This window comes from Pristis pectinata, chromosome 5, assembly GCF_009764475.1.
Source record: "Pristis pectinata isolate sPriPec2 chromosome 5, sPriPec2.1.pri, whole genome shotgun sequence".
In the NCBI taxonomy this organism is placed as follows: domain Eukaryota; kingdom Metazoa; phylum Chordata; class Chondrichthyes; order Rhinopristiformes; family Pristidae; genus Pristis; species Pristis pectinata.
This window is the reverse complement of record NC_067409.1, coordinates 58,106,453-58,250,631: the sequence shown is the minus strand read 5'-3', so window position 1 is coordinate 58,250,631 and position 144,179 is coordinate 58,106,453. Positions and strand designations below refer to the sequence as shown.

General features: G+C 39.8%; 2 protein-coding genes across 2 annotated transcripts; one reads left to right on the top strand and one right to left on the bottom strand.

Annotated features, from left to right (window-relative positions):
- Positions 1-932: 932 nt before the first annotated feature.
- LOC127570878 (protachykinin-like) lies at positions 933-13,553 on the bottom strand. The gene is made up of 5 exons (XM_052016778.1): positions 13,429-13,553; positions 11,808-11,910; positions 5,687-5,710; positions 1,155-1,208; positions 933-1,032 (listed from the first exon to the last, which is right to left on the bottom strand). Exons 1-5 carry the CDS (start codon positions 13,546-13,548, stop codon positions 983-985), a joined length of 351 nt encoding a protein of 116 aa, XP_051872738.1. The 5' UTR covers positions 13,549-13,553; the 3' UTR covers positions 933-982.
- An 11,108-nt stretch (positions 13,554-24,661) lies between these two features.
- Positions 24,662-140,060, top strand: si:dkey-256h2.1 (uncharacterized protein LOC337520 homolog). The gene is made up of 12 exons (XM_052016769.1): positions 24,662-26,336; positions 47,968-48,125; positions 50,027-50,205; positions 61,098-61,258; positions 78,817-78,957; positions 79,599-79,720; positions 88,921-89,089; positions 95,671-95,822; positions 117,175-117,296; positions 128,992-129,118; positions 132,036-132,169; positions 139,278-140,060. Exons 1-12 carry the CDS (start codon positions 25,792-25,794, stop codon positions 139,395-139,397), a joined length of 2,130 nt encoding a protein of 709 aa, XP_051872729.1. The 5' UTR covers positions 24,662-25,791; the 3' UTR covers positions 139,398-140,060.
- Positions 140,061-144,179: the final 4,119 nt, after the last annotated feature.

Sequence of the window (144,179 nt, the reverse complement as noted above, 5' to 3'; positions counted from 1 at the left end):
CTGTCTGCATCTTCATTACTGCCATGAAAGCTCTCCTCAAAACTGACCTATGATCAGTCCTCTTTGTATCCTCTCTCATAGCTCTACATCTATTTTATAATGTTCCTAAAGCATGTCTTAAGGTTTCAATATGGTGTAGGTACCTGTAATTGTCTGTATGAAATGCAAAGAAAACAACGAATATCATGGTTACTGTTGTCTCATTAAGAGTCTTCTTCTTGTTGATCATTAAGCCGAGGCCCATTTTGATTTAGAAAGAAAATGAAAGTAAACAGAACAAATAGTGGAAGAAGAGATTAATGGCCTAAGGCAGATTTTAAACAATGAATACCATCTCTTAGGTCATTCATCTGGTTCCTTTGGGACATCCTGAGGTTGTCACTGGCACTGCATCAAGACAAGTCTCAGCTACTGGAATGAAGAGAAATGCCTTTTTGTTTTTATTTACTTAGACAATTCTGGCAAACATACTCAAATATATATGCTATAATTATACCAATGTCTTGTTGCATTAAATACATTTATTATTTATGAAATAAAGTCACATTAAAATACAAATTTTAATGATAAGTATTGAAGCAGAAAACAGTTTTGTTTTTATATCAATCACTTCATTGTTACAAATGAAATGATTACTAAGTTATCATCATATTGACAAACATCATTTTATGAATAATGACTGTTTTATCACAGAGAGTACAAAATTATAGTACATCAATTAAGGGGCTATTCATTTCCCCAGTTACCATTGATACAGCTGAACGTTATCAAAATCTTTTTATTACACTTTTATCCAGACAGCATCTCAATGTTCACATTAAATATTTCTAAATATGCCAATAAAATAACTTCATTAGGGGGAAGACGTAACAACTATTTGCTTTAATAATCAACTCACACCAGTGAAGGATACAATATTATTGACACCTGCTAGCAAACTAAAATAACTGCCAACCAATTAACTTCATTCTTTCATGTTTTATTAATGTCTTTGAGCAAAGTCTTGTACAGCCTTCCACTCAGAAGGGGAATCTGTAGAAGGAAAAGTAGACACTTAGTTAAAGTCATCTGATCATTTGATTAAAATATTAAACGTGTCCACAATAAGAAGTTATTTAATACCTTAACTAGATTATTTTTCACTCACTACTTACCAGCAGCTGATGAGCGTTTTCCCATGAGTCCAACAAAACTCTCTAACTTATGTCCTATGAAATAAATTATGAATAAGTTTACCAATTTATCTTATTGATTCTACAATGTGTTTATCAGTAAACTTGCAATTTTCTCTCCTTAGTGACGATGCATTTTATTTTCATTGACTAACCAAATAATCATTGAATGAGAAATACATGCGATAATTTACTTGAGTGAATAACAATTATCACAATACATGAAATAGAACTGGAAGTTCTGACTTTAGTTTGAATGCAGCTTCTGTGTTATGTTGTTTCTGGCAATACCTTTTCCAACATATTTGCTCTCTATGACATTTCAAATTATTTTCAATATCCATTCTAACTTATTCACATATCACATTTTTCATTTTTTTAAAGAATCATCAGTGACAGAACAGTGGGATGTATTCAGAGAAGATCTAGCATGGGTTACTGAATATATTCCCCAAAAAGAAAAAGCTAATGCCCAAGTCTAGACTCCCATGGACATTGAGGAACATAAAGGGTAGGATAAGACAAAAAAGGAAAGCTTATTACAAATACTGCACAAAGTCTGGAGAAACATATATGGTGCAGAAGTGAACTTAAAATGGTAATTAGGAAGGCAAAGACCATGGATTAAAAAATATTAGCAGGTATAAACTCATGAGGATAACAATGGAAAGAGGTGGCCCTATCAAATAGTTGCTAATATGTGGAAGCAGAAGTTCTCAATGAACACTTTGTGTCTCTCTTCACAGAAATAGAATGATAAAGACATTGACAAAAAGCAGGAAAGAGAGAGAAACAAGGACGATAACAAGGATGTACCTCAAAAGTGGATAACCCACCAGGCTCAAGTAATATGTAGCCCAGGAAATAGAACAGTCACTAACTCATTTTCCAGTTCTACAAGCATAATGCTCGAGGACTGGATGATGGGTCTTACACTATTGTTGTTCAAAAGGGTAAATAAAAGTTCAAGTAAACATAGCCAGTGGCCTAACATTAGTAGAGGGTAAATTATTGGATGAAATTCTGAAGGATCACACAAATCAGCATCGAGAGAGAAACACATTAATTAAGAATAGACGTCATAGTTTTGTTAAGAGGTCATATCCAACAGTTTTTTCAGGAGGTAGCAAGGAGGTTCAATGAAGTTAATGTATTTGATGTAGTCCAGATGGATTTTAACAAGGCTTTTGGCAAAATCCCACATAGTAGATTAATCAGGAAGGTTAAAGCCTATGGGACCAAACAACAATGGTGTTTGATTCAAACTTGGCTCACTGTGATAAGACTATTGAACAGTTCCCTTACACAATGAGATGGACTATGACCTCACGATCTACTTTGTTGTGACCTTACTGCACTGCACTTTCTCTGTCGCTGTGACATTTTATTCTGTCCTGTTATCTGTACTACATCAATGGACTTTTTACCTGTACTACATCAATGGACTCTGTACTAACTCAATGTAACTGCACCGTGTAATGAATTGACCTGTACGATTGATATGCAAGACAAGTTTTTCACTGTACCTCGGTAGAAGTGAAAATAATAAACCAATACCAATAATAAGCCAATACCAATACCAATAAGAGAAAACAAAGAGAAGTAGTCTAGTTGTTGGAGATGTTGGAGCCTTTTGCCAAATGGCATCTTGAATATTGGTATTGGTATTGGTTTATTATTAATAGGAAGTAATGGCCATGAATAGGAAGATGAGAGGGCCATGCCGAGAGCCCACAGATCCCAGAAGGTAGTGGACAGGTTGATAAGGTAGATAAGAAAGCAAATAGGATACGTCCCTTCATTGGCTGAGACATAGAGAAGGGAATTGTATAAGATACTTGTCTGACTACAGCCATAGTATGATCCTGGTCACCACATTACAAAAGTAATGTTGTTGTAATGATGCAGAGGAGATTTTGCAGTATGTTGACAGGGCTGGAGATTTATACTCATGAGGAGAGACTGACTAGTCTGGAGTTCCTATTAAAGATGCCATTTGGCAAAAGGCTTGTTTCCCTGGAGCGACAGAGGCTGAGGGGTGAGCTGGTAAAGGTATATAAGATTATGAGAGGCATAGATAGAGTAGATAGTCAAAATCTGTTTCCCATGGTGGGGGTATCAAAAACAAGAGAACATAGTTTTAAGGTGAGAAGTAGGAGTATTAAAGGGAGTCTGTGGGTAATTTTGTTTTACACAGAATGTGGTTGATGTCTGGAGAACGCTGCCGGAGCAGGTGGTTGAATCAGATTTAAGAGGCAGTTAGACAGGTGCATAAATAGGCAAGGCACTGAAGGATGCAGACCTAAATATGAGCAAATGGGATTAGTAGGGGTGGGCAAAAAGGTCAGCATGGACCTTGTTGGCCGAGGGACCTGTTTCTGTACTGTACAACTCTATGACATATTACATAAAACTCGCAATTATTGTTGCACAATACCAAAAGCAATGCATAGAATTTCAGAACAAATGTATATAAGCAAACCCCAAAATTTCAATGCTACAATGACATGGTGGCTGATACAGAGTCCCGAAAAATTGTTCATGGGAAAGCTTTAAGAATGATTCCCTGGTTTATAAGTCCTTCATTATCAAACACATTGAGAAAAGTTAATCATATTACTATAGCAGAGGATTAGCTTGAGGTTTTTTAAATGATGACAAGTATAGACTGAATGATTGGCTCAAAAGTCTATAACAACAAAGAAACTGAGGGAAAAAAAACAAGGGACCAAGTGTAATAGGTTAACTAGCACAAAACTATGCTTCCTTTATGTCGAGTGTTGTCAACACCTAGAACAAATTAATGACCTGTACATTGAGTGTGAATTTGATTCAACAGGAACTAAGTAATCTCCTGCTCTGACTAATAGCTAATTGCAAGTGGAATATTGTGTACATACATCATAAACACTGACCACCTGAAACTCAGTGCCTTCAAGTGTCAAAGAGGAATATTGTGTATTCTTGGCTTTTCTACACTTACAAAAATACTTATTACTTTTATAGTAGCTGAGAAGCCTACAGGAAATCAATCACACTACTAAGAAATTGTTTTTAATACAGGACAAATTTGGTTTTGACATTTAAAACCATTAGAGTGTTGTTGTGCAGTTTATAATTGACACTACTGAATAGCTTATTGACTTAGGCAAAACAGTCCAATAATTCTCAAGAAATGGCTCCAGGAGAGTAACAAAATAGAAAGCTGTTAATTAAAATAAAATAAGATTTCTTTATTAGTCACATGTATATCGAAACACACAGTGAAATGCACCTTTGCATCGTAGAATGTTCTGGCGGCAGCCCGCAAGTGTTGCCACACTTCCGGTGCCAACATAGCATGCCCACAACTTCCTAGCCCGACTTTTGTAAAGTATTAAGCTCTGTAGAACTAAGGTAAGTTTAAACGGAAAATAATTATAAGTGACCCTGACATCTATATAGATTTTAAACAAAGAGTGAACTGACTATGGTAGATAATTCTGCTATAAGCAAAAGATCCAATGTGCAACTAGTACAGCTGGTGAAATCCAGTCCTAACAAATACTGTATCTGGTCCTAAAATCACTTAGATTAGTCTCAGTGGTTTGATCTACAGTACCGTACAAAGAAAAGCTCCCAATTTCATAAGCAGAACCAAAGCAATAAAGAATTGTTTTTTTTTCAATTGTTCTTAAATGCAATGCATTGATTTAGTGAGTTTCCTGTACTTTGTGTATGTGTGTTGGGGGGAAGGGGTGTGGTGGGAGAGTGGTGGATGGGGTGTGGGGAGGGAGTTGCAATGGGGAAGGTATAATGTCAGGATGTAAATCACTAAATGATATTAACTCAAAGAATATTTGGCCCAAATAAGGATTACAGTAATTTTAGACTTTAGTATTATTGTTAAAGAAAGAAGAGACTTAATTCACCATCTTGAGAATTTCTGAGACCAAGAGGTCATATTGGAAAAGGATTGCTTAAAGGTTACTATAGAACAGCTACTGATATAATTAATCATGCACAATTTTTTCTCCGAGCATGGTTTTTGTTTATAGGGCCACAACAATTAACGGCATCTACCTACTTGAACCAGCAATTAAAAGGCAATGTGTTCAAGGATTTTCTCAGTTTTGAGTGCACTGTTGTGGCTAACTATAATAAATTGACTGTCCTTCTAAATAAAACTAAATCTTACAACAGATGTTGGTTGTTGCTATATTAATGAATCTTTACTCAAATGAAGTCAAGAGCCATATATATATTCCATAAGAATAATGAGCTGTAACATTCTAAATCTTGGGCTATTTCAGTTCTAAGCGAAGTTCTTTGATCCTTTCAGAACAGTTTTGAAGATCAATGATATAGCATCACAAATTAAAGACCTGGCAGATCATCTTGTTTATGCAATGAATATGAGAAAACTCAGACTTTAATGTCGAATGCAGTCCATTAAGTTACAAGTAAATAAACATAACATTTTTGCAGAATCTATTTGGATTTTCTCAGATACTAGCCTATTTTTCAAAACTTACTTTTGCGAGTCAATGGCTTGTTCCCTAGAAAAGAAATATAAATACATTACTTTTCCAACAAACTTCCAAAAAATAGGAAGCATGTTCTTAGATTGAATTGTTGATCCTGTAGAACCTTTTTATCTAATGATAGATTTGTACTCATAATGCATCCCTGATTAATGGTTTCAAATAATAGGTGAATGATTTCAAGCATTTCTTATTCATTATTCCCCTTCAATACTGCTGACTGGGTCACCAATTACATCCATTATCTTAGACTTAATCTGTCTTTGCTTCCTCTTAACTGAGATTATTGCTGAGACCTTGGAGACCAAACTTTAACTAATGTAATATAATCTACTTTTTAAATTATTTCACACAGCAGCTGGAAATCATTATCCATAAGGTCAAATCAAATAATAGTAGTGAGTTCCAGTCACATTAGCTTCAATTCTCTGACGGAGAAATTAAACAAATATGGTTAATCCAGCCATTAAGAACATCTAAATATGGGAACAGTAAATAAATAAATGAAATATCAGCAATCAATCTTTTTGTAAAACAAAAGCATTAGCTTCCTTGGTGTTTCATCATATTTCAATACCCTGGTTTGCTCTCATTGGCAAATAAATTTGCCATTAATCCTGTACAGTTTTTCAGAGATTGTTTGTGAGTTTGCCACTGGAGCATTCTACAAGTCCAGTGTCTCATTCAGTGCAGCATCATCTACACCACCTGCAAGAAATCTATGGACATCCATCAACCTCAAAAGGAAGGAGCAAGGCTCTTCAAGCTATCCAGCTGAATAATTCTTACTATAAGTGCCTAGAAATTCATACACTCCTGATATGTGTGATATACTTGTGGCAATGTGCTATTCTCTTCTTCTATAATTTGGTTTCATTGACAGAGAAAGAAACACTAATTCCCTTTGCTGGAAGTTATTTTTCACGGCCAAGGAGGTTGGTCATTTATTTTCTTGCTAAAAACTCATTTACTATTGACACCACTTGCTCTAACTTTTTAGCTTCTTTTATTTGGGGTCTAGTGAGTAGGCAGTCCAAGTCTGCACCATTTCAGTGATTTCACATCCAAGTCTACTGGGAAAAACTGCCACAGTGTACCCAACAGAGGAGCAGACTGTCACTGACAGTGACTTCTGGCTTTCTAAACTTAATTCAATACATACAGATGAAAACTTACTATCACATATATACTGCATAAATGGCAACTGTTGATAATAGTGTTATTATTGCAGCAAGATCTGAGCCGGTATTATGAAGGCACAGATCTTCATATGAAGCCTAAAGATAAATAAATTCAAACACTTAGCACCATTTTTTCTTTGATTATTTGACTTTGAAGTTATATACCCAACATCTTGAGTCACTGCTGAAAACATATTGACATATTGAAAGAAAAAGATACTTATTTTTGGATTATAACTTGGCCTACTTTACAACAGGTATTCAGGAAGGTCCATGCATCTGTCCTGGTCTGCTCTGAGCTGATTGACATTAATGACTTAGATGAAAATACTGTGTGTAATTCATCCAAATTTACTGACTATACTAAACTTGGCGAGAAAGATGCAAAGAATCCAGGAAGAATATGGACAGGTAAAGCGGGTGATGAAATAAGTTGGCAGATGAAGTATAATGTGTGGTTATCCACATTGGAGCACCTTTTTGGTGGTCTTTTTCCCGGGGATGGGGAATCAAGAACTAAAAGGGATAGGTTTAAGGTGAAAGGGGAAAGATTTAATAGGAACATGAGGGGCAACTTTTTCATCCAGATATGGAATGAGTTGCCAGAGAAAGTAGTTGAGGCAGGTACAATGACAACAGTTAAAAGACATTTAGACAGGTACATGGATAGGAATGGTTTAGAAGGGCATGTGTCAAATATGGGCAAATGGGACTAGTTTAGATGGGCATTTTGGTCGGCATGGACAAAGGTCAGCCTGTTTCAGTGCTGTGTGACTCTATGATTCTCTATATGGTGGAGTACTAGGTGCTTGAAGTACAAAAGTAAGGAAGACTTGGGAGGGATGAGAAGGTTGCCCTATGAAGAGAGATTGAGGAAAGTTTGCCTGCACTGACTGAAATTTACAGAAGTAAGGGGCAATCCCAGAAAGACATACATAGAACATAGAACATAGAACATAGAACAAAGAACAGTACAGCACAAGTTACGGGGAGAAGGCAGAAGAATGGGGTTGAGAGGGAAAAATAAATCAGCCATGATCGAATGGCAGAGCAGACTCAATGGGCCGAATGTCTTATGGTCTTATGGTCACAGGAACAGGCCCTTCAGCCCACGATGTCTATGCTGACCATGAAGCCAATTTAAACTAATCTCATCTGCCTGCACATGATCCATTTTCCTCCATTCCCTGCATGTTCATGTGCCTTTCTAAATGCCTGTCAAACATCACTATCGCATTTGCTTCCATCGCCACCCCACCCCCCCCGGCAGCATGTTGCAGGCACCTATTATTCTCTGTGTATAAAACTTACCTCGCACATCTCCTTTAAACTTTCCACCCCTCACCTTATACTTAAGCCTGCTAGTATTTGACATTTCCTGGGAAAAAGACTCCTGACTATCTACCCTGTCTGTGCCTCTCATAATTTCATAAATTTCTATCAGCTCTCCCCACAGCCTCCAATGCTTCAGACAAAACAATCCAAGTTTGTCCAACCTCTCCTTATAGCTGATACTCTCAAATCCAGGCAACATCCTGGTAAACCTCTTGTGCAGCATCTCCAAAGCCTCCACATCTTTCATGTAATGCAGTGACCAGAACTGCGCACAATGAGATTCTAAGAAGAATTAGGAACTGATAGGGTAGATGCCAATATCCTGGAGACTATAGAACCAGGATGCATGAATTAAGAATAAAGGGTCTGAAATGTGGCGGAATTTCTTTATGGAGACAATTGTAAATCTTTGGAATTCTCTACCTCAGACAGCCGTGGACACTCCATTATTGAGTACATTCAACAGTAAGGTCAACAGATTTTTAAACACCAAGGGAAGCAAGGGACATGGGCATCAGGTTGAAAATTGTACTAGAGGCACAGGATCAGCCATGATCCAAATGAATGTTGGAGAAGGCTCAAGGGGCCAAATACCTACTCCTCCTTCTGGTATACCTATCCTTATGTTCCTAGAAAATATTTACATTAACAATTTGAAAGTCATTTTGAAATTTCCCCAAGAATGTACCCATTAAAATCTCTGTTGCAATAGTGCTCTGTTTAGATGGAGAAGATCATCTTCTAGTTCCACTTTTCCACTTAACAGAAAATGATTCTGTACTTGCATTGGCTCCAAAGTTCAGAATTCAAAATGCTACATTAGAGTCAAGAGACTTGAGACCTTGAGTATGTCTGTAATATAACTGTGGTTCAATACAAAGCCAAGTAAAAATAAGATAAATTGTGGAATGAATTGTCTAAGAACTTTCTGAATTTAAATCTGGATATTTCTAATGTTAATAGACAATACACAGTCATAGTCAGAGAGTCACAGAGTTATACAGTTTAGAAACAGGCCCTTCAGCCCATCGAGTCCAAGCCAACCATCAAGACTCATTTACGTTAATCCTATAGTAATCCCATTTTGTTCTCTTCAGATTCTTAACTCCCCCTGATTCTACCCCTTACCCTCAAACTAGGGGCAATTTACAGTGGCCAGTTTAACCTACCAACACATACATCTTTAGGATGTGGGAGAAAACTGGAGCACCCAGAGGAAATCCATATGGTCACAGGGAGAATGTGCAAACTCCTCACAGACAGTGCTGGAGGTCAGGATTGAACCTGGGTCACTCTAAATGATACTGACAGCTTTATTCTAATTAGGCAGGATAATAAAAAGATACCCTTTGCCACTCTGCAGAATGGTCAAACAGCTGGTCATATAACCTGGGTCTACTGCATAGCATGTAAAACATTTATTTTGACACTGCCGGCAACTGCTCAGCTTGTCAGCCAATTATTTCCCTACTTCCTTACTAAAGATCACAGGAACTCATCAAGAGCAATCAACATGCACCTACTGTAGAGCTAAAATAATTTTTTAAAAATCATTGAGTGTATAAAGACAATGGTGTATAAAGATATGGTGTATTGCTTTCAGAAGAAATTTGATAGGTGCCATATGTAATGAAAATTAAGGGAAATATATTAATGGAGATGTAACCAAAGGGTATAAAACAGAATTGGGGGGGGGGGGGTGGGAGCGGATTTTTACTTTTTATTGTTGTGGTTGAATGTGATCAGGTTTGTCCCTCAGGGCTGTGCCAGTATGTCTTTGTTTGCTGGATATTTGGATGACCTACTCAAGACAACTAATATTGAAGTTGTTTATAGTACTGAGTCAAAATACTGAAGCTATTTTCAGAAGAAAAAGATACAATGAGTTTCCAAAGTATAAAATAAAATCAGAGACAATAGATAGTGAAGGGTAGTTTACAGGAGTTAATAAATCAAAAACAAGGATACATCATTTCAGATTCATTGATAAAGAATGAAGATAGAAGAATTGATCCATGGAAACATTATTAGAACATGGTCAATGTATGTGGATATTGAGGTAGAGTATAAAAAGGTGGGATGTTTATTTGAAAAGATACATAGAAAGGACATGGCTTGGACTAGAATGTATAACTCCGTGTAAAGAGTTAGCACCTCATGGTGAGCCAACAGCCTTACTTTGTATTATCATTTCCCCGGGTACATTTATATTTTGTACTGATATGTAATGCTCCAATACTCTACTAAAAACATAAATTATAACACTTGAATAATTTAGTTTTTTTACTCACAGTCTCTAGTTAGGCAATTGAGTGAAAATGACTAAATGCTATTGTGAGTTCCATTTTTAAAAAACAAAAGTAGCTCTTTAAGCTACATTGTTTTCTGACTATATTCCTGCACATCATCCCCAGTTTACAAGGTGATCAAACAATCTTAGTGATGTTGATCCAGAGTTAGTTATTCCGGGTCTCTCCTTCAAAATAACTAACTGTGGAATTCTTTGAGGATATTTCTTCAGTGGTAAATCTCTACAATTAGCGATCCCTGTGTTAAACTGTTAAATATTACTTTCAGAAGTATTGATCACATGACAATGCATCAAAATGAGGTTTTGTTTGAATGATATGTTATGGTTTGTTATGTATAGCTCATAAAATATTCTATTCCCATTTCAGTACAAAAACACGCCACAGTTGGTCTCTTGATAGTGCGCACAACAGCAATTACATCACGAGATGTCAGCTCGCTCCTAGCGTTGTACAAAACACTGCCCTTCTGAGGATTCTGCATTTGCAACCATGGAAAACACAACGGAAAGAAAGGCGACGAGGTATTTTCCACAAAGGCATTGGGTTTTACATCATTTGTTAGACTGCAGATCGCACGTCGCGTGGAATTCTCAGTTCTAAAACCTTGAAATATGATCTGCTGTGAACTTGCATGGTTGTACTAAAACGGATTGCTTTTTGTCCTCTAACGCGTACTTTCTTTACTTCTAAAGTAAGTTTCTTGATTCAGTATTAATGACAGCGCGCAATCAAAGGTGGGAATTTAAAAAGAGAAAATATAAAAGATACATAAAAAGGACTAGGGTTTTGGATTGGAATACTTAACACCATTGAAAGAATGGTGGAGCAACAGAACTATTTCTGTACTATAATTTCTGTAACAATGGCACCTCTAACAATAGTCCAGAAAATGTCATTAAACAACCCTTTGAAATACATCTCGCACCAAGTAGAAAATGTAACACATTTATAATCACGAACATTTGACATTTCGAGTTTGTAAAATACGATCTTCAAACATAATGCAGATCAATAATTAAAATGTTAATACAGAATCTAACCAAACCTGCTCTCTACCGTAAGGCATGAACCTTTCTATTTTGTTATATTCGCCTTGTTGTATATTCCTGGTAGATTACTTTTATCCATAAAATCTGGTTTCTTTGTGTTAAATGCCATTAACATTTATTTATAGGTTGACATTAGAAACAGAATGGGCAGGTACCACTGAAATATTGCTGGTGGCTAAACTCTACAACCAACCTAGTTTAGTTAGTCATGCTACAAAACAAAAGAACGCTTTACCTAGTGATCGCCTCCCCATTAAGCCAAAGAACTGCTCAGGTGGCGGTTTCCTGATCATTCGGCGCAGGAGCTCCCGAACAGATTTCTCTTTCAGTCGCTTCTCCTGAAATCAAATCATTTTGGAGAGGGTGAGGACAAATCAGTTGTGAACTCACACTGGCTTTTTATCACCTGTTTAGTAGCGGTGCAGCAGACGGGAGCAGCGGGCCAAGATAGGGGGAAAAAAAACAAAATGAACACAAATCTGTACCTATCTTCCGCTATATGATCCTATTCTGTGACTTTCAAGGTGTTATCTCAGGAGAGCACGTTGTTAAAAGCATCGTGCTGTAATTACAAATCGCCAAAGAGGACCCCTTGGTCTTGGCTCTGCGCTGCTCTGTTCACCATCAAGTGCCGCTTCTTCGTACAATCGATGTGCCATCACTGAATTAAGTTATACTACGAACAATCGTTTCGAATACTGACCGTGTCTTTGTTATCTCACGGTACAACTACCCGTGGATCCCACGCATTAAAGCCCCAACAGATTGCATATCATCACACTTATTTGACCAGAGATGGTCTGGGAATAATTCTAATAAACAGATGCTGATGAAAAGATCCGGGAAGTTAGCCCTAGTTTCTCCGCGGGTGATGCCTGACTGAGTACCTCCAGTACTTTCTGCTTTTATTTCGGATTTCCAAGATCGGCAGGATTTTTGTATTCTGGGAAGGTCTGGTGGATTTGCTGCTGCCCACACAAAGCCTAGTTGCAGCATGTTGCTCTGATATAACTGATTTCCCATCACTGTCATTTTACATAGATTTAAAATTCCACACTGATTTATCCCAGCCACATATAAATACAGTCGCTCTTTTAGCAGAACATCTGTCATTGTCTAATCTATGGGAGTGAGGTTCCATAGAAACCTGTTGCTACATTTTTGTTCCGATTGTATTCTGAACCTTTCGCATCTACATCCTTCGCGCCGCTTGTTGCAGTCGACGCTGGGCTGGAGTAGTATTTTCTTATATTCTGACAGGATGTGGCCAAATAATAAGGTTCCCGGTACCTAGCTGGGAATGAAAGGGACCAGCTGTTTACTCGCTGGGCAACACAGTCGGCATGGACGAGTTGGGCCGAAGGGCCTGTTTCCATGCTGTACGAGTCTATGCTCTATAAGAATGAAGTGGGATCTGCGAAGCACCCCTTTCATGCACTCGGCAATTTGATTCCAAAAGGGTAGCTCTGAGTGAATTGACCGCGTACAATTGCACCCACGCCTGACTACTCCCTCCCAAGTATCCAGCGAGAAATCCACTTTCATCAAATCTCCTTAAATTTACCAACCACTTTCTGACCCAATATTGATGAAACCCCGATGATTTACCACCGCAATGGATATGTCTTATGTATCGTCTTTTAACTGCAACTGACATTCTCGTCTATGACAGAAGATTTTGGGACCACATTTAAAATTTTTACATGTAAAAGCAAAACTATTTTGAGAACTGGTCCCACAAGTGACCAGTATACATCACGAACCTCTAAAGGCGTTAAAAGCGAACTGGCTGTTCATTGGAATTGCAAATTTGTGCTTTCTTTTTTCTCGTCGCAGATAGTGACCTCCAACATTACCTGACTGTGGTCTCTGGCAAGCCAAAGTGATGTGTCTTCACTTGGAGAGATCTCTTCGCAAAAGACTTCTGCCAAAATCAGGAGGACTGCAGTCAGTGCGAGCAGCCGGTGACTTCTCATCTTGGAAGCGGGGAAGGGTAGTGGCCACTATGGCTCCGGCTGTATGGAGCTGCAGCCGCGGAGGACAAGTAGCGAAGGTTCAAGTGACGGGAGTTGAACCGTCTGTGCGCTTTCCTCGCTTGTGTCAAGAGTGTGTCCACCAGCTGGTCCCAGTCCAACTCGTGCTTTTCCGTCCGATCCCGGAAATCGCCGAGATCTCTCGCTCCTTCCCCGACCGGCTCAGAGTAGCTGCTGTTTACACACGCATAGACAGCGGCTGCTGCTCCCTCTGACAAGGAGACGGATAAGGATGGTCTTCACCAAGGAGCAGTTTGTATGTCTGCGATTCAAAGCCTTGGTCTGAATGAAAGTCCAGTTGATGCCGCGCAATTTATATCCCGAACCGAGGGGTCGATACAGTGCAGGTATTTCACTGGTTCAAAAATAGCCCTCAGGGAATTCGAAGGTGAACGAGTCTTCCTTTAGTCTGACGAATTGAATTAAAGAATCAATCTTTGAGTGCAGAAATGTCAAGATCTATATTTGCCTACCGTCTGAGTACTTAAATCACTTCTCAGATATGAGTAATACTGTGAATGCGTGCCCAAACCGACGTCAGTATTTTCGCATACTATTTCGTTTCTGTGTAACAGATGGCCCGGAGTCGATTATTTCATTAGAAATTCTTTTAATAACTGTGATTGAATTGCCGAAAGAAAGAAGCTTCTTGGATGTACAAATGTAACATTAAAACTACTTTGGAAATAAATAAAAATGTAAAATCGGAAGTACCTGATTTTCCGCGTGGCAATTTGCATAAAAGTCGCTGAATTAAAGATAGGGAATACAATTAAACTACAATCTCGACATTATTTATCCTATCAATTAAGTACTTACATGTTACTAACCTAATATCCACGAATTTGCAGGATGATTTGCATTTACTGTTAATTTTAGAAGGGAATAGTTTATGCATTTGGATTCAGCTTATTGTGTTAATATGCCGTGGGAGTCCTTTTATTCTCAGTAGCTATTTCATACTTGAACAACCTTATACTTAAAACTTCTTAATTTAACTTCATTAACAATATAATACTATTGATTCAAGCATTGCGTGTATCAATACCCTTGACAGAATATTGTGTGTCAAACACCGAAGTTAAATTTCTGAGGATGTTTAATACAAAAGATAATATCATTGCAAAAAATATTGAATATGTCAGATTAGCTTCAGCTAACGAGTCTGGATATTCTCAGTTACTGGCAATACTAGAACATTACCAACGACGAGACTTGATCCTTGGGTAAAACATTCTTTTTTGTCACATCTGTGGCAAAATCATGATCTCGTCCTTTATATATACATTTCTGATTTAACTAGAATTAATCTCTCTTTATTAACTTTGTAGTAGTGGTCAGTAATAAAGGAAGACCTTAACTAAAGGTCTCTCGCAGGTTCCTGCGTTTTAAAGGTTACTTTTGCAATGTAGTTGACTTGGCAAAACAATTTAAAAATTCAAGCAAAATATGAATAATTAAACTGTTAAACACCAAAACGCGAAATTCAAGAAAAGAAAAACGTCTTTTGGTTATTTTTCCTTCGTTTTGTAAAACCAGAGGGCGCCGGATATTATATGTGGAATTCTCTTAGCTATTGTTACAATTTCTTTTTTCATTTTCCTTAAGCAATCATCCAGCCTCTGGCGGCAACCTCCACATCCCTTTATCTTCGTGTGAGCGTTATCACCTTTCCCAATGTTGCGCTTTACTTTACCATTTATATGTGCTAGCAACTGAGTTTATTGTTAACAGTACTTGATTATGGCTGGAATTATTCCTTTGAATAATTCGCGTTTATATAGCAACTTTAATGCACCACGTCCTCAAACGCTTGGGCGAAACAACAGATTTTATGGATTTTACCGTCTTAAATGTGGAGAAGTTGAGGCAGGGAATTTCATTTATTGGTGTGTGAGTATGCTAAGGCACTGGCAAGATAGTGTGCTGGAAAAGGTCATAGAGGGTGTATCGGGACTGTGGAGGGAATTGAATACAGGAATAACAATGTCAAAATCTAGGCTTTGCCCAACTGGAAGCCAACGGACACAATACACCAAGGAACGCTTTCATGTTTGAGAATAAAGCTGATTTCGGAAGATAGTTTATTCAAGGGTAAGTTGAGGGTACGCATGTTGCGGGCATTGTCAAATCTAACGCACAGATGGTTAAACGCCGCATTTAACCTGGTTGTAAGTCCAAAAGCAAAACACCGTAGATGCTGGAATTCTGAAACACCGTAAACGCAGAAAATGTAGGAAATAATTAGCAGGTCAGGCAGCATATGCGGAGAGTAAAACCGGGTCAGTGTTTCAGGACTGATACTAGTAGTCCGCGTATTTCTTTCATCCCAGCTGTGCACAAGGAATCTCTACCCATGGGAGGGATTTGCACAAACTTGGTTACAGGCAAACACCACTCAGTCCCCGGGCACCAATGGTACTTTGGGTTATTTGCAAACATTTAAATTAACTCAGTTTAAAAGTATCCAGGTGATCCAAAACGTTGGATCACCCTCCACCTTCGCATATAAAAATGATGTGGAGCTGTAGTAGACGGAGACCATGGAACTCGAGTGCTGTTGACTGCGAATTTATTCGCATCTCAGAGCGAAGCAAGGAACATAATAGCTTCACCAACGTCTTCTTCCATCGCCACTCTTTATCGGCGATGCTTTGTTCTATAAACAGACTAGGCATTTTTTTTTGCGGTTCTTATAGTTATAGCTGTTCCCCAAAACACTGCAAATGATACTTCAGAAACCTCCACCTTTTACTGGAAGGACAAATTCCAATTAGTGACGCATTTACTCTTTCCGAAGCGCATCCTATGAATTCCATTAGAAGTAATAACTCACTCAAATCAACTGACTTTTTAAAGTGATTCGACCACATCTTTTGCTATGTTTGGATGATGATAGAGAAGTCATTAAAAGCTTTTTCCCCTATCAAATTGTCTCAAGGCATAAACTACCATTCTCCAGTGACGCAGGAAGTGCTCAGATGGAATGCAGAAATTCTACGGAGCCACCCAACAAATGTACTTCAATCAAGGTCATATGATCGATGGTTTAGGTTTAGTAACCCCCTTATCAGAATGTCCCCTTGCTTCTGCGTGTGTCTGCTCAAGACTGTACAATTAAAGCCACATATTGGTCCCTTTGAATAATTTGCATACAATTGGTGGGTTACATTGCCTTGAAGTCTGAATTTTTTATTCTTTACACATCTAAGCGAAAGACTGCAGACGTGTAAACCTAAAATAATAGCAGAGGTAGGCAACATATGTGGAGTGAAAAGCCGAATTAGTTTAATGCAAAGTACTTTTCATCAGAACCTAAAAATGTTAGATACAACATATTTTAAGCAAAGAGTCATCAAAAGCAGGACAAGTAAGAACAAAAGGGAGTATCAATGATGGAGTAGAATGCAGGAGATTAAATGCAAAAGTAATTTGGCCAGATGACTGTCATTGAAACCTTAACCTTTGAAATATTGCAACACATAGAGAGGCTGTGCACAGAGTCAGTAATCCATACCTGCCCATCTATAGGAATGCCTCCTCCCTAACAAGATAAATGGTTTCAAGCAATCCTTTCTGGTCCTATTACTCTCACCTCACCAAATTCAAAAATGACAATGAATGAAATGAAGCCTGGACCAAACCCATTGTCTGCAACAAGAAGCTTATTCAAGACATAACGACAAGGCTCCTTGGATTTCACAAGCATTGAAGGATATGAATGGTTCTTAACAGGATTTGAACATGCTATGGGTGATGTGGTCACGTAAAGTGTGGTAAATTGATTCCTCATCAACCAGAACTTAGATTCTTGCAAGCACCCAGATCAAATAATGGACCATATAATCACATTTTGCCCTCAAAACTAATTCCACCTTTGAGAAAAATTCCCTGTCTGAAAAGACCGCGTATAGACTTAATAACCCCAAACTAAATTTATGAATGTTGCTCCAGCAATATGCTCAAAGAAGAGGTGCCAGGTAAAAGAACAAAAATATAGATCTGGAGGAGCTGCAAATGAAAACAACACAATCATCACCAACACCTGCTGTCCACAAAAATCAAAGCCATACAGGGGATATTGGAATGATAGACAATGGTGTTACAGGAAGAAAAGTTCTCACAGAATAATGAAACAGAACAAGAAGGCATGATGTATTTGGTGTGATGTGTATTGAGTATTGAGGAAGGAAAAGAAAAACACTGGAGATGGAGCCAGAAGAAAAAGGGAAAGTGAAAATTGATGCAAATTTTTTTTCCAGCTGGCAATGAGAACAGGAAGCAAAAACAATAGTCAACAATTATTATAAAAAGAGGATTAAGACTGGAACAAAATGTTCCTTGCATTCCATGAAAAGACAGGTGTAACAAGAATCTGTTCATAGCAACATGTTTTAGTATGGAGAAAGTAAGCTGAGTCAAAGGAGAGGCTGTTTTTTGTATAAACAGGTTCACCTAGATGAAGGAGTATGGTGGTGGATAGGATCTTGGTGGGGTTCCATTCAAGGATGATACAGAGGGCTCCTGGCTGTCGTGGTCAGAGAGAGACTTTAGAGATGTTACACTTGTTGACTATTTAAATTTATTGCACCTTAAATCCCTTACATTTTAAGATGCTGAAAAGAAAGTATTTTCCATATTTCTGGCAATCATGATAAATCGAACATTCCATAAATACAAAATCGAATATATAAGCTTACAGATTCTAGTGATGAGTATTGACAATGCAACACTAAGAGTTATTTCATTACATGAAATGCTTTGATATGACAGGGGATAGCACAATGGTAAGAATAGTTTGGACATTTTATCTGTGTGTCTGATGCAAGCCAGAATTACTTATTGGTAAAATGTCCAAATCATTCTTATCAGCTGAATACTTACATGCTTTTATTCCAGTGGAAATACTTGTATTTGAATGTTTTCTCACATTCTATGATAATCAAAATACCTCTGCAGTATGACTGGATTAAGGTGCCTTTTTGGAGATAATCAGTTTTCCATGTAAGATTACAGGTATTTCCTCTGTATGTTTCCTATTTATTGTGACTACCAAGAGAACCGTGATAACTTAAAACATTGCTCATTCATTCACTTTTTTTCCCCCCAAGCACAAATAGTTTTATATTGGCATTGTCTTGACCTGCTGAAAATATCAGCGGCTGATTCAAAGTAGGCATTAGCATTTTAAAGCATTAATCTGTATAAACAACAAAGTTTCATTTGGAGAGAAGTTCCAGTCAAAGTTGCAAGGAAATATGCAGTCTATCAAATAACTATACAATCTGACATTGGCTGCAGGAACCAATAATATAGCAAAATTTCATCCAGGGCCATTGTGATCACATCACAATTTAACCGTCGGGGCATCATAAATTAAGAAGAGTCTTCATTTGGTGTCACATATGAACATTTTCCAGCAGCAACAGACCCAACAGACTTTAAGAGCAAGAAACATATAGCGTTCTTTTGTCTATAGCCAGATAGGCAATTCTCATCAATCATAGATTCATAGAGTAATACAGCATAGAAACAGGCCCTTCAGCCCAACTCATCCATGCCGACCATTCTGCCTATCTACACTAATCCCATTTGCCTGTGTTTAGCCTATATCCTTCCAAACCTTTCTTGTCCATGTACCTGTCCAAATATCTTTTAAACATTGTTGTTGTAATTTTCTGCACCCTCTCTAGCTTGATCAGATCCTCTAGTACCAACCTGAAACTGACTAACTCAGTTTAGATAACAAATATAATCTTGGCCCATTCAGCTCAAATATGGAACACTTCTGATTTACCGGCATTTCATATCATTCATTGTTACACAGCAGTCTTGGTCCATCATTCCCATGGCACCACAATGACATTTATTCTGTATATGCAAGGAATTCAATTTCCATTACAATTGTAATGCAGCAATGCTTATGTTTAACTTCTCTTTGAATATTACATGCCATTTTAGTCACTAAAAACTTTGAGTTTTGTGTGCCAAAAATGTAAAACCACTAAGAATGCTATGGAATAAATTGAGTTTTTAAAGAAAGAATTACACACAAGAATAAAATCTTAAACTTCTACATTTGTAAATCACTATTTCTAAGAGGCTGAATAAAGGTCAAATGTCAGAGTCGTGTTTATTGTCATGTGCACAAGTACAGGTATGCACAGGTACTATTAAAAACTTAACTTGCAGCAGCATCACAGGCACATAGCATGAGAGACACATTCACAAGAAAAACAAAAATTAAACATTATATGTTATTCTCAGGTAAACTGTTCTGGATATTAAATGTTTAGATAACACTAGATAACTTGGGCATGGAGGTATGTTTGTTTTTTAATTCATTCAAGGGACGTGGGCTTCGTAGGCTGAGCAACCATTTAATTGCCCGTTCCAAGTTGCCCTTGAGAAGGTGGTGGTGAGCTGTCTTCTTCAACCTCTGCAGCCCTTGAGGTGTGGGTTTACCCCAATGCTGTTAGGGATGAAGTTCCAAGATTTTGACCCAGAGATGGTGAAGTAACGGGAATGTATTTCCAAGTCAGGATTGTGTGTGGCTTGGAGGTCAACTTCCAGGTGGTGGTATTCCCATGCTTTTACTGCCATTGCCCTTCTAGCCAGTAGAGTTTGTGGGTTTGGAAATGTTGTCTGAGCAGTCTTGGTAAGTTGCTGCATTGCATCCCGTAGATGGTATAAACTGCTGCTACTGTGTGTCAGTGGTGGAGTGAATGGTTGTGGATGGGATGTCTATCAAGTGGGCTGCTATGTCCTGTAATGGTGTCGACCTTCTTGAGTGTTGTCGAAGCTGCACTCGTCCAGGCAAGTGGAGGGTATTCCTTCACACTCCTGATTTGAGCCTTGGAGATGGTGGACAGACTTTCATGGGTTAGGAGGCGAGTTATTTGCCACAGAATTCATTGCCTCTGACCTGCTCTTGTAGCCACATTGTGGATATGGTTAATCCAGTTCCGTTTCTGGCCAATGGTAACTCCCAGGATATTGACAGTGGGAGATTCAGGGATGCAAATGCCATTGAATGTCAGGGGGGTGATAGCTAGATTTTTGTGTTTGAAAGGATTCTTGAGCAAATAACTTTTCAACACCAGGCAACTCATGCACAGATTGGCCAACTGCACCAAAAGTCAACACTCCAGGACCATCCTTTTTCATTTGGTTTTAGCTCTGGCCACAAAGTGGCGCTGTACATAGGCTGGGAATCATTTTATGTACCCTTCTGAAATATTTTGAGACATTCTCCAGAGTTATGAATTATGCTTAAGTTCAGTTTTGCTTTCAAATTTCACCCCACTTCAATATTTATTTTGGAACATATCTGTTTCATTTAGTCTCTTATCACCCTTTTAACCTTCAGCTTCATCTTCAATAATTGGGCTGTGGAATATTCTTGAAATTTAGGCTGAAATAACAAGAATATTTTCAGGGCAGCCAATTGGGAAAATTTGTATGCAATTTACATTGTTTTTTTTGAGCTAAACTTGAAGCAAAGATTTGAGATTGTAAGCTTCCCACTGTAACACTCATTCTTAACCAGTTACCTGATTTGATGCACTTTAACATTTGAAAGCTTTTACTCTCAACTTAATATTTGTACAGTATTTATTTCACTACTTCCATTGCTATACTTAAGGTTCACCATGGTGCTCTAACCTTCTGAATGCAAGATTTTTTAGGATTCCTCTTTACTCTACAACTTCCAGACAGACCAATGCCTGCAGCAAATGATGGTACGCTCCTTTGGTTTCACTGAAGAACTGTAACTGCAGCGAGCCTTATGAATGAGGCACTGTGCATGCAGCCATTGGCCCTCTCTGTATCAGCAGTGCAGGTCCTTGAGCAAGTCAGAGGAGTTGTGTGCAACAGCAGTTCATCAAAGAAGCCATCAATTTCCTCTGGGTAATTCTGCAATGAACTCAAACTACAGTCTTTATACTACAAGGGAATAGCCATTTAAACATACATCACTCTGGTCCTGAACTTGTTCAAAAGACAAGTTAAGAAGCTGGGATAATTTACATTTTCCAATTTGCAGGTGCCCTCTTGACATGCTGAGGGTCACTACTGATCAGAAAATGCTTTAACACTAATGCAGCTCAGAGCCTGAGTACTCTGCTGTGTCATGACCCTTGCTTTTGCGGCATATATGAATAATTTAAATAAATGTAGGAAGCTGTGATTTAAAAGTCTGCAGAATGAGGAAAAAAAACATTTTACAGAAGTAGCAAGCAGTTACTACACCTGACAGGGCGATAGAGGCTGATTCAATTATGGCTTTCTGAAAGGAATTGGATCAGAACGTGAAAGAAATACAGGCTATGAGAAAGGGGCAGGGAGTGGAACTGGCTGCTTTGTTCATGCAGAGGGCCAGCACAGATTCAAAGAGTTAAGTGACCTTCCTCTGAGCTGTTCTTCAATAGCGTGAATCAACGGTCAGATGAATCGAAGTAGGTAAACAGAATTCAGCCTAGACAAATGCAAGGTAATGCAATGAGAGGGTGGGGGCAAATATGCTAAGGGATTTGAAAATGAAGAGTAAAATATACAGAAGTGTAAGAAACACAAGGACCTTAGAGAGCAAAGCTAGAAATCTCTAAATGTAGAAGGACAGATAGATAAACTGGCAAAGGCAAATAAAAGGTTTCCCTTTACCACCTGACACTTAGAATACCAGAGCCAAGAGTAAATTTGCAGATGACACAAAAAATGCTTATATTTGGATAGTGAGGAAGATAGTTTCAGGCTACAGAAAGATATTGATCAGCTCAGAAATTGGGTAAAGCAATGGCTGATGTAATTTAATCCCGTTAAGTGTGAAGTGCTGATTTTGGGAGGTTAAATAAGTGTAGGGCAGACATAATTAATAGTCCGACTCTAGGGAGAGTTGAAGAGGAACCTTGATGTACAAGTCCAAAGACCCCTGAAGGTGGCAGCACAGGTAGATAGGATGGTAAAGCAGATATACCCTTATTAGCCAGGGCATGGGATGTAAGAGCAGGAAAGTTATGGCACAGTTTGATAAAACATTGGTGAGGTGACATAATGTGCCCAGGTCTAATCATCACAGTATAGAAAGGATGTAACGACGTGATTGCTCTGGAGAAGGTGCAGAAGAGATTCATCAGGCTATTGCCTGGGATGGAGTGTCTCAGCTATGAGGAAAAATCGGACAGGCTAGGTTTGTTTTCCTTGAAGAGAAGACCAAAGGGGGGAACTTGATAGAGGTGTACAAAATTGAGGGGCATGGATTGGATAGACAGAAGTAATCTTTTCCCCTCAGCAAAAGTGTCTATAACCAGATGGCACAGATTTATGGTAAGGAGTAAGAGGTTTAGAGGGGATACAAGGAAGAATTTTTTTCATCCTGAGGGTGATTAGAATTTGGATTGCACTGCCTGAAACAGTGGTGGAGGCAGAAATTCTCAAAATATTTAAGAAAAATCCAGACAAGAACTTGAATCACCAAGACATAGAAGGCTATTAGCCAAGTGCTGGTAAATGGATTAGAAGGGTGCTCAGTGGTCAGCATGGACAGGGCAGGCTAAGGGCCTGTTTCTGTGCTGTATTACTCGAAGGACTCATGCTAAAATTGAATTAGGGCCACAGCTAAAGTATCACTTTCTGGATATTATATTACAAGGAAGAATTTGATAGCAGTAAAGAAGGTACAGAAGAAATGCGAGGACATTTTCTTTGGTCAGAGGCAACTAAGTGGAGTTAATTAATGTGAATAAAATGTTTAGGTGCCCAGAGTAGATAGGAAGAACATACTTTTCTTAGCAGAAATGTCAATAACCAGGGGGTGCAGATTTAAAGTGATTGGTAGAATGGTTAAAGGGAGACTGAGGAAATTTCTTTCACTCAGAATGTGGTTGGACCTGGAGCTAGTTCCCTTAAACAGTGTCTGAAGTAGAAATTGACATCATTATTATGGACATCATGTGGAGACTGACATCACGTGGAGACACAAGAGACTACAGATGCTGAATCTGGAGCAAAAAAACTGCTGGAGGAACTCAGTGGGTGCAGTGGCATCTGTGGGGTGGGAAAAGGAACAGCAGACACAACCTCACCGGCTCTCCACTCTGCTTTGGAGCTCCTAAGCAACCGCAAGACATACGTCAGGCTGCTGTTTTTTGATTACAGCTTGGCGTTCAACACCATTGTTCCCTCAGTACTAATAACCAAGCTTCAAAACCTGGGCCTCTGTACCTCCCTCTGCAACTGGATCCTTGACTTCCTTATAGAGGAGACCACCGTCAGTGCGGATCAGCAATGACATCTCCTCCTTGCTGATTATCAACACAAGTGCACCTCAAGGATGGGTGCTTTGCCCACTGCTCTACGCTCTACACTCATGACTGCGTAGCTAAGCACAGCTCATACGGCATCTATAAATTCTCAGATGACACCACTTTCATTGGTAGAATCTCAGACGGCGATGAGGAGGCTTACAGGAGTGAGATAGATCGGCTGGTTAGGTGGCATCAACAATAACCTCGCACTCAACGTCAGAAAGACCAAGGAACTGTTTGTGGACTTCAGGAAGGGGAAGTTGGGAGAACACACACCAGTCCTCATTGAGGGGCCAGCGGTGGAAAGCGTGAACAGCTTCAAGTTCCTGGGCGTCAACATCTCAGAGGATCCATCCTGGCCCCAACACATTGACGCAATCACAAAGAAGGCACACCAGCAGCTCTACTTCATTAGGAGCTTGAGGAGATTTGGCATGTCACCAAAGACTCTTACAAGTTTCTATAGATGTATGGTGGAGAGCATTCTGACTGGTTGCATCACAGCTTGGTATGGATCCTCCAATGCACAGGATCACAAGAGGCTGCAGAGGGTTTTAGACTCAACCAGCTTCATCACGGACACAACCCTCCCCACTATCAAGGACATTCTCAAGAGGTGGTGCTTCAAGGAGGCAACATCCATCACTAACGACCCTCACCATCTGGGACATGCCCTCTTCTTGTTATTACCATCAGGGAGGAGGTACAGGAGCCTGAAGAGACAAACTTAACAATTTGGAAACAGCTTCTTCCCCTCTGCCATCATATTTTGGAACAATCCATGAACACTACCTCATTTATTCCTTTTTTTGAACTATTTATTTATTTTTGTAATTTATACATTTTTTATGTCTTTGCACTGTACCGTTGCTGCAAAACAACAAATTTCACATCATACGTCAGTAAAAATAAATCTGATTCTGATTCTGTCAACATTTTGGGTCGAGACCCTGCATCAGGACTGACATTAACGTGTTCTTGGATTAGCATTTAATGTGCTGTAACCAAAGTGAAATAGAATTAGATCAAAAAGCTCATTTGGGAAATGATTAATGGACTGAATGGCCTCCTTTTGCACCATCCAGTTTATGATTGATTCCCCAAAGTTATTTACCAAGAGTATAATGGAGTAAGCTGCAGCAATACAAAAGTCGACACTATACCTAACAAATCCCTTTATACATAACCTCAACATTCAATCCTTAAGTCATTGGTTTACTATGGCAGCAAAGCATAGCATCTACATGATGCACTGCAGTGCACCAGCAAGACTAGCAAAATATCATGGTTCTCCATTCCAAGGGCAAATGCAATGTGCATGGGAACACTGACAAATTGCCCTTCAAGTAACCAACACGCAGTTCAAGAAAACAGTGAAATGTTGGCCTTGCCAGAAATACTCCACTCTCATAGAATAATGTTCCAAACAGCTTTGTCCAAAATAATTATTTCTCTAGTTGACGCACGCTCATATCCTGATTTTTAAGAATTCCATCACCTGTAGTCTTTTTTTACCTTTCAGAGTTATAAAACTGATTTTTTTTAATGTCAAACTTTCAGAAGTTATTATTTTAGACTCATAAAACACTCGGGTTCATATGCCTGAAATGGATGTGAACGCCAACTCTTACGTTCCCTCGACCTTGGCAGTGGTGGAAACAAAACATCTGAACATTGAGAATTGTACGGCAATTCGGGAACTTGAAAGCCACAAAAGATAAGCTGAAACAGAAACAGCTGAACTCTTTCTCAGTAACCAGAAGCAGAAGTTTGTTGATTAAGCAGTCGGAGGTCAGTTCCCTGGCCGGCGGCAGCTGGGCTCGGGAGTGTTTGGATCCCAGCGGGCGCTGTCACGGACGAGCTGCTGGTACCGGGGGCGATGCGCCAGCGACTCGGTGCCGTGGCCTGGGGGCCGGTTCTGCTCCTCGGCCTATGCTCCGGCCTATCGAGCAACGATGCCGTGCTCCCGCCGCGGCCCTGCCGGAGACCCGACGGCGCCGGCTGCGAGAACCTGTGGAAGGTGAAGGAGCGGGCGGTGCTGGGCTGGAGCTACGACTTGGCCCCGCAGCCGGTCGGCGTGGACTCGGCCTCGGAAGATAGTGACAGCCTGGCCCGGGGTCTCGGCTGGCGGCTCGATTCGCAGCTGGAGCCCGGCATGATAGCGCCGGCCTTCACGCTCGACACGCTGGACGGGCCGCTGAGCTTCCCGCCCAGCCACCAGCACAGCCCGGCCTCGCTCATCTTCCACGCCTTCACCAACAAATCGGGCTTCCTGGAGTGCCTGTGGGCCTCGGAGCCGGCGCTCGCCCCCCTGGCCGACGCGCTGCCCAACAACAGCCATGTGGTCTTCATGTCGTTCGACGACAACGCGCCGCGGGACGTCAGGTGGATGAAGCAACGGCTCATCCAGGTGCTGGAGCGGAGGTGAGGAGGGGGGTGGCAGGGTAGGGCAGCGGGGCAGGGCAGGGGAGGGGTGGTGGGGAGCGGAGGTGAGGGGTGTTATGTTTGTTCTTCATCAAGAGACAAACTTTGCATGGGTTTAACATCTGAACATTTTATTAACCAACAGGCAGGCTGGCTTGCTTTCCCTCTCTATTTACAGCCACTTCGTGTTTCCCCATGTGACCCCTTGCATTGCCTACTGTGAACTGCCTTTCTTTATTATAACTACATAATAACACATCTTCCCCCTTTAAAGAAAAACAAACACAATACCTTGTCCTTATAAACCTGCCAAGAACCGTTGTCCACTCAGCAGCTTTCAATTAGTCTCTGAGGTGGTTTAATGGTCCTTTTTGGCTGCTACTTGTTTTCACAGGTGTGTTGCTTTCATTTGCTGCATTACTATTGGTGTTTTCCTGGGAACTCTGGTCCACATGTTCATTTTCTGTGTGACATTCATCCATTCCATGCGTGCTAGTTCTTGTTTAAGTTTATCTCTAAATAACACAAGGATGGGGGCGGGGAATGGAGGTGAGGGGGGCGAGGGAGTGGAGGTGAGGGGGCAGGGCATCGGGAAACAGCTGCCAGGCCGGCGGCAGGCACCTGCGGATCCCCTGGGGCTCCTCCCCAGGGCCACAGCCCAGGCCACCCCTGGGCAGAGCAAGATCCCACAGTGGGTCGGTCGCTCTCCGAGTATACTCTGTGGGAACGGCAGCATTGCCCTGATATGCTCTCCACAGGACCACAGCGCTGCGTCCACTCCCCTCACGCAGAGGCTAATGGATTAAAGCAAAACCCTGTGCTGGCAGGGCTGGCTGCTTCTCCTGGACCTCTCTGCTCCCTACACAGCAATGAATTTACTTGTTCTCCGCCCGGGTCCATTCTGTTAGCATTTTAGCTGATAGTTAGAAGGAACACTATTTGCCTGGACTGCAACCTGTTGGACAGGACATTCAAAGGTAAAGGCGCAAAGCCTTGTTTTGGCTACCTACATTCGAAAATCTGTACTTTTCCCACAATTATCTGAAAACTGACTAGACGTGGGCAAATAGCCTTTGCTTGAGTCCACTGTGTGAAAGAATGTCAAGGATAAAGTTAAAACTTAAAAGGAAGGTATTTAGTAGTAATTATCGATTTTCATTGTCTTATGAATATATCATCTACCAGTTGTAATTTTTGATAAGAGTATAACTTGGAGATCTTGGCAGTTGGACATGTAGAGATTGATTGCCTTGTGTGCTTATAATGACGTGACAGTTTTATTTTAATAGCCTTCAGAAAATTCAGCATCGACACGAGCTAACATTTTGTTTTAGAAAAAGACATTGTTAGTTGATAACTAGTGCACATATTTTGACTATTCTGTTAGTTATCTTATTTCACAGTCATTACAATTGGACCATGAATGGTATCTTGCACAATGATTTGGTTAGATTGAATTGGTACATTTGTAACTTGGAATAATTTTTAAAATACCAAATGCAATGTAACATACTGATTAGAAATTAGATATTACTTGGTATTAAATTTAACAAGATTTCAATTTAACAAAATAATATTATTATTATACACAGTAACATTTTCACAAAAAATCAATTCCATAACTAGTTCTAGTTTAGTCTCAGTTAAAATATTGAGCTTTTTGGGCTCAATAGTGGATCTTGAATCGTGTTGGAGCTGATTTTAATACATTCTTCCAGTATTATCACAGAACCTAGATGCAACCTCATTATTAATTTAAATATTGCAAAACAGGTAGTGTCCATATTGTCAGTAGCAAAATTAGTTTTTGAGTTTATTTTCCATTATGGCTCTCATAACTGCTAGGTTGAAAAACCCAGAATTAACTTGTTACCACTGTGCCAGCTAGATACAATTGTTTCCAAATCCAATGGCCCCGGGTTCAAGCTGTTACTGTAGACAGGCAGATAATCTAGGCTGGTACAGTAGTGAGGCATAATTAAGTCATAGTCAATGGATCATACAGCGTGGAAGCTGGACCTTCAAACCATCATGTCCATGCCAGCCATCAAACATCTATTGATACTAATCCCATTTCTCAGCACTAGTCTTCAGCACTGTACTCTGCTGTATCATGGCACTTCAACTCGTGCTTGTCTCAATACTTCTTAAATGTGGTATGTGCCTCTACCACCCCATCAGTGTATTCCAGATTTCAACTATTCTCTGGGTGAAAAAAATTCCTCATGTTCCCTCTAAATCTCCTACCTCTTACCTTAAATCTATGCACCCTGGTTATAGACACCTTTGCTGAGAGGAAAAGTGTTTCACTATCTACCCTATTGATGGCCTTGATAATTTTGTGTACCTCAGTTAAATCTCCTCTCAACTTGGAAAACTCTCCAAGGAAAGCGAACCCAGCCACTCCAGTTCTCCTCATTAGCTGAAATACTCCATCCCAGGCAATATTGTTGCAAATCTCCAGTCCAATCACATCACAATTGGAGGTGCAATGCTGAAGCATTGCGTAGCTGTTGAGATAGATATAACTTGAAAAATATATTACTTATTATGTATTTCATGACACCAAAAGAGCAAAGGATCCTCAGTTTCTTTGTAAATGTTTTGTATCTCCAATACCTAAATCAAACTTATTTAGTTATTCATCTTTTCTCTATCTGTGGGCCCATGCTGAGTTGTATGTTAGCTACAGTGACTGCGTATTAAAAGTAAATAACTGTTCTCAAAGTATTTTTGAAATCCCTGAAGAGCATGATAAGGTACCATAGAATTGCAAGTTCTTTCTTTAACAGTTATTGATAATTTAAACTTTGGTACTCCAAGGCATTCAGTGATTTTGCCAATATTAGCTTTGTTTTGAGTTAGAGTGCATGCACTTTGGTGAGAACCCAGTAAAAATCTGACCAAGTATCTGGTAAGTATCAAGTAACTGCTGTGGTAGATATTTTTACAACAGCAGCCATGAAGTGTAAAGATAATGTTGAAAGATTGAAGTATTTCCCAGGAATTTTTACTCTGTTATTTCTAGTAGGAAGTTTCATCATACACTTAAAGATTGGTGGATGCAAATAACTCAATGGTTTTTATTCATTCATGGCATGTGAGATTATTGGCACAGTGAGCAGTTATTGTCCATTCAAGGGGGGACTGGGCTTGAAAATGGCATTTATCGCAAACTTGTTCAAAATGGGTGGTGAGGACAAGCGATTGCATCTACAGGCAAACCTGTTTAGTCTGTGTTGTGGAAAAGCCTTAAGAAACAATATTTAGGGGGAGAATATTAATAAGAATCGGGTGAAGTTTAATTTGAAAAAGCAGAGCCAACATTGAGTTGTTAAAAGCAAAGCGTGATTTATTAAACATTTAATTATTTAATGAGGTAATAAAGAAGGTTGGTGAAGGGAATGGAGTAGAAGTCATTAACATGGTTTTTCCAAAGGTGTTTGATAAAGGCTGGTTCAAAATTTGAGATCTATGAATTAAAGGGCCATTAATGGTATGATCAGGAAATTGGTACAAGGCAGAAAACAAAGTGTTGTGGTTGTTTTTCAAACAGGAGGATGGTGGACAGTATTGTTCCTCAGAGATTAATGCTAGAACCAGTTTTTTTTTGGCTTAGACGTGAGCAAACATGGTAAAATTTCCAAATTGCAGTTCATGCAAATCTTGATAAAACTGTGGTGTACAGGAGGAAGTTAGTGACAGATACCAAGAAGACTTAGATTGGCTGGCTGAATGGGCAGACAAGTGAGAGATGAAAATTAGTATAGATAATAAAGTGAAAACATTAAAAGGCACTTGAAAAGTTTGAATTGATAAAGAAAATCCAGCATTGAGTTGTGAAAGAAAATTGCATGTATTAAGCAAAATTATTTTATTAAGGAGTTGTGCAAACTACGGGCATGCAGGAACAAGAGGATCTGTGCTTGTATGTCTATAGATACTTGAAAGTTGAGGGAGATGTTGGAAGAATGGCAAGTGAAGCATATGGGATCCTGGAATTTGTAAACAGGCAGAGTACAAAAGCAGGGAAGTTACACTGAATTTTTATGAAACTCTGGTTAGGCCACAAGTGGAGTAATACATCCAGTTCTGGTCACCACACCATAGGAATAATGTGGAGACCCACCAGAGGGTGCAGAAAGCATTTACCAGAATGGTTTTAGGGTTAAGGGATTTCCACCTTGGGATTAAACTGGAGAACCTAGTGTTTTTTTTTGCTTTTGTGCTAAGAATGTTGGGAAGGAATGTAAGATCTTGATTAGTTTAGTAAAGATAAACAGAGGGAACTTTTCCCATTACTAAATGGTTCAAGGATTGGGGCAAAATATTCAAATGGAATGTAAGAATTTTTGTTTTACCCAGTGAGTGATTAGGATGTAGAATTTACTGCCTGTAGGGGTGATGGCAACAGAATTATCCAGTGCTTTTAAAAGAGAATTGGATAAAACAATATTTTGGATAACCAGCATCTGCTGTTTACTTGATTTTACATTGGAGAGATGATAATCTGCTGAACAACTGGGAAAGAGTGGGGGAATGGGACTGATGTGATTGCTCTATGAGGGCCCAGCCTCCTCCTCTGATCTGTGATAATTGTACTTGAGAAAGAAGTGATGAGTTGCCGCCTTTAAGTGCAACAGTCTGTGTGGTAATGGTACTCTCAAAGTCCCAAAATATAGGAAGCTTCAATATTTTGACTTAGAGATGCTTAAGGAATGGCAATTTATCTGCAAGACAGTATGGTGCATGACTTGGAAGGGAACCTGCAGGTGATATTTTTACCAGACTTCTGCTGCCTTTGCCCTTCCAGTTAGTAGAATTTGAGAGTCTGGGAGGTGCTGTCAAAAAGACCTTGGTGAGTCGATGCAGTACATCTTGTAGAAGATATAGCCTGCAGCCACAGTGCATGGATAGTGGAGTGATTGTATTTTTATGGTGATGGTTTGGGTGTCAGTCAAATGGGCTGTTTTACCTGTGTGCCACATTCAGAGAAATGTTGCCTTGAAATCTAGGAAAATAATTTTCGCCTACCACTGGAATTCAATTCCTGTATCTGTTTCAGAAAAAGATTTTAATGAGGTCTGGAGGCAGGTGAGCTTCTTGGTACCAAAACTGAGCATCAGTGATAGGGTTGTTGGCAAATTAGTACCGTTTGATTACACATTTATTTATTTATTTCTGTTAGGATGTGGATATTGCTGGATAAGGCTTTCTTTATTGCCCATTCATAATTGCTCTTAAGAAAGTCTTGGAAAGCTATCTTCTGGATCTGCTGCAGTCCTGTTAATGAAGATACTCCGACACACTGTGGGTAGGGAGTTCCAGGATTTAGATCTGGCATTGATGAATGAACAGCAATATATTTCCAGTCATAATGGTGTCCGACTGGGAAGGTAACCTGATGGTTGTGGTCTTCCCGTGTCTGTTGCCATTCTTCTGGTGGTAAAGTGCACAGATTTGGGAGATACTGTTGGAGTAACCTAGCGAAGTAACTGTAGTACACTTTATGGATGATGCACAATGCAGCTTGAGTGTATTGGTGGTGGAGGGTGTTAACATTTGGATTGGTGGGTGGGCTGCTTTATTCCCACTGATGTCAAGACTTTTGACTGTTTCGGAGCTGCACTCATTCAGGCAAGTGGCATTTCTGGCTTGTGCCTTGCTGATGGTAGAAAGGTTTTGCGTGTGGAGGTGAGTCACTCACAGCAGAATACCCAGCCTTTGAACTACTTTGAACAGCAACAGTATTAATATGGCTGGTCCAGTTGTGTTTCTGATCAGTGGTAATGAATTAGATATTGATGGTGATGAACTCAGCCATAGTAATGACATTTAATGTCAAGGGATAGTTGAACACTCTCATTTTGGAGATCATGATTGCTTGGCATTCTTGTGGCACTAAAGTTACTTCTCATTTATCAGCCCATGTTTGAATGTTGTCCAAGTCTTGCATTATAATCCTGGACTGCTTCACTTGCTGAGGGGATTTGAATGGAAACATTCCACTACTGACCTTAGGATACTGCCTTGAGGAAATCCTGCAGTGATTTCCCGGGACAGTGATAATTAACATCGAACAACCTCAATCATCTTCCTTTGTGCAAAATATGAAACTAGACAGAGGAGTCCATTGACTAAGGCTCCTTGATACCACTGGATGTCAAATGCTGCTGTGATGTCAAGGCAAGTTATTTTCAGTTCACTTGTGGAATTCAGTTCTTTGGTCCATGTTTAGGGCAAGGCTGTGATGAGGTCTAGAGTTCAGTGGTCCTGGCAAAATCCAAACAGCATTAGTGAACAGGTTATTGGAGTGTAACTCCAATGATTTTTCATCATATTGCTGATAGTTGAGAGTAGACTGGATGGTATTATGCCAGATTGTATTTGTCCGAATTTCTTTGCAAAGGACATCCCTAGGGAATACCTTCCGTCACTTGGATGATTGAGAAGAAGCTGATGGGGTAATAATTGATTGGATTGTATTTATCCTGATTTTTGCAGGGACATTCCTGGGCAACCTTCCATTTTGTCCAGTAGAAACAATGTTGTGACTTTACTGGAATATCTTGGCTGTTGGTAAGGCTAATCCTTAAGCACATCTTTAGCACTACAGTTTGAATGTGGCTGGGAAACACACAGCTTTTGGTATATTCAGTGTGTCAGATTTTTCTTCACAGCACATGAACTGTATAGATTTGGCTGAAGACTGGCTCGAGTGATGTTGGAGGCATCAAGATATGGCTGAGGTAGATAATTTGGTTTTAGTGACTGAAAATGGTTGTAAATATTTTGGCCTTGTTTTTCCACTCCAATCATCTGTCATTGTAGAGAATGGGAATCTTTCTGGACCCTCTTTCTCCCATTAATTGCTTGCCACCATTTATACTTGTATGTGCCGATACTGCAGATGTTTGATCTGATCCATTCCTTTGGGATTGAACATCATTGTTTTGCATTTACATAGTCCTGTGTGGTTCAGTGTTGCTATCTCAGCTTTTGGTGTGTTGGACCTGCTTCTGGTATGTTCTTTTGAATTCCCCATTGACATAGTGGTCTGGATATCAGAGGAATTAAGGATAGGAGTTTAGGGCAGGAAATAATGTTTGAGGTGGAAGATCAGGCATGATATTATTGAATAGTGGGGCAGGTTTGAGTGGCCAAGGTATCTTATGAACCTGCTTCTGTTTCTTATGATCTTGTCTATCAGTTCTTTCCCCTACCATTTGGCCAGTAATTTCAAAAAGATGCTACATTGCTTGAATCCATGGCATAGAGAGAAACATAGTTCCAATTTATGAAGTAGGAAACAGAATTTGAGTGATGCACATTGACTTGTATAGCAGGCAGTTACAAGTATTATATGTCCCAAGAACATTATAATACTTGTTCAATTGCAGCTTTTGCTGAATTGTGAATGAATTGTTCCTTATGTGCCATCTACTGATTTCTGTGAAGAGTTTATTTTGTCACTCTGACCCCATAAGTATAAATTTCAGAACAATACAAACTGAATGCAAAGTACTCTTGATGAATCATCCAGAACAAGTACCAGTACGTGAAATAGCAGCGGGATAGGCCACACAGCACCTCAAGCCTGCTCTGTTATTCAACAAAATTATCGTGGTCTTGACCTTTGGCTTCTATTTTCCTGTCCAATTACCATAACCCTCAATTTCACCAGTGGTTGCCCTTTGAACCTGTTCTACTATTCACAGCGTTTCTGTACCTTAATTTCCCTTGCCTGCTTTTACCCCATATCCTGTTGTAAATAGAGATTAAACAGAAAATGCTGGAAATATTTAGCAGGGCAGAAAACAGAGTTAACATTTCAGTTTGAAGACCATTTGTCAGTACTGGGAAAGAGAGAAAACAAGTAAGTTTTGAGTTGCAGAGAGGTTGGTGGAGGAATGGAAAGGACAAAGGGAATATCTCTGAAAGGGAGATGTTGGGTTGCCAGTTGATTGCAACTTCAGTTCTCCATCCCACTCCCACCCTGACCTTTCTGTGACTCGTGCATCATTGTAATGAGGCCCAACGCAGGTTCAAAGATTACCACTCAGTCTTCTGGAATTGGTATCAAAATCAATAACTTTAGGTAAATTGCTTTCTCTGTTTGTATTAATTTTTTAAATTTAAAGTTTTATTTACAGCGTGGTAACAGGCCCTTCCGGCCCAAGGATTGGCTAGTTCTGCTGTAAATCATCCAACTATAATATTAGCTCAGTTTTTTTCCATTAGTACGACCTGACCTGCCAGATATTTCCTATGACACTGCTGTACACAGTTTTTATGTCTCTCTCTCTCTCTCTCTCTCTGTCTCTCTCTCTCTCTCACACACACACACACACACACACACACACACACACACACACACACACACACACACACACACACACACACACTCCTCATTAATTAGATAACTTCAGCATCTTATCACTACAGCAATCTTGCCTCACCCTATCTGAGTTATTCCTATTATCTTATCCTTCCCTCTTCCACCACCTCTGTAAGTTAAACTAGTGTTTATTCTTAAGGATAGGGTCTAGCTTACATAGCAGTAGAGAAGGAGTTGCATATTCCAATTTAGATCTGCACCTGAATGCGTGAGAGGAGGGATCTTTGTAACAATCGCTTCTCCCAAGTAAGGAATGTTGGGTTCCAAAGCATCTAACTAGCTCTGATGTATCCTGACTGAAAACAACATTTATTTGCAATAAATCTGACGTACACAGCCCTCTAAAACCTATGGTATTCTTCTATGACTCATTTACCATAAAATGCTGTTATTTATTGCAGCCTTAAATTCACCAGCAGTGTTATAACATTAGCAGTATAGTTCCACAGCCTCAGGAGATCTTGATGAAGATAATAGTGCAATAACAAAGGTTGCCACCTTTTCTGGCTAGGCCCTAGAGCTTTATTTGTTTGCTTGGCTGAACAAATATTCATCACAGAAGGCTTGTGGCTAGAAAGTAACATTGTAACTGTATCAACACTGTGAATTTCAATGGCATTAAGGTGGTTCTAATGTAATCAAGAAATTTACTAATAAGTCAGATTTTGATAATTCATTGTTTAAGGCTTGGAAGGGAGTACATTAGTGGCAGTTTTGACTCTTTATTGAGTTAATTAACATATAGATGTTCAATCCCAGAAGAGTGGGGAGAGTGAGGTCCATTGGTTACAACTGATGTAACTCTGGTGAACTCTAGGCCATGCCAATATCCATTAGTACACTTACTGCACAAAATCTAGCTCGACACTGAAAATTTTAGTTGACTCTTCACTTTCCAGGTTCAGGTTTTCACTACACTTTGTGTGAAAGTTTGCTCCCTGATGTCACTGCCACATGGCTCAGCTGAATTTTGAGATTATGCCTTATTGTACTGAATCCCTCTCCTCTTCCCACCACACCCAACCACACACTATAGAAAATAGTTGCACTGTATCTACTCCCTTACTGTAAACACCTATGATAGATTACCTATCAACCTATAGGCACAATATATATTATCAGATCATACCCGCAATTGTTCTTGGTTTTCAGAATACAGTTCATTGCAACAAAGGAGCAGAGAGTGTGTAAAGTCATAGCTATTTGTACATTCTGTGTGTATATCAGCAATGCATAAACATCTTTTAGGCATGGGAGATGTGTGCCAATAGTGAAATGTTCATTTTAATTTTAGTTACAAAGTCAAAATCAAAGTCGAGTTTATTGTCATACACACAAGTAAGTACATGTATATCCTGCTGCAATGAAAAGCTTACTTGCAGCAGCATCACAGGCATATAGCATTAGAGGCACAACATTCACAAGAGAAACATAAATTAAATATAAATTATACAAGGAAGAACACAATTAGAATGAAAAAGCCAAAGTCCATTGTAGTGCAAAGTGATCATGGTGTTGCTATACTGAAGTAGTGTTTAGGGTTGTGCAGGTTGGTTTAAGAACCGAATGGTTGAAGGGAAGTAGATGTTCTTGAACCTGGTGGTGTGGGACTTAAGGCTTCTGTCCCTCCTGCCCAATGATAACTGCGCGAAGATGGCATGGCCTGGATGGTGGGGATCTTTGATGATAGATGTTGCTTTCTTGAGGCAGAGCCTCATGTAGATATTTTCGATGGTGGGGAGGGATGTGCCCATAATGTATTGGGCTGAGTCCACCACTCTCTGCAGCTTCTTTCTTTCATTTGAATTGCTGTACTAGACCAAGATGTAACCAGTCAGGATACTTTCAACAATACCTCTGTAGAAATTTGTAAGAGTGTTCGGTGACATGTCAAATCTCCTTAACCTTCTAAGCAAGTGGAGACACTGCCACCCTTCGTTGTGATTGCATTTATGTGCTGGGCCCAGGACAGGTCATCCGATATATTATAACTGCCATTGTCCTATGCTGTGGTTCAGAGACAGTCCCATCTGCCATTAGCACCAGGGCCACGAAGGTTGTGTTTTCATCCAATCTTTTTCCATTTTTCATGCAGCCATCCTTTTTCTCATTCATGATCACCTCCTGCCAGAGATTACCATTTAGTTCTAGATGGATAGGAAGTTTTTCAATTATACCAGTCTGCATGCCAAGTCTAAAACCAGCAACTCATCAGTCTTCAACCTTTAACATACTAATCACTGAGCCACACATAAGACATCCAGATGCCTGGGACTCACTGTCAGTGTAGAGAAAACAAAGGTGTTACATCAGCCAACCCATGGACAGCTTGTGTTACATCAGCCAACCCATGGACAGCCCATATTACTATCAGCTATCAAAATTACTGGACATGTGCCAGAAAACTTTGCATACTTGGGTGGTTTTCTTTGTCAGGGAGCAAATAATTACAAAGCTATCCAGCACAGAATAGGTATGCAAATTCTGCTAAAACTCACAGCATTTTCAAAAATCAATTGCCCCATTCAGACTAACTTTTCTTTATGTCTGTGAAACCTGGGTTTGTATCAAAAACACTGAAATACATTGAAGACAGCACTGATGGTACTGTTCAAATGAATCCTCAGGATAAAATGAAGACTACTACACAAGTGCCAGTGTCCTATCTGACCATCATATAACATGGTCACTGTGTGTACATGTTATATGAGCACCTCCCCAAAGAAGTTCTCTGCTCCCAGTTTAGCCAAGGCCAAGGAACTCAGGGAGGTCAAAAGAAACATAACAAGGACACCTCAAATAATCTCTGTAGAAATTTTGGATTGACATTGAGATTTGGAAAATTCAGGCAATGAAGAAAACACCCCAACAGCATTGTCTGTATGAGGACCTATTCACAACTAACTGTTGGTGTGGCATCAGCCGTCATGGCTTTTCCACTCCCCTCACCCACTCTGACCTCACCCCTTCTGAATACTCTGCTCTCCACGCCCTCCGCACTAACCCTGAGGTAGTTATCAAACCAGCCGACAAAGGTGGTGCCATGATAGTCTGGCGCACTGACTTCTACCTTGCAGAGGCCAGACGCCAACTCTCGGACACTTCCTCCTGCCTACCCCTGGACCATGACCCCACTGAGGGCCATCAGGACATTATCTCCCACACCATCACTGACCTCATCACCTCAGGAGCTCTGCCCACTCCCCCCCCTCCCCACCCCCACAGCTACCAACATGATAGGCCAGTAACCAAGGACTGCCCACTTCTATCTTCTCACCAAAATCCACAAGAAGGACTGTCCCGGCAGACCTATTGTCTCCACGTGCTTTTGCCCTACTGAGCTCGTATCCTCGTACCTGGAAACTATTCTGTCCCCTGAGTCCAATCTCTTCCCACCTACATCCGTGACACATCACACGCTCTTCAACTCTTCCACAACTTTAAGTTCTCTGGCATGCGCAACCTCATCTTCACCATGGACATTCAGTCCCTATATACCTCTATTCCCCATCATGACAGTCTCACCGTCCACCACTTCTTTCTTGACCACAGACAGAACCAGTCTCCTTCCACTAGCACTCTCCTCCACCTGGCTGAACTTGTCCTCACCCTAAACAACTTTTGATTCCTCTCACTTCCTATAGACCAAAGGTGTAGCCATGGGCACTCTCGTGGGCCCCCCGCTATGCCTGCCTTTTCGTTGGCTATGTTGAACAGTCTCTGTTCCAAGCCTACTCTGGTCCCACTCCTCAACTCTTTCTCTGCTATATCATTGACTGCATTGGTGCCACCTCTTGTACCCGTGCGGAACTTGGCAGTTTCATAAATTTCGTCACTAATTTTCACCCGGCTCTCCGATTCACTTGGTCTATTTCTAATACCTCTCTCTCCTTTCTCGATCTCTCCATCTCAGGAGATTTCTTATCCACCAGCATCTTCTACAAACCCACTGATGCCCACAGCTACCCTGATTACAGCTCCTCTCACCTTGTCTCTTGCAAGGACGCTATTCCTTTCTCCCAATTTCTCTGCCTCCACAGTATCTGCCCCATGATGAGCTTTCCACTCTAGGACATCAGAGATGTCCAACTTCTTTACTAACCGTGGCTTCCCTCCTACTGTGGTCGAGAGAGCTCGCACCTGCATCTCTGCCATTTCCCACACCTCCGTTCTCACCCTGACCCCTCCCAGACCCGACAGGGGTAGGGTCCCCCTTGTCTTCACATTTCATCCCATCAGCCTACGTATTCAACACATCATTCTCTGCCACTTCCGCCATCTCCAACAGGACCTCGCCACCAAGCATATCTTCCCCTCCCCACCCCTTTCAGTCTTTCGTAGGGATTGCTCTCTCCTAGTTCACTCCTCTCTCCCCACCCATCCCGTTCCTACCCTGGGGACCTTCCACTACCCCCGTCATAGGTGTAACGCCTGCCCCTATACCACCTCCATCCAGGGACCCAAACACTCCTTTCAGGTGAGACAGAGATTCACCTGCACCTCCCCTAATATCATCTACTGTATTTGGTGCTCCAAGTGTGGCCTCCTCTACATTGGCAAGACCAAACGCAGGCTAGGTGACTGTTTCGTAGAACACCTGCGCTCTGTCCATAACTGTGATCTGCATCCCCCCGTTGCCAGTCACTTCAACTCCCCCTCCCACTCCATCACTGAAATGTCAGTCCTCGGCCTCCTCCACTGCTGGGAGAAATTCAGATGCAAACTGGAAGAACAATACCTCATTTTCTGTCTTGGGATGTTACAGCCTAATGGGATGAACATGGAATTCTCCTACTTTAAGTAGACCAACCCCCCTGGCCCCCACCTTACCTCTTCTTTTCTTCCCTTTCCTAGCCTATCTCTCTTTCTTCTCCTCACCATTATTTTTCTCTTTTTTTCTCTCGCCTTTTCCTCTCCTCTCCTCTTCCCATGCCACCTGCCTCCATACCTTTGACCCATCCACCGGTTGATCTGCTCTCCCCTCCTCCCCCACACCTGCCTATCACTATCTCTTAACTGCATCTGTCTATCACCAACTTGTGCCCACTACACCTCCCATCTTTTGTCCACCTATCACTGCTCTGCTTTTCCCTCCTATATATTGGGCTTCCCCTTTTCCTATCTTCAGTCCTGAAGAAGGGTCGTGACCTGAAACGTTGACTGCCTGCTTTTCTCCATGGATGCTGCCTGGCCTGCTGAGTTCCTCCAGCGTCTTGTTGTTTTTTCATCTAGATTCCAGCATCTGCAGTCCTTTGTTTCTCTACTTTTACCCCTCTCTAGCAGTGACAAAAAAGAGAAAGGAAGAGGAATGACCATAAGCACAACCAAGTTTTCCTTTGATCAACAAGTATGATATCTGTCTACAAGCTTGCGCCTAAAAGATTGGGCTCAAGACTCTAATGCCCAAGGATTACCCTCATTCTGGATAATGACAATATGGAAGGGAAGATCTTCTTTATCTGAGGATTTTGCCAAGAGGATGTACATTGATTAGTCAATATAGGTCAATTGTAAACGCATGCTTAGTTACATCCAAAACATCAGAATGTACATTTGGTTACATTTCAAGAACTTAATTACTGAAGACAAAGGAAGAAAGAGGGATGAAGTCTTGCAAAGTGAGTTTAGGGAGTTAAGGAGAAGGTTAAAAAGAAGAACCTCTGGGACATAATCTTGGGATTTCTTCCATGCCATGTGAGGGCAGATATGGGAACATAGGACAGATGAATGTGTGGCTGAAAAGCGGGTGCTGGGGGGGTGGGGGCTTTAGGTACTTGGATCATCGGATCACTTTTGGGGGCAGGTGGGACCTGCACAAGAAGTACAGGTTACGCCTAAATGGGAACGGGACCAATATCCTTGCAGGGATGTTTGCACACACTACTCAGGGAGGTTTAAACTAATCTGGCAGGTGGGGTGGGAAGTACTGTAGCAGATAGGGAGACTGATTCAAATCTACAGAATAAATGAAGCAAGAGCAGTGGGCAGAGCAGAAAGTGACAGGTTAGGAAGCATGGGAAGGCTGGCAGACTCAAATGCATTTACTTTAATGCAAGGAGCCTCACGGGTAAATCAGATGAGTTTAGGACATTGATCACCACTTGGAATTATATTGTAATTGTGCAAACATGGTTGAAGGAAGGGTAAGACTGGTGGCTTAATATGCCAAGGTTTAGAAGTTTCAGATGTGATAGAAGGGGGCGCAAACAAGGAGGGAGGTATTGCACTACTGACTAGGAGAACATCAAAGCAGTACCTACAGAGGATATCCTGCAGTGATCGTCCAACTAGGCCATACGGATAGAACTAAGGAAGAGGGGAGGAGAAATCACTTTGCTGTGGTCATATTATAGGCCTCCCAATAGTCAGTGGGAATTAAAGGAACAGATATGTAAGCAAATCACAGAAAGGTGTAAGATTTACATTTAGAAAGGCAGGGGCTGATCAGGGATAATTAGCATGGCTTTGTGCAGTAGAAGTTCTGCCTCACTAATTTATTAAGGATGAGGTTTTGGGGTACTTGGAAGCACATGATAAAATAGGCTGAAGTCAGCATGGTTTCCTTAAGGGGAAATCTTGCCTGACAAATCTGTTGGAGTTCTTTGAGGAAGTAACAGGCAGGATAGACAAAGGAGAGTCAGGGGATGTTGTTTACTTGGATTTTCAGAAGGCCTTTGACAAGGTGCCGCACAAGAGGCTGCTAAACAAGATGGTATTACAGGAAAGATACTAGTATGGATAGAAGATTGGCTGAGTGGCAGAAGGCAAAGAGTGGGAATAAAGGGGGCCTTTTCTGGTTGGCTGCTGGTGACTAGTGGTGTACCACAGGGGTCGGTGTTGGGTCTGCTACTTTTCATGTTATATGTCATTGATCTGGATGATGGAATTGGTGGCTTTGTGGCCAAGTTTGCGGATGATACAAAGATAGGTGGAGGGGCAGGTAGTTTTGAGGAAGCAGGCAGTCTGCAGAAAGACTTGGGCAGGTTGGGAGAATGGGCAAAGAAGTGGAAGATGGAATACAGCGTAGGGAAGTGTATGGTCACACACTTTGGTAGAAGGAATAAAGGCGTAGACAGTTTTCTAAACAGAGACAAATTTAGAAATCAGAGGTGCAAAGGGACTTGGGAGTTATTGCACGTTGAGTTGGTAGTAAGGCGAATGCAATGTTAGTATTCATTTCGAGAGGACTAGAATATAAAAGCAAGGATATAATGCTGAGGTTTTTAAGGCATTGATCAGACCACATTTGGAGTATTGTGAGCAGTTTTGGGCTCCATATCTAAGGAAGGATATGCTGGCATTGGAAAGGGTCCAGAGGAGGTTTATGAGAATGATCCCAGGAATGAAAGAGTTAACATATGAGGAGCGTTTGATGGCTCTGGGCCTGTACTCGCTGAAGTTTAGAAGGATGGGGGGTATGTCTCATCGAAACCTACTGAATATTGAAAGGCCAGGATAGAGTGGATGTGAAGAGGACGTCTAGGACCAGAGGGCACAGCCTCAGAATAGAAGGATGTCCCTTTAGAACAGAGATGAGGAGGAATTTCTTTAGCCAGAGGGTGGTGAATCTGTGGAATTCATTGCCACAGACGACTGTGGAGGCCAAGTCATTGGGTATAGTTAAAACTGAGGTTGATAGGCTCTTGATTAGTAAGGGCATCAAAGGTTATGGGGAGAAGGCAGGAGAATGAGGTTGAGAAGGAAAAATAAATCAGCCACGATTGAATGGCAGAGCAGACTCGATGGGCCGAGTGGCCTAATTCTGCTCCTATGTCTTATGGTCTTATGGATTGAGTTTTCTGAGGAGGTAATGAAGAAATGATGAAGGCAGGGCAGTAGATGTTGTCTACATGGACTTACTAAAGTCATGGTAGGCTGATCCAGAAGGTTAAGGCACTTGGGATCCAAGGCAAGCTAGCTAATTAGATCCAAAATGGACTTGGTGATAGGAGGCAGAGGCTGGTCGTGGAAGGATGCTTTACTGATTGGAACTCTGTGACCAGTGGTGTACTGCAGGGATTGGTGCTATGCCCTTGTTGTTTGTGATATATCTTAATAACTTGGATCTGAATGTAGGAGGAATGATTAGTAAATTTGCGGAAGACATGAAAATTGGTGGCGTTAGACAGTGAGGAAGGTTGTCTGAGGATGGCAAATGGAATTTAACCCTGCCACGTGTGAGGTGATGTATTTTGGGAAGTCAAATAGGGGTAGGATATATACAGTAATGGTAGAGCAATAAGGAATGTTGATGAACAGAGAGACCTTGGGGGTTCAAGTGCATAATTCCATGAAGGTGACAACACAGATAGTTAGGGTGGTGAAGGCATATGGCATGTTTGTCTCTATAGGTCAGGGTGTAGAATATAAAAGCCAGGACATTATGTTGCAACTTTACAAGACATTGGTCAGGCCGCACTTGGAGTATTGTGTGCAGTTCTGGTCACCACACCATAGGAAGGATATGGTTGAGCAGGAAAGAATGCAGAAGAAATTCACCAGGATGTTGCCTGTGTAGGACTTTAGTTATAGGGACGTGTTGGATAGGCTGGGTTTATTTTCCCTGGAGTGAACGAGGCTGAGGGGTGACGTGATAGAGATAAATAAAATTATGAGAGGCATAGATAGGGTAGATAGTCACAAGTCTTTTTCCCAGGGTAGGGGAGTCTAAAACTAAAAGGCATAGGTTTAAGGTGAGAGAGGAAAACTTTAAAGGGGATCTGATGGGCAAGTTTTTCACACAGAGGGTGATGGTAGAATTAGATACAGTCATTATATTGAAAAGACATTTAGTCAACCACTTCAGTAGGAAAGGTATTAAAGCCGATGGACCTAATGCAAGCAAATGGGATTGGTGTATATAGGAAAAAAGGTTAACGTGAACACGGTGAGCCGAAGGGCCTGTTTCTGTACTGTACAACTCTATGACTCTACACTATACAGAATATATGCACCATAACACTCTTAAACATTTTGCAGGTAACTTGTTCTCTTGGCATCCCTTTGCCCTGTAACATCACTTGACCTTTGGAATTTCTATTAATTTTAGCAAATGAGCCACATCAATTATATGCTAATTGACATCTTTGCAGATACTGTTGGTTCCTTCGACACTTCATTAATACTCAATACATTTCAGACTTTTGTGTCCTGGGCTGCTTCTGGAGAAGCTTACATAATTAGTGCATTCATTGCTCTCCACCCGTCTCATGGACTTCCGTTCTGTACTTCAATGTATACGTCACCATATTCCCAAACTCTTCTATTGCTGTTCTGCTTCTTTCTTCTGCTTCCCCTTTGAAGCTTTCCCTTTAGATCACTGACCTGCAGCTTTTGTTGCTGATTCCCTCCTCTGCTGCCTTCAACAAATCCTCCAAATCAAGTGACAACCTCTGCATAAGTTCACATCCTCTCCAAAGCTTTTGCCTAATCACCTCAAAGCTGTATCTCTTGTGCTTGGATGAATACGTGTTGAGAACACACTGTCAGTGTTAAACCATCCTCTATCACACTGAAGTGATTTACTATTTGTCTTGTACCCTGATACTGATCCCATAATGCCATACATTTATCTTTCAGCTTGTCCAGCTCCGCCTGCAACTAGTTGATCCCTGTTAGGAGCTCCATAATTTGAAACAATCAGGTCAAGGACAAACAATTTGACAATGATTTCAATGTGCTTTGAGACAGATGTCTTACACATTTTCTGGTGCCTACGATAGCCTTGTTTCAAGCTTTGTGTGTGATCCTTGTCACTCTAGCTGTGTTCCTTGCCTTCCATAAACTACCAGGCCTCGGTTGTTTTTGATCAAGTTTAGCTAAATTAACCACGGCCCATGCAGATTTCCGCCTCTGCTAGTTTGTCTCCAGATTCAACAGATTCTGTGAGGATGTTTCAGAGAAATAACATTGTGACAACACAGGTGAATAATCCCAAATGTCTGGTATAGCAAGATCACTCTGTGCTTTATAGCTCCAAACTGAGTTTTCTGATGGAGATTCCTCCTTTGCTTCACACTGACTCATATTCTCAAGTATCTTTGGTTCCCTTGGTTTTCCTGATTCTGCATTCAGTATTTCAATCCCGATGAATTCAATATACTTTTCAATTTGAACTTAAGTACTATTTCCATCCTTTTAAAGTACATCAACCACAATTTTCTATTCCATAGTATATTTGCTTTCACAGTTTTGGAAGTTCATCAGGATTCTTATTTGCTTTAATTTTAGGGAGTGGTAAATTTATCATTAACTGCTTTCAGGCAGGAACATTAACTCAGCAATTTTTAGCAGTGAGAAAAGCAACAGGGACAAATAATTAATGGCAAAACAAAAGGCTAAGGATCCATTGGTAAGCTGATTGGTAGGAATGTGGTGGGAAAGATGCCTTTCAGATGGTCTGAAAGGAATAGGAGTAGCTTTTCAGTCTCCCCCAGTCTCCCTCTCCTCAGTTTTTATGTTGCAGGGCTGTTGGAATTCAATTCCCTGAAAGCAGGGACAGTAATATCCTTCCACCAATTCTTCTCTATTTTGGAATGTGCTCCAATTCTGATGGGGACTAAGATTTCCCCATCCCAATTCCCAGGCACCTTTCCTTAGTGTTTGTTAAAGCCAAGACAGCATAACCAATGATCCTGGATCCTAGGAACTGCCCCAATATTCCTAAACTTTCCTCTCTACTAGACTTCGAATTTTCTTCCCAGCACCATATCCCCTTCCCAGTGCTTTCAGAACCACTTTCCATTGCTGCTAAAGCAATATCCTTCTTAAAACTGCCTGTCATAATAGTCTTGGCCTTATAAAAGCCCATGATTCATTGTTTCAAAGTCCCATGCAGTTTGCTGGCATCTTGTAACATCATAGAATAGACAGGTTATAGAGGCATACAGCATGGAAACAGACCATCATGTCCACACATCCATATTAATCCCACCTTCCAGAACTAGGTCTACACCTAGGTGATTCACTACTGGTCTACACACTTCGTAAATGCTGTCAACGACTCTACTTCCACCACTATCAGCAGTGTCTTCCAGGTACTCACGACTCTCTGGGTGAAAAAGACCCCCCTCAGATCCCCTCTAAATCTCTACCCCTCACCCTAAATCTATGTCCTCTAGATTTATCTACCTCTGATATGGGGAAAAGTTTCCCACCCTATACCCCTCATAATTTTATATACCTCCTCTGCTCCAGGGGAAACAGACCAAGCCTCTCCAGTCTCTCCTCATAACTGAAACTCTCCATTCCAGCCAACATTCTGGTGACTCTCCTCTGCATACTCTTCAGCACTGCCACATCTTTCCTATAGTGTGGTGACCAGGATTGCACACAGTACCCCAGCTGAGATCTGACCAATGTCTTATAAAGGTGGAGCATAACCTCCCTGCTCCTGTATTCATTGTTCCAACTAATGAAGACCATTATCCCATATGCCGCCTTAACCATGCTATCTACCTGTACTGCCATCTTCAAGAATCTTTGGACATGTACACCAAGGTACCTCTATTCCTTAAGACTCCCTTGGACCCTACCATTCATGGTGTATGTCCTAGCCTTATTTCTCCCAAAGTGCATCACCTCACATTTATCAGGAAACTCCGTGAGCCATTTCTCAGCCCATTTCATCACCACGTCGATATCGTCCTGTACTTTAAGACTATTCTCTGCAGTACCAACAGCTCTATCAATCTTTGTGTTGTCTCTGAAACTTATTGAACTTGCCTCTTACATCCACATCCAAATCATGAATGATTTTTGTGAAAAGGGGGACCACATTTGTTATCCTCCAGGCATCTGATACCTTGCTTATTGCCTGTGAAGATTTAAAAGTCTCAGATAGAGCCCTAGCAGAGCAGGATAAATCTCATCTGTCCTTGGAGATTGATACACCTATAAAGCCACTAAGGCACTGAGTACCTTCTCTTTATTTATGGAGAATTGCCTAGAATTTCACTATCCCCTTCGCTGAATCTTCAAGCAATAAATTCCATTTGAGACACGAGACTGCGGATGCTGGAATCTGGAGCAATAAACAATCTGCTGGAAGAACTCAGCGGGTCGAGCAACATCTGTGAGAGGAAAGGTCTTGTCGACGTTTTTGCATCATGCAGTGGTTTGACCCTAAACATCGACAATTCCTTTCCCCCCCCCCCACAGATGCTGCTCGACCCGCTGAGTTCTTCCAGCAGATTGTTTGTTGCAATAAATTCCATTTCCTTTGTGAATACTGATGAAAAGTATTGATTTACGGTCTCACCTATACCTTATGGTTCCATTCACAGATTAGAGTATTTATGAAGAGGGAGACATCAAAACAATTGAATGGAAAGGGAGATATGAAAAGGGGTATGAGAGAAAAGAAAATATCTGTCAAGGTGTGAGCTTGAGCAGTGATAGCCAACATGCTGTAAAGGAGATTATTGTTAATTGCAAGCTGTGTCTTAGCTCAAGAATTTCAAATAATCTAGTTAGTTAAATTAAACCCTAAACACTTGAGATGTATTCAGGAACATCAGCACTAATACATGTTATTATATTGAAAATAAGTTCATTTTTTTGTAACAGTTGGTATGATATATTGCATGTATCCATAACACCAGGACTATTTTAGTGTCTGAGCTGATAGACTGTTGGGTTTAGAAGCAAAAGAACAATATAAAATCTTTCTGTTGCAGATGCTGAATTGTAGAATCTTTCAGTACCTTAATTGTCCCATGGTTCTGCACAGTTTGATAGTGTAAAAATTTGCACGGAAAAGAACTTCAACAAAGTCTATAAATAAGATTGATTAACAATTCTGTTTTACCTTTCCTCCCTCTCCCCTTACACATTTTCACAAAATGTTTCTTGGCAAGATGGTGACAATTTCATCTCGGCTACATTCACTGTAAAGATGAATGTTGTGTATCTGTTGTCCGTGTGTAGCCTTTGTACTTTATGTTCATTCCCCAGTCAAGGGATCTTTCTTTTTCTTAGTCCTTACTTTGCTAATATGATCCATATCCTGGAATCATTGTTAAAAGAATTCATTGCATAGATTTGCTACTTTTCAGCTTGATTATTATAGTAGAAATGTGCCACAAGATAGCCTTATTTTTTCTTTAGCTTAAGTGTATATTTTGCTGTTTAAAAATATAAAATGATAATTAAATGCAATAACAAAAACTTTTGAGTCTGATAAAATTACCAATATATGATGACTACATCTTAGTATTGTTATATTAACCACAGAGTGAAGAACACCAAGAGAATTAAGGACTTGTTTTCTCGACTTCATTTTGTACCAATTCCCGTATTTGCTCTGGGTAACTGGATCCCTGCTGTCTTTTATTCCTGGAGATGTCAGGGGCACAACTGTGGACTCTCTCAAGTTGTTTTCACTTCAGCAGGTATAACTAATAATTTTCAAACTGGAATATTTTAGTTCTTATGTTTAATACCCACAATTCCATGGCACTGGAATAACAGATATTTTTCATTATGTTATTATTCTATAGACTATAAGCAAAATGCATTGAAATTAAGAGCATTATAAAAAGCTCAAGTTAACTTTAGGAAACTCAACATCCCTAAATAATAATCATCCTAAGGTATTAAAATAGTTGAAGGAAAGCTAATAGGCAATAACCGCAATTTTTCCATTTGTTTTTACAATGGTAAATGTTTACATATATTCAGGAAAGGAGAAACTACCTTTCCCTTATAACTTCATCCAATGTAACATTAGTGCAGAATTTTTATGCAGTAATTTAAATCATAGAAAATCTTTTACATTTCAGATGTCTTTTGCTGCTCGTGTTTTATATGTGTTAACGTAATTTTCTTCTCAGTTCACTTGTAGTTTAAACTGTACTGGGATTTGCAGTTTCACTCCATCTCTAGGCAAAAGATTTCCATTCTCCCTTGATAACCTCCCCAGTCCTGGCACTTTATTTGTCAATATCTGTTGCTTCTGATTGGCAGTTTTGCATTTTCCTTGCTTCTACCTTTGAGATTTCTGTTCCCATCAATTTCTTGCTTTCTTCCCCAACTATTCCCTTGATAGAGCTTTCACCGGTACACTTCGTATGATTGCTTTTTGTCTGCTACCAAAATTGGTATAACCACCTAGAGACTTTTCTTTCTTAACAATACAAGGATGCCAATGACTCCTTCTCATGCATTGATGTACTCTCATCTAAGTGAAAGGAGCTCATTTTTCTTCTCTAGGCCTGAGACTGAATTACTCAGCTGCTTACTTTTGCTCCTTCCCTTGTTCCAAACTAAATTTGTATTATTCTGTAATTTTCTTTCATTACTCTTTATCTGGAAGCTTATTCCCTCCATAATATCTGCCAGTTCCTTCAATCTCTTCCCAACACAAATTCTGACCATAAGGCTACTTTTTCTTGACCCATTACACAAGTCTAGAAATTGGTCAGTGCATGCAAAGATGAATTAAACCGTTGGTAAATGTCATCTCAACGAATGTTATGTTCTTCACAGCTAGGAAGCTCACTGTTTAATAATGGGCCACACTTTTAATCAGAGATGAAGTGAGAATTTTTTCTCTGAGGGTTGTGAGTCTTTGGAACTTTCTTTCTCAAGGTGTGATGGAAGCAAATTCTTTAAATATTTTTAAGGCAATGGTAGATAGATAAGCAAGTAGGTGAAAGGGTAGACAGGAATGCGGAGCTGAGGTTACAATAAGGTCAGCCAAAATCTTGCTGTAAAGCAGAGAAGGTACCAGGAGCTGAGTGCCTACTCCTGATGCTAATTGTTTATCTGTATGTATTCCCATTAGTTACTTCTTGCTCTTGCTATTTATTATGAAGTTAAGTCAGTCGAGTTTATTGCCATGTGCACAAGTCCGGTGAGGTTCACGTACAGTGGAAAAATTGCTTGCAGCAGCATCATAGGCATAGGTACAGACAACACACAGAATATAGGTTATACATAAATTATATATAAATTATACAAGACAGTGAAGAGAGAGAGGAAAAAAAAGACTGTGCCAAAATAAGACCTTAGTGCAAAAGAAAGACACAATCAGAGGCAAGTCCATGGTAGTGCAAGAGGTGGTCCGTGGTGTTCCATTACTGAGGTAGGGTTAAGGTTGTGTAGGTTGGTTCAAGAACCTGATAGTTGTAGGAAAGTAGTGTTACCTTATCTCTTTAGCTAGATAATGGATGATCAACTATAAACCTCGGCTCCCCATTCCTGTTAATTTTTGATATAAACATAGAACTGATGAGGAAAAAAACAATCTGTATTAACCTCTGTCACTCATTTTGAAAACATTTTATTTCAGAATTGAGAATGACAATTGTTGGCAAACGACTGGATGCAAGGTATGACTGGATAATGAAAAGCTGGAAATCAGACCCATATACTCTCGGGGATGGCGGAGATGGTTGTGATACTACCCCTGCAGTAAAAGGTGCTGTGGCTTTGGTCTCTGCTGAAGGGAACTGTTCATACTTCACAAAGGTACTACTTAAAATTATTTCCTCCTGTAAGGTTCTTTACTGCAGTGGTTCTCAACCTGGGATACGGCTCGCCCTGATTACAGAGGTTCTTTGAGACTTTTAATAATTTTAAGGCCATTGAGTTTGAAGGTTAACAGAAGAAGTAAAAATAAATAACATATATGGCAGGCTATTTGCCTTGGCTGAAGGTTGTTAGCAGTGTCAGGGACTTCCCAGGACAGTCCCAACTCCTAAGAAGCAGCTTGTGACATCAGCAGGGGCTTATGGGGTGGGGCAATCCACATTTTTCTGAGTATGAGCAAGTCAAGCTTTCATTCAAAATGTTTGGGAGCCACAGTTTTATTGGGTTTAGGGCTGCAACTGTATCCCTGGGCAACAGAGTTCTTTTTCTAATTACTAAATCCCTTTTCTTAATAGAATCATGGTTAACTGGTAGGGAGTTACATTACCTATGCAACAACTCTGCTAAATTTACACATAGAGTCAAAGAGTCATAAAGTAATACAGCCCTTGGGCCCAACTTGTCCTTACCGACCAAGATGCCCAACTAAACTAGTCCCATTTGCCCGTGTTTGGCCCATATCCCTCCGAGTTTTCCTGCCCAAATGTCTTTTAAATGTTGTTAATGTTCCTGCCTCAGCCACTTCCCCTGGCAGCTTGTCTCATATACGCACGATGCACTGCGTAAAGAAGCTGCCCTCAGGTTCCTTTTAAATCATTCCCCTCTCACCTTAAACCTATGCCCTCTAACCTTTGATTCCCTTTCCCTGGGAAAAAGACTGTGTGCATTCACCCTGTCTATGCCCCTCATGATTTTATATACCTCTATAAGATCACCCCTCAGTCTCCTATGCTCCAAGGAATAAAATCCTAGCCTGCCCAACCTCTTCCTGTGATTCAGGCCCTCAAATCCTGGCAGCATTCTCATAAATCTTCTTTGCACTCTTCCCAGCTTAATGACGTCTTTCCTACAACAGGATAGCCAAAACTATCAGAATCAGATTTATTATCACTGATTTGGATGACGTGAAATCTGTTGTTTTGCAGCAGCAGTACAGTGCATAATAGAAATATTATAAATTACAAAAACAAATAAACCAATGAATAGTGCAAACGAAAGAAGTAACGAGGTAGTGTTCATACACAGTACTCCAAGTTCAGCTCCACCAATGTCTAGTACAACTGCAACATAACGTCCCAACTCTTATACCCAATGCCCTGACTGATGAAGGCCAGTGTGCCATACACCACCTTCACCACCCCGTCTACCTGTGCTGCCACCTTCAGGGAACTAGGTATTTGTACTCCGGGACCCTTCTGTTCTACAACACTCCCCAGGGCGCTACCGTTCACTGTGAAACTTCTATCCTGGTTTGAGTTCCCAAACTGCATCACCTTGCACTTACCTGAATTGAATGCTATTTGCCATTCCTCAGCCCACTTACCTAGCTGATCCAGGTCCCCTGTAAATTTTGGTAACCTTCTTCACTATCTACAATATCTCCTATTTTAGTGTCATCTACAAACTTACCATGCCTTGTGCATTCTCATTCAAATCATTTATATAAATGATGAACAACAATAGGTCCAGCACCAATCTCTGTGGCACACCACTCGACACAGGTCTCCAGTCTGAAAAACAACTTTCAACCATCACCCTTGCTTCGCCAGTTATGTATCCATTTAGCTAGCTCTCCCTGGATCCCATGTGATCCAGCCTTCCATGCAGGACCTTGTCAAAGGCCTTTCTAAAGTCTGTATAGACAGCATCCACTGCCTTGTCCCATCAATCCTCTTGGTTACTTCTTCAACAAACTCTAACATGATTTATGAAGACCTGGACACTGATTTCTTAAAACAAAAAGAGGCCAGTGACAATGATTACACCTTGCATCTATGCAGACAGGAATTTGCAGTGCAGAGCTCCAGTTTTAATTGCAGATGAAAATAAAAATTTAAAAAAACATGGTATTGTAATTATATATCTTTTAGCATACAAAATGTTCAGGCTACCCTTATCATAGTTAAAAAAGAACAACAAGTATGGATGGTTTTTCATGCAGCAATTTCTGCTGACTTGTTTGGTAGTTTTTAAATACTCTTTGTGTAGATTATTTTGCCTTTTGTATTTTGGATCATGTACATGCAAGAGCCTAAAGTCTTTGAATTTTTTTGTAATGCAACTGTTTTCTGGTTGCAAATAGTCTGGACTGTTTTGGTTTCCTAGTGTTAAATGCAGTAGAACTTGTGACACATCTTTTTTAGTTCAAAATGTGATCCAAAGTTTGAAAGAAGAATGAACAAGTGAATGGAATAATGAAAAAATATAATTATGTATTTACACTGGAATATCTTCTTCAACCTCTGTAAATAAGTATAGGAGCATTTTGATGTGTTGCCTAGGAGTGCAGGACTGGCTCCTTACATGCCAAGTGGACCCCAGAGTCCTCTTTATTACTAGCAGAAAGTACATGCTCATTATTGAGAGTGGACTCCCTGTCGTGGAGGTAAAGACCAAAGGAATCAGCATGCAAACTCCTTTCCTAAAACAGTCTTTTGGCCCACTGTTTCTGCAAATAAGGGGCTGTACAGATAAATCTCCTGTGCACTTCTGCAACCACGAGGAAGAGGGTAGGAAATTGTGTTTTGTGTCATTCTGTAAGGTTAACAGTAGATCAAGGAATATATTACTTGGTTATGGTAAGAGTACTATATAAATTCAGATGAGGTAAGATTTCTTTATTAGTTACATGTACATCGAAATACACAGTGAAATGCATCTATTGCCTGAATTATTACTCCCATCTCGGTAGACAGTGTAGAAACAGGCCAGTGGCTTTCATGCATGGGTGATTACATACACAGAACCCAGGAATTGAAATTCACATTGTGTACTTATATGTGCATGGAATTTTCTCTTCTGTTCAATATCATTATACATGAAAAAACATAGTATCCAATCAAATTTCTTGTCTATTTCTTTAACTTTCTTTATGGTATTACTACAGTTGCTGCTTATAATCTTAATGTCCCAAATCCCCCTGCCCTTTCACAACTTCAAACCTTCTCCTTTATTTATTGCCTAAATTTTCTACCTCAGATTTCCTTTGTCACTTTTCTGTCCATTCCACCAGTTGATCAATTTCATGCTTTCATCTTCATAATTATCTAATATGCACTTGTTTCCAGATAAATGCATAAGAGATAATTGAGGATGAAAGTATGAAATCCCAAATTTCCATATTTGGACACCATGCTTTCTAGCCCTCTATCCAAATCATTCATGTTCAATGAGCAAATGCTGTCCAGAACAGAACTCTGTGGAATACTGGTAATTACTTCAACCATTCTCAAACATGTACCCAATCTCCACTCAGTTTTGTCTTTGCTGATGAGTTTTTAATCCATTTTGCTGTTACGTTCCTCATAGCCTCCTAATTTCCTCTCAGTCATCTCTGTGCTTTCTGAAAATCTACAATAGGCACCGTGTTCCCATCCATCAAACCTGCCACCTTCTCGAAAAAAAACACCATCAGCCTGGTATTTGCCCTTTCCGTGTTCACTCTTTTAATTATTTTATTTCTACCTTTAATTAAAGATCCATATTCTCACCAGCACAGTTTAGTAACTGACCTCTTATTCCCCAGTTTGGTACCCTCTGTTTTGAAGATAATTATGACTTCAGACACACTACTGTCCTCGGGCAATACCTAATCTCAATAGAACCCTGATGTATATTTCCCTCAGGATCCTTAGACATATGCCATCAAATTCTAGCAGATTGTGCTTTAATGTAATTAACCTAACTAATGATTTCGTTTTATTATAATATCGCTCATCTTTTTAACCAATTCACTCAATATCTTTCATAAATATTGAAGCAAAGTAGTTGTTATATATATGCCAGTTTCTGCTTATCCTTTGCTAATTCAATAACCTCCATTCTCAAATCAAACTTCAAATTTAACGGTTTTATTTTCTCTGATGTATTTGCGAAATACTGTACAGTTCCTTTTAATATGTGTTGAATCTCATTACATACCTGTCCCTTGCTTTTTTCATTCTTTTATTGTTCTTTATTTTTTTCTTGATGTCCCTTTTACTACATACTTTCCTATTCTATTTTACTTGGCTTCTCTTCTATGTATCCATCATCAGAGGTCAGGATTGAATCATGGTCATTGGAGGTGTGAAGCAGCAGCTCTGGTACTCTTTAACTTGCTAAAATTTGGCGTGTTATAATTGGTGCTCTAGGACTGGTATTCACCTTTAGCAGAGTGTAATGTTGGCAATGGTGGAAGATAGGGGAAAGGGAAAATTGGTAGGGGTGTGAGGGTCGGCTTTGCAGTCAGCTGATACACAGTCATCTATTTTATAACTTGCTCCAACTCCCTCTTCATTAATGTTGTTACCCTTCCTCCTTTCTTAACAGTAACAAAATATCGGTCCAGAATTTGCAGGAAGAATAATGGTGAGGCCATCAGCATTCACTGTTGAACAAATGTGTACGGGTAAACAGAGAAATCAGGAAATTATTGCCCAGGTTATTTAACCTCTCCAATAGCTTCACGCCAATTGTATCTCACTGAGACACTTAGCATTGAAATAGAAGGAATGGGGTGGTTACTGTACATATTTAGTAGATACTAACCAATCTTGAAGTTAAGGATTTCTCCTTTCAAGTAACAGTATATTTTTTAATGGCATGCCAAGCCTTAATTATGACCAAATTATCTCTCTGGCACTGGTAATGACCTTTGACAAGTTTGGAGTTCCTAAAGCAGTGCACCCATATTGTCACAGGTTATGCTCCGCATGTTTTCTTCATTGGAACTTTTAGATAAAGCCTTTAACACTAATTCATTACACACAGAAAAGGTACAAGCACATCACACAGGAACAGGCAATGAGATGTTAATTGTGATATCTTACACACAGCATCTACCGATCTCAGTTGCAATGATTAAAATAATGGAATCTGCACTACTGGAGGTCCCCTCATTTTATACAGATTTTACAGATCATATCTGAGATGGATGCTGTGATCACTGGTCCTTTGATCAATCATCATTTTGCTGTCATGTGTTGCAGCACAGAACTTGATTGGAAAAGACCATTGCATGGGGGGATGGCCAGGCATACAGGAGATCATGTCCTTCCTTGGGTTTTCCCTCACCTCTTTGGCATCCCTTTATGCTGCTGCATGTGGTAGACATGGATAGACATGTGCAAGACATGGGCTAGGCACTTCAGTGAGAGGAATCTAAAGACTGTTTGTTATCTAAATGGAGAAAGATTACAGCTAAGTAAAGGAGAGAGGAGTCCAGGTGTTTTTGTGCATGGATCACAAAAAACAGGCAGGTGGAGCAAGTGGTTAGAAAGGCAAATGGCACATTGGCCTCTAATGCAAGATGGTTGAAGTTTAGGAATAAAGAAGTATTGTTGCAGTTGTATAGGGCCACACCTGGAGTACCATGCACAGCAAGAATATACTGGTATTGGAGGCAGTCCAAAAGACATTCACTAAGCTAACTCCTGGGTTGAGAGGGTTTCCCCATCATGAGCAGCTAAAATAATTTGATCCATATTCCTTGGAAGTTATTGAGACAAATAGGATCCTCAGGGAACATGATAGGGTGGATGCTGAGAAGTTTCCACTAGTGGGAAAATCCTGAAGATGTCGACATTACAAGATTAGGGGGTGGTCATTTAAATGAAGATGCATAGGAACTTCTCATAGAGGGTGGTGAATCTCTGGAATTATTTACTCTAGAGGGTTGTAGAGGATAGAAAATTGGGGGAATTTGAAAAGGAAGTAGGTCAATCTTTTGAAAGACCACAGAACTGAGGACACTGGGGAATTGGCAGAAAAGAGAAGATAAAGCTTGGGTGATCATATTGAATGGTGGAGCAGTTACGTCAATACCAATTTATATGTCATAGTGACATACAGGAGATAGAACATAGAGCATGGCAGCACAGTACAGGCCCTTTGGCCCACGATGTTGTGCCAACATTTTATCCTGCTCTAATATCTATCTAACCCTTACCTCCCACATAACCCTCCATTTTTCTATCATTCATGTGGCTATCTAAGAGTCTCTTAAATCTCCCTAATGTATCTACCCCCACAACCTCTGCTGGCAGTGCATTCTATGCACCCACCACTTTGTGTAAAAAAAAACTTACCTCTGACATCCCCCTTATACCTTCCTCCAATCACCTTAAAATTATGCCCCCTCATATTAGCCATTTTTGCTTTGGGAAAAAGTCTCTGACTGTCCACTTGATCAGTGCCTCTTATCATCTTGTACACCTCCATCAAGTCACCTCTCATCCTCCTCCACTCCAAAGAGAAAAGCCCTAGCTCACTCAACCTATCAAGCTCGTCAGCCCAATATGTCTATGCTGGCCATCAGGGACTTATCAATTCTAATCCCATTTCCCAGCATTCAGCCTGTAGCCTCCTATTCATGACGATTCAAATGTTCGTCTAGATACTTTTTAAATGTTGTAATGCACTTTGTCTATCTGTACTGTTATTTTCAGGAATCCTTGGACATATACACCAAGACCCCATTGTTCCTCCATACTCCCTGGGTGTTTTCCCCACCCAACACTTTGGTATCCTAGCTCCTGCCTTGTCTAATACTGGTGAGCTGAGTTTTAGAACTTAATTCCAAGCCTCTTTGCCTTTCTACCTACCCATTTGATAAAATCTTAGGTCACTTGTCCTAATATCTCCTTTTGTGGCTCTGGACAAATTGTGGTTGAAATACCTTGGAATATTTTATTACTGTAAAGGCTACAGTAAAACTCCAATAACCTGCTATCAAATTGTCAGAAATCTCAATGGTTCAGCATCTGGCTCACCTGGTTGTGTTTGCCACACTTTTTTTAATACATTGGAGCCCAATTTCCCATGTTCCTTTTAAGTTCATGAGGTTTTGTTCCCCATTCTCCCTTTAAGCTCACTTAGTTCACTGGTAAATTTATTGTACCACTGTGTAACATCCAAAAAGAAATGAATTAAAAGTGCATTGGTGTATTAATAGGAGTAATAACCAATCATCCAGAAAATCTGCCAGTCTGGCACCACCAAAATCCTGTGGATGCCAGATTATTGCAATTTTACTGAATATAAGTGCAAGGTGTTGTTTTTACAGCCCTTGTACCTCTCAACTGAAGTTGACAGACTATTGAACATTATATAGCTTGGTGTATGATGTATAGCGCAAGAATTTCTTGCGAATGGATTTGATTGTTGTCAGGTTGATTCTCTTTGCTTGTTGCAGTTATGTCAAAAATATAGCCTTCTTAAAAGGATTAGTAGTTTCAATTCAGGTTTGATGAATGGCCTTAAATTTTGAACAGGTATTCGAATATCATCCTGGAGTAGAATCAATATAATCCACTTCTATTGAATTGATAGGCTTCTGGAACAAAAACTCTCCACCCTCTCTTAAATCTATTCCTTTTTATAGCAGAGATGGATCTACGGCCTGAATAAAGGTTTTTATTTTACAGATTTTAAAAGCATACTTGACATTAGTGATGAAGAAGGTTAAAAAAGGAAATGATTAGTACTATCATGGAGCAAGCACTGCTACCTTAATGAGACATCTTTAATGCCTATTATAACACATATCACATGACTGTAGTGAGTGATAATGAACAACAGAGTATAATTATCACACTTGGCTATGTAAGTTTTAATAATACTTGTGCATTTTTATGGTGGTGATGTTTCAAAAATGTAATTTCTTATCCAATAAATGAAATATTGAGCACATTTTACAAGGTTGGAAGATCTGTGTGTTTGGTACCTTTTGACGTGTAATCACTATTGTATTGTTGGAAACATAGCCACTTTGTAGGCAAGAAGCTCACACAAACAACTAATAGATAATAACTGGGAAATATGATTTAGTCATATTAGTCAAGGAGTAAATACTAATCAGGATTCCAATAACTTCCTGTTTTTGAGTTATAAATGTTGTTTATTCTTGTTTGTTGTATAAAACATATGGTAGTGAATTATTTCATCCATCATGAAATTTGGTGGAATGTAAAATGGGCAGTTAATTTGATCCAGTTAAGTGTCTGATATCGTTGTTATCTTGGTTGACAGGGACTTGGTGGGCCTGTTACTGTGTTCCATGTCTCTAAGACTCTATTTGGTACATTCCACTACCAGATGATTAATGTGTATGTAACATGTGCAGGGACAACCATTTCCATCTACATTTAAAAGGATTCTTAAATAAATTCTGCCCTGGCTTTTGTATCAGATGCCCTGTTAACTACTTCCCGCTTTTGCCATTGAAGTTTCCACCTCCTCTCCTGCAGCCGCATCAAGATGTCCCAGACTAGACTAGATATCTTTATTAGTCACATGTATATCAAAACACACAGTGAAGTACATCTTTCGCGTAGAGTGTTCTGGGGGCAGCCCACAAGTGTCGCCATGCTTCCGGCGCCAACATAACATGCCCCAACATAGCATGGCCACAACTTCCTAACCTGTACATCTTTGGAATGCGAGAGGAAACCGGAGCACCCCGAGGAAACCCACGCAGATACGGGGAGAACGTACAAACTCCTTATAGACAGCGGCTGGATTTGAACCTGGGTCGCTGGCACTGTAAAGCGTTACACTAACTGCTACACGATCGTGCCTGTCATCTCAAATGCCAAAAATAGAATTAGCGGTGTCAATTCAAACATTCAATGCTACTGAGGCTCAAAGATAAAGGATATATGGTGTAATCCTAAATTGAAATTTGAAACTTTGTCATCTGTAGTGTAAGTACCCTTTAAATAGCATGATCATTGTTAATGAATGGCCATCGACCTTGCCCAGAAAATTAAGAATTAAAAGTTCTGAGTCTCATTCCTTCTGGTTGTGAACTGTTACTGGAGATACAAAAACAGGTTAAATTTCATTTCTATTTCCTACTTTTCCATTATCTCTTTCATTCCATTCCCTTTTGATTTAAACTTTATTTCCCCCAAAACAAAAACAATTCACATTGAAAGCCTGAAACAAATCAGGAAACACTGTAAATCCTCAGCTTGTCAGGTACCATCCATGGAGAAGCAGAGTTAACAACCCCAGTGTTAACTCAGGACTCTGTTGGGAATGAGGAGGGAAGAATTTATACACCTGTTTCTGCCATATAGAAGCCATGGTTTCAGGCACTGCAGGAAGTGCAGCAGAAGAATTGTGCCATGCTCTGGATGCCCCAACTACATGAGGAGAGGTGATCTGCACATTCTGCACCATGTATCACTCTTCACTCTGGTGAAGATGTTGGGTGTTGTAAATGATTCTGACATGGGAACACTGATACAGGTCAAGTGAACCTTGCATTAATGAAGGCATCTTTGGCAACCCTGATGGCAATATGAGCTGGCGATGGTGAATTATTCTCTTCATCTTTCTCCTCTTGTTCACAATTAATCTTCTTCACATATAATCTTTTACCTTGTTCTTCCAGCAGAGACCAGTAACAAAGCTGCTGTGGAGACCTTGACCGGTGCATACTGAAGTGCGCTGTCAGATCTTTGTAAACATCTTGAGCACGCTATCAGCATGCTGATAGCTTGTTCAATCAATGATCTTGTGATATTGTGATATTCATTGTGATACTATTGACTTATGGCTTGGGTTCAAATGGGTATCATCCATCAAATCTGGGTGTCTATCCTTTGTCTCCTCGATGCATTCCTAAGTCTGCTTTCAGCTTCTAGTCCTCTTGAACTGCTTTTGTACGTAGCATCACAAGTTCAAAGGGGAATTTATAGGAAAGGAGGAAAAAATAAAACAGGAAGTCTGTGATAGGGTGAAAGCAGAAATGATAAAATAATAAAAACAAGTTGATTATACAAGGAAAAGAGGGAATTTAAAAGAGATGGCTGGCGCAGACAGCTTGGGCTGGAGGGTCTGTTTCTGTGCTTACTCAAAGTAAAGAAACAAATGATGGGTAAAAAAAAGGTGTAAGTGACAGCATTAATGCTTGAAATGTTTGAATTCCATGCTGTATCCAGAAGGCTGTAAAGTGTCTGGTTGAAAGATGATTTACTGTTCCTTGAGCTCAATCGAACTTCATTGGAACAGAAATAAAAACAGAAAAAATCCAGAATGACTCATCAGGTCAGACAGGAATTTTAGAAAGGAAAATGGGAAAGAAACTGAATGTTTCAGGTGATCACCTTTCATCAGAACTGGAAAAGCCTTGGACAGACCAGAATTTGCAGTGAAGAGCGAGCTACCTGGTCTTGCTACTGACCACTGAACAAAGTTCATACATAACATAGTGTAACGCTGAGCTTACTGATTCTCCATCCCACAACCATCTCGCTGGTCTTGTCCTCAATGCTGTTCCAGTGAACTCAACTTAACCTAAATGAGCACAGCCTTCATTGAGACAGTATATAGTCTTCTGGACCCTACAGTGAGTTCAAGTTCAGAACAGTACCACAGCATTCACTTTTCAATAGTAGATTCTGATAACGGATCTGTTGTTAATTAATCCTATCTTCCATTTTTCCACAAACTTATTTTGCCCTTTCAGTACAGCAGCCAACCCTGCTCTCCCCTTCAAACCCACTCTCCCATTCCTGGCACCTCTCCAATTCCCAGCTTTTCCCCTGCCATTCTGGTTGCTTAAATCTTTGGTTTCACTTTTGATATCAGGTCACCAACCTGAATGGTTAATTATTTTTTTGTCTCCACATGTGCTGATTGACTGGCTGAGTATTTCTAACATTTTCTGTTTATACTTTAGATTTCTGGCATCTGCACTATTTTGATTGCTTCACTCACCTTTAACAGATGTTACTGTGCACTAGGTAATTTTTTCATAGAAGTATTTTCTTGTTTCTTTGCAGATCAAAAATATGGCAAATTCTGCAGCATTAGGGGTCCTAGTTTATGTAAGTCCTGGCAAAGCACTTCAGGATATGAACTGTGAAGGAAATGAATGCGTCACTACCATAAACATACCAGCTTCGATGATACATTTTCAGAAAGATGTGATTGATTTAGTAAGGTAAATGATTATTCTTCTTGCTCTCTTAACATTAGAGTTATATTGCTTTTATACAATGGTTGCAGGAATACTACGAGAGCGACGTGATACTTTTCATAGAATCTTTATGACCCATGAGCCATAAGGCCCATCATTCTGTGCCAGCCAAAAAAGAACAAGTCAGTATAATCCCACTTTCTTGCAGCAAGTCCCTTGACTTGAAGGCCATGGCACTTCAAGTACACATCCAAATACTTCCTGAAATGTAATGAGGGATTCTGATTGGCTACTTTTTGCAGAAGGTTTTTTTCCTGGAGCATAACAATACTCCATTTTTTAATTGCTATTAATGCAATATAAGAATTGCTTTCAGTAACACTGGCCCCACGTTTTTATTTCCCGGGGTCCCAAGACATAAAAATGTGGCTTCACAGTCTAAATGTGAAACAGAGTTGCATGGATATCAGTCTCTTTGAAATGGGATGCAATATAAATGCAACTTCAAAAGCACCGGAGTCTGTGTTTCAATTCATATTCCTTACATTAACAAAGAATGATAAAAATTTACAACACAGAAGGAAGCAATTTAGCTCACCATTACCATGTGATCAACAATGAAACTGCTTGGTTTACTCTCACTTCCTAGTTCTTGGTCTACAGACTTGTGGGATGCATTTTTCAAGTGTTTATCCAGATACCTTTAAACTGTGATGAGAGTTTTTGCCTCCACCACCCTTTCTGATGGTAAATTCAAGACCTCTCTACTTTTTGGGTGAAAGTCTTCAATTCTCCCCTTTTCTTTCCACCAGTTAACTTAAAGCTAAGTCCCCTAGTTTTGGTCCTCTCTACAATGAGATATAGGCCATTCCTGTTCCTCCTGCCTTGGTCTCTTAAAATTTATGCACCTCAATCAAATCTTGGCTTTGTCTCTTTTCTTCCAAAGAAGAAATCACAGCCCAGCCAGTCCACCCCTCATAATTCTGTTAGATTGCATAATTACATTTGTGGATGCTACCAAATTAGGGGTGGATAATGGATACTGAGCAGACTGCAGCAAATACTGGAGGATATTAATGAACTTGCAAAATAGGGAAATAATTGACAAATAAAATTCAATGCAGCTAAGTACAGAATTGCACATTTTGGTAGGTAGTTTACTTGGAAGGTGTGAGTCCAGTTGTGATAGAGGAGCAGAGGAATTTTTGAGCCAGAATCATAGAGTAATAGAGTCATAGAGCACAGACACAGGCCCTTTGGCCCAGCTCATCCATGCCAACCAAGCTAGTCCCATTTGCCTGTGTTTGATCCATATCCCTCTAAACCTTTTCTATCCATACACCTGTCTAAATGTCTTTTAAATATTGTAATTGTATCTGCCTCTGCAGCTTCCTTTGGCGGCTTGTTCCATATACCCACCACCTTCTGTGTGAAAAATTTTCCCCTCTGGTCCCTTTTAAATCTTTCCCCTCTCATCTTAAATCTATGTCCTCTAGTGTTAGACTCCTCCATGATGGGGAAAAAGACTGTGACCATCCACCTTACCTATACTTCTTATGATTTTATATACATCTATATGGTCACCCCTCAGCCTCCTACACGCCAAGGGGGAAAAAAAGTCCCATCCTATCCAGACTGTCCTTATAACTCAAGCCCTCCAGTCCCAGTAGCATCCTCGTGAATCTTTTCTGTACCCTTTCCAGCTTAATGACATCCTAAAGACCACAATCACTAAGCATTGTGCCATTAGTTAGCAAGATATATTAGAAAAGTAAAGCACTCAGATTTATTTCTAGATGGAGAGTTCTGAACAGTAGGGAAGTTATGCTAAATCTATATAGAACTTTGGTTAGACCACAAAGATTATTGCTGGTCAAAAGGATATGGGATATTGGAGAGGGCGCAGCAGAGATTTACAGGGATAGGTCAAAAATGCAAGAGCATACATTTCAGGAAAGGATGTTGAGGTCTCTTTCCTCTTAAGGTGGGGGTTTTGAAATTATGAAATATTTTTATAAGTGTGGATTCAGGGAGAATGTTTCCACTTGTGGAGAAGAGAATTACTGGAGGTCATCATTTAAAGGGATTCGCTACTCATCCAAAGAGTTGCAGGAATGTGGAACTCCTCACCATTTGGAGTGGATGAAGGAAATAATAGAGAATAGTGTTTCTCAATCTTTTCAGTACCTGCAACCAGCTGGCTACCTTCCTAGGCTGATGTGGACCTTGTTTAAGGTGCTGGCCATTTGTCTTTTTTTCACTGCTATATTTGTGCCTGTAATGAATCAATGACACACACTGAGGTTCAATTAAATTGAATAATGTGAAATTCAGCTTATTTAGTATAGATAACAATTTTTTTGTTGGAATTTAACATTTTAGAAAAAATGCTTAACATGAAGTGGGAACCATGATGTATATTTTACACACATTCCATCCCCAAAGTAAACTGCAAATACCAACATGTAATTTTTACAAAAACATACTAAAGACGTAATAAGAAGATAAAGATCTCTCACTGTTATTCTACATTTGCCCAATGCAGGTAATTTAGTTAAAGAAAGGTTTATTAAGCATATCTTAATGAGATTTCTATGCCCCTACTGTGTTAATGCAAGCTGACATTTCTCCACATTTAATAGCAAAGATGTGAAAATCAAGGGTATTTGCTTTCATGAAATCCATAATTTTAATTAATATAATGGAGACATTATTAAGTTCTGGAGACAATTTCTTGTCTGCCCAATCCTCTCTATGAAAGAAGCAAAGTTTTGCTGGAGTACCCAGTGCAACTTCCTTTACCTTGGCCACTGTAACTGAATGTCTGCCTGTCATTGCAGCCATTCTGTCAGTGCAAATTCCACTGGAGTTGTTATAAACGATAATTTACAATTGGAAATATGATGGGTCAGGAGATGTAATATTTTTTATCATACTGTTGCTTGTTGTTATTGTAGTCTGCAGTAGCTTCTTTTGAGACACCACTTCATTTCACTTCCATTGGGAAAAGTCCGTTGACTTTTCTTTTGAGTTTGGGTGCTTGGTCTCAAGGTGACAAACTAATTTGAATGGGTTCTTAGTATTGTTGCTCAGACTCACACCAAACACAACACTTAGGTTTGGGGCATTCCTCTTTGCTCCTGCAATAAACTCTTATTTCATATCTACTGCATTGTATTTTCAGTTGCATGCCAAGTGCTTCCTTGTCTTTTCCAACTTTTCTTTCACTACTTTGCTCATCACATGGCTCAGTTCTGTTACATTTCCCCAAACCTTTACTAGTTCCAAAAAGATGATCCAACTGTATCTGCTTTGGCATACTACATGGGCAAATTAAAATCTATATTTATCTTGCTGGCTTATACTCAAGTTAACTACAGTGGAAAATTACACACAAGCCTGAGCTCCAATGCATTGGAATATAAACATATTATGAGCTGTTTGGGATTTTGTGAAGTTCGGCTCCACTCAGAAATCTAAGAATTCTATATCATTTTTTTGCATCTCTGAAAAAAATTATGTATATATATTTTTTTATTAAATCTTACATGGACTAACAAAGATGGTCCTGCAGACTGGCCCTGGTCAATGGGTTGGTTGTGGAGAAGCGATAGTATAGATTCACTTCAGGGGAGAATAGACATGGCATATGAAGGAGAAGTGAACAGAGGGCTATGCTGATGATTTAGATGAAGAAAAACTGTAGAAGGCTCAAGGGACTACCTATGAGAAAAGGCCTTGTTCAGTGCCACGTATCCTGCAACTATGCAGGATTAGGTCATGTAGTCCTCTTAAACTTGCTCCTCCATTCATTGCGATCATACTGATCTGATCTTTGACTTCAACCACACTTTCCTGCCAATTTCCATAATCTTTGCTTTCTAAGTAGTCCAAAAAAACTATTTATCTCAATCTTTAATATGCTTAATAGCTCAGTGACTTAATGACTACTTGACCTTTAAAGACATCCTCTGTGATCCTGCTGTTTTATCCCCTTTCATCCTCCCTCTCTTTCTGCGACCTTCATTGGTGTTGGACAAAGCAGCATCCTCCATTGCTTTTCTTCATTGAGATGGCCCTGATTTGTTTCCACAATTATCTATCCAGTTGTAATCCAGCAAACTTTTTTTTTACCTGCCTCTGTACTAATACCACTGAACATATCCTTGGCCCCTTCCTCTTCCTGATCGATATTTTATAAGTAATTATTATCTCCTTTAATGGAGGTCAATTGTTATATATGCTGACAACACCTACTACTCCTTTCCCTGTTCTCTTAGTATTCACCTTCCCTTGCTACAAAGTTGTTTAACCAATATGTACTTTTAGATACTTTACAATTTTCTCCAGTTAAATACTGAGCTGAAGGCTCAACTTATTATCGGTGACTTCTCTTTCAATCTCCACAATCTAGTGAGTGATTCTACTGCTCCAACTCCTTCCCCACAACATGACCTCCCTGAACATTGAGGGTGAAGTAGATTGTCTGCCTCCTAACATTCCACCAGACTCCATTTGAGCTTCCAGTCTTGTGTACGATTCCTCAAATATGCAATTAAATTCCAACATTACCCATCTCTCATGATTCAGCGAATGTTTTGCTGAAATTCATTTGTTACCTCTGGTTGTGACTATTTTAATGCTTTCCTGGGCAGCCTCATGTGCAAAAGTTTATTTTTTATGCCGTTAGCATATAGTGCCTCAAATTCAAAATTATTGCCTTTTAATTTAATTCCTTTATGCCTGGCCTTCCTATTTCTGCAACCAGCTGTAATCTGCTCTCATCCTTCCTTTTTACTTCCTGTTTTCTCCTCCTCCCTAAAATCCAACCTCATCAAATGTTTGGTTACATCTTCAAATGTGTTTCTCTTCTGGTTCTGGATAAAATCAGCACTAATTTTTGTCTGATTGTGAAGTGCCTTAGGATATTTCCACTATTAAAGACCCTGTACAAATACAAATTGTTATTGTAATATTTCTAGCATTCATGTTTCAGCATCTTTTGTTGAAGATCTCTGGGAATGAGTATGTTTATCTGGCTGCTGAATGTCTTCTCCTTTGAGACTTTCCTTGGGTAAGAAGAGCCTATTTCCTTCTATCCCTCTCTTTCAACTGTCTGATGAAATGATTCTGTATTGCTGTCTCAGTATTATTAATGCCTTTTTGTTACTTTTGATTTGTATCTTGGTTGTTGCTATTCTATTATTCCATTCTCTTTTAGGTGAATATGTCATTTTTGAAGGTACCATTGCACCCAGACCATGCAAACTATCGTGCATTTAACCTCTCTCCTATTGGTGGAAACCTTCATATCTACCCGCTCTGTCAAAAAAACTTAGATATACCAGAAAATATTGGCTGCATTCTTTGAGTCTTATGATAATCCTGACTTATGTGGCATTTAAGGCATCGAAATTATTTTTGTTTATGCTATTTCCACCTTTTTGGGTCTCAAACCGTACCCTTTAATACTGCTTTTAACCTTTCCTTAATTAGAACTGATCTTGCTTTAGTACTTAGTCTGTACATAGTAATCCTTCTGACATAGTTCCTGAGTGAACAATCCTTTATGCTTCCAATCTCACAGAAATTAGCTAACTGCCTCCATGACAAGGTGGTTTTCTAGGTATAGTTACTATTAGGACATTGTATTCAGCACTTTGTACAATATTATATGCAAGATTTCTCAAAATATTTTCATGGACCATTGTAAAGTGGTCCATTTATACATTGGAATAAGATTTAAGCAGGCAATTGGCACTTTTGGGAGCCTGCATTAATCTAGCAGCATCACGTAAAATAGTCTTGTCGCAGACTCCAGTATCATGATTACTTCATGGTGTAGAACATTTTCTTACAGAGGTGCAGAAGAGCAATTGGCTCAAAAAGATGCAACTAGAATCCCAAGGATGCAAAAAAAAATCCAGTGTCAAGTGCTGGAGACTCCTGTGCATTCTCGCATATGAGAACTTCCTTGATTACCATGTTTGATCCATACCTTAGCTGTCCTGTTTACATCAATTCACAGCTCACCACTAATATTTTCCGTCTTATGCAGTGCAAGGCCTGATATTGCGGGTGAGGATGGAACCTCTTTCAGGATGGTAGGAGGTTATTGAAATCTCGAAGTTTAAAGGAAACAGTTTCAGTTGTTCCCATTGCTCAGATCTTTTAGGCAAAGTTTACTTGATATTTGTTGAGGATCCTTTAAGAATATTCTCCTCCATAATGAAACAGTTAATTCTAAAATTAAGTTTGAAGACTGACAATTGCACAATTTTTTAAAAAGTGTAAAATTGAGGAGATGCAGATGTCTTAAAACGTCAATTTCAGGAAGTAAACAGAGAAGTTAACAGTGATGGAAGTTATTGAGTCAGATTTATAGATGTTCTAAATAGCACAAATGCTAACATGAATGGACATACAACAACATCTGTGTAGGAGATCTTTCAAGCTTGTGCAGTTTATATCTTCGTGACATTGTTAAGTGGCCTCAAAATAGTTTTTACTGGCACCTTTTGCAGAATGATTACCTACAATGTTGAAAGATGAGCAAAATTATTGCGAAATGTATGAACCTTATAAAGCATCAAAGATAGCAGAGAGTACTTTTTTATTTGTGATAGAACTTCAGTTAAAATGGTGGACAGCAGGCTGATGTTGATTTTCAAAACTGGACAGCAGGCTAATTATGTTCACTGTCAAGAAAACCAAGTCAGTGACTTCAGACACAGTTTGACAAGTGCATTACTAACTTATGTAAAAAGAAAAGGCTCTTCAAAGATGATCACAAATGTTCTTGTCTTCGTACTTCTATCTAAAGTAGGCAAGAGTTGTAGTTGCAGTTTATGTTGCAGTTGTATAAGTCATTGGTGAGGCCGCATTTGGAGTACTGTGTACAGTTTTAGTCATTCTTGTTATAGGAAAGATGTGGTTAAACTGGAAAGAGTGCAGAATGATTTGAGGATGTTGCCAGGACTAGAGGGCCTGAGTTATTGGGAGAGGTTGGCCAGGCTAGGTCTTTATTCCTCGGAACGTAGGACAATGAGGAGTGACCTTTTAGAAATGTTTAAAATTATGAGAGGCATAGATAACAGTCTTTTCCCCAGGGTAGGGGAGTCCAAAACCAGGGGGCATCAATTTAGGCTACGAGGGGAAAGATTTAAAAAGGGGCAACTTTTTCATGCAGAGGGTGGTGAGTATATAGAATGAGCTTCAGAGGAAGTGGTTGAAACAGGTACAATAGTATCATTTATGAAGGACTTGGATGGGTACATGGAGGGGCGGGGCTTAGAGGGATATGGGCTGAACACAGGAAATTGGGACTAGCTGGGTAGGCACCGTGGTCGTCATGGACTCGTTGGGCTGAAAGGTCTGTATTCATCCTGTATTGCACTATGACTCTGAGAGAAAATAAGTGATGAAGGTGTGTGCAGAAGTTGGATATAGTGAGACCGCTCAGAAATGATTGGTCTTATTTGTCATAGTCATCTGCATCAATGTTCCTTTGAAGTGTACATAATGATAAAATATTGTGGTGTTGTTTGGCAAAATAATGCATCTCAGCTCACAGTAACATAGTGCCTGTCATATTCTGACCTACAGCGTTAGAGAGATTTATTTGAGAGGAAGAGAGGTATTCTATTGAAAATAGACAGGTTATTAAAAAAACGTTTAAACCATTTTACTATTTTCATCTGTCTTCAAAGATAAACATGGAACTTGTGCATATTTTGAATGCAGCCAAGTTTTTCTATACAATGTGAGAGTAATGAAGCCTTCATGACCTGATGGAAAATAACTTGTTGCCCAATTCAATAAAGGAACTTTCTGGCATGTACAGCTTAATTACATTGGTAGGGATGAATCGTTTGTTAGAAGATTATTCACTAGCTGGTGTTAAAGGGAAATAATGTACCATGAATTGAGTACTGGAAGAGTATAATAGAACTACATTTAGATTAGTTTATCCACAGAATGACTTTGGGAATGAGAGTATTGTCCTTAAAATAAACAATTACTTGGAATTTGTGATTGCAATGATGATGAACCTGCAGCATTCATTGTCTTTACTGTTATACTGACATTAACACCCACGCGGGCAATTAAGTGTGGAAATATTGCAATTGCTCCTACTCGGGGTCTGTTGCAGAGTTTGGGGACTTTCCATCAAATAACGTTAAGGTTTATTTAAATCCTTATTATGGTGCTGTTGTTCTGAAATATTTAATGTGTATGTGAATGATCAATAAAAGAGACCAATAATTCAGAAGTCAACAGTAAAGTATTAATTTAATATGATGTGCCAAGGTGCTTAATGTCCACTCTAAATGTTCAAGTTTAACTTTCTCTGAAAAGTCATCAATACCACAGGGAAAATATTTCCTGTGTGATAGATTACCACGCTTTGCCGTGAATCTTGCATTGTACTTCATATTAACTTTTGTTTTGCAAAAGCTGTGAAGCTATTTTATGAATTTATGCTAATGCCACTCCTTCAACCATCCATCAGTGACTGAAGCAAATAGACTGAGTATACAAAGTCAAAACTTGATGGCAATATTAAGACTAATGTTATGAATATTAGCACATTATTTGTTGACAGAAAATGTTACTTGTGAGCTTTCAAGAGTACATTGATTATTATTTGCAAGTCTGTTGGAATCCAGAAGTTGTATGGATATTCAGCATTCAATGTATTACTTCATTGTCCAGTACACAGGCATGGGGATATTCAAAAACTATTTATATATTAGTGCTCTTCTTTTCAAGTAATTCACTTGTAACATTGTAAACATGGTGGGAATATTTTCAAGCAAAGAAGAACCTAACATTTTTATATATCTAGTGAGCATATTTATTATGCAATATCTTCTTTGGAAAATTTTGCAAGTTTGTTTGTTGTTCATAATTAATAAAATAAAAGTTGCGACTGAAAATATGCTATAACTCAAAATATGTGTGGGCAAGGCAGTGCATTAAACAAATAATACCAATTAATGCATTAATCTAAAGGGTTTCCATTTACATAGTGAACATCTTTATTAGCAGATTATGCAGGTTCTAATGGATCTCATATGAATACATAAACTTCTGGAAGTACATCGTGTTTGTGTATTTGTAAGTGGAAATATAGTAACATTTTGATGCTTAAAACTGGTAGCAGATTTTACTTAATGCCTTTTGAAACTTTCTGCTTTTAACATTCATATTCACAAATAACAGTAAGGGAAAGTAAATAGAGAAGTTTATCCAGCAGTAAGGAGGAAATAAGTTAGAGGGAAGAGCAAGTGTTCCTGTTTGGAGTGCAACAAATTGCCCAAAGGTGAACCCTAAGCTTTTCTGTGACCATATGCACAGCATCATAAGCTGATTTATTTGTAGCTGGCATACATTAAGAAATCTAACTTAATAAAAATAATTATATAAGCACCTGTCCACAGCAACATTTTTCTCAGTTTCTTGTTAAAAATTCTTCATTTATTTTCAGGCCTTTGAAACAGGCTCTTCCTCTGAGTTATTGACGTAGGCTACTTAAACACAAAGCTAAGGCATAACCATTACTTTTTGAAAATAAAAAAAAACTGCAGATGCTGGAAATCTGAAACAAAGACAGAAAATGTTGGAAACACTCAGCAGATCAGGCAGCATCTATGGAAAGAGAAACAGAGTTAATGTTTTAAATCAAAAACCCCTTCATCTGAACTAGGAAAGAGAAAACAAGTAAGTGTAGTTGCAGAGAAGGTTGGGAAAGAATGAATGGGACAAAGTGAATATCTGTGCCTGGGCGAGGTTAGGGTTGCTTTGGGCTAATGGGGCAGTCAGAGGGTAATAATACAAATAATTGTACTTTTTGAATTGAAAAATTATAAAGTTCCTTGATTTGAATAAACATTTACTAAATCTGACCATGTGAATAAAACTATTACAGAATCTCCTCTCAGTTGAATACATGTATAATCATACTATTTAAATTTAAATATTAAGTCTCTCCTTTCTTCAAAAGGTGAATGTTCTCATTCAAAACATAATTGCGAAGCACTGTATTGTACTTAGTAGACTATCTTGTAAATTGACTGGACTATACCAGATAGCTGCTGTTTCTCTTGTGATGGATGGAGATTCAATGATATATTATTTAATTGAGATATGTCTATTTGATACATTTATTGAGTAATTTATTGGATTGCAATAAAGAAAATATTACTTTCCATGAACCAATCAAAAATGATGATTTGTCCCCAAGCAGGACCCCAACAAAAACTTTTAACGTCCCTTGCTGTGAGCAATCTTATAACTGAATTCTGAGCTGACAGAGAATGAACAATTTGCTGGGACATAGTCATATTGAAACCTATTTTTTCTCAGTAGACTCTGGTGTGTTTGAATAGGTCCACAGTTAATGAAAGTTTGAAAAAACTGTAAATGCTGGAAATCTGAAATAAAACACAAAATGCTGGAAACACTCAGCAAGTCAGGCAGGATCTTTGGAAAGAGAAACAGTTAACATTTCAGGTCCATGACTCTTCAGATGAATCTGAAACATCACAGGTATCACCATATCACATATGTTGTCTCTCTTATCACTTAAAGAGTGGGGTTATATTTGCTACTTTCCAATCTGTGGGAGCCAGTCTAGAATTTATGGAAGTTTGGAAGATGAAAAACCATACTCATAGTCATCTCCTTCAAATTATTAGAAGATCATCATGCCCTGTGAATTTGGTGCCCCTCATTCCCATTAATTTATCCAATACAATTTTTTAAATTAGTGCTCATTTCTTTCAATTTTTTCATTCACATTAGACCTATAGTTCTCTACTGTTCTACCAATCACCTTATCTATGTGAAAAGGACTTAGTTCATCAATACATTCCATTTTGTTTTTTTGGCTTTGATTCTGCTATAATTTGGTGAAGTAGAGTAATGTGTACTTTTTGATTGCTTCAATGTGTAACCTGGTATTTGGAATGCTGAATAATTTCCCAAAAGGATCACAATTTTGTTTCCAATATTTTCCTTTCTTTTGAGCTATCCAGAGAGTATTTTGAAGAATCCTTATGATTTTTTTTCTCTTGCCTTTTGGCTTGTATCTTTTGACAACATCTAAAATGTTTCTGAAAGTTATTGGAGTTCTGCAGACATGGTTCTGGAACATGGTTAATTGCATAGCTCTTTTGCATGCATGGCATCGTAGCTGAAACACATGTAGATTTAAGGAATTCAGCACTTAGAAATTCTGAGTGATCAACTGTAGAAATGAAGTTGTGCATTGTATATTGTGAAGTTCCAGCATTGGTAGTGGCTTAGATGTTTGTTGCCTGAAGAATCAATGCAAACCTAAACAGCTTTCTTGTGAATGGCAGGACTGCAAACATTTTCATGTAATCATAAATGTTTTCCTGATCCCATGATGATCACTGTGTTCAAGGTTTACTGTATGTTCTGAATAACATTTCAATTATGATAATTCTGTTGTTTTTGAGAACATCAGCACCAATGACTGATATTTTGTCTCTTCATAGTACTTTGTGTATTCCTTTTATTTCACACCATCCACATATCATTGCTTTGTAACATATAGTGTAGTCTCTGTTTCTTGTCCGAAGCCACAATTGTTAAGATGAATTATTTAGTTTGTATTAGTGAAATGAAGCTTCATGTACAAATATTGTGCTATCCACTGAAATGTCATGCTGAATGTTAGAATGCATTTGGTAAAGGAAATCTTGAATTTACTGAAGCAAGAGAATTATGATTGCTGGGAAAGAAAATCAAAGTGATGGCCAATAAATGGATCTTCACTGCCCTATCCCACCAAATGAACCACTTAGCTCACACACTGCTGAATGTCCCATAGCCTCCACAGTCCTGAACCAGCATCCTCTCTCATCCTCACATTCTGTTGATCACCAGGTTCTAAATCATTGCTTAGGCCTTTCACCTATACATCACATCTTGTGCACAACATCAGCTTTATAATCCCAACAGGCACATTGTCCTAACATAGGCACAATACATCATGTTTCTCTTGCTCTTGGCATCCGCAGTGGGATACAAGAGGAGGTAGCAGCAGCTAACTAATGGAGGGACAGATCCACAGATGGGAAGGTGATCCACACATCACTGAAGGTGTCATTACTGAATTCATGGGTAGTAGTGGCCATGGGGTTAAAAATGACTCTGTCCCTGAACGGCCAGAACCTTTTTGGCTATGGATGAAGATCTAGGAAGTGGAATTAATCTAAAGTCTATTTCTGGTTGGCATGGATTCAATGAGCTAAATGGCCTTTTGTACCATATTTATAATATTATAATAATTATTACGCAATAATGCTACATTCTTTGATCCATTATGGCTAATCTTCTTCCTCCTATCCCACTTCCCCTTCATCTTATAATTTCTGATTGACAGATTGCAGATGGCGTAAATATGAACTGCTTACTTCTCCACCACACCCACCCCTACTCCACAAACTGCCCTTGGAGCATTCTCCTATCAGATAGTCAAGCATTGTAACACAACCAGACAGTGATAGAAGAGGGGGAAGACTAAGACACAATGGCAGAGATTTTGCTGAGTTCTGCCATTAGTTCCACAAGAAAGTGAAGGTGCTTAGCCTCCTCATTGCTGGTAATTTCAGGGCTCGCCATGAATGTGGAAGATCCAAACTTACTGGCTGTGATCCACTGGTGATTTTCCAGCTGCATTCTGTTCTTGGAGGCCAAAGATGGAGCAGGAGATTGCTGGAATTCCCCAGCATTTGTGGTAGGGAGACTGGTCTTGTGGCATAGGATCCACATTTGAATGGGTATTAAATGACTGCAAGGAAGAAAGGGAAGAATAAGTTAAGCAGACAGTGATAAGTGGGATGTGCAGGGATCGGTGCTTGGCCCCCAACTATTCGCAATCTATATCAATGATTTGGATTAAATGTAACATTTCCAAGTTTGTTGATGAGATGAAACTAACTAGGAATGTGAATAGCAATGAGGCTGCAAAGTGGCTTAATGAGGATGTGAGTGAGTGGGCAACAATATGGCAGATGGAGTACAATGTGGGAAAATATGAGGTTATCCTCTTTTGTAGGAAAACCAGAAATACTGGGTATTTTTTAAATGGTGAAAGATAGAGAAGTGTTAACGTTCAAAGGGATCTAGATGTCCTAGTACACATCGCTGTAAATTTTTAAAAAGATTTCTTTATTAGTCACATGTACATTGAAACACAGTGAAATGCATCTTTGGCATCGAGTGTTCTGGGGGCAGCTCGCAAGTGTCGCCACACACCCGGCGCCAACATAGCATGCCTACAACTTCCTAACCCGTACATCTTTGGAATGTGGGAGGAAGCGGGAGCACCCAGAGGAAACCCATGCAGACAAGGGGAGAACGTACAAACTCCTTACAGACAGTGGCCGGAATTGAACCCGGGTCGCTGGCGCTGTAATAGTGTTACGCTAACTGCTACACTACCGTGCCTGCATAAAACATTCATTCAGATGTAGCAAGTAGTTAGAAAGGCATATGGTAAATGGCCTTTATTGCTGGAGAGTTTAAGTACCAAAATAAAGATGTCTAACTACAATTATATAGCGTCTTAGTGTGCCCACACTTGCGTGCAATTTTGCTCTCCTTCCCGAAAGAAGTATATACTTGCAATGGAGACATTAGAAGCTGCAGGTGTTGAAATCTGGAGCAAAAAAACAAACTGCTGGATGAACTCTGGGTCAGGCAGCATCTGTGGAGGTAGAGGGACATTGACGTGTCTTTGCAACAGGATATACTGCAATAGTCATAATGTAGTGAAGATTTACCACACTAGTTCATGGAATAGTGGATCTATAATACAAGGAGAGATTGAGTAGCTCAGGCTTTGATTCTTTTGAGTTTATAAGAATGAGAGGTGACCTTGTTGAAGTGTAAAAGATTGGTTGAGGACTTAATAGGACAGTTACAGGGAAGATGTTTCCCTGGTTGAGGGACCTAGAACTAGGGATCACTCTTGCCATTTAGGGCAGAACTTTGAAATTTCTTCATTCAGAATCTTTGATATCTTCTGCCCCAGAGGGCTGAGGAGGCTCAGTCATTTATTGCACTCAAAACAGATCAAGAGATTTATGGATGTTAGACAAATCAAGAAATTTGGAGGTAGGGCAGGAAAGTGGTGTTGAAGTAGAAGATAAGCCATGATCTTATTGAATAGCAGAGCAAAACTGAAAGGCCTAATCTACTCCTACTTTTTTTTTATTATTTGTATTTGCTTAATGATTTTAATTATTTAGAAATGTCTTGTTTTTTAATTAAAAATGTAAGTATTATTAATATCTTTAAATGGTTTTAAATGGTTTTAAATGTTAGAGACAGAAGCATTGAAAACCTTGATGCTTTGATATTTGGCAAGCACAGTGCAAACTAACAGACTAAATTCCTCAAGTGACTTTTTGAGACGAGGCTTGTTCTGACCCAATCACTTGAACCAGTCCCATCGCTAAAGGCCCTCTTGCAACTAACAGGAGGTCATACTAGTGGTTCAAGGGGTCTCGGCCAGCAAGATTCTCTCTCTGGATGCAGACAATATAAACGCATGATACTGAAGCATTTTAGCAACTGGTGCAGGTTGTGGTCCCATTCAACAGAATCTAGACCAGTCTCATCCCAAACACCAACTCAGACACTGGCACAGCATGTTGTTGTAAAGATGAGCTTAAGAGCAGGATTTGCATTTAATGAGTCACCAGGTAGCTAGAGCTGGTGCGGGAGGTGGGCGGTAAGAGTAGTACTGGGTCAGCTCTCAAGTGGGTAAGAGCACACACAAGTTCTGTGTCAGAGGACTCAAATGAGGACTTCATTGAGACAGTCTGTAATTGAAGACAGATTAGTCTGCATGATGAAATGTTTGGTGCATTGTCAGGCCTGCCAAACAATCTGCATGCGTTGTCAAGTGAAGGAATCCAACACCAAGCTGACACAAAACTTTGTGCAGAGGTTGGAACTAATCCTATGCAGTAGGGATGTGCTGAGCAACTCCATTTGCTGCTTGTGAACCTAACTGTCAAGCAGCATCTGACAGGAAACATCTCAGGTTCTATGGTAGTAGAAGTAGAAGCCACTAAACATCTGGTTGTTCAGCTCAGCGGAAGCTTAGTTATCTACCACGGAAACTCAGGCTGCTGCCATCACTCTGTGGTTACCAATATCCAAAGGGGCTTTTAGGTTGTCAAAGCAGCCCAGCAATATGTCCTAAAACAGCTTATGAGAATTGCTGTCTCAACTCTGTAGAGTTAGTGCCACACTCTACAGAGATTCAATCTGCTGTGGTCTGGGATGATACATTCACGATCCCACAATTGGCACTCTGCCAGTACCCATAGTGTTCTATATGCTGCCCAGAACTGCTTGAGGTGTCCTGCAGAGCCATCAATGGTCTCCTCCACTGCAGGCCAGCCATGCTGCAGCTGCAGGGAATACATAATAATGGTAGAGAAACAGGATTTTGGAGTTCACATCTACAAATCCCTGAAGCTGGCAGCACAGGTGAATAAGACGATTGAGAAGGCATATGTGTTTCGTGTCATTATTGGCAGAGGCATGGAATATAAGAGCTGGGAAATTGTGGTAGAATTGTACAAAACATTTGTTAAGCTAGAGCTGAGCTTGCCACATTACAGGAAGAATATAATAGCAGTGGAAACGATACAGAAGAGATTGATGAGAATGTGCAAGGACTGGAGAATTTGTAATGAGGAAGGTTCGCTAGGCTGCATTGATTTCTTTGGAGATTTAATTGAGATGTTTAGACAGCGTGTACCTATGTCCCTTAGCAGAGGGGTCAATAATGAGTGACCATAGATTTAATGTAGAAAGATTAAAGGAAAAGAGGAAAAAATGTTTTCACTTCTAGGGAAATGGTGGTCTGGAACCCATTGCCTGAAAGGGTGATGGAGGCAGAAGCACTCATTAAATGTCCAAGTATTGGGTATGTGCAGCAAGTTGATTACTTTACAATGATACAGGTGGAGATCTGGAAATAGCTGTACGAGTTTACTTTCCAAGCTGGCAGGAACAGGATGGGCTTAATGGCCTCCTTATGTGCCATATATTTTTATAATCCAGGAATTCACTTTGTAAGTAAAAATGTTGAGAAACTAATAAGACTACACAAATTTAAAATGCCACGATGTGTTCCTTTAAAACAAAATATATTATGCTTCCATTTTTATATTGATACAGGTGATTCAAGTGCACATTAACATCAAAAGTGGCAGTTACACTTAGCGTCTTATTCTACAGTGAATTTTATAAATTCAAAGTCCAAGTTCCATGAAATCTATTCTGGAGCCCATCTCAGATAAGTTTGAGACCAACCTTCTTTGCAACCCAACTCTAATCCAATTCAGAACTTCTTTATTTAAAGCTCTGTTTTTAATGTGGAGAAACAGTTAAAAAGAATGGTCTCCATTTCCCAATTGGTTAAAACTAAACTGATCGCAATATCCATAATTTCTGTTGTAAATGTCATAAATTATATAAATCTACCTGAATTTTGTTAAAAACAACTCATATCACTTTAGAGATATAAGACTGCAGATGCTGGAATCTGAAGCAACAAACAGTCCACTGGAGGAACTCAGCATCTGTGGGGGGAAGAGAAAACTGCATCACGAATGAGAGTGGAGAGGGAAGCTAGCCAGTATAAAGAGGAGAGGGTTAGTGGTGAGATGTGTGCCAGTAGATGATTGGTCAACCAAGAAGGGGTGAATATTGATGGGCAGATTGAGCCAGGTAGGGGAGGGGTAAGGATGGAGTTGGGAGACAGAGGCAGGTGGATAATAGGTGGGCAGACAAGGTAGAGTGAAAAATGGCCTCACCTGGCTTCATCTGCCTTGTGATATAAATATAAGTCTTCCTCAGTTGTGACACTGGATCTGAAGTTTAGTTCCTCTTTATATAACTGCAACTGATACAAATTTGTACATTATTTATGAAATTTTATGAGCATTGTTGTGTAGGTGCTTAGACCACGCAGAGTTTGCATACTTCTATCAAAATAACAAACCTACTAAGGCTTACAGCATGATTCCAAAGCAGATCCCCATAAATTTCACTTAAGTAGACTGAAGTTCTGCACTGTAACAAAACTTGAGGTGATATGCTGCAAATTTACCATAAATTGTGGCAAGTAAAACCCAAGATTATAAAAGGTACTTTATAAATCACCAATTTCATATGTGATGATTTCCTAGTATGTTCCTTTTAGACATGGGAACTATTGTATCTATATCTATCCCACTGAGCAGTTTATCAGTTATGAGCAGAGGTGCAATGGTATTTAGTTGCAATTTCTCAGTTTACCCTCATGCTTTTATATGTCTTGTGGCCACGGTTACTCCAGCACAGATGACCTTCAGGTAGAAAATCAAGAAAACCCACAGAAAGTGCATAAATAACATAAAGTTATAGTTGGAGTTTAAGAAACCAGTAGAAATTCTGCCCTAAAGGCATTGGTGCAGGAGGAATATTAATAAGCAAAGTATTACATCATAGTTTTGTATAACTTGTTCGATTGCTTTATTATGCAGAAACCATACAAGAGTGAATGTGACCTTCCAACACACTCCCTCACCTAATTTTTTCTTTGGAATTAACATGGATAAAAGATTGTCGGAATTGGGTTGGTTCCTCTATCCATCACTCAATTTTATCGTCTGGCAAGCTGAATGGTAAGAAACCACAGATACTAAACAGGAGCCCTTATCATCATTTGGGTTGGTTTTTACACATCATAATTTTTAATGTCATTTTCTCTGGTTTAAGTCTACATTTTTTCTCTTTACTTCTTATTTCAAAAGAAGTCTGCCTTTCAGTGTGAGAATGCCTTGGAAGTGCAGCCTTAAACTTATAATGACACAGCAGGCCATTCAGCCTAATTGGGTTCATGTTTTCTCCCAAGGGAGCAAACTCATTAGTCTCATTCCCATCTCCTTATTTCCCTGTACTCCTGCATTGTATTCCGTTTCACACACGCTCATCAATTACCATTTGGTTCCTTCTGCTGTTAACCTATACCAAGAGATAAATACTTGTCTTTGGGATGTGGGAGGAAACCAGAGCACTCAGAGTAAACCCCCATCAGAAGTATGTAATAAAATTTAAAATTACAACTTGATATTGAAAAAATATATTATTAGATAGATAAAGTTTACAGTATAATGTGCTAAAAGCTGCACAGTGCATGTGAATTTCCAAGCCTAAAGTTTTGGTAACTTTCCACCAGAAGTGTATACTGTATATGTTCAGTGTATGCAAAACTGAGTAACCACACTGCCAGTTAAATTGAATAATTATTTACTTTTTCTGCAAGGTTCAATTATATGAAAAACTTGGAAGCAAAGCTTCAGAGGCCAGCTTTTGTAATAAATGTGTTCAATGACACAGTAATGCAAGGTGACAAGGGAGTTGTTGCGATTATTGACCTTCCAGAAGGTAATGTAATTGATCTCTTCCACAACCATTTTACTATGATGCCGTTTATAGCTATACTTTCACTGACTGACATATCTCTAATTTCAAATGCTTACTTCCTGTGATGTTATTAGTGGACAAATAAAATATGATTCATTTACTGGCTTCCTACTTTTAGCAGGAACATTCTAGCTAATTACGTGAAGTCAGTGCTTCCTCAAAACAGACACCTCAAAATTAGAGACACAAGAGACCGGCAGATGCTGGAATTTGGAGCAACACGAAAAGTGCTGGAGAACCTCAACAAGTGAGGCAGCATCTGTGGAGGGAAATGGACACACGAAGGGTCTCAACCCGAAACATCGACTGTCCATTTCCCTCCATAGATGCTGCCTGACCCGCTGAGTTCCTCCAGTGCTTGTTGTGTTGCTCCTCAAAATTGGAAACTGCATTTTCTATCAACTCTCGCCTCATTTTTAAACAGCCGTCACATCACATGATTTCAAATTACTTCTTTTTTCCAATGAAAGCATTTCCAATTTTTTCAAGAATTCTTTTGAATTTGTATTTACTCAAAGCAAGCATCTTGAGAGTCTTTTCACCTTCTAGTCCTGGATGACCATCCAGTGAAGACAGATGACATCATTTTGACCCCTCTATAAGCTCTATTCTTGGATGAATCACTGTACATCTTCCTTGCTTGCATAGCAGTGAGATTTAGTTGATTTGATATAAAGCTTCATTTATGTTAGCATTTAAATTTGTGGCTACAATCTAAGATGATGCCATGTTGATCAAGTACTACAAAAAATGTCAATAGGTAATACTTTGAATAAGATTGAAGCTGACAATAAGAACATAGATAATCCCATTTCTATTGAGAAAAAGTTCCTCTGTGTTGGGGGCCAAGATTATATCCCGTACATCCTGGAGCTTTGCTTTATTAATTTCAGGCTGTCAAAGAGAAATTCCAAGGAACTGTGTTTTGTATGCATACGATGTTTGATTATTTCCTCAGAGAGCATGCTTGAGCAAATTGGGTGTGTTTCAGGGAGGACTTGGCATAATTTTTTTTATATTTCATGTGGCACTTCAAACAAAGATGAGGAAAGGTGGCTCCTTAATAAAATGGAACAGGGAAACCAGTTGTGTGAAGCCTGAATGTTTACAGTCAACATCAAGTAAGACACAAGGGTATGGGGAGAGAGCAGAAATATGGTATTGAGCTAGAGGATCAGCCATGACTGCATTGAATCAGGTTTGAAGGACAGAATAGTTACTTCCTTCTCCTATTTTCTATGTTTCTAAATTTTAAAAATAATTGAATGACTATATCTGAAAGGCATTTGACTAAGTTGATCCAAATTATTGTAATTGTATAAATCCCAGTGATATCATAATTAGAATATTGGGAGTAATTTGAGAAACTAGATTTTAAAAAGATATCCAGTTTGTTGGAAGAGTTTGACATGGATGAATCATGCTGTTTGGTATCAGCTCAATTTTGTTGAAACACAGCTTATTTGTTTAGCATGAGTCATCAAACTACATTGATGCTGCAGCACGGAAGTAGGCTATTTGGCCCAACAAATCTATTTACTTGATCTGCCTCCTAACCTTCTTCTTATCCCTTATCAATCGATTTGTTTTACGCCTCTGAAATGCATTATATAATTTCTTCAACTACTCCTAATGGAAATGAATTCCACATTCTAACCATCCTTCAGCTAAGTCTCTGCTCAATTCCTTATTAGATTAATGAATGAGTATTTTGTATTTATAGTCCTCAGTTTTGGTCACCCTCACAGATGGAAATGTTTTCTCCATGACAAAGTAGTCATAGAATCAAGCAGCTTGAAACAGGCCATTTGGCCCAACTCATCCATGCCAACCAGTGGTAACACTTCGATACTAACCACATCACCCAGCATTTGGTCCATAGCCCTCTACGCCTAAGCGATGTAAGTGTTCATCTAGGCACTTCTTAAATGCTGTCAGCAACCCAGCTTCAATCACTCTCTCAGGCAGTGCATTCCAGGTACGTACCACTCTCTGGACCAGTTTCCCATGTGGAACTTTGTGAAAGGCTCTACTAAAGTCCATGTAAATCACACGTACTGCCCCACCCTTATCAAGATCCCCCTCATATCCCCTCTAAATCTCTTTCCCCTTGCCCTAAATCTGCGTCATCTAGTTTTATCTACCTGTGATATCGAGAAAAGTTTCCTACAGTCTACCCAATCTATACTTTATTTTATATACCTCAATCATGTCACCTCTTAACCACCTCTTAACCACCTCTGCTCCAGGTTTAACAGACCTAGCCTCTCCAGTCTCTCCTCATAAATGAACTTCTCCATCCCAGGCAACATCCTGGTGAATCTCCTCTGTGCCCTCTCTAACCCTTCCTATGGCATGGTGATCAGAATTGTACGCAGCACTGCAGCTCAGATCTGACCAACATTTTATAAAGTTGGAATATAAACTCCATACTTTTATATTCAATCCCCGACTAATGAAGGCCAGTATCCAAAATGCCTTCCTAACCACATTATCTACCTGTATTGTCACCTTCAAAGACCTATGGACTTCTACTCCAAGGTCCCTCTGTTCCTCAATAATCCCAAAGACTATGGTGCATGTCCTAGCCTCATTCATGCTCCCTAAATGAATCACCTCACATTTGTCTGTATTAAATTCCATCTGCCATTTTTCATCCCATTTCACCAACACATTGATACTTCTCTGCAGCCTAAGACCACCTTCCGCACCATTACCAACTCCACCAATCTTCGGCTCATCCATGAACCTACTCCCACATCCACATCCAAGTCATTCATGTATGTTATAGACAGCAAGGTTCCCAGCACCGATCATTGTGGGACACCACTAGTCACAGGCATCCAAATGCAAAAACAGCCCTTTACCATCACTCTGTCTCCTATTGCCAACCCAATTTTGGATCAAGTTTGCCAACTTGCCATGTATCCAATGGGCCCTAACCTTTTGGATCAATTTCCCATGTGGGACCTTGTGAAAGGCTTTACTAAAGTCCATGTAATCACATCTACTGCCCCGCCCTTATCCATACATTTTGTTACCACTTCAAAGAATGCAAATTGGTCAGACAGGATCTGCCCTTGACAAAACCACGTTGGCCATCTCTGATTAGTCCCTGTCTTTGCAAGTGACTATTAATCCTCTCCTTCAGAAATTTTTCCAGTATCTTCCGTACCACTGATGTTAGGCTCGCAGGTCTATAGTTACTAGGCCTTTCCCTGCTGCCTTTCTTGAAAAGGAGGACCATGTTTGCTGTCCTCCAGTGAAGATTTAAAAATCTCATCCAGAGCCACAGCAACTTCTTGTAGCAGCCTGGGATAAATCCCATTCAATCCTGGGGATTTATCCACCTGTCAAGGCATTGTGCCTGCTCTCTATTTATTCAGACCTGCATTCAACTTTCACCTACACCCTCACTGAATTCTCCAAATACAAAGTCCATTTCCTTTGCGAATACCGATGGGAAAAATATTCATTTAGGACCTCACCTGTACCTTCTGACTCCATGCACAGATTGCCCCCATTGTCCATAGTGGGCCTTACTTTTTCCCTGGTTACTCTTTTGCCCTTGCTATACTGAAAGAACGCCTACTGATCCAGGGTTCCCTATATGTGTTACTCCTGGCCTTAATGTTGACTTTGAATTCTTGTTACTTCTCCTTTGAATGCTACCTACAGTGCAGATGTATACTTGCCTGCAAGTTGATGCTTCCAAACTACCTTTGCTAGGTCCTCTCTTATGTTAATGAAATTGGCCTTTCCTCCGCAACCCCCCCCAGTAAAGACATTTATTTCTGGTCTATCCCTGTCCTTTTCCATAGCCCCTTTATAATATGCAGAGTTATTGTTACTATCCCCAAAATGATCTCCACTGACATTCCCTCTGCTTGACCAGCTATACTCCCCAAGATAAGGTCCAGTATTGCACCTTTCCTCATTGGTCTATCTGCATACTGCTCCGAAAAGTCTCCTGGACACGCCTCTTTCCGAGCCCCTAAATGCTAAGGCAATGCCCACTAATATTTGGGAAATTGAAATCCCCCAGTACAATAACCCTGTTTTTATTGCATCTTTCTGATATATGCTTATGTAATCACTCCTCTATCTCCTGTTCACTTTGGGAGGTCTGTAATACAGCCCCAGCAAAGTGACGTCACCCTTTTTGTTTCTAATCTCTACCCATATGGCTTTGAATGATGAGTCTTCTTGGAAATCCTCCTCAGTACTGAGGTAATGCAATCTTTGACTAACAGGGCAATGAATGCCACCTCCACTTTTACTGCCCCTGTCTCGCCTGAAAATTCTGTACCCAGGGATATCGAGTTGCCAGCCCTGCCCATCTTTCAACCATGTATCAATGATGGCAACAATATTGTAGAGCCTCCTGTTAAGTAAAGCTTTGAGTTTATCTACTTGATAAACTCTTTGCATCCTGATGTAAGATGGAGGAGAAAAGAAAGAAGTGATTAAGAGAAGATCGGATGTGATAGAGGAGAAATAGATAGCAAGTCCAGTAGGCAAGTATGTGAAAAACAAGGGAATTCAAAGCTAAATTGCATTTATTTTGATGCAAAGAGTTTAGCAAGTAGATGAACTCAAAGCTTTACTCAACACAGGGATCTACAATATTATTGCTATCATTGGTACATTGATAAATGGAAGAGTCCTGATGTAATGTCTCGACCTGAAACGTCGACAATTCCTTTCCCCGCACACGCTGTTCGACTCGTTGAGTTCCTTCAGTAGTTTGTATTTTTTGCTCCAGATTCCAGCACCTGTAGTCTCTTGTGTGTCTCTTTAGTTAATTACTGTATATATCAGTTGTTTGCTTTTAAACAAACTAAAATAAATTATGTACAATTTTCCCTCAGGAAATAGAGTGAATTAGAGACCATTATATCATGTAATATTTAATTTCAAATGACTTTTAGCAGCATCTTTAAATGCAGGAGGAATAATTGTAAAAGCAATAAAATTAATAGGATCCTAGATATTATAAATAGGAATATCAGGGAGTAAGCTTCAGTAGTGTTCACTTGATCATCTGCTGCAACCTTGTCCAGGACAACCATTCAATCACTACGAGCCCAGATATGAGTGAGGAATTATAAATGCCAAATAAGATTTGTAATTTAGGGTCTCTTTTGTAAGAAATACAGCAATCATGGGCAATATAATAGAAGTGTCTGAATTTATAAAACAAAAGGCAAAGATGGATAGAACCAGAGTGTTCCTGATCATTAAAAGATTGAGAGCTGGTGAGCGTAAGTACAAGATTAAATGTAAGAAATTTAGAACAGAATTTAACTGACTGCATTGTTTTCCCTCAATTATTTAAAGAGATACACTGTTCAGGGAAAATAATAATTTTCATTCAATAATTATAGTGCTTATTTGCAAGGTAATTAAAATTGAAATTGCTTAACACACGATATCCATATTATAGATGGGAAAAACTAGCAGATGAGTAACTCCCTTGGAGCATTTAATATTGACATTTCACATTCTTTTCTGCAACATAAAAGCGTGTCATTTCTAATATCACTAATTGGACATTGTTGTGTTACTTGCTAGATGTCACATTATGGCAGCTTCCTGATGATTAGCTTTTCACACATTCAGCCCTAAATTACGTCACTTTGGTCCCCTCCAGATGTTATTTTAAAATTAATAGTTTATATTTGGCTGAATGCCACTCAAGCCATTAACTAGATTTGCTAAATGTAACGACAAGGGTGAATAAAGCTGTTTCGAAGGCACTAATCTCATGAAGTGTCGTATCCATTTTAGCCTACCAATCTTTAGAGAAGCCAGACCACCCAATTCTTCTTAATTTCAAGAAATACCCAAGCACTCCGAATACAGTGAAGGCTATAGGTCCTTTTAACATCCTATTGTGCTGATCCTTTAGAATTACCACACTGGCATTTACATGATAACAGAAAATAGTCCAAGTGTGTCCTACCACATAGCAAGATTAATCCAATCTGCCTTTTCCCAGTCCTCTGTAAAGGAATGGAAGATACTCACTTGGGCTTTACCAAAGCTATTAAGCTCCAGGTATCATTATAGTCTGGGTCCAAACATACACAAAGGAACAGTCCTTAAAGACAGAATTTGACTGAACACTTCATCAAGAAGCACTAGAAGGAATAATAAATAAGAATTGGGGAGGAACTCTTCGCTAGCTAGAGTCAAAACTACGATAAAGGAAGATGGTTGTGGCTGTTGGAGGCCAATCATCTCAATCTTAGGACATTGCTACGGGACTTCATCAGGTTAGTGTCCTAGGCCCAAACATTTTCAACTATTTCATTAATGAATTTCTTTCATATAAGGTCAGAGGGGGGAATGATTGATAATGGTTGCACATTGTTCATTTCCATTCACAACTCCTTAGATAATGATAATAATTGCCTGCATGCAGGAAGATGTAGAGAGTATTCAGACTTGGTGCTATCTCTAATGTCAGGCAGCAATCATTAACAAGAGAGTTTAACCATCTTCCCATGATCTTAAACAATATCATCATCACCAAATCCTTGTATTTGGCATTAACCAGAAATGTAACCAGGCCAAGTTCATAAATAATGTGGAAACAGCTCTTGACTCTCCATATATTTTTCATCATTTACAAGGTGCGAGTCAGGAGTGAATTAGACCTTCACTTACCTAGATGAGTATAGCTTTAAAATTGCTCCAGAAGGTTCATACAATCCAAGACTAACTCAGCATGGTTTGCATTCTAGAAAATTCCTCTCCTACTAAAAGAGATTAAAAATTAACTCTGGAAGATTCTTGGTCATGCTCATTAAACCAGCATCTTATTGGTTCATAGACCAATATCAGCCTCCTCTAGGTATCCTCCTTGCTGTTTTAAACACTTCTAAAGAAATTTCATGGACTAAATGCAGCAACAATGCATTCCTGCGGAAAGAAAACTGTCCTGATAGCTAACAGCTTCTTAGGCAGTCCCTCAATTGGAGGATAACTTGCTTCTATTCTGGGTTTGTGAATCCAGCGGTGGCTACTGAGGCCAATTTGGGAATGCAGACTCTTCCACAGATGGGGTAAGAAGTGACTATCAGAGCAGGTGGGTGGGTGGGTTATGAGATGGTCCACTCCTTCCAATGCTTACGCAGGGCTTCCGTGTGTCCCCAGTGCATGACCGTGAGGTTCTCACCACTATCCTGGATGTTCCTTCTCCACTTTGAGCAGTCATGGGCTAGAGCTTCACAGGAGTCAGTGGAGATGTTGCACTTCTTCAAGAAGCTCTGAGCACATCCTTGAATCTCTCTCTCTCTATCAATATTTCTCTAAGCCTGGTCTCTTGGTCACTCCCAACTTTAGTCAGTATTGATGATTGCTCCTTTGGCTGGCAAAATCCTAAGCTCAGGAAATTCTCCACTGCATCTACATCTCAATTCTTTCCTCCTTGGTTAAAATGCAGTGGCTGACACACTGGACTCCTTAAAAACTATCAAGTCTGCACTAATATTTCCAGATGTGGCTCGGCATCAGTTTTTTGTTCCATAACATAGTGTGAACTGCCTTGGAAACATTTTGCTACATTAAAGGAACTTAATAAAGGGATGTTGTTGTTGTTCTGGTGAAGGATCATTGACCCAAAACATTAGCTCTGTTTCTCCTTTTGCAGATGCTGCGTGACCTGCTGAGGAGCCATGATATCTGTCGACTTTAAACTAGGCATTAATCTGTTAGCCTTTATCTCCTTTTTTCCTAGGTTTCTATGGTTCTGGGGGAAAACATCTGGGCATAGGGAAGGAGGGTTGTGGATTGGAAAGGGATCAGTGATTCGGGCAGCTGGTTTGGGGAGGGAATCAATGGGTAAGAAATGCCATTGTTGATTGGAGTTTGTTGGGCTCATATCGGGTGAGTGGTGCAGGGGACAATTGGTGTGGGGTTTGAAGAATGGATGATGCCTGGGTATGGGGGCATCTCCGGTGATTTGTGGGGGTTGTGTAGGTTGATTGGTTTGTGTTATGTGACCAGTGGTTGTGTTAGGTTATCACTAGGAATCAGGTCTGGTTATTGAGCAGGGTGGGATTTGTTTTGTGTGACCAGTGGTTGTGAGGGGACAGATGATAGATAAGATTGGCTAACATGTGAGTTAGAGGGATGTTGGACGAGGATCTTGAGTTTGGAGGAGAGTGGCTGTGTATTGGTACCATAGAAGGGTAGTGTGCAGTGCTTGACGGCGAACAGGTAAGTAAATAACTTAATTGTTACCTACAGGGTAACTTCCTTTACTTGCCGAAGTGAACTTATTTGAAATCGTTTCCCAGTTTCAGACTGGGACCCGCTCAGGGAGGTTCTTTTTAAATTGTGCAGCTGCAGAGCAAGCAATGCTATTGAAAGCTGACTCCATAGTGAATTCTCAATGGCAAATGTGTTCTGGAACAATAGAACCTAATTTCTCCTTGCAGTGTCCTAAACTAGAGTTGCAGTAGAAATGACATCCCTACATGTATGCCTGAAAGAGAAACCGGTTGCTCCTAGCAAACAGAATTTAGGATAGGAAGTGCTTGGTCGAATTGGCAGAATGGTACAATTTGACCTGGAAACAGACCGATCATGCTCTAGTTTCATGATCATCATGCATGTAGTGCTGAAAAATACAGGGCAGCTTTGCCAAATTCCAGGTAAATATTCCAGATGGGGCTTAATCAGGATGTTGTATGAGGAAATTATGATGCTCTTTGTTTTATTCTGGATTATCTTAACTTCATTTTCTAATACTGTGTTTGTTTCTGCTATAGATTCTTAGTATGAAGAATAGTAATATATACAGTGCATACTCATATCACCATCCACATTTCCTGTCAGAATTTTTGATGGTGGCGATAAAAGAACGAGAGACTCAATATCCTGCCAGAAATTCCACCCCTACCCAGGAAGTTTTTTTAGTAATGCACAGGTCCATCAAAGGAAAGACTATAATCTGAATACTTAACAAAATCAGAAAAGAGAAGGAAGAGGAGGAGGCTTATAGCCACTTTTGGAAGGTTGCAATGCCATGATAGAATTAAGAATAATTGATAGTAGGAGGCCAGAATAGTTATCTTGCACGAAATTTGATGAGGTGGGTACTGCAGATATATAAATGATAAATAAAGTTGAAACGTTTCTGTCTCCCACAGACCAATCTTCATTTAACCATCTAGAACTTGATGTTTCATTGTCATGTCCTGGAACAACAGATGAAACCTGTGCTCATTGGGATCACAGAATTGAACTTTATGTGTGTTGTAAAGAGAACAGCTCATATTGCAACCTTGAACTTGGGAGATGGATTACACCATTCCGCAGGTAAACCAGTACTTAATATAAGAATATAAATCAACAGAACTGTAGCATTTGGCACAGATGGAGCCTTTTATCATGCTATGCCTAAATTGATGCTTCCTCTTCAATTAGAGGACAATAGATAGAAATTAGATCAGTGAGTGGAAATTGGGCATGTGGCCAGCATGCGGGGAACAGGAGGAAGCAATGTAGAGATTGATGCTTCCTTTATGGGTTTAGACCTAGACCTGGACCTTGGTTGCCTAGGAGCAAGATCATCGTTGGGGACCAGGAGGTCAGGGAGTGACACTGGAGGGTTATGTTACGAGGCTTGTGGGGTTAGGAGTATGGTTAGGGAGTGAGATCAGGAGATTGGGGAATGCTGTAGGCATTGGTGCAATGTGAGGGCATGGGATTCCAAAGGAACAAAGAAAACTAGGGAATTAATTTACCGGGTCACTTCCAACACCACATTTTGAAGACAGAGATGTCCCTGGAGTGTCCAAGGTCAAGTGCTCCTGGAATAACCTGGTCCAATTTCCCATGCAATGCTCAAGAGGGAACCTTATCCAGGAATGATGTAATCATGTGGGTGGCTGTTGAAGAAATCATTTCAGGTGTGTCACTAAGTCATGCCTGGAAGTGGCCAGTTAAACTTCCTGAATGATGCAAAACAACTCATTATTTGTTTTGTTTTGCTCCAGAGTGTGGGGAAAATAGATTTGCAGTCATATAATGATGGAAAAAAGCACTATATAAATCAATTTCCATCCATTTTTTTCTTCACTTTAAATCATTTATGATTAGAATTCTAGTGAATCATCTCCATACACTTCCCATATTTCTAATATTCTTACTATAATGAATGGTCAAACCTCTTGTAGCCGAACCAATATTTGCACCAATACCTGAATGAGATCTCAGGATTTGATTTCTTTGAGCAAAAATTTCATCTAGTCTAAGTTTATTACTTTGCAAGCCAAAATAAATGCTGATTTGCAAATTAAATGCAATTTGTTTCCAAGGAAACAAAAATTTTTGAATCTGACATTTTGAATCTGACTTCTTTTAAGATGACTGAAACAGAATGAATCTATTATTTTTCATGAGAACATTGCAAGACTCTTTGGGATTACAAATAAACTAACCACCAGCAGGTAATAATGGACAGGGATAAAATGAAATGATGTTGCCATTAAATGGACCGTTGAGCTCCTTTGTCTGTGTAATGTGTTACTAATGTTGTAAAGTTGTATAGTCTGGCCTACAGGGACATGCGGGGCAGGCCATAATACGCAAATGAAAGACGGTAAAAGGGGAGGAGGGGCAGAATAGTGGCCAGTCCTGGGGTTGACCACTTAGAATGAAATGAGGGGAAATTTCTTTCCACAGTTGGAACTTTGGAATTTGCACCTTCAGTAGGCTGAGGATGTTCAACTAAAGATAAAAGAAGACAGGTTGATAAGATAAGATATCTTTATTAGTCACATGTACATCGAAACACACAGTGAAGTGCATCTTTTACATGAGTGTTCTGGGGGCAGCCCGCAAGTGTCGCCACGCTTCCGGCACCAACATAGCATGTCTTTGGAATGTGGGAGGAAACCGGAGAACCTGGAGGAAACCCGCGCCGACACGGGGAGAACATACAAGCTCCTTACAGACAGCGGTTGGAATTGAACCCAGGTCACCGGCGCTGCAATAGTGTTATGCTAACTGCTACACTACCGTGCCTGCCCATTAATATATTAATATATTAAACATGTGAATAATAGATTAAGGATTTTAATGAAATCAAGAAATACATTTGGATAGAGCAGGAAAGTGGAATAAAAGCAAGTCATGCAGCATCTGTGCAGAGAGCAACCTTTCAGTGACCTTTTATCAGAAATGGAAAAGTGAGAAAGCATGTGTTTTAAGTTGCAGAGATGGGGAGGGAACTAGCGGGATGTCTGTGATAGGGTGGTGACCAAGATTGTCCAGTGACACAAATATTGTTGGTGCTGTCAGAGAGGGTGCTGAATGCTTGTTAATCATAGATGATTTATCTGGAAGAGTGTAAATGGAGAGAAATGAATAGAAAGAAAAGAAACAATGCTGGAATTGTGAGATGCAGAACACTGAAGTAAAAAAATGCTGGAAATACTCTGCAGATCAGGTAGCATCAAGAAAGTGGATTTGGGTTGGATGAATTCATTGGGTTAGATGAGTCATGAATTCATTGAGTTAGATGAACCATGAATTCATTGAATGATAGAGAAGGCTCAAATGGCTGTATGAACTACAACTGTTCAGATTTCTTTCAGAGGGTGTAACTGGAAATCCAATTATGTCTCGAGTTCTAAACTTGTGTCATCTGAATACGTATGCAGTGTCACAGGAGGTGATTAGGAATATATTGAAAACCTTGTATCTGAGCATACTTCATGACAACTTATTCCATTACATGGAATGTAGATTTCCAAAGAAAGGGAAAATGTGAATTTGTATAGCATCCTTTTTATACTTGGGCAGTCTTAAAACCATCATAATAAATTGCTTCAAAGACAGAAATGCTGGAAGGACTCAGCCAGTCAAACACCATCTGTGGAAACCAGTCAATGTTTCAAGTCAGTGACCCTTAGAGCTGGGGGAGAGAGGAGGGTTACAGATTTCAAAGTAGAGCTGGGGAGAGGAATGAAGTAGATTAAAGCAAATTGGATGATAAGGAGCATGAGGACCGACATTTTAAAGAAAGGGGATGAGAAAGGGGATGAGAAAGGGACATAAACATGATAATGGGAAATGATGAGAGAGCAACTTACTGGAAATTGGAGAATTCAGAGTTCATTTCAGAAGCTTCAGTGCCTAGACAGAAGATAAGGTATTGTTCTTCTAGTTTACATGGGCCTCGCTGTTGCAGTGGACGAGGCCGCAGACAGGAAAGGAAAGGAGTAGGATTAAAAATTAAAGAGGCCTTCTACAGGAAGCTCAGGGTCACTCCTGTGGACTGAGCACAGGTGCTCTCAAAGTGATCATCCAACCTGTGCTTGGTTTCTCTACTGCAGTGGAGGATACACTGAACACCAAATGCATACACTAGATTGGACAATGTGCAAGTGAATGGCTGCTTCACCTAGAATGATTACTTGGGGCCCTGGATGGTGGGAAGGGAAGTGGTGAATGGACGGGTGTTGCACCTCGGGTTGCATGAAAAGGTGCCCTGGGATGGCAAGTGGCAGGTGGGGATGGAAGAGCGGACCAGAGAGTCCTGAAGTCAGTGGTCCCTGTGAAGTGCAGGAAAGGAATACAAAGCAAAGGTGTGACTAATGGTGGAATCCTAAGGGGCTTGACAGGGTATATGTTGGGATGTTTTTACTGGTGGGGGAGTCTCAAACAAGGGGACATGGCTATAAAGTAAGGAGCTGCTCATTTAAAACTGAGTTGCTAAAGAATTTCTTCTTGCAGAGTGTGGTGAATCTCTGGATTTCTCTGGCCCAGCGGGTGGCGGAAGCTGGATCATTGAAGTATTAAAGTGGAAGCCTATAAATATTTGATAGGCTGAGGAAATAGAAGGGTACGAAGAAATGGCACAGAGAGGAGTTGAGGCCAGCATAGATCAGCCATGATTAAATGGTGGGCAGGCTGGAAAGGCCCAATGGCTGACTCCTGCTCCTCTCTTCCTGTGTTCTTGTGAATTGTAATGAAGCTGGTGGAAATTACAAAGGGTAATGCCTTGAATGCGAAGGGTGGAGGGTGAGTACTAGGGGAACGCCATCTTTTACTTTCCATTAGAAATTACTTCTCATATTTGGTCTTTGATGTTTTGTAACCAACTGTAGCAGCCAGTTTGTGCACAGAAATGGTAATAGGTAAATGGCGAGTTAATTTTAGAGATGTTGATTAAGGAATAAATGCTACCCAGAACACAAAGACTCCAAGCTGCATAGTGCCCTGTGATCCTCTATTCCCATTAGATGTATTATCTAGAAGATTGGACCTCTGGAAGGCTAAATTCTATATATAAATAAAGGCATAATACATGGATTTAAATAGGGATGTAGTTGCCTTTGCACGAAATGGACCTCTAATGCTGCTTCAGTTAAGGGTCACAGTCATTGATTTCCTATGTGCAGTGGCACAAGAAATGAACTAGTATTAAAGCCTCCCAAAGCAAACACACTGGTTGAGAAATTTTTCTATGCTTAAAACTATGTGTTAGAGTGACACTGCATGAGTGACTCATTCCAGCTTTGGGAGAGGATGAAGTGAAAGGGGGGTGAGGGAGAAGTTCTAACACACACCATGTGCTTGATAGAATTACAAATCCCTGGCCTTTTGCACAATTATGCACAGAGACCATGTGCTGCTCATGCAAACCTTTTGGATGGTCCTTGCATCCCAGAGGCAACCCTTTACCTTTTCCTGGTCACTCAAATGCAGCTGATGCAACTGACTGCCACAGGATGAAAGTGTCCAAACTGCTGCCCAAACAGTGGGCAATGACTTTCAGAATTTGTTGAATGCTGGAAGAGCAGAATCCCTTCGGTTCTGTACAGGAGGAAGTGTGCAGGAGGAACACCTGGGGCCCACAAACCAGCATATAACAGACACTGACATTCAGCACTGCGGATAAGCATGCAGTCCTCACAAAGCTACAGCCTATGGAAAGTGAAGAGGAAAATAACCAGTTTTGTTGTATAGAGGCCAGTGATCTCCTTTATGCAACTGTGATCAGCAAGCTATTTGATATTGCTCTCATTTCCATCTCCAGCCTTTAAAAGTTCATGATGCATGATGGTTTATGACTACATTCATGCTGACAGTCATAGGCAAAGCAAGCCTGATCAGAAGTTGTTGCTCCATCTGCAGCAGGTGACAGCTTCCTTATGAAAGTGTATTTCTGAAGTTCAGGTAGGAGAATTGATCCTCAAACTTCAAGCATACATGACCTCCTCTTACTTGCCTTCCTCACTCAGTTATAGCAGCTCATCCTCCACCTTTTCTCAGTCTCCCAGTCAGGAGGTATCTCTGCATCTCTGCCTTCACCTAGTTGGCACCTGCCACAATTGTGCACATGCAGCACAGATGCTACTTTAGAACTGAATTGGCTTCAATAGCGTAAAAAAAATGGATTTTGTGGGGCCAAATTTTCCGTTAGGTAATCTAGAAGCAACTGCCTGGCCCTTTCCATACTTTCTAGCAGAAGGAGATGTCCACAATCTTAAAGGCTACTGTCACTAAACAAACATCCATCAGGTGGAAATCCAAACAAATGAAGTCTGCAGCCTACCCATATCAATAGGAATCAATTTACATACTCAGGCAAGTATGTAAATTGATCCCCATTGATATGGGTTGGCAGCAGACCCCGCTTACAAAATTTGTTTTGTTTTTACAGATGTCCATAAGTCAATTTTTTCCATAAGTCAATTTTTTCCGTAAGTCAGGAAATAAAAATCACTTGATAAGGTAACCATTGCCTCCACAGGATTGTAATGAATGGCATCAAAAGCATGTTAGACTGATAAGAAAGAACAATTATTAAAAGTGGAGAGAGAGAGAGAGGAAACTATAAATTTATTAAGTTGTTTGAAAAAGTAACAAAATATATTGATGATGGTAGTGTAATTGATGTAGTCTACATGGACTTCAGTAAGGCTTTTGACAGGCTCCCATATGCAAGGCTGATCAAAAATGTTAGAGCCTATGGAATCCAAGGCAAGTTGGCTAATTGGATCCAAAGTTGGCTTAGTAATAAGAGATGGAGGGTGACGGTGGAAGCTGCTTTTGTGGTTGGAAGCTTGTAACGAGCTGTGTACCATAGGGACGTGCTGAGATCCTTGTTCTTTGCCATATGCATTAATAATTTGGATATGAGTATAGGAGTTATGATTGGTATGTTTGCAGATGACATAAAGATTGGTGGTATTGATGACAGTGAGGAAGATAGTCTTGGATGACAGATATCAGCAAGTAAGATGGGCAGACCAATGGCAGATGAAATTTAATCCTGATAATTGCAAGATGATGCATTTCAGGAGGTTTTGTAAGGGTAGAGAATTCACCATGAATTGTAGGGCACTAGGGAATTTTGAGAAACAGAGGGACCTTGGTGTATGTCTGTAGATTGCTTAAGGTGCCAACATGGGTTGCTCAGGTGGTGAAGGAGGTGTTTGGGATGCTGGCCTTCCTCTCCATGCAAATGGTCAACAGCAATTGCTGGGTAGCAGACAAGTTGAATTCCTGGCTGTGTTTCTTCCTCTCTTTACTTGCACTTGGACTCAGAACAAATGGCTCAGGTGTGAACTCAAGATCTTCATAGTTCAGCCCCATGAGCAGAATCATTGGGGGTGTTGAATAGAAAGCTACATCTGAAATATTTAATTTTTAGGTGAAATCTGAAAACGTGCTGAAAATGCACGTTGGGAATTTCTTCAGAAATTTCTCAGATTTACCCTCATTCCTCCACCATAACTTCAGCAAATGCCGCTCAAAGATTTACATTGACGTTCAAATATATATACAATCCTTATTGAAGTAAGTAGCCTTTTAGTTTTTTTCTCCTATCTTTTATTTCCCTTTGCTAAAAAAGTTATGCATATCTTTCCAACTTATAATTACAGACGCATTGGCCATTGGTTAACAGATGTCTCACCTCTTCTACCCCTACTTAATGCTGCAAAATGCACATTCACAATGAAGACTGTGCCATGGGCTATGCCCTGGAAGCCATCATTAAACCTTCGTTTCGGTAAAGTAAGCCAGGTATCGGCAGGTAGGAAACAGCTGTATTTTATTTATGTTTAATGTATGTGTTAGTAGAGATAAAGCAAACCATACCAAGAACTTTGATTCTTTTTTATTTTACTTGGTAAAGGAAGTAGTGTACAGTATGTAGGAAGGAACAAAGTATTTAACTGGAGACACCTGATGCAATGATAGCTAAGATAATGCATTGATTATGCTTAGATTCCAGGTCCAAATGTGAGAAAAAGAGATAAAAGGATATTTGAAAATTGAAAGAGTACATTAATAGAAATTTCAATTAAGCAAATTTAAATTGACATTGCCCATGTAGCTCAAAATCCATTGCTAATCGTAACAAATGATTGCTTTGTGACACAATATAACCCAGTTTTACTTGTAAACCTTTACTTGTACAGGGTTACAGTTCTACTGGTTCATGGCAACTATTAAGATTCTGTATCTTGAAATCTCATCCAAATCCTACTATTTTTCTTTCATTAATTTGAACACATGGAATGTAAGTTTTGGTTGCCGGTCTTCGAGTGTTTTCAAATACATCACAGAAACCACGAGAGGAAATTATTTTGTTACTGGTAAATGGCCTTGACTGCACAAATAAGTCTAGAAATTGGATCAATTATCATCCATACCTTTGGTGCTTATGTAAAAAAAAAAATCACCCAGGACAGATAACATAAGCGATCATTTCATGCCTGTTTCAATTTCACCCACTGTGAAATTGAAACTGGTGTTTCCATAGACTATTCACACTAACATGTCTGACATTTTCTGGATGTCATAGATGCATATAGTAGTATCATCATCCACATGTTTCGATTTCCTCCCATATCCCAAAGATGTGCAGGTTGGTAGATTAATTGGCCATTGTAAATTGTCCCTGGTGTAGGTGGGTAGTAGAATCTGAGAGCGGTTGATGGGAATAGGTCATGTGGAAAATTATTAGTGGAATGAGTTTGCTCTGTGATCCTCAATGGACCAAATGTCCTTCTTCTATGTCATACTTGTGCTACACTCATTTCTGGTCTTCCTGAAGTAAATTGTAACTCAAAGGTTCAATCTACCACAATCATGGAATTATCCCAATACAAATATGGAACTAACCCAATACAAATGTTACACCAGTTTGTGTCTTCTCTTGCTATTTAATGGAACCCTCTGTTGATATTGGGAGACCTTACTGGGCAGATGTATTGTTGACTATGGGCTGTGCCTACACCAGCCAAAATATACAGAGTTTGTGAAATACTACAGGGGGTGCTTCCTCCAGCATTGAGCAGTTGAGGTACTCGGGCAATGATTGCCTCAGGAGTGACATCACTGGCAGCATTCCATTACTGGAGGCATTGATATAGCCATAACTGACCACTCAGGATTAGTCAGGGATCTGGGGACTGGAGGCATCAGTGAAGAGCCAAGTCCCAGCAAAGCCTCAGGCACCTCATTGAATCATGAACAAACACCAATTTTCCAAGACTAGGCACTCAGTAATGTGCAATGCTGCAGGGTAAACCTTCACTTTTATGCCTGGACTGCTCTCTCTGTGGAGGTCAAGGCCACCCTGACTTAACTTCCTCATCACAGGAGCTTCCCAAGTGGTGACAGTAATCTTAGCCTGGATCTCAATTTGCTGCTCACTAGAATATCAGAGAGGTCACCAGACACTGCATTCACAGAGAATGATTCCATCTACTTTCAGTTCAATGAGGAGCAGGTGACATCTAAGGCACTGGGGTTTGCTAGTATTGCTGGATTCCTACAAATGCCTGCAACATTTGACTGCAGTTGTGTGCCCATAAGGGCTTCCATCTATAATCCAGACATTTCCTTCGACAGGAATGGTTTCCACTCTATAAATATGCAGGTGGTTGTGGATAATAAGAAGAATTTCCTCATGGCCAATGTCATGTTTCCAGGAAGCAGTCCTTTGAGAGACTGAATTGCCAGACATTATTAGTGGCTAGCACTGCGTGTAGAGATGGATGCTGGAGGACAAGGGTTATCCTCTACTTCCCTGGTTCCTCACCAGTCCTGTCACAGCAGTTAAGCATTGATGCAACAATAGCCATACAAGAATGTAAACTGTTGTGGAAAAAGCCATTAGTCTTCTAAAATAGAGATTTGATTTCTTGCATCAATCTCGGGAACACCCTGCAGTATTACAACAAGAGTGTGGAGATGTTGTTATCAGTGTGCCTCATGTTGCATAAGCCAGCAAACCAAACAGCAGATGATGCCAGAGAAAATGCAACAAGGAAACCCAGTGCGTGAGGGCAGTGGAGGGAGAGGCTGAAGAAAAACAGGAGCAAAAATAGGCAGCTACCAGGTGAATTTCTCTGCTCGACATCTTTCAGCTAAGCAGAGGAGGCAGGCATTGTCCACATGGGAAATAAGTACCAAGCATCACCACAGAACATTGGTAAAGCAAAAAAAAATGTTTTATTAGATCACTAATTGTATTGAATTCAGGAAGTTTTATGGCAACGACACATAATCTGAGACCACTTTGCTCTTACTTGATGTTTTTGCTTCCCTATTTTTTAAATTTCTCCCCATTCAGTTCCATTCTACTTGTTAGATACATTTACCCTCTTTCTTGTGGGTCCTGTATGAAAACTATATTATTTTGCATATTGTGTCCAATCAGTCAAATTGCCTGTAAGGTTATCTGCACATCTTTTCGCATGATCCAATACAGCTTTTCTGCTGCTAGATTCCCTAAAATCTACCCTTGGGCTGACCAGCAGAACTGTCCAGTCGAAACTAAGAAATTCTGTGGAATGTACTTTAATAAAACAGTGGAAAAACTCCTCTGACATTAACTATGTTGCTTTCCTCTACACTCCATCCAGTGTTGCATATTTCTCTAGAGTGCACTGCAGAATTTCTGGATGATGCGCAGGTGTTTTCTATCTACAACCTCAGATAAACAGGTCTGACTTTCATGCATAATGCATCATCCTGTGTTCCACCATTTATCAGAGAGATTGCTCTGCAGCTGATTGTAAAGGTCATTGTAATGCTAAATTCAGTTACAAGGCTACTTTATGACAACCTCAGAGAGATATTTACCATGTCAACCATCAGTTATCCATTGCTGGATAGGGCAGTTAACTCGTGTTGTATTTGTGGAAACAGCTCACTTCATATCCTTTCCTAACAATGGATCCCTCTGTCTGTGCTTTGATGTGTCACTGTTCATTTTTAGCTTTGCTTAATTGTCAAAAGACTGCAGTAGTAAAACTACTTTTGTCTTCTTCCTTGTTTTTAACCTTGCAAAATGATACATTTAAAATGAGACTGCAAAATAATTGAGCTCAATATTTTACATTTGGATAAAATTATTTTAATGTTATTTCTTGCATGCATTTAAAGCAAATCCACAAAGATCTCAAGCTTCTGAAATAGATTACATTTTTCACACTACATAGATCCCTTTGATTCCATGGAATTCATGAAACAAAAATATGCAAGCTGATTTGGAAATGCTTGATGATTGAATTGATCTTCCACGTCCTGCAATTTGCCACATCTAATCCCCTTCAGTGGCAAGTACTTATGCATGGCATATTAACTATCACTGGCATGTTAACTATCGCCAGCATGATAACAATTGCTGGCAGACAACAGATTTTAATGCTGAAAATTTCAGCTCTAATATAATGTGCTATTTCAAGATAATTGAATCAACCCTTGTCATTTACTGAAACACTTAAATCCAACTTTTCTTGCTCTTTGATATTTTTGTAAGATTTTAAAATCCATACAATGTATTCATAAAAAGCATTATTCAATGTTTGTTTTACCATTAGTATTATATGACTGCAAAATATAAGAATTTGTATTGAAATCTTACAGGCTTTTTTAGAATGGCCTCCATTTATGTAAAGATATTAATCACAGAATGGTTTCAGCACTTCATGCAATATCAGATGAGCTTGTCCCATTATCTTGTGCTCTCCCAATAGCCTTGCAAATTCTTTCCTTTCAGACGCTGAAACCACTACCTTCTAAACAGCCCCATTAAATCCATCTCCACTATTGTTCCAGGCAATGCATTCCACTCTCTACCCACTTGCTACGTTTATGTATAAAAAAAAATTGTCCTTGCGTCTCTTATGATTCTTTTGCCAATCATCTTCATTCTATGTTCCCTATTTATTGACCCTTTCACCAATGGGAACAGTCTCTTTTACCTTGTCTATGCCCTTTGTGATTTTAAATACCTCCATCATATCTCCTCACAATCCTTTCTTTTCCTAGGTGAACTTCCCAGCATCTCCAATCTGTCCACATAAGTAAAGACCCTTTGCCCTGGAATCATTCTAATAAATGTCTTCTGCACTTTCTCCAAAGCCTTCACATCTTTTCCACAGACTGCTGCCCAGAATTGGACACAACAATTGTGGCTGAACCACTGTTTTATTGTGATTCATCGTAGAACATAGAAAAACTACAGCACAATTCAGGCCCTTCAGCCCACAAAGCTGTGCCGAACATGTCCCTACCCTAGAAATTACTAGGCTTACCCATAGCCCTCTATTTTACTCAGCTCCATGTACCTATCTAACAGTCTCTTGAAAGACCCTATCGTATCCGCCTTCACCACCGTTTCCAGCAGCCCATTCCACGCACTCACCACTCTGAGTGAAACACTTACCCCTGACATCTCCTCTATACCTACTCCCCAGCATATTAAGCCTATGTCCTCTTGTGGCCACCATTTCAGCCCTGGGGAAAAGCCTCTGACTATCTACCCGATCAATACGTCTCATCATCTTATACACCTCTATCAGGTCCCCCCTCTTCCTCCGTCTCTCCAAGGAGAAAAGGCCGAGTTTGCTCGGCCTGCTTTCATAAGGCATGCTCCACATTCCAGGCAGCACCCTTGTAAATCTCCTCCGCACCCTCTCTATGACTTCCACATCTTTCCTGTAGTGAGGCAACCAGAACTGAGCACAATACTCCAAGTGGGGTCTGACCAGGGACCTATATAGCTGCAACAATACCTCTCGGCTCCTAAATTCAATTCCCCGACTGATAAAGGACAATATACCATATGGCTTCTTAACCACAGAGTCAACCTGCGCAGCCGCTTTGAGCATCTTATGGACTCAGACCCTAAGATCCCTCTGATCCTCCACACTGCCAAGAGTCCTACCATTAGTACTATATTCCACCAACATATTTGACCTACCAAAATGAACTACTTCACACTTATCTGGGTTGAACTGCATCTGCCACTTCTCAGCCCAACTGTGCATCCTATCTATGTCCCTCTGTGACCTCTGACAGCCCTCCAAGCTATCCACAACATCCCCAACCTTTGTGTCATCCGCAGACTTACTAACCCACCCCTCCACTTCCTCATCCAGCTCGTTTATAAAAATCACAAACAGCAAGGGTCCCAGTACAGATCCCTGAAGTACACCACTGGTCACTGACCTCCACGCAGAATACAACCCTTCAACAACCACTCTTTGCCTTCTGTGGGCCAGCCAGTTCTGGATCCACACTGCAGTGTCCCCTTGGATCCCATGTCTCCTCACCTTCTCCATAAGCCTTGCATGGGGTACCTTATCAAATGCCTTGCTGAAAGCCATATACACTACATCTACTGCTCTCCCTTCATAGGTGTGCTTAGTCACATCCTCAAAAAAATTCAATCAGGCTCGTAAGGCAGGACCTGCCCTTGACAAAGCCATGCTGACTATTCCTAATCATATTATACCTCTCCAAATGTTCATAAATCCTGCCTCTCGGGATCTTCTCCATCAGCTTACCAACCACTGAGGTAAGACTCACCGGTCTATAATTTCCTGGGCTATCCCTACTCCCCTTCTTGAATAAGGGAACGACATCCGCAACCCTCCAATCTTCCGGAACCGCTCCCATCTCCATCGACGATGCAAAGATCATCGTCAGAGGCTCCGCAATCTCCTCCCTCTCCTCCCACAGCAACCTGGGTTACATCTCATCCAGTCCCGGTGACTTATATAACTTGATGCTTTCCAAAAGTTTCAGCACCACCTCTTTTCTAATATCCACATGCTCAAGCTCTTCAGGCTGCTGCAAGTCCCCACTACAATCCCCCAGATCTTTTTCCATAGTGAATACTGGCGTAAAGTATTCATTAAGTACCTCCGCTATTTCTTCCGGATCCATACACACTTTCCCACTGCTGCACTTGATAGGCCCTATCCTTTCACATCTCATCTTCTTACTCTTCACATACTTGTAGAACGCCTTGGGGTGTTCCTTGATCCTGCCCGCCAAGGCCTTCTCATGTCCCCTTCTGGCTCTCCTAATCTCTTTAAGTTCCTTCCTTTTAGCCCTGTACTCTTCCAGATCTCTAACATTACCTAGCTCTCTGTACCTTTTGTATGCTTTTCTTTTCCTTTTGACTAGATTTATTATAGCCTTCATACACCACGGTTCCTGTATCCTCTCGTGACTCCCCTGTCTCATCGGAACATGTCTATGCAGAACTCCACACAAATACCCCCTGAATATTTGCCACATATCTTCCGTACTTTTCCTAGAGAACATCTGTTCCCAATTTAGTCTTCCAATTTCCTGCCTGAAAGCCTCATAATTCCCTTTACTCCAAGTAAATGCCTTTCTAGTCTGTCTGTTCCTATCTCTCTCCAGTGCTAACGTAAAGGAGATAGAATTATGATCACTATCACCAAAATGTTCACCCACTGAGAGATCTGACATCTGACCAGGTTCATTTCCCAATATCAAATCAAGCACAGCCTCTCCTCTTGTAGGTCTACCTACATACTGTGTCAAGAACTCTTCCTGAACACACCTAACAAACTCCACCCTATCTAAACCCCTCACTGTCTGGAGATGCCAGTCAATGTTTGGGAAATTAAAATCCCCCATCACAACAACTGTTATTCTCACACCTTTCTAGGATCTGCTTCCCTATTTGCTCATCAATAACCCTGTCACTATTGGGTGGCCTATAAAAAAAACACCCAGTAAAGTTATCAACCCCTTCCTGTTCCTAACCTCCACCCACAGAGACTCCGTAGACAATCCCTCCACAACGTCCACCTTTTCCGCAGCCATGACACTATCTCTGATCAACAGTGCCACTCCCCCACCTCTTTTGCCTCCCTCCCTGTCCTTCCTGAAACATCTAAAACCTGGCACTTGGATCAACCATTCCAGACCCGGAGCCATCCAAGTCTCCGTAATGGCCACCACATCATAGCTCCAAGTATCGATCTAAGCTCTAAGCTCTAAGCTCATCCGCCTTGTTCACAATACTCCTTGCGTTAAAATAGACACATCTCAAGCCTGTCTGAACACTTCCCTTCTCTATCACCTGCCTATGGTACTTACTTCTAGCTTCCTCTATTTGAGAGCCAAACACCTCTTCCCCAGTCTCTCCAGTACAGATCCCACCCCCCAACAATTCTAGTTTAAACTCTCCCCAGTAGCCTTAGCAAACCTCCCTGCCAGTATGTTGGTCCCCTTGGGATTCAAGTGCAACCCGTCCTCTTTGAACAGGTCATACCTGCCCCAAAAGAGGCCCCAGTGATCCAGAAAACTGAATCCCTGCTCCTTACTCCAATCCCTGAACCACGCATTTAACCTCCTCCTCATTCTGTTCCTATACCCACTGTCACTTAGCACAGGCAGTAATCTGGAAATTACTACCTTTGAGGTCCTGCTTCTCAACTTCCTTCCTAATTCTCTATAGTCTCTTTTCAGAACCTCATTCCTTTCTCTACCTATGTCATTGGTACCAATATGTACCATGACCTCTGGCTGTTCTCCCTCCCCCTTCTGGATATCTTGGACGTGATCTGAAACATCCTGGACCCTGACAACCTGGGAGGCAAACTACCTTCCGAGTTTCTTCTCTGCGTCCACAGAAGCGCTTGTCTGCCCACCTAACTATAGAGTCCCCTATCACTAGTGCCCTCCTCACTCCTTCCCTACCCATCTGAGCCACAGGGCCGGGCTCTGTGCCAGAGACACTGCCACTGTTGCTTCCCCCAGGTAGGCTGTCTGCCCCAACAGTACTCAAACAGGAGTAGTTATTGTCAAGGGGTACAGCCACAGGGGTACTCTCTAGTACCTGACTCTTCCCCTTCCCCCTCCTGACTGTGACCCAATTGCCTGATTCTGATGGTCCCGGTATGACCACCTGCCTATAACTCCTCTCTATCACCTCCTCATTCTCCCTGACCAGACGAAGGTCATCGAGCTGCAACTCCAGTTCCCTAACACGGTCCCTCAGGAGCTGCAGCTCGACACACCTGGTGCAGATGTAGCCCTCCCAGAGGCAGGGAAACTCCAGGAACTCCCACATCTGACACTGAGTACAGGAAACCGCACTCATACTCCTTCCTTAACTCATGATTTCCCTGCTCTTGTACTCTGTGTCCTTATTGTCAGACCCAGAATTCCATATGCATTTTTAACTGCTAAGTACCCTGCCACTTTCATTGAAATATGCACATATACTCACAGACCTCTCTATTCTCATGCCTTCTAGTTTATATTGCCTCTTCTCATTCTTTCCACCAATATTAACACCCCACAGTTATCAGCATTAAATTTCATCTGCCTCTTACCTGCACATTTCAACTATATCACCTTACGGTCTATTACTATCCTCCCCACAGTTCACAATGGCTGTGTTTTGTGCCATCTGCAAATTCGGAAACTTATGCCTAGGGGGCAGGCACAGTAGTGTAGCGGTTAGCGTAACACTATTGCAGCGCCAGCAACCCGGGTTCAATTCTGGCTGCTGTCTGTAAGGAGTTTGGACATTCTCCCTGTGTCTGCGTGGGTTTCCTCTGGGTGCTCTCGTTTCCTTCCACATTTCAAAGATATGCGGGCTAGGAAGTTGTGGGCATGCTATGTTGGTGCCAGAAGTGTGGCAGCACTTGCGGGCTGCCCCCAGAACACTCTACTCAAAAGATGCATTTCACTGTGTGTTTCCATGTACATGTGACTAATAAAGATATCATGTCTTGTCTAAATCCAAGCCATTAATTTATGTTAAGAAAAACAATGGCCCCAGTACCAATCTCTGGTAACTCCACTGTACACTTCCTTTCAGTCCAAAAATCAACCTTTCATTGCTACTCTGGTTTTGTTATTTAGCCAATATACATTATATCCCCTTTTTATTCCATGACCTTTAACCTTAATCTCTGATGCGGCAGCTATTTGGAGGTCCATATCTATCACATTAACTATATTTCCCTCATCAAGCCTCACTGTTACTTCATCAAAGAATTCTGTCACTTTAGTTGGACATCGTATATCTTTAACAAATTCATGTTGGCATTTTCAAATCAATCACACACATCTAAGTATAAGCTAATTCTGTGCCTGTCTATTTCTAGAACTCTTCCCCCCCCCCCAACCAAGCATCTGTAGTTACTCAGTTTATCCTTCCACTGCTTTTTTTGAACAAGGGTGTAACTTCTAAAATTTTCTATATCTGTTTAGAAGATTATGGCCAGGGCGTCTTCAATTTCCACCCTTACTTTCCTCAGCAACCTTGTATGTATCCAGGTGATTTAATCACTTTGAGCATGGCTAGCCTTTCTAGTACTCCCTCTTTAGCAATTTTTAGCCATCCAGAATTTCAGCTACAACTTTGTTTATTGAGTCTCAAACAGCATCTTCTTCCTTGGTGAGGGCTGATGTAAAATGCTCATTTAGTACCTCAGCCAATTGCCTTCTGCCTCCATGAGTAAATTTCCTTTTTGTTCTTGTAGGCAGACTGCAAGAGGCCAAAATGTTAAGGACATTCAAAAAGAGCTAAATGCCGTAATAGGAGAGTTAGGTGACTGTGGGGGTAAGATGAAAGGGTTCCCTAATCCTTAACTTTTCTTATGATTACTATAAGGTAATTTTCAGATATTTGTAAAACTTTGATATTTCAGAGCTTTTTGTTCATTTGTTGGCATCATGCCTCATGTTTTTTATTTATGAAATGGTGTTTGAAGAAAGTCATAGAGAAATGTAATATGTGCTTAATTGGAATGAACTGACATGATTGCCAGCTCTGGACCCAAGACAGTTTGTTGAATACCTTCACATTTGGTGCAGAATACCTTCACATTTGGTACAGTATGACAGCAATTTATGCAGGACTGGCTTAATCTGTCCTATTTAAATGATAGTGAGATGTCTAAGGTAGCATGGCACAATGTACATGATGGTAGGAAGAACCAGCAGAGTAGGAAGGAAAAGAAGTTGTGAGGGCAGTTATGGGTTTGAGGGTGTGACTGCATGCAGAAAGAAACAGGAGCAAACTTGCCTGTGCACGATAATGGAAGTGAACTTAGAGGAGAGCATTTTAATTTGTCCACACAACAAAAAACATCTGGGGATGAGCTTTAAATACCAAAAGAATACATCTCTTGTTCCATTCCTAGTTCTTGGAGACTAGAGGCCTAACTTAAGGGGCAAATAGACTATAAGCAGGGCAAAAGCTAGTGGCAGACAGCATTTGGCCACAGGAGGCTAAGGTGAGCTTAGTTTTTTTTCTAGACACAAGTTACTTGTAGGAACAGCAGGACTTCTTTTCCATGCCTTACAAGAATTGCTTAGTTATCCCCTTACCAGAGTACTGCCCTTTCACACACAAACCCCATTTCAGTTATCTTGTTGGTAAGTTTTCTCTGGATTCCTGGAAACAAACAAAGACCTTGGCAGATTCCACTCCACCTCCACAGCTGTGAAAAGGAAATTGGAGGTTAAACAGATTGCCAGCTACTTCTGTCCAGAGTCAAAATCATGGCTAAATTCTTTGTTCTTGACTGCATTATCTGGTGAAATTGAAAGTGGTTGAATTGGATCCATCCACAACTATATCCCAATGTATTCATGTCTGAATAATCATCAGTGGAAGAAGGCAAAAGATTAATTAGTCCCACTCTAAAATATTTGGGATAGTGTGTGTGCTAGTTTTCTTAGCACATTCCATGCAAAATCAGCCAAAACAATGTAAAAGGGAATTGTTAAGATGGGATTTGCAGCCACTGATGCTGGTTTAAAAGTAATTTTGACCAAAAATGCCTCAACCCACAAAACTGGCCTTCACCTCAGAAATGAGTTGTTAAATTGGATTCAAATTGGCTTGGTGATAGGAGCAAGGTGTGACGGTACAGGGTAGATTTTGTGATTGGAAGCCTGTGATTAGTGGTGTACCATAGGGATTGGTGCTGTTTGCTATATTAATAACTTAGATGTGAATGTACGTGGTATGATTACTAAGCCTGCAGAAGACACAGAAATTACTGATGTTGTTGATTATGAGGAGGGCAGTCAGGCTACAGAATAAGAATAATAATTATCAGGTAGTAAAGTGAGCAGGGCAAAGGCAGGTTTAACCATGATAAGTGTGAGGTGATGCATTTTGGGAGGTTTAATAAAGGTAGGGCATATACCATGAATGGAAGGACCCTAGGGAGTACTGAAGAACAAAGAGACTTTGGTTTACAAGGGAAAAGATCTCTGAAGGTCGCAGCATAGATTAATGGCGTGGTGAAGAAGGCACATACTGTTCGTTGCTTGCTAGGGCATAGGATATAAGAGTGTGAGGTCTTAATACAACTTTATAGAACACTGGTAGGCCACAGCTGGAAGATTGAGTGCCATTCTGGTTGTTACACTATAGGAGAGAGTGCAGAGGAGATATTGCCTAGAATGGAATGTTTCAGTTATGAGGAGATATGGGATAGGCTGGGTTTGTTTTCCTTGGAATAGAGGAGGCTGAGAGGGGTACCTGATAGAGATGTACAAAATTATGAGAGGCATAGGGTTGATAGAAGCTTTTCCCAGAGCAGTGGTGTTCAGGACAAGAATGCATAAGCTTTACATGAAAAGTAAGAGATTTTGAGGAGATTTGGGTAAGAACTTTTTCACCCAGAAGCTGATCGCAATCTGGAATGCACTGCCTGAGAAGGTGGTGGAGGCAGGTAGTCTCACAACACTGAAGTATCTGGACAAGCATTTGAATTAGCAAGGCATAGTAGGCTATGAACCAAATGCTGGTAAATGGGATGAGTATAGAGAGGTACCTGATGGTTGGCATGGACGTGGTGAGCCAAGCAACCAGTTCTGTGCTGCATGATCCTATGACTCTATGAAGGAGGGAGAATGGTGAGTTTCCTCAGATTGCAAACATCCAAGAGACTTCAAAATGAGTTCAGTTTCTAGTAGACACTAGTTGACTTTTTTTTATATTAAAATACATTTTATATTCAGAGAAGCTGATCTATCTACATACATGAAGCTAGTGCACTTTTTAATTCATTTCAGTTATTTAAAATGAGGTTACTTGCCAATGGAGAATTAGACACATTAACAAAAAGCTATTATTGCAATAGATATATTTTCACTTTTATTTATAAATCTGCACAAGATTACCACTCTTAAATGCATCTCTGTTGTTAATACGTAGAAAATATCCTTGTGTCACTTTGCCTCATTCGCTGGTTAATGGAAGATATAGGGATCAATAGACCAAGGAATTTTAGTGAATCTTGGGTTTAAAATTGCATAAACTATAGTTCATTTGCACCAGATATCTTGATTGCAAAGGGGGAATATTCCTTTTTGAATATACTTTATTGAAGAACAAAACACGAATTATAAATCTGAGTAGTTTGAGGATTATGTGTGTAATTTTAAAATATATGTACATAAATACTTACAATTGGCTCCACATGGATTTGAAAATAATGCCAGCATTCCCAGTGTCTTATATTAAGCTATTAATAGAGATTTCAAAATGAAACAATAAGCTAAAATGAATGAGTGTTGTGCTCAAATTAATTTAATCCAATTTGACCTTTTTTTTTCCTGAGTTGCCCAAACTTGTCAAAAAACTTTGGATGAATTGATTATTACTTTACCTCCATCAGAAATCATAGCTCAACCACAGAAGGTGGAGAAAGATCTTCTGAGTTATTGTTCCAGAAGTTAATTGTCCTGTCTCTATGAAATGTTTGCATGAAGTTCTTTTGAACTGCCAGACCCTTTATGCTAGTCAAAATAGTACTTGCACTTTGTTCATGGCACTAAAGGCACCACCAATTCAATACAGGGTAAGCATCAATCAAAAAGAAGTCCAATTCATTGATATTTAGTTTGTCTACAACTCCAGAAATGTTTCCTCTGATGTAAGATACCCAAGCAGGTGCCACAATTTATTCTTCCTGTGGGATTCCACTCACACTGTTTTCAAGCAGAAAGGACTGGCTGCCTGGGGTTGGAGGAAATGTACTTGCACATGGTGAATGAACAGCCCAAGTAAGCAAAGGAGTGTTGCAGTGAAAACTAACTGTCCATCAGAAGTGTTAAGCAGCCAGTGAAAATGCATTTTGGGTGCCTTCATGGTTCCTAAAGAGCCCTTCATGTTGTCTGCCTGGACATCATGAATGGTGGTAGTCTGCTGCAAACTCCAGAGCATTACAACCTAACAAGAGCTCAATTCACATGCCACAGATGATATAGCTTTGCCAAACGGGGAAGAGGAAAAATTAGGGTAAGAAGAAAATTAACAAACCACTGTAGAAGTAACAAGACTCACTGCTGCAAGATGAGAGGTTCAGTTAATGCCTCTAGATTAAATTTTTGCCTTGTGCCTTGTTCCTTTCTACCAATACAAACCACTCTTGCAAATTTAGCTTGTCCAATATTCGTTGATCAGCATCAGTTCCTTCTTTCCCCTTTTGCAGTTTTTAGGTTCATGAAAAGAGGAAGCCTCTAGGGTTGTGGTTAGGAGAGTTGGGAAAGTTAAGGCACATGCTTTACACCAGCTGAAGCTTCAAAATAAGAAGAAATTTTCTGGTAAGGGCTTTGTGGGCTGTCAGATGGAGGATTAGTAAGAACAGTACCATAACTTGCTATTTTATAAGTATCAGTGGGCATGGCTTGAGTAGTGACTGCTCCAGTGGTGCTAAGCATGCTGTGCTCCATGGGAGAAGGATAATGCAGTCCTTCTGTCCACTAACAATTAACTCCTGTTACCTCCGGTTGTGCAAGAGAAGGAAGTGTGGCAGTGAATGCCAGCATTGTGTTTGGCTTATGTGCCTGTCAAGGTTGAAAAGCTGGAGATGTGTAAGGTGTGACCGGTGGGTAGAAGGCTTGCAGGAATGCTAAATGTGTGATAAACTATGAATGTTAAGTTTGAATTGTGTTTGATCGAGATTATTGGCAGATAAATGATGGAGAATGTTGTGAATTGAGTAGACCAGGTTAGTGCTATACAGACTGTCCCCAGGTAATAAACAGGCTCCGATTTACAGAAGTCCATAAGTCAATTTTGTCCATAAGTCCAAAAATCACTTGATATGGGAACCCTACCTCCAGAGTATTGTAATGATGGCATCACAAGCACGTAAGACGAGTGAGAAAAATTGCTAATAGTGAAGAGAGAGAGGAAACTAATTCTACTGTTCATAGGAATGAACATATGTTGGTTATATGTAGGAATGAACATACATTGGACATTTTAAATTAATAATGTTATGAGAGATCATTCAGACCTAGGTATGTCCTTCAGTCGGGTGCTGATATCCCAGGGATGGGCTATAGATGATAATGGCATTTGAAAAAGCACTCCCTGACTTTGACAAGTCACATAAGGTCATTGAATTGCTTGTGACACTGCATGCTTTTGAATCATCAGCTTTGGCACTGACTATCTTGACTGATCTCACCATCTACAGAAGGTTTGTTTGGAGGACTCTTCTAGACTCTGCAGGGAGGGTGCAGCTCTATTCCTCTCTAAATCCACTAAGATACTTATGTCATCAAGTCTTTATTTTATACGGTAGAATGAATGCCACAGTCTTCCATTGCACTTCACCTCCATGTAATCTGAGCTAACTTTTGATGCTGCCCATGATTATGTGCTCTAGCTGAAACATATACCCACTCAACAGCACACTCATGTTAGTTGGCAGGCATTACATTTACATTACATTTACAGGGCATGTTGTGGGCTCTGTATTGTCAATCCTGCACCTAAATTTAACCCCTGCTGGTCTACATTTGATAGATTTGTATACTTATTCCTTTTAGTTGTTGGAGCTATTCATTGCTAGTGAACCATATTGGTAGGCAGATGACTGGGGTAAAATGAAGTCCATTTTCAATGAAGTCCATGTTTCCTTCAAGTCTGATTGGTTGACATAAGTCACGTTGGACAATTTGATTAATGTGGTTGGTTATTAATTGATGTGGAACCTGAATTTAGTAAAATAATCTACGGATGAAATTAATACCAAAGAGTAGTGAAATTATTACTCAACAATCCTTTAACTGACTTGGATAAGCTAAGTTGATGTGTTGTGCACGTTAAAAATGATATTCTGATTTTTTTATAAAAAATTGAAATCATTTTGGATTCAAAATATTTGTTTATTTTGCTTATTCTTCTTGAGTGAATAGGAATGTTCTTAACTCTTTTTTGGAAAATTTTAAATGACTATTTTTTGTTGATCTGTTTTAATATCAGTCCTGCAGAAAAATAAATGAACAAGGATGGTAATATATCCTTTATATAAATGTTGAAATGAAACACATTCATTGTTGTTACTGCAACACATCATGATTTTTCATAAAGGCTTTTACAATTAAATAGGAACCCATACTTTGTGTGGGGGGAAACAGGTTGTTTTCTCACCGTGGCAGGCATGCACTTTCAGTTAATCTTACTTAAATTCATATACACTGCTGTCTTTTCAAGGTTGTACTTTAGAAGCACATTACAGATAATACTTCTCGCATTGCAGTGTCGATAAAAATGTCAAAATTTACTGACAAAGCCAAGTCAAGCCCAGACAATGAGGAAAGAATTTGAGAATAGACTAGCAACAATAAAAATTGAATAGGCTGACTTCAATAAGGGGTGAGGGGTTACAAAACAAAATTAAAGCACAATGGATTGAAGGTAATATGCTGGCATGGATTGAGGATTGCTTAATGCACAGAAAACAGATTAGGAATAAACAAATTATTTTTGAGAGCGATGAAGCAAACTGCTGGAGGAACTCAGTGGGTTAAGCAGCATATGTGGAGGCAAAGGGACAGTTGACGATTCGGGTGGCTAGTGGGTTCTCACAGGGTTGGGTGCTGGAACTCCAGTTGTTCGTAATCTTTTTCAGTGATTCGGATGAGAGGATCAAGTGCAATATGTGCATGTTTGTGGGTGTGAAGAGGCTACAGAGGAGCTTAAAGAGATTGATAGCTTTTTGAATATTAAATGAATCAAGGAATATGGAATTGGTACAGGAAGGATCAGCCAGGATCTTTTCATATGGTGGGGTAGATGCAAGGGCTAAATGATGTACTCTGTTTTTATTTATCTTCTTATCAATGTATCCAAATTCCCCCCCCCCCCCCACCCCACCCTTGGACTGGGATGTGTGGCTGTGAACATCAACCATCTTCCTGTATCTTTCTGTTTTTTATCACTACCATGCTTCCCAAACATTCTTCTTGTTCCTAATCATCACATCCCAATTAACCCATCTCCTAATCAGCTTTACTGAAAATGTATGGCAAGAATTGAGAGTTACTATGAAACAGTTTTGAAATCTCACATTTATATATATATTTTTGTACCCTTTTCCTATTCCATCATTATGTCAAGAATTATTTCCCCCCATCACGTTGTTTTTTATTTACTCTAATCCAATTTCAATTACTCTTAGCAGGTTATGCAATTAAATTTGGTAAGAATATTAATGGAGTTCTAATAGAAGTTTACATAACCAACATATATTTCATACTGCTATTCCCTGATCATTTTCTTTTTTAAGAAAGCACTTGCTGAGCAATGCATTGCTGACAATTAGTTGGTCACAATGTATAAAGTAGTCAGATACCGAACTTATTAAACTTTTTAACTGAAGTAATTGGTGAGATAACTGTGGACTTATTTACACTTATTTCAGATTCCTTATATTCAGTGTATACACTTACAAATTTTAGATTTTACACTTTTACAGATCTTGTATTGCAGCAAATTTTAAAACTGACTGCAGCTGTCTGAGATTAAAAAAAATAATCTCAGTTCTGCAGTTTTGATTGCTTTGAAATGCAATCATTTCATTGCTAAATTTAGTGTATTTAAAAATTTGCATAAAAGGTCTTTATTTCCACATTTCTGGCAGTAAGCATTAAAGCGTAAGAGCTGTTTCAGTCTATTTTAGTTTACAGTAAACATTGACTCATATTACAAATAATGTATGATAAAGCCAAGGGCATCTCAACAACCCTGTCTGTTCTTTAGGCAGAAAAAAACAAAATTTATTTCTGAATTATTCACAATAAATAAGAGTTTTGAAATTCATAGAGTTGACAAAAAGCAATTGTAAATCAAAATATGAATTTTAAATGTATCATAGTTTGTCAAATGAAAAACAGGTGACCATTTATACCAAATCTAAAACCATAACTGCAGTGAAACTTCATGAGAGCACAAGTGTAGTCAAAGATGTGAAATGGTGCAACATTCATATTTTTCTGTAATTCTGCACTCTCTCAGATAATGAGAATTAAAATAAATATCCAGGTATTTTCCACAGCATGTCCGCATATGCTGCGGTATGTAAAGTTTAGGGACCATTTGTCATTGCAGTTGTGTGGAGCAGATACAATGGTGCATGGTTTTAATTGGTATGTTTGGACAAGTAAGTGGGCATAATTGAGGTGCAAGCACTAGATACATGGGTGGAAATCAGGTCAGCCTACTGGGCAATTTAACAGGTGCAGAAAATCCTTTCCATACATGTTCAGTACACTCAATATTTTAATGTCTTATAAATGAGCATTGCATGGATGGTGTGATATTTCCATACACGTGCAGATTAGATGACTTTACCATGAACTACCCCTTGGCATTATTAAAAAGACCATGAGAGTTTTCCCAGTCAATATTGAATCCTTCACCTCCTTGACTGCACTTCCTTGCACCTGGTTCCTGTAAAGACTCCATTCCATTCTTCCAGTTTCTCCATTCCAATTACAGATATTCTGACTATGCCAAATTCAGAATTGTTCTGATATATCTTTCTTTTTCCTCAACCAATGATTCACTTCCACTAAAGCTGAAAGGGCCCTTGAGCATGTCTATTCTATTTCCTACTCTTCCATTCTCACTTTTTTTCCTCCTCCCTCCTTTTCAAACAAAGGTAAAGTTCCATGTGTCTTTTCCTTCCACCTGAGAGCTTTCATATTTAGTGGATTACTGTTGATTATTTCTGATACCTGCACCCTGATGCCACCACCAAATTAATCTGCCTTCCCGGCAGTTTTCACCATTTCCTCTGTGCCAGAGATAAATCTCCATTTGCTATGGTTCTTTCCTTTTCACAGTGCTTTCGTTTTACAATGGCTTTCGCTGTGTTTTGCTTATGATCATACCAACAATATTGTTAAAGCGCGTGTGTATTGGTGCCAAAGAACACGGCCCTGAACATTGTGAGGAAGCACAGTGTATGTAATGCTGCACTTGTAACAAACTAAACATTCCATTTCAGCTTTTGGATTATTGTTATTCAAGGAGAATCTTTATTAGGCAAAATATAATAATACATAGTGTGATGCAGCACAGAAATGAGCCCTCAGTCCACTACATCTATGTTGACCTCTTACCCAATAACACTAATCCTATTTGCCCACATTAGGACTATATCCTTCTATGCCTTGCCTATTCAAGTGCCTGCCTAAATGTCTGTTAAATGTAGTGATTGTATTTGATTCCACCATCTCCTCTGGCAGTGTGCTCCAGATATCAACGACACTCTATGTGGGGTTCGGGGGGGCTTACCTTCAGTTTCAGGCCATTTAGCACAGAAATAAAGAGAAATGTCATCACTCAGAAGGTGACGAGCCTTTAATGTTCTCGATCACAATGGGCTGTGGAGGCTCTGTCATTCATCATTAAGTTCAATTGACTTCTGGCCATTAAGGAAATCAAAGTATACAGGGATAGTGCTGAAAAATGGCACTGAGGTGGAAGAACAACCATGGCTTGCTGAATGGTGGAACAGGCTCGAAAGTCCAAAGGTCAAATGCTCTTAGTTCTTATACTTCAGAGACATCAATTCAAATCCAGGATTCAGATGGGGCTTTTAGATTCAGTTAATTAAGTAAGTCACAATAAACAAGAAAAGAGTGTTGGGAGAACTCAGTGGGTTGAGCAGCTCTGTGGAGGCAAATGTAAATCAATGTTTCAGGTTGAGATCCTGCATCAGGACTGAGGGGGGGGTTAAGGATCATATCCAGTATAGAGCAATACTGGGGGTGCAGGGAGGGATTGGGGGGGGGGGTGTGGAACAGAGGCTGGTAGGTGATAGGTGGAACCAGCTGAGGGGGAGAGATGATGAGCAGATGGAACAAGGTGGGGGAAGGGTGAGGGAATGGGAAAAGTGGACAAAGGGAGAAGCAATCTAGGTGGACCAGTGACTATACGTGGGAGGAGAACACCGTGGATGTGAGTTATTTGAAATTGGAAAATTCAAGGTTCATACCATTGGGCTGTAAGCTACCCAAGCAGAATACTAATGTTGTTCTTCCAGTTTGCGTTTGTCCTTTCCATAGCAATTGAGAAGGCCGAGGTGTTGTAAGACAAGTTCGTAAGGTCTTAAAAGGCAAGGACTCTGGACACAATCTTTGGAGTTAAAATGATCTTATTTACAAAGACAAACACAGGGAAAGATAATAGGGGCAATACACACATACACGCACACAGGTGATCGCGAACGTTGGGGGGGAATCGCAACAAGGGTGAGATGCGCACGCACACACACCAAACTGGGTACAAATGAATCAAGGAAGAAACAATACAGTACCTGCCACCCTTTGACTCAGTGCAAGCATCGGCTCTATGGTCCCAGGGATCCTTAACTAATTACTCTTAAGCAGCGCACAGCTTACTTCAGAGACAACAAAGACAGATAACCAAGCACATGCAGCACTCTTTATAGTGCTGGAGGGCTGGGGGTGGTCCAGCCCAGGTAGTTCAAAAGGGCCAATGGTCAACTGTGCCAGGAACAAAGGTGTTCAAAGATCCAATAATTAGGTGTGCACTAATGGGTGGGGGTGGGGCCAAACCTTGATTGACAGTGGTGTGACTTCCGACCAGGTAGGTGCAATGCTGTCATCCGACCAAATGGGATCAGTTTTGTCACTGTCACGTGACGGCCACGATCCTCCACAATACAAACCACCCCTCGGAAGTCACACCACCCGCCAATCATTACATGGAAATAACTATTTCTAAACTTAAAACTATATGTCAGTGTGCAGTACTAATGAAAGGCAGATGTGTTCCTAATAATCTGGCAAGCACAGCACAAAATACAGATAGCTATAACAATTAGAACGAGGACAGTGGCCCAGTTGATGACAGTTTCCCACCATCCCCCCAGAGACCCAAACGGCCACCAGTTTCCCCATGAGGCGTCATGCTGGATGAGCTGGTCCCTTGCTTTTTGAATTTTGGCCACCGAGTCTGCACGGGTACCACCATCTGCAGCAAGTGGGCAATCCAGGGCCATTCAATTCTGCACAATGCACAAGGGCAGACAAGTCAAGTCAGTGTGGGAGTGGGAAGGAGAGTTAAAATGGTGTGCAACTGGAAGTTTGATGTAGGCATGTTGTTTTAACTCTAACAGGGCTGAAGTATTTGCAACCTCCTGAGATCCTCATTATCACAGATGCCAAAGTTCAACCAATTTTATTCTTGCTAATTGATTGTGTCATATGTTCCATTAGTGATATCCACTATTATACAAATTGTTTACCATGCTAGATAAACTATGATAGACATCATTGTCTATGTTACACTTGAAATTTTTCTCTGTACCTCAAAAAATTGAGTACTATAATTAATCCAGGTATTAAAATATACTGAAAGGGAAGTTTGCATTTAACAATCATTATCCACCAAGTTAAATATGACCCTTTTTTGATTGGCCATAATTAAAAGTTGTGTTTTTGCTCCTTGTGATGTTGTTCTAAAAAAGCCAATCAAACGTGGTTAATGTTAAACTGAGGATATTAAGCTGTTGAGGAAAAATTGATCATAAACCAGCATTTATTTTGAATGGATATAAAAGTTTTTTTTACAATAATTAATGTCTACATCAGATCCCTGATATACTACTAATGAAGTATATTCAAATCAAAGAATTGCCAGAAGCAAGGGAAAACAAATTTATGATCAGAAATGCAGCTTTAAATACAATAAATTATTAGTAAATCTTCTTGGCAACATTGCATTATTTATCCTGGCTCTAAATAATTGTAATTGAAATTCTATGTACTTTGACACAATGTATATAATTTTTGTCTTCTAGGCTACAGTTCAACACTGCGCCCCTTTCAACTACTGCAGCTCTTCACCGGTGGCACTTTCAACATTAATTACAACAAGAAGTATCAGCCGATTAAATTTGCTGTGCCACCCTCTACCAGGAAGGTTTGTATTTAACTGTAGTGATATGTGGCAGACCTATGTATGATAGTCAAATTTATTAACTCAAATGTTTGGAATACTTGAACGAAATGAACTCTTTGTCATTGTTATATTCAATAGTTCAATGATGAATCATTTCAATTCTGTTGTGCAAACACAAGTACTGAAATGTAAATTTGCGACTTAGTTGTGAAAGGGGTGCGATGTCCAGTAACCCAGTAGCTCACAGTAACCCAGACACAAGTGCAGTGTGTTTGTCAGTGCATTTTTAAAGCGATCACTCTATTAGCGTAACATCCAGGTTTTCCAATCAGCAAGTGTCAACAGGCACAAAGATGTAATTGCAGTTCTTGAACGTGCCATTCACGCAGGCTGATACATTTGTAGAGAGGGAGAGGAGAACACACAATCACCATCATCCTTGTGCCATAGCTTGCCTCTCCTCAATCATTCTCAATATATGCTGTCCATCTATGTATGAACATATGTTGTAACTCTGTTATAGCATATAATGATGTCCCATTTTCCCCTCATTGCAATGGAAGACCATAGAGCACTCAGAAGACATGGAGACCAGAAATGGTTGTTCAGCAATCTGTAGCAAGTAGATCTTTAAAGCAATGGAAATCAGTGAAATCTCAGTGTACCTTTCCCAGAATTAAATGTCAATTCTCTGTGGCGTATGACAGTCACAAGTTGACAATGTCAAGAGTGAGTGAAATATGATCTTTATAATGAAAAGCATTTTCATCTTTACATTGATATTTTTCATCTCCCATATGTTCTTTATGCCCCCAAAGGAGGTGATCCAGACAGATTGATTCAACCCACATGTGGCTTTTTCATGTGGTTGTTAATGGATATATTGGTGGAACTGTGAACAATGCAGTAATGAGCAAATTGCAGACATGCTGGGAAACAATAGGATCATCATTGTTGCATTGCTTTCCCCTTCCTCCTCCTCCTCCTAGGGGAGGGCTTGAGTTCCTCCTTTTCCTGCTGCAGGTCCAAATCTCACAATGGGACTGACAAATAGAAACCAACATTACAGGTGGGAGTGAAAACAGAACATATTCAGCAGGTCAGGCAGCACTTGCTTTCTCTCTAAAGGTGCTGCCTGACCTGCTGAGTATTTTGAGCATTTTTTTGGTTCAGATTTCCAGCATTTGCAACTTTTTGCATTGCACCTATTGACTATAGTTCTGTATCATTGCAATGAAGAAAGAAAAATAACTTTTACCATATACTTTTCCAGTTGTACTTTATTCTAGGTTTCTTTTCCCTTTGCGATGAGCTAAAATACTCCCGTTCAGGTTATCAGGTTATGTTTGTGATTATGCTTCACATCCTCCTTCCAGTTTATTTCATTTAATCTGATCAACAACTCTTTTTAAAAAAATTTTAAATTTAAATTTTTTATAAATTTTATTTATCTATCTTTATTTATTTATTTGCAACTCCTTCTAATTCTTTTCCCTTGTGAATTTATTCAGCTTCTCCACCAATGCCATTTACCTCTATAATACCTTATAGAAGAAACCTCCATCTTTTAATCATCCCTTGGGCAAATAACATTTTTTTCTTAATTCCCTATTGGATTTATGATAGGTATAACTTCCCTGTACTGGTACTATCCATGTAAAAACTATTGTGAATCTTCTCCAGTGCTTCTATATCATTTCAGTAATATGAACCCTAGAAACCTCCTAGAAATATATTTTATTAGCCTTAATAAATTTTGCACCCACCCTTGATGAATTGTGTACCTGTTCCCATCGATCTCTTTGATCATCCAGCCCATTTAAGCTCCTGTTTTGCGAATCACCTCACGTAAAATTCATTTTCGCATTACATGCCCATTCTACATTTACTAATGTCTTTTATTTTGCTACAATCTTCCTAATTATTAAGTATGCCCCATATTTGGTGTTCTTAGAGTCATTGAGTTATACAGCAATGTCAGGCCTTTCCCAGGCCTTTTGGCCCAATTCGTCCATGCTGACCAAGGTGCCTATGTTACTCCCATATGACACAAGAAATTCTGCAGATGCTGGATGTATCTGGACCAATACACAAAAAGTGCTGGAGGAACTCAGCAGGTCAGGCAGCATCCATGGAGAGAAATAAACAGTTGAGGTTTCGGGCCGAGACCCTTCATCAGGACTGGAAAGGAAAAGGGCAGAAGCCCAACACAGATTGGGGAACTGCTTCGTCGAGCACCTTCACTCCGTCCGCTGCAACAGCCAGGACCTCCCGGTGGCCACCCACTTCAATTCCACATCCCACTCCCATACCGACATGTCTATTCATGGCCTCCTCTACTGCCACGTTGAGGCCAGACGCAGGCTGGAGGAACAACACCTCCTATTCCGCCTTGGGAGTCTCCAACCTGATGGCCTCAACATCGATTTCTCTAACTTCCAGTAACCCCTCCCTTCTTTTTCTCCCCCCCCCCCAACTCCTTTGTCTTCCCTTATTCCCATGGCTCCTTTCACCTGCCTTGATGACCTGCCCATCTCCTCTCCTCCCCTCCCACATCCTTTATTCCATTGACTACTGCCCTCCCCTACTGGATTTCACCTTCTTCAGCCGTCAGCCTCTTCTAACTATCACCACTCAGCTTATTACATCTTCTCCCCCTCCCCCTCTCACCTGGACTCACCTATCATCTGATTTCACCTATCCCCTGCCTGCATGTACTCCTCCCCGTCCCCCCACCTTCTTATTCTGGCTTCTGCCCTCTTCCTTTCCTGTCCTGATGAAGGGTCTCGGCCCAAAATGTTGACTGTTTATTTCCCTCCATGGATGCTGCCTGACCTGCTGAGTTCCTCCAGCACTTTTTGTGTATTACTCCCATTTGCCTGTGTTTGCCTCCCATATGGTCCAAATCCCTCTAAACCTTTCCTATTCTTGTACCTATCCCAATTCCTCTTAAATGTTGTAATTGTACCTGCCTGTACCACCACCTCTGGCAGCTTGTTCCATATATCCACCACCCACTGTGTGGAAAAACCTGTCCCCTCAGATCCCCTTTAAATCTTTCCCCACTCACCTTAAACCTATGCCCTCTTGTCTTAGACTCCCCTAACCTTGGAAAAAGACAAGTGACAATCTACCCTATCAATGCCCCTCATGATTTCATAGGACCTTAATACGATCACCTTTCAGCCTCCTTTGCTCAGAGAAAACCGAGCCAACCTATCCAGTCTTTCAAGTCCTACTACATCCTTGTGAATCCTTTCTGCACCCTCTTGAGCTTAATCACATCCTTCCTATGGTATGGCGACCAGAACTGCACACAATACTTCAAATGCAGTCTCACAGCTGAAAGTCTCACAGCTCACAGTCTTGTGCAGTTGAAATTATTATTTTGATTCTGAATTCCATGTTCTTTCTGTACAACGATGGTTCCAGGTTTGATTCTCGTGGAAGACTGCTTCCTACTCATTGTTCATCTGCCTTTATTTTCTGTAGCTAGATTACTGAAAGAAACATTTTGCATTCGTCTGGCACTTTTCTCACCATGAGATAGAATCAGCAATGAGTGAGTGGCCTGATAATCTGTTTGTATTGTTGGTTGAGGGATATACTTTTTTGAAACAGTGCCATGGGATCTTTTACATCCATTTGAAAAGGCAGAATGGCCTTCAGATTAATTTTTCATCCAAAAGATACCGCCTTCACTAATGCAGTACCATCACAGAACCATAGTTGAGTGCTGTAGTTTTTAATCTGTAATTTAATGATTTTATATTCATCATGTTGAGTCTAACTTTAGAGTCACCTTCCTTTAATGGCTTCTTTTGTTTGCCCACTTCATTTCACTTTTAATTTATTTTTGATTAATGTCTCCTCTAAATGAGAAACAGGCTAAAATAATCAGGAAAGCTGGAGCTATGGACTAACATTGCCAGTCAATAAGATATTTGAAGCGAATCATTTGCATGAGGTAGATCTACTCATGACAATATTGGTCCTGTTTATTCTTATATACTGTCTATGGTTGTGGGCACTGCACCACATTCAGAAAAGAAATTGGGAAACTCTTCTTCACACAAAAGTGAAGTGTGGAAATCTCTCCTGGTCAATGCTAACTCAATTACTAGTTTTAAATCAGGAACAAGATTGATAGATTTTTGGGAGCTTATAATATTAGAGGGAGGTAGATGAGTTTGGAAATAGATCAACCATTATTTCACTGAGGGTCTGTATGGACTGTCTATGCCTTTGTGTTCATTTGTTGCTGAATCCTCTCTATATTAATGGTTAATGGATATTTTATTTAATTATGGTAGAAATGAGGGAATTCCAAAGCCTTACATAAATTTTGCTTGCATGTGCCATAAGGGGTGGACCTAGACTGGAAAATTCAGAGTAATTAGACCAGGCCTTTGTTTCATTTATCCCATCCCAACACTGAAGTGGATAACAAGCCTTTCAGAGTGCAGATTTGCATCAGGCAAGATTTTAGCATGATGTAGACAAGGACAAAATAAAGTTTGTTTAGAAAGAACAAAGATACATGATTTCAAAATTAGGTTAAATTATTATTATTTTTTAAATAAGCACATAATTAATTATGTAGCTCTGTTCCCATAGTTGAGGTAATTTTCACCCTTGGTGTGGTATAAAATTGGTAATAATGGATTGGCACAGTCCATCTGAAGAAAATCAGCAGGTAGTCGATAATTACAGCTCATCAACTACTGCCAGTTTTACCACACCCACTGTTCAAAATTTTCTTGATAATTTTTTCAATATTCAGTTTTATAAGTAAAAATAAGATAACCCATAACAGCTTGATAAGTTTTATTCAGCAGATTTTATTTCATTTTGATAAACCAGTGATGTTGTAGCAGTCAAAGGCTGATTGTTATGCTCCCCCACAAAGTGGTCACTACCAATAAAATATAATAAGAAATAAATTGATATAAGCTACATTTCAACAAAGACGTGAGGTTAGCTGAGGTCTAATGATTAATGCTTCTTGGTGATATAGATTTCAGTTCTGCAGTTCTCAATAATTACTAAAAATTTAACCTATGGATTGCCTCACTTTTACTGATCTTAAAGATGCCTCTTTAGAGGTATCCTTGATATTTCTTTTTTTTAAATTATCTATTACTCCACTTTAACCATTTTTAGTATATAAAAACATGTCTTTAAATTGTTTTGTGGATTGCTCTGTCCGGATGTGATATTTTGTAGAATTCAGTATCAACAGATATTTAGGCTAAATATATTGTTCACCCATACCTTGTACAGATCCACATTGAACCCTGGTTTTCACATATTGGAGGATCACACGTAGTGGCCTGAATTGTCCTCAACCCAGCCCGTGTCTTGCAACAGCTTCTCATGGGATCCCTCCAAACTTAACTGTAGCAGTCATGCACTCTCAACAAGGCCTTGTGGCTACAAGACAGGGTGGGCTGTGATCAGCAAGTAGGCTCAGGCAGTGCAACTGAGACCCTTAGAGATAAGCTTGATGGCCTTCTGATATTATTTGGAGACATTTGGACACGGTAGAAATTAACTTCATGAAATTAATTTTAAATTTTTTGGTAACTTCAATAGATTTATTCTAAAACTCTCAACATGCAAATTAATTGAAAACATTAAAATAAAATACTCACTTTCACTCATAATTTTAATGAAAGTCAGGAACACCATTCAAATGAATGGGACTGCACTAGCCTGCCAACAACTTAGTAAGTCCAGTGGGAGGTCAGCTAGAGACATTCAAGGAGTCATACGGTCATCAAGCACAGAAACAGGCCCTCCTCCTGCTCACTAAGTCGAGACCAACCATCATGCACCCATTTACACTAATCCTACCTTAATCCTACTTTATTCTCCCCTCATCAACTCTTCCGCCCCCCCCCCCCCAACAGATTCTACCACTCACCTACAAGGGGCAATTTACAGTGGCCAGGTACCAACCTACATGTCTTGGTGATGTGGGAGAAACTGCAGCACCTGGGGAAATCCCTCACTTTCACAAGGAGGATGTGCAAACTGCACACAGATACCACCAGAGGTCAAGGTCCAAACCTGGTCAGTGGAGCTCTAGGGCAGCAGTTCTGCTAATGCCACCAGTGCGCTCTGTGCTTCCACAATGCTGTGTGCAGGTGCAGAAGCTTGGAACGGGCTGAAGTACCTTGCAGCTAGCCACCATTTCTCTGCAGAACTGCTGGCTAACTGTCAGTTAGCTGTAGCTCATTTAATGGGAAAGAAGCTCTGGGTCACTGCAATCATGTACCAGGCATGGACCAGACTCATAAATTGGATAAAGTATATATGTTTTGTTTTTATAAATAAGGGATCTCAATACTAAGTTGTCACTCAGCATCAAGTGGATTCGATGCTTCATGCCATGATATCACCTATGTTGAGGTCTTGTCCTAAAGATGAGTCTACATTATAGCTGTAGCAAATAGCTGCATTTTAATAAAACAATCAGTCTACTTTTTAAAAAAATCTTGTATTTGCTACTAAAGCTGTGAATATGTTTTTAGACCCAAATCTTCCTCTCATCTGTGAGTTGTACAGCACAGAAATGGGCCCTTCGAACCATTACATCTGTGCCAACCTTTTTCCCATCTACACTCATCCAATTTGCCTGCATTAGGTCTGTATCCTTCTACGCCTGATCTATTTAAGTGTCTACCTAAATGCCTCTTAACATAGTAATTTTTTCTGATTCCACTATCTCCTCTGGCAGTGTGTTCCTAATCTCTGTAAAAACAAAACTTACTATCCAGATCCCCTTTAAAGCTCCTTCCTCTCACCTTAACCAATGCACTCTTGTTTTTGACACCCCTACCATGGGAAAATGATTTTCACTATCTACCCTATCAATGCCTCTCATAGTTTTACATATTTCTATCAGTCGTCCCTCAGTCTCCTTCACTCCAAGGAAAACAAACCCAGCCTGTCCGATCTCTTCCCATAACTAAAGTCCTCCAATCCCGGCAACGTCCTGGCAAGTCTCCTCTGCACTCTCTCCAGTGCAATCACATCCTTCCTCTAGTGTAGCGAACAGACCCACACGTAGTACCCCAGGTGGGGCCTAACCAGTGTTTTGTACAGTTGCTAGATAATGTCCTAGATGTGTGCCAGTGTGGACTGGAATTGTATGGAATCTACGCAGCACCTACTGGATAACCCCTTCTGTCTGAAGCAGAATGAGGAGAAGTTTGGAGGCCTACACATCCAGTGCTTTTATATCTGAAATGGTCATAGAGGATTTACTCACACTTAAGCTTTAGAGCTTGAAGCATTGTGAAAAACAGGAAAAGTCAGATAACTTGCTTTAGGCAGGGGATCATGTATTGTTTATCCAGCCCTAGGATCTCTTGTTCCTTGCAACTGGCTACTAAGCAGTTGAGGCCAGCCACTGAAACTCTGGCTCACAATCCCTTTGACATATCTAGGAGCTAAACCTGAAGAGAATTACAATGACATATTGATGGGGATAGAGGGAGAGTACAGAATATTGGGGAAAACCTGAGGAGGCCAGGGATGCAGAGATCCAACAGCAGGACATTATGACTATTTTTTTCTTCCTTCCAGGCTTCAAAATCTGCAACAGGAGGCTGAAGGCTCAGGCTCTTGGGATGCCTCCACATCTGTCAGAGGGAGTTAAAGATCAGGGCTCATGGGCAGAGCAGTTTGATCACCATTAATAGGGGTGGGAAGAGAGAATTTGCAATTGGCACTGTACCAGCTTGAGCCGGTAATTTTTGCTTTTCTATGGAGATGGTTGGCTGTTGGGTGTCAATGCATGTTTTTAAGAGTTCCAATACAATCTCCAGCTAGCTCACTAGATATTATAGTTTCTCATTCAGCATGCTTTCTTTCACATCCAGACTAATTTGAGCTAAACAGATGGACAATATAGATATCGACTTTATCATCTTGCTACTTTATACATCACATTCTTGGCCAAAAATCAGTGTGACATTATGTGGTTGCATTGTTATACTTCTAAAAATGCTGTATTAAGTAAATAAATTATAATACACGAGTACAATGAATGGAACAATTGTTTAAAGGTCAGGAAACAGTTTCTTTACTTTATACACAGTGAGACAGCAATGACTCATTCAGCCAGCTCATCATAAGATGCTGCTCTTATTTAGAGAACATTTTTCAACTTCAAGAAGAATCAGTCTACTTTGCAGAACCCCTGCAGCAACACTGACAAATGTGCATCCTGGAATAGAATCATTGTGCTTTGTCAACCCACTCCAGGTATTTTTCCTTCCAAGCTGCAAAACTGTATTACAATGACAAACAAAAAAGGCACTCTTTAAATAATCCACCATATGACCTTGACATGTTTCCACTGCTTAATGTAAATGAGCTCACCCTTACATTTATAGAATTAGCTTTCAGAGTTACTTGAGTGTAGAAACTAAAGCATCAACTCAACCACAACTTCATTGTTTTTGTTACTTCAGTGTCACTTTGTTTGAAGAACAATATTTTTAACACCCATGTCAAAAGTGCTTGAGACAATTTTAAATTAAGCATTTATTATGTTAGTGTGTTCATTTGTTACTGTTGTTTGTAGTTGACCACTCAGTTAAAACATATATTCGAAATACTAAGATATTTCAATTTGCTATTTCCCTACATTTTAAACAGTTTTCCACTTTGTAGCAATTTAAAACTAATGCAATTATAGGCATTTGGATCCACAATATTATTTTATAAATTTCATTTACAGCGTGGTAACAGGCCCTTCCGGCCCAACGAGTCCGCGCCGCCCATTTTAAACTCAAATTAACCTACCCATAGTCTTTTTTTTAGGATGTGGGAGGAAACCAGACCACCCGGAAGAAACCCACGCAGACACAGGAGAACATACAAACCTTCCTTTTAAGAATTCTTAAAAGCATAATAAGCGTAAAATATAATTAAACACCAGGAGATCTATTCATATTTTCAGCACAACACTACACTAGCACTCATACATCTGAATTTCTTGCGGCTGTTTTTTCTCCTTCCCTGTAAATTAATATATCTGTACAACAAAACAGACATTAAAATAGAGATGCATGTTGCTTTTATTCTACCTGTACCGACAACTTATTCTTTTAATCCTTATTTATTTCCTACAAACTATAGAATACACTTTCTTCAAATGGCAATGTTTACAATCTGATGGTATTTTTAAAGAATATGATATTGTGCTTTGTGTTACCTGCCATAGATTTTTTTTCCTCACATCAGTACAATGGCAATGCAATATTCACCAAAAATATTGTGCTCTTGACTGGTTTTGGAAATGTGATGGCTATTATTAACCCACATGCAGCTTGATCCTGCCTACAGACCTTAAGATCTCTGTTAAGTGTTTTCTGTCTTCCTGCCCACAATTATCAGATTTTTTTTCCCTCTACTTCTTGTGACAACACATTTTCCAGCTATTTCCAGAATTACATCCAGTGCACTACACCAGGTTTCTCAGACTATAGAAAATAGAAGTAACCTGCATTTCTAAGTTATTTTTAACTTCAGTATCTCAATTCTATGAGTCGATTATTATTAACCAACTCAATTTAAAAGCTACCTAGGAACACAGTTTTGTTGAAATAATCAATATTCAAAGACCCCCACCCACCCCAGACATTCTCTCTTCTCTCTCCCAGTGGGCAGAAGATATAAAAGCTTGAAAGCACATACCAGCAGGTTGAAGGAAGGCTTCTATCCTGCTGTTATAAGACTATTGAATGGTTCCCTAGTACGATAAGATGCACTCTTGACCTCCCAATCTAGCCCATTATGACCTTGCACCTTATTGTTTACCTGCACTGCACTTTCTCTGTAACTGTAACACTTTATTCTGCATTCTGTTATTGTTATACCTTGTACTACCTCTATGCACTGTGTAATGAATTGATCTGTATGAACGGTATGCAAGACAAGTTCTTCACTGTACTTTGGTACATGTGACAATAATAAACTAATTCTAATAGTTTTAAAGTATGTAACTGTTGTGCACAAAAATTCACAGCCAATTTTCACAAACTATTCTGTGATATGTATAACTTATTGACCATATTGATTATTTTTTCTGGTATATATTGATGGAGGAATGTTGGCCAAGAAAGTGAGAAAAATATTTACTCTTCTTGAAACAATTCCTCAGTATCTTTAATCTCCACATGAGCAAGCATTTGGAAACGTAGTTTTCATCCAAAGAATGGCATGCCAGCAATGCCACACCAAAATAGCAGTCCTGCACTTAAGTGCAGGAAATGCTGGAGGGTCTTGAATTCCTGAACTTCTGTGCTTGTGGTAAGAGTCCAAACTTAAGATTATCTAACAGCAGAAAAAGAACAAACAGCTGAGCATATTTCGAAAGAGTGATTGACATATTACATGTAGGTCAAAGTCACCTTTGATCTAGAAGTAAAAAGCACACACAGTAATACACTGTCAGACCCTAGACAAGGCTTCCAGACTTTCCTTTCAACAAATAATTTGGAAGTAATTACTTGACCAGATTTACCTGGTCACACTGGGAAGCCTGACTTAATGGGCAGTTGCAGGTGTGCTGTGCAGTTTTCAAAATGACTTCTGGGAAGTAACTTGGTGGAGAATACTGTCCATACATTGTCACGCCTTTGTTTTTAAATCAATTGGATAAGATTAGGAAAATGCTGTAATGGACGGATGGTCCATTAGCCAGGTTCTTACCAAGCTGAAAATTACCCTCCAAAATTACCGAATAGAAATATTAAACTAAGAATATCTTATTAAGTATATTGATGCTTCAGCATTCTGGAATGGAATATATACTGAACCTTGGTTTTACAATCTACATTGTAAAGATCTTTCAGAAATTAACACATCTGTGTCATTAATATTACAATTTTAACAAAGGAAAGGAATATGCTAACCTTCAGTCTTTCATGTTTGCTGCCAACGCATGATGTGAAGAATTTTGTAAGTGGCTTATTTCTCATGAAAAAGATGAAAATCATTGTCATAGAATAATGGTTTGAAACAAGGGTTGACACCCGTTACCTTCCACTATTGTGACTGCAGGAGTGTAAGAATCCCAGTGAGGCTTCCTTTTCACAGTCAATTAGAAAGAGTGGACTGGAAGAGCTGCTTTTAAATGGAAACCTGATTGATGCCCGTAAGAAACAAAATTTACCAGGCTGTACATTACTGATATTGGAAAACCTTGTTGAAATTGAGATATAGAGACACTTTGCAATTATAAACATACTTTAACATTTGAGGCTTGTTTAATTCAAACTGTATTGTGGTGCCAACTGCTTTAATATGCACTGTTAAACCAACTACTTTACCCTATTGACAGAACTTACTTAAAACTTTACAATTTTACAGATGTATTTTTTCTGTAATCTGAATTAAAAGAGGCTCTCATTTAAGTGGTTCTTAAGCAGGTATCAGTGCAAAATATTTTTTTAAATGCATTTCTGGGATACAACTACAGTGTACAATATGTATAATAATAACATGGGAACACATTAATTTCATTGGAAATTATTTTGGTCTGCATTTTTAATGGCAATATTAAACATCTAAATGTTATATAAATAAGATTACACATTACAAATAAATGTCACCATGCAATAATGATATATAACAGTGAACTGGGTATAGTTTAATTTTCAAGGGGTGCTTCTGACTCATACGTTTCATTCTATTTCAGGTTGAACTCTATGCTGTGATCACAGGCCACGGAAGTGATGAGAATGGCTGTGGAGAGTTCTGTGTCACTTCCCATCATTTTGTAATCAATGGCATATTTAATAATTCAAGGATTTTTGACAATGCTGGTAAGAAACTTAAATTCTTGCAGTGTACATATTTTTCTTTTAAATAACTTACATTTTATATTGAAGCTGTATAGTATGCAAGTTGGATTGGGTTAGGGTTAAAGCTAGAGAAGCATTTAATTTCCTCAAAGGTTTAGTGTAAAAGAGAGTATAGAACACCACTCTGTTTCTATTTTAGTGAGGACTCAAATGCATGCTCTACCAGAGGATGGTTAGAGTTTAAAACCAGAATAACATCTGAAACTTGTTATAACTTATTTTCCTTATCACTATATACTTAAGATATTATATAAATCAATTTTTTATTTGGAATAACTAATTGTCTGGTCCATGTATTATAATGGCTTCATAAAATAATGAAAGATTGTGATAAAATTACTTCATACTGTGGTAGTCATTAATTGGTTATTAGATTGTAGTTATATTTTATATAGAAAATGATGAATACTGGGATTTAAAGTAAAATAGATGTAATTGATGTGATATTTAATATGGAGCATTTTAATTGCAAAAATCCCTTTTTGGAAGATCTGAAAAAGTTGTGTGCTGTTTTCTAACATCAATTAAGATAAGTATACATTTTGTATGCCAAAAATCTTCAAAAACCCATCTTGGATGGAACAGCATTCTGCTGTTCTACTGCTTCTGTGTCAGCATGATTCATCCAGTAATATCCTCATCTCTGAGACAACAAACAGTAAATTGGAGGTGTTTAAAATGATTTAAGCACATAGTTTAGATAAATATTCCATTGTAATATTTGAGGGGGTCCTGCTCACTTGGATATTGAGGACAATGTGATATCTTAAGTATGGAGATCCCTCAGTGTACTCCTTGAACTAAGAACAGAGCTCTCTCTGAAAACTGTTTATGATATTTGGCTGTGAATATATTATTTTCCTACAAAGCAACAATTTCTACATTCCTAAATTTGAAACATTCTGAGATTTGCAGCTACATAATTACAAAGGCAAAGAAGAATGAGAATTCAATAAGCATAAATGTAGTCAACATCAACATTATTCTTTTCAATGACATAAGGAAAGCATGATTTAGATCTTTGACTTCAAAGTTTCCATCCTTTCTTATGGTTATCTCGGGTCATTTTTCTAAATTAAATTTAGAGACACTAGGAAGTATTGCTCACTGCAATAACATACAAATCTCTTGTTTGTTCATATAGCAAAGGTACATTATTTGCTCAGTCCTATTTACCGTGAGAAGGCGGCAATGGACTTATTTCTTAAACTGATGCGGCCTTTATAGCGAAGGTTCTCCTACATTTAAATATCAGGACTTTGACTAATGATGATGAATGAAAGACAGATTATATCCAAGTGACAGTGTTGTAATTTGGAGAAGGCCTCAACATTCTTCTGACATTGCTGCTCTTATCCTTTGTGATTGTCAGAGTTTCAGGGGAGTTAGGTACCATTGGGATAACGTTGGATGATATGCTGTAATACATCCTGTAGATCAAAATACTTACCTACAATGATTTAGGATGGATTGTAAGTCTAATGATTAAGGGAGCAGTTGACCAAACAGACCAATCTGAGCTGTTTGAGTGTTATGGTTGGAACCATTGATGTAAATGGTGATTGTTCCATCCCATTCCTGATTTGAGCTGGATGCATGGTGAAGCTTCAAAGAGTAAGGAAATAGGCAACCCCATGAGAGAGTATCATGAAGCTCCTGCTTTTGATAATCATTGATCCATTTCAGTTTCTGGTTGGTAGTGGCCCCCAAAATTTTAATGCTGTGTATCTTGATGATGGTCATTCGTTTCTTAAGGAAGTTTTCTTTTGTTTGATATGGTTTTTACTTACTGATGTGTTTTTGTTTTCTAAATGTAATAAGAAATGCTTCTAATTTAAAAAAAAATATCTTTTTAATGTGCTCTAAGTAAGTGTCGTTAAACTTTTGGATTATCAAAGACAGACACAAACAATCAACTACACTGACTACACAGCTTTGACATCCTTTGGGCCTGGAGTAGCGGCAATAACAGGTTGACAAAGTGGTCCTGTGAGTGCAACTATCCATCTGCCTGAACTAAAACTGTTCTTCTATGCACTCAGCCACCCCAGAGGGCTGGGAGCCAGGCTTCTGCTGGGAAACTGCACTAGGGGCCATGCTGGAACAAACAGTGTAGGACAGGGGCAGGAGGCCACTGATTTCAGGGCAATAGAAGATCTGCCCATTATCTGGTAACTATCTCTTTGGTCTTTGTGCGAAAGTTTGCTCTGTACAAATAAGCTGCCTCATCTCTGAAATAGATCGCCAACAGTGACTATACTACAAAGGGCTCATCAATAGCTGTAAAGTGTTTAGTGATGTCCCAAGGTCAAGAAGGATGTTTAGGAAATGCAACTTTTTCTTTCTTTCTCTCACCTTAGTCCACAGAGACTTAATTTGTTTTCAAAGTTCAACTTACTGAAAATAGTAAAATTAGAATGAGGAGAAGTGCCATCTGCCTTTTTGTTCATATTGATCTTCCTGTGTCATTGAATTTGGAGATTGCATTTGCATATTGATTTGCATTTGCATGTTGATTGTATTTGCATATTGATTTGCATATTTCATTTGCATATTACATTTGCATATTGATTTGTATTTGCATATTGATTATATTTGCATATTGTATTTGCATATTGATCTGCCTGTGTCATTGAATTTGGAGATTGTATTTCCATGACTAGACTTGTTTTTTTTGTCAAAAAAACCTAAGTGAGATAATCTGAATTCAATATTTCACCATTGTGCACTGTTTGACTCCCTTAACGCTTAAAATACGTATTAAAGCTATTCTGTGGACACTCGTGATGAAATGTGCACAATATGTAACAAATCTAATTTATAAAGGATATTTTTCACACAGTGAACATAAACTAAGATTCAAGTTTGTTCCACCTAGGCACTTCTTTTGGTTGTGCTGACAAGGTTTCAGAGGGTGTGGTCCCAAATGAACATGGCACATGGCTCTATGGCAGAAATGGCTGGTGCGATGGACAAGATGTGGCACCGTGGACAAGAGATGTCACTAAGCAGGTAAAAGTTAACCAATCATTTTGTCAGTCCATGTGTATGTTGTAGGGGTGAGACAAGTTTGGGGATGGTAAGGGTGAAAGTAATTGCAGATATTCCAAATGAATTGCGTTTCTGCCTTTTTTGCCTTTCTGGATTTAAATTAGTTATTTCAGATTATTCCAGCACTTCTCTAGTTGAAAGTTAAGATGGATTCTGTTATGCAGTTATTAAGGAACTCATGTATGGACTATAAATTTTACAGCTCACATCTGGCATCACAAGCTTAAAAATTTAGAATTTTAAGCTAAAAGAAAAATGCTTTGTCTTCATTAAACAAGGAACATTGAGATTTATCCTGGGCATTAAAAAATAATAACTGTCTCATGGTAATAAAATTGTGGACAATTTCACAATCCACATACTAGCTTGACATTGGATACTTCTTTTCATTACAACCTGAACCAGGACACAGTCATCATTCTATTAAAGTCATTTTGAACATTTTCATTTAAGAAAATAACTTCCTATGTAGATCAGGGATTTTACTCCACTCTATTACACTCCACTTATGTTCCAGGAAATGTTTTACTTTCCTAGCTTGTCCATAATTTTTTCCTCAGAGAAGCTGAAAGGAACATCTCCAAGTGATAATGGAGATATGCCACTTCCTGTAGCCACAAATGTAGCTGTGGAGCAGAGCCAGAACCACATTGGTGATTGTGGATATAAATTCTTGTTGCCCAGTTCTACCCAGGCTGTACTGGCAATGTTAGCAACATCTCACAATCTGCAGCACACTTCTACGTCATGGAGTTTATGAAGGCTTCCCTTTAGGAGAGCAGTCAGTTCATGTATGCAAATTCACAAGGCTTCCTGATGGCGTAACTATCAGCTGCCCAGATGTTGCCTTTAAGGAGCCCCATGAGAATTTCACATTGTACAAAAGTGCAAGTGATTTTACTCTTTGAGTGTCCAAATGGTCTGTGGCCATAGGCTGATTGTTGCAGTCAATGCTCAATACTTGAAGAGCAGCAGTTGCTCTTTCGTCCTGCAACGGTGTGCTGAGCCCACTGTTTTTGAACCACCATGCCAGACCCAAGTGTGGTTACTTGACACCTCATTCTACACCAAAACATAAATGCTAGAGAAGAATGCTCATGGAATTAGAGCCATGCTACTCTCCACACCCTAACTGAACAAACCACTAATACTCTAAAGCAATGCCTTCACAACTCTGGAGGGGCATTGCAGTATACTGCAGACTCTGTCCACAAATTTGTGTTTTCTTGTTTTGCATTCTGCCACCTGGCAATAGTGTGGGGTTAGACCTTGTCTGCAACTCAGAAGTGTGAAGAAAAGTTGGAGGAGGTGGAAAAGAAGAGACAGTGTTGGGAACCTCTTTTTTTGCTGGGGTTGTCAGACTCTATTCCCATCTTACCTACCCTCTGTTACTGATCATCTCAGTATCTGCTTCATTACAAATACAGAAGCTCCACAGCTCCAATATGCAAACCATATTTATGACACACACACACAAACTGTGGACAGAGGAGAACCAGTGGATGTACTATATATAGATTTCCAGAAGACATTTGCTAGGTGCATATCAAAGGTTATTGCGGAGCATAAAATTTTGTAGTATAGCGTACTGGCATTAATAGAAGATTGGCCAGTGAATAGGATGCAGAGAGTAGACATAAATGGGTCTTTTTATGGTTCATGAGATATAATGAGTGGTGTGCCACAGGGACTGGTGCTGGGGCCTCAACTTGTGATAATTTCAATAAATAACTTGGATGGAGAGACCAATTTGCTAATGGCACAAAGATGTGTAGGAAAGTAAGTTGTGAAGAGGACACAAGAAAGATACAAAGAGAGAGTTTAAGTGGTTGGGTAAAGATTTGGCAAGTGGAATTAAAAAATAATGTGAGAAAATGTGAAAATAGCCATTTGGCAGGGAAAAATAAAAGTGCTGTCTTGACTGGATTGAAAGTCTTAGCTACCGTATATCATAAAGGAGAAAGCCACAAGGGTAGGGTTGCAGCAAGAGGAGAGGACCCATGGAAGAAGTAAAAACAACAATCTGCTGGAGGAGCTCAGTGACTCGAGCAGCATCTGTGGGAGGAAAGAAATTGTCAGTGTTTCAGGTCAGTCCTGATGCAGGGTTTCGACCTGAAACATCAGCAACCTCTTTTCTCCCACAGATGCTGCTTGACCCACTAAGCTCCTCCAGCAGATTGTTTGTTGTATCAGATTCCAGCATCTGCAGTCTCTTGTATCCCATGGAAGAAGCGTCTACTCATACCTTCTGCACCTTGAAAATCAGAAAAGACTGGGATGAACGGCAATTGTAATACAAAGAGGATTAAGTATGGGCATTCTATCATTATGTGCTCTGCACAGCCACTCACCACTTACGGCTTTTGTAAAAATCATAGACTGCAAATCACATGAACTCCCTGATTCTTGTTGTTGTTGGATCAGGGTGCACAAAGACAAGGTGCAGCATAATCCAGTTTCTAGGGAAATACTTCTTTGACACGTAAAGGCCTACTCTAAGTCCTGATCTCCATTATCTATTTTCTGTATTTATTCAGAAATTATGCACTCTATCAGGTAATAAAAATAATATTTTATTCAATAAATCAATTCTGGAAATATTCTTTTATTACTTGTTCCTGTCCTGAAGCAATGTAACTGTCCTGAAGCAATGTAACTATTAGCTCGAAATGTTCCCTTATTAAACAGTTGCCTTCCAGCAGGATAGCAAAACAATTACAATAAAATATTGATTAGATTTGTGTTTTCACCAAACACACTAACTTAAAATATGTTATGTTATAGTTCCTTCAGGATTTTAAATAATTTAGCTAAATTTGTGACTCAAGTTCCCTCAGTACATATAATGTCTGTAAAATATAGATCTCATTTCATCGTTGCACTCTTAGACCCTTGTAGGACCACATCATTATTTCCAAAGCAAAAAAACACATACTTCTAACTGTGTTGTGTCTGTAAGGGAAACAGTAATGGTTCCACCATAAAGCTATGTAATTGTTTGCAATTTGGATTTCAATTCAACAGGTGAGAAAGTGATGGCTTCAGGATATGCTCCTTGGAGTCTTGCACCTTTTAGTCCATTTCCACTGCATTAGAGTACAATGCAAGGCTATTTTTATATACAACAGTCACAGGCACTCAGCAAATTTATTGCTATCCAGTAAGGATAGAGGCAACATATTAAAGAAGGGATTCATGTAGACAACAAATTCACAACAGGTGCTCTTGGTTTTGCAAATTTTATTGGGTGTAAATTGCTTCTGAATTCAGTGGCCAAATTAATATGTGCTCCCAATACCCAAGTTTCACAAATTTGTATAAAGCACCAAATCTGTTTGATGTTTAGTCTGAGAGTACAACACAGTGTGTGCCTAAATTGGGTAGAGTGAAATCATGGTGCATGATTCGCACACTCGTGTTTGATCCAGTGCAGGATGTACACAAAACTTAAACTGCGACCTTATTATCATGGCTTCACTGGCCAGCTGCCAGTCCAAATGTGCTATTTATTGCCTTGGTGCATAAACTAAAGGTCCATTTTCAAGGAGTGGTTAGCACCAGTTCTGCTCACCAATGACTAAAATCAGCCTACAGTTCCCAAAGAAGAGGGCACTTCCTGGCCAGAAATGGAAGCCATACTGGAATCAGCATGCCAAGGACATGATGGGCAATGGAAAGAGCAGCCACTCTTATTTTTGTAATTTGATGTGGAAGGCATTGGTGGTCGAGGCAGAGAGAAGAAATGAGGCCCTCTATCCACAGAGAACTGGGTGTCCACCAAGCACCTTGAGAAGCAGCAGCTGGAGAAGCCAGAAACTGAAATGAAAACAGGGAATCAAACCTCAATGACGTGGATGTGGTGCTGCAAGAAACACAATGATTTCAGATATTTGGTCCTGTTCAGTGAATTCTGACCCCACGTCCCATTAGTTGCTTAAAAAGGAGTGCAGGATACGTGGAGAATAGCACTAAAAGTAAGATGTTGACCTGGTAAAGCTATAACACACAATTACAAATTTGCTAAATAGTGAAAACAGCATATAATGGAGAGAGCTCAGCCAACAGATGAGATCAAAGCTTTGGAGTTCCGCAATACCTAGTTGTGAATGGTGAAAATATTCAGCAGGTTAGGCAGAACCTTTGGAGAAGAAACAGTGTTAATGTCTCGGATTGATGAGCTCTGACATCAAAGACCTCTGGTAAAGCTGAAGTCAGTGGACATCAAGGGGAGCCTATTCCAATGTTTAGAGTCTACCTTGTATAGGGGGAAATGGTGGTTGTTGTTGGAAGCATCACTGGAGGAACTGCTCAGGGCAGTGTTTTAGGCCCAACCAGCTTCAACTACTTCAGCAATGACTTTGTGGGGCTTCTTGCTAATTTTTATTCAATTTTCTGGATCTGAGCATTACTGGCAAGGCCAGCAATAATTGCCCTGAAGAAGGTATGGTGACCTGCCTTCATGAACTGCTACAGCCTTCTGGTGAAGATATGCCCACAGTGTTATTGGGTAGAATGTTTCAGGATTTAGACCCAGCAATGATTAAGGATGGTGATATAATTCTGAATTAGGATGGTGTGCAACTTGGAGAAAATGCAGATAATAGTGTTCCTAACCATACCTGCATTGGACACCTCTGCTGTACAGGACACAAATATTGCCTCCATATTTACCTAACATAATTTTGCATCATCTTTATGAGCTTTTATTGGATCTTTTCATTGTTTTTATTAAAATAATGTTTCCTTTAAATGGGAAATAATAATTATTTTGTTCCCTACTCCCATTCGTATTATATTAAAATATGATGTGTGTTTCCGTGGTTTTGCCTATCTTTAAATTTTTTCCACTAAGACTGACTGACAAGTACTGGATTTAGTATGGATCTTGGTGTTCTTTGAGTGGAACTTTAACACTTCTGAAAATTTAAACTGTATGTACCTCATGAAGTACTCGGTCTACATTTCAGAGAATGAAGGAACTTGTACTATGTGGAAACAAATTCCACATTGCAATATAAATTTATAAAAGCATAGGATAAATGTTTCATGTAATCATGTACCATCCTGTTCATGTTAAAAGTTAACAAAGATTTTTTTTTCATAAGCTCTTTAGGTTTGCATTGCATTATCAGTTTTATTTTATCAAAGGCTATTAGTAAAATATGCTATTGTAATATTAGTGTCATTTAGAAATACTTGTATCTAGTAATGGTTGATTGATAAATTGTATTTTTAAAAATTCTGCTGGAATCAATTCCTTTAGTGCATATGTGCATTACGTATGGTTTTAGGGCATAGTGTTGGATCTTGTTAGATCTTTTAAACTGGATTAGCTGCTTTGTAATAAGGAGAAATTGCTGGATTTGTACTGAGGGTCGAAGTGATGTCAAGTACCTGAAAGCATTCTTGTAATGGAGGCATTTCAGTTATAGATCCTACTGTATGCATTAAGATAAACTACTCTGTCATGATTGTTGGTTTATGGTGTCGCATGTTGGTGTTCCACAGGGAAAAGATGGAATTTAAATCACACTTGGTAGGTAAGATAGAAAGAATAGAAATATCATCATGTGAAAGAAGGATTTGTTTATCTATTCTCAAATTATGAAACCTGTTAGTACTGTTCAGATTTGAAATGATTGTAGTTACTTTGAGTTTAGAAAATTAAATCAGGAACACAGTTACTAAAATCTATGTAGTGCTAAAAGCTTTGCCTGCTGTGATAGATTAAGAATGACCTTGCATTAATTTAAACACATTAGCTAAGTATTATAATTCATTTCATGTTACAGTTCATTGCTTTCTGTTCCACAATGTTTGAAAAATATTGGGCTGAATCTTGCAGCTAAGTGCTGGCAGTTCCACAGCAAACATCCAGCATTAAAGCTGGAAATGCAAGCAACTGATGCATAGGTATCCCAATGCTGAAGTTGAAAATTTGCTGACAGATTTCTGCAGATAAATTTGCCAGTTTGCTCCACTGCTGATCTTGGCTGACAGTTTGGCAGGGAAGCACGAACTTGCTGAGATTCCTTCACAATTACTGTGGGGAAACAACTCATGGATCCTGCTCCAGATTAAGACCTACTTGAAAGATCAGGTAGCATAGAGAGAAAAATAGCTAATGGTTCAGGTCAGTGACCTTTCATCAGAACTACTTTTGCTTTGGTGTAGTAAAAATAACTGGATGAGAATTTCATGTAAATTTGAGACTGATTTCTCAAAATGAATGCAGGAAGACCAAGTTGGTTAGTAGATGGAAAGTAAAACAGTTGAATATCAATTATTAATGACATGAGAGAATTATTGAAATAATATTATTCTGAATAAATTTTATTTCAGTTATCCAAGCTGTAGTTCTTCTACCACAATGGTGACTAAATTACCTACTTTGTGAAATAAATGAAAAAAAATTTAAAAGGGTGCTTGGCTTACATCAGCAATTTAACAAAACTGAAAGGAAGTTCTACAACATCAGTTTTTCCAAGGATGTGAGCAAATTGTGCTTGACCTTTTTAGATGTCAGAACTGATGAAAAAGAGTATCCACAGGGGAAAAATAAAAATGAAAACTTTGAAACTTAGTTGAATGTCTGCCTTCCTAACAACTGCTTCTGAGATAAATGAGTTTGATTAGCATGAATTCCCAACATACAGTTGCTGATAATTTAGCAATAAATAGTTTTCTCACTGAAAAGCTGCAAACGTCTTGAGTGGGAATTGACACACTGATGCAATAGGAACTGCTGTCGAGGTCATGGCAAACCTCTATTATCCGGCCAATAAAATTACATATTTAGCTTTCAGTCATGATAACAGTAATTTCCTGTGTTGCTGTGTTCCCATTGTGTTTGGATATTTGGTGAAATTCTTCAAGACTTTTCTGCAGAATAGATTGTAGTGAATTGTTTGAAAACATAACTAAAATTCTTGGTATAGATGAAAGTCTGCAGATCTTTAGGTGCACCATATAAAAACAGTGGGTACAAATTGGGTTGAGAAGGTTGAAGTGCAAGGTACATTCATTCAGTTGAACTGTTAACAACTTGTTTTTTATCCTCTTTATCCAGGTGAACATGGATGGGTTAAACAGCATCTTGTACTTTGGCTGGTTTAACGGCAAGGATCCAAACCCAAAACAGAACCCTGGAGAAATTGTAATGTACTCCTACCTAGTATTCTACAAGTAAAATGCCATATCATTACCAACCAGGACTTGAGATCAATAATAGCTGAGAAGCAGATGGTCATCAAACACTGGAGGTTTATTACTGAGCTAATAAGCTCAACTAATGTTGCTGTCCATATTCAGTTGGCCTGACTGTTGATGTTTATCTTTAATGATCACTATAACAATGTTTTAAAATGTCTGTCTGTCATGCAGTCCAGCTTCATTGGGCACTACTCTTTCATACATAACTTAAGTAGCTATTTTCAGCCACATTTTCTCATGGAAGAACATTAAAATACAAAAAACTGACCAGATCTGCAACAGGAAGTTTAAGCTTATTCGAAGACCTGCTTTTTCCAAAAATAATTTTTAACCCTGGCTACGATACAGTTCTTCCACTTTGTGACAAACAAAATCTATTTTACTTCATGCATTGTTTGATTGTATTACTTTTTAAAAAAAACAACCTGATGTTTCCTCATTTTGTAATTTCTCATTTGTAAAAAGTTCTGTAAAACTTAGTCATATTAGCCACATATATTACAATGGTAATGTGGTACAAATTACATATCCATGGCAAAAAATGGCTTAAACAAATATAAAAGCTAACGCTGAGAATAATATTGAGCAATAACATTGTCTCTTCATGCTGTTCAATAAACTCGTATAACTTTGTTATTAATTACTGTATATCACCACCATAACGAGCAGTCATTTACTGTAAAGTACAACCATGAGATGTTTACAGTCCCCAGCTACCAAGATATGTCACTGCCACAGATGCACAGTAAGAGATGGGTTTTCTAGTGGAGCCACTGAGCCACCAAATGACTCGGAATTTACAGCAAATTTTTGCTTATGGTATTGGTATTGTCAATGATATTTTCAAAAAAAAATTCCATAAATGGGATGAATTTTAAATCTTAAAGGTAACAAAAACACTTTTTTGCAATAAAATTCACATTATGGGCTGGGTAACTTTATGAACAGGTTAATTTAATCAGAGCTATATCCAAAATGCAGCTAGTGGTTTACATTCAGTTTTGAATCCATAACCTTTGAAGTCCCTGTTTCTTTACATTTCTTAACTTATGTCTTTTTTTTAATTTAGTAAGCACAAAGATTTAAAAAGAACTATTCTAGGTGTTATTGCTTTATTCTTAAATGCATATTAATTACCTTCTATGGCTAAGTTAGGATGCAGAGAAGTTTCATACATCGTAGTTAACAAGGTTTCATGGCATAAATGTAAATAACTTCAAAAGGCAAAAGCTTGAACTTAGGAGAGAATCAGGAGCTGAGAGACCAAGGAGCAGTGGGCCCCTCACAGGTCCGGGCTGATTTAGAAGGGCCTATAAAAAGGAGGTCGTGTCAAGAGGAGCGGCCATTGTCGGAGTGGACAGAGTCAGAGTGAATGGCTTTGGCATAACAGGCTTCAGCATCAAGAGGTGGAGGCCATCTGCAACAACACTGGTGAGTAGCTGGTAAGTAAAGGTAAGGTTTACTGTTATTGTTATAACTTTTAAGTAGACTACAGCTAGGTAAGAAAAAAATAGTTCAGATGGAGGGCAAGGCGATGTGCTGCAGCTGCATGATGTGGGAGCTAGTGAACCCTGCTGTGGTGCACGGTGACCACAACTGCAGTAAGTGCTTGAGGCTGGAGGAACTTCAGCTCAGAATTGATGAGCTGGAGTTGCAGCTTCAAACACTGCGAAGCATCAGGGAGGGAGAGACTTATGTAGATGCTGTGCATCAGGACGCAGTCACCCCCCCTTAGAGCAGGTACTTCTAGGGTTCAGGAGGCAGATAGATGGGTGACTGTCAGGGGAGAGAAAGAGAAAGGGAACAGGCAGACAGAGCAGAGGACCCTGGAGGCTGTGCCCCTCAAAAACAGGTATTCCGCTTTGGATGCTGTTGAGGGGGATGACCTACAGGGATCAAGTGGCAGTAGCAGGTCTCTGGCACTGGGACTGGTCCTGCTGTTCAGAAGGGAAGGGAGGAGAAGTGGAGAGCAATAGTGATAGGGGACTCAATAGTCAGGGGAACAGACAGGAGGTTCTGTGGACATGAGCGAGAATCCCGGATGGTATGATGCCTCGCAGGTGCTAGGGTCCAGGATGTCTCTGATCAGGTCCACAGCATTCTTGTGCAGGAGGGAAAGCAGCCAGAAGTCGTGGTACCTCTTGGTACCAACGATATAGGTAGAAAGAGGGATGAGGTCCTGAAAAGTGAGTTTGGGGAGTTAGGCAGAAGGCTGAAGAACAGGACCTCAAGGGTAGCAATCTCAGGATTGATGCCAGTGCCACGTGATAGTGAGGGATAAGAGGAGATGGCAGATGAATGCATGGCTGAGGAGTTGGTGCAGGAGGGAAGGTTTTAGATTTTTGGATCATTGGGATCTCTTCTGGGGAAGGTGGGACCTGTACAGATTGGATAGGTTACACCTGAACTCGAGGGGGACCAATATCCTTGCAGGCAGGTTTGCTAGTGTGGTTCATGAGGGTTTAAACTAGTTTGCAAGGGGGATGGGAACTGGAGGGATCGGTCAGTGGAGGAAGTGCATGGAGGAAAGCCAAATCTAACATATAGAGAAGGTTTGAGGAAGGAGAAGCAGAGTATAGGGTATAAAAGTAGTAAGGTGGATGGGCTAAAGTGCATTTACTTAAATGCAAGGAGCATCAGGAACAAGGGTGATGAACTGAGAGCTTGGATAAATACATGGAACTATGATATTGTGGCTCTTGCGGAGTCTTGGCTGTCACCAGGGCAGGAATGGATACTGAATATTCCCGGATTTCAGTGTTTTAAAAGGGATAGGGAGGGGTAGAGAAGAGGAGGAGGGGTGGCGTTACTGGTCAGGGATACTATTACAGTGGTAGAAAGGGTGGATAATGTAGCAGGATCCTCTCTAGAGTCAGTATGGGTGGAAGTTAGGAACAAGAAAGGAGCAGTTACTCTACGGGGAGTATTCTATAGGCCCCCTGGTAGCAGCAAGGATACTGAGAAGCAGATTGGGAGGCAGATTTTGGAAAGGTGCAAAAATAACAGGGTTGTTATCATGGGAGACTTCAACTTCCCAAATATTGATTGGCACCTGCTTAGTGCCAAAGGTTTAGATGGGCAGAGTTTGTTAAGTGTGTCCAGGACGGATTCTTGTCACAGTATGTTGACAGGCCGACGAGAAGGAATGCCATATTAGATCTAGTATTAGGTAATGAACCAGGTCAGGTGACAGATCTCTCAGTGGGTGAGCATTTGGGGGACAGTGACCACCGCTCCCTAACCTTTAGCATTGTCATGGACAAGGATAGGAGCAAGAGGACAGGAAAATATTTAATTGGGGAAGGGCAAATTATGAGGCCATAAGGCTAGAATTTGCGAGTGTGAATTGGGATGACATTTTTGAAGGGAAATGTACTTTGGAGATGTGGTCATTGTTCAGGGATCTCTTGCAGGATGTTAGGGATAAATTTGTCCCAGTGAGGCAGAGAAAGAATGGCAGGGTGAAGGAACCATGGGTGACAAGAGTGGTGGAACATCTAGTTAGGAGGAAGAAGGCAGCATACATAAGGTTTAGGCAGCAAGGAGCAGATAGGTCTCTTGAGGAATATAGGGTAGCAAGGAAGGAACTTAAGAAGGGGCTGAAGAAAGCAAGAAGGGGACATGAAAAGGCCTTGGCGAGTAGGGTTAAGGAAAACCCCAATGCATTTTTCACTTACGTGAAGAGCAGAAGGATGACGGGAGTAAAGGGAGGACCGATCAGGGATAAAGGTGGGAAGATGTGCCTGGAAGCTGTGGAAGTGGGTGAGGTCCTCAATGAATACTTCTCTTCAGTATTCACCCAGGAGAGGGACCTTGATGACGCTGAGGATAGTGTTGGTGAGGTTAATGTTCTAGAGCATGTTGATATCAAGAGAGAGGATGTGTTGGAGCTGTTAGAAAATATTAGGACAGATAAGTCCCCAGGCCCTGACGGAATATTCCCCAGGCTGCTCCGTGAGGCAAGGGAGGAGATTGCTGAGCCTTTGGCTAGGATCTTTGAGTCCTCGTTGTCCACGGGAATGGTACCGGAGGATTGGAGGGTGGCAAATGTTGTCCCCTTATTCAAAAAAGGTAGTAGGTATAGTCCAGGCAATTATAGACCAGTGAGCCTTATGTATGTGGTGGGCAAGTTGTTGGAAAGGATTCTTAGAGATAGGATCTATGGGCATTTAGAGAATCATGGTCTAATCAGGGACAGCCAGCATGGCTTTGTGAGGGGCAGATCATGTCTCACATGTCTGATAGTGTTCTTTGAGGAGGTGACCAGACAGATTGATGAGGGTCGTGCAGTAGATGTGGTCTACATGGATTTTAGTAAGGCATTTGACAAGATTCCGCATGGTAGGCTTCTTCAGAAGTTAAGAGAGCATGGGATCCAGGGAAGCTTGGCCATGTGGATTCAGAATTGGCTTGCCTGTAGAAAGCAGTGGGTTGTGGTGGAGGGCGTGCATTCAGATTGGAGGGCTGTTACTAGCGGTGTCCCACAAGAATTGGTTCTGGGACCTCTGCTTTTCGTGATTTTTATTAATGACTTGGATGAGGGGGTAGAAGGGTGAGTTGGCAAGTTTGCAGATGACACAGTGTTGTTGTGGATAGCGTAGAGGATTGCCAAAGATTGCAGAGGGACATTGATAGGATGCAGAGCTGGGCTGAGAAGTGGTGGATGGAGTTCAATCCAGAGAAGTGTGAGGTGGTACACTTTGGAAGGACAAACTCCAAGGCAGAGTACAAAGTTAATGGCAGGATTCTGGGTAGTGTG

Bases quoted from the DNA above. Each gene is read 5' to 3' on its own strand.
- LOC127570878 (XM_052016778.1), bottom strand. From the start codon at position 13,548: ATGAGAAGTCACCGGCTGCTCGCACTGACTGCAGTCCTCCTGATTTTG. The intron at 5,711-11,807 runs GTAAAGCGTTCT...TTTCTTTTCTAG, and splicing joins AATGGGGAGGCGATCACTAG to GGAACAAGCCATTGACTCGC. The intron at 1,209-5,686 runs GTAAGTTTTGAA...TTTATTTCATAG, and splicing joins CAAGCCATTGACTCGCAAAA to GACATAAGTTAGAGAGTTTT.
- si:dkey-256h2.1 (XM_052016769.1), top strand. From the start codon at position 25,792: ATGCGCCAGCGACTCGGTGCCGTGGCCTGGGGGCCGGTTCTGCTCCTC. The intron at 129,119-132,035 runs GTAAGAAACTTA...TGTTCCACCTAG, and splicing joins AAGGATTTTTGACAATGCTG to GCACTTCTTTTGGTTGTGCT. The intron at 132,170-139,277 runs GTAAAAGTTAAC...CTCTTTATCCAG, and splicing joins CAAGAGATGTCACTAAGCAG to GTGAACATGGATGGGTTAAA.